General features: G+C 42.2%; 4 protein-coding genes across 7 annotated transcripts in view; 2 read left to right on the forward strand and 2 right to left on the reverse strand.

The window, feature by feature from the left end:
• Positions 1–4,259: 4,259 nt before the first annotated feature.
• On the reverse strand, positions 4,260–17,886 carry ADAT2 (adenosine deaminase tRNA specific 2). The gene is made up of 6 exons (XM_090040748.1): positions 17,728–17,886; positions 16,805–16,909; positions 8,566–8,716; positions 7,497–7,603; positions 6,098–6,170; positions 4,260–5,975 (listed from the first exon to the last, which is right to left on the reverse strand). The coding sequence occupies exons 1-6, from the start codon at positions 17,770–17,772 to the stop codon at positions 5,935–5,937; spliced, it is 522 nt and encodes a 173-aa protein (XP_089896874.1). The 5' UTR covers positions 17,773–17,886; the 3' UTR covers positions 4,260–5,934.
• An 8-nt stretch (positions 17,887–17,894) lies between these two features.
• Positions 17,895–49,479, forward strand: PEX3 (peroxisomal biogenesis factor 3). Its single transcript, XM_090040733.1, has 12 exons — positions 17,895–18,046; positions 29,737–29,868; positions 31,333–31,414; positions 36,854–36,897; positions 38,303–38,427; positions 41,173–41,239; positions 41,336–41,390; positions 42,144–42,303; positions 44,561–44,631; positions 46,127–46,249; positions 48,149–48,245; positions 48,671–49,479. The coding sequence occupies exons 1-12, from the start codon at positions 17,974–17,976 to the stop codon at positions 48,752–48,754; spliced, it is 1,113 nt and encodes a 370-aa protein (XP_089896859.1). The 5' UTR covers positions 17,895–17,973; the 3' UTR covers positions 48,755–49,479.
• On the reverse strand, positions 48,668–71,940 carry FUCA2 (alpha-L-fucosidase 2). The gene is made up of 7 exons (XM_090040721.1): positions 71,685–71,940; positions 67,181–67,368; positions 65,069–65,408; positions 64,167–64,377; positions 60,206–60,396; positions 58,161–58,269; positions 48,668–52,607 (listed from the first exon to the last, which is right to left on the reverse strand). The coding sequence occupies exons 1-7, from the start codon at positions 71,855–71,857 to the stop codon at positions 52,470–52,472; spliced, it is 1,350 nt and encodes a 449-aa protein (XP_089896847.1). The 5' UTR covers positions 71,858–71,940; the 3' UTR covers positions 48,668–52,469.
• Positions 71,941–79,683: 7,743 nt separating this feature from the next.
• PHACTR2 (phosphatase and actin regulator 2) overlaps positions 79,684–144,179 on the forward strand; it is a 243,410-nt gene continuing 178,914 nt past the window's right edge. For all 4 annotated transcript variants that reach the window (XM_090040762.1, XM_090040788.1, XM_090040778.1 and 1 more), the window contains exon 1: positions 79,684–79,855. In XM_090040762.1, coding sequence (XP_089896888.1) covers positions 79,699–79,855 — 157 coding nt within the window. In that variant the 5' untranslated portion in view covers positions 79,684–79,698. The remainder of the gene's footprint in view (positions 79,856–144,179) is intronic.

Raw genomic sequence — 144,179 nt, forward strand, 5'->3', positions numbered from 1 at the left:
TCCAAGATCCCTTTATGCCACTGTGCGTTCAAGAAGGGAGTTCCCCAGCCTATAGGTATGCTGCTGGTTCTTACTGCACAAGTGCAGTACCCCACACTTGTCAGTATTGAATCCCATCCTATTTTCATTTGACCCCCCAGTACCTGTCCAGGTCCAGCTGTATCCTGTCCCTTTTAGCATATCCACCTCACGATAGATCTTGGTGTCATCAGCGAATTTGAACAGGGTCTTTTCACCCCCTCATCCAAGTCACTAATAAAGAGATTAAACAGTACGGACCGAGGACTGAGCCCTGGGGGACCACACTGCCCACATCCCTCCAAGTTGAATATGACCCATCCACCACCACTCTCTGGGTGTGGTCCCTCAGCCAATTTGCGACCCATCTGACTGTGTAGGTATCAGTGCCACAGTCGCCTAACTTTTTAATGAGAATGGGGTGAGAGACAGTGTCAAAGGCCTTCCTGAAGTCCAGAAAGACTACATCCAACATGACACCTGCGTCCATTGATTTTGTGACCTGATCGTAGAAGGCAATCAGGTTAGTCTGATAGGACCTGCCCCTAATGGACCCATGCTTGTTGCCCCTGAGCTTCGTTCCCCCTGCCAGTCCTTTCCAGATGTACTCCCGCATAATCTTCTCTAAGAGCTTTCTCAGGATTGAAGCAAGACTAGCAGGCCTATAATTGCCCGGGTCCTCCCTCCTCCCTTTTTTGAAAATGGGGACATTGGCCCTCTTCCAGCTGTCTGGCACCTGCCCAGAACAACACAAGTGCTTATAAAGCCATACCAGGGGCCCCTTGATAACCCCTGCTGATACCCCCAGCACCCTGGGGTGGAAAGCATCTGGACCTGCTGATCTGAACACATCCAGCCCCTCCAGAAGTTCCCTAACTCAGTCCTCCCTGACCCTAGGCCTGTCCGAGTCTCTCCTGAGTCCATCCTGAATCTCAGTGGGGGAGTCCTGGTCCCTGCACAAAAACATAGAGCCAAAGAAATTGTTAAAAAGGTCTGCCTTTTCCTCTGGTGCAACCACCAGATTGCCTAGCGTATCCCACAGGGGCCCCACGTTACCCAGTGCTTCCTTCATACTCCCTATGTATCTAAAAAAGGACTTTTTGTTGTCCTTGATCCTTGATGCTAGCCCTAGGTCCGTATCTGTCTTAGCTTTCCTAACAGCCCCTCTACAAGCCCAAGTGATGGAAGTATACTCTTCTTTGGTGATATCCCCTCCCTTCCACTGGGTATACGCCTCGTTTTTGGCTTTCAGCCATTCCTGAATGCCTCTGGTGAGCCAGGGGGGCTTTTGAGGACTGTTGCCCCCTTTGATTCTCATCAGGACTGTCACTCCTTGGGCACAGAGGATCATCTCCTTAAAGAACGACCACTCATCTTGGACACCCAGTTCCCCAACTCTCCAGGACCCCAGTGCCTCTCCTACCAATCTCCTCAGCTTGTTGAAGCTGGCCCTCTTGAAGTCAAGGGCTACTGCCTTACTGCAGGCCCCTGACTCCCCTGACTGATTCATACAGTGGTGAATTCCAGCAGGCAATGATCACTGTCACCCTGGAGTCCCCTCACAAGGCCTGTGGCCAGAACCAGGTCCAGGAGGGCATTCTTCCTGGTGGGACTGTGCACCTCCTGGGTTAAGTGGAGGTCCTGTATCCATCGAGACCTTTAAACATGGTGCAGGCAGCAGGGGGCAAGTGGGGCACGGCCCCTTGGCTGCAAGGCCCCCCACAGCCGCAGGTGCCACAGGATACGATGGGCCAGCCCTGCAAAGACACATACTGGACAAACAGGAAGTTTGTTCTTCACCTATCTTAACCACTAATGTGCAGTTTTAAGAAGAGGTTAGGCATACACTTGTATAGGATGGTTTAGATATCAATGCCTTGAGCAGGGAGTTGGACTAGATTATCCCCTGCTGTCCTGTACAGTGCAGTTGGCTTAATTTTTGAAACATTAAGTTTAATATCTCTTATTAAAATAACTATCTATGCATCTGAAGATATTCTCATTTTCCATATAAATAGTCTGTTCTTTTTGTCCTACTAGCTTAAGTCCTGAAGCTTTTGTCTTCAATGTAGGTTTTCTTGCAGTAAGTTGCATGGGTTAATTAAGCTTTATGACAAACTTGTCCCTTTGAAATTTGATGGCTTTCAATTGCAGTTTTTTGTATAAATAATGGTAATAGTATTAATTATCTTTTCTGTAATATCATTAGTTTGTTCACTATTATAGTCTCTCTGTCATATGTAAAGTGTCCCAGTCTTTTCAACCTCCTCATTCTGCTACCCACCTATTTCTGATGCGTCTTTGAGAGGCTACCATACCATACAATATTATTCATAATATTTGCATGCTTTTCAATAATATCTAACATTGAGCTGAACTTTTCAATGAGCCTCTTATGAAGGCTTTCCAAAAGTTTTAGAAATGTCCTGTTAACTGTTGTCAATTGTTCTTGCCCACTGTATGGTAAAGCTCTCGAAAAATTCTAGGAAATTGGAGGAACAATTTTCAATCAGAAAAGAAACATTACTTAGTCTTCAGTTTTTATTTTACACTGAAGGTTTCTTCAAATACCCAATTTATGTATTTTTAAAACTGTGTAAGTGTTCAAAAATCTGGTAAAAATGTATATTATAGAACATAGGCCTGCACTCTCCCAACAGAACAAGTTTGGAGCCTGATGATCATATGACTAACTTTCATGGTTTTTCTTAAATATGAAGATGGATAAACTCCTTGTTCTATTTGAGCACACTAAAGCTTAAAAATGTCAAACATGGTCACCTGAAATTCAGAGACAGACTTAGGTGTTAATTTTTCAAAGATGCTGACCATCTGTAGCCCTAATTGAAGTTAATAGGATGTCAGGTGCTAAAGGCAGAAGATGTTGGATTGTTGTATTGTATCATATTTTAGGGGCCAGGTAGCTGTTACAAATAGATTATCAGTCGATCCATCAACGTATTCTTTACAAGCTAGAATGGGGAAAATGCTCCTCAATTTTTTAACTGTCTAGGGATATGGACAGATGAACAGATCAAATGGTTTAAAATTATAAATACTCCACAGCTGATGTGCTGTAACAGCTCCATCTGTCAGCTCTATTCTGCTCTAGGTAGAAGCTAAACAGTTGTAGTTTTAAGCCTATTCTACTTGGGTACAAAGACATGGCAGTTTAGCTAAACTGGTAGAAGAGTAGCCAGACAAAATATTTATGTAAGTTCAGCTGATGTGCAGTCTCAAGCAGCAAGTTCCCTCCTTAAAAGCAGTTTAGAGTAACATCTGTCAACAGCATATAAACAAGGAATAAGATTGCAAAGTAGCTTTTGCTGCTTCAGGAATTCATGCCATTGCAGGTAATTCACCAAGGATTCCTTGATATTTAAGAGCCAGTTCTGAGACTTATTGACCAACATAAGGCTAAAAGACCAGCCAATGGAGCAAGTCTAAACTTGATACAACACAAAAAAAGAAGAAACATTGACACCAGAACCTCAAGCAAATAACCCTTCATGCAAGTAGCCCTACTGAACTCAGGTACGTTATCACTGAAAAGGTTTTTAACACTGTAATTGTGGCCTTTCCCTTTGACTAACAGAAAGCAACAATCAGTCCTGAAACTTAGAAATGTCACCACCTGATGCAAATTAGTTATAACCTAGAGAATCCTGTTTAGTAGGTAAAGGACATGTCAGAAAAATCCCACTGGCTTTGGCAAGGCTCTCTCAGCTCCTCTGCTATCTGGAATACATAACCCCACCGTGTATTGGGCTTCTCATGAGGACTGATATCACATGCTTAGAGAAAGAACACTCTCTCTTAAGTAGGGGTTCAATGAAAGAATCCCACTTGTCATGTTCTTGTTCCAGTTCAAGATTTCAAGAAAACACCTTCCCTGTGTCACTAACCTTTTAGCTGCAGGGGATCATGTGGTCTTGTTCCACAATGTCTTCTGCTCTTAATTATGATGAACAACTATTCAAGCAAACTGTCCTATTCATTTCAGCAATTGCTTCTCCCATGAGTAAGCATTTCTCAAGAGAAACACAATCAGATTTTGCTCTTCAAATATATTTATTTGTTCTCCAATTATCTAGTTATGTACTCTAATGCCTCCCACATCGTCACAGCATGTGAGCAGGTCACAAATATTAACTGAGTTATCTTTAAGACACTATAGTAATGAATGAAAGTATGGTCAGCCATTTTACAGATCTGGAATGGAGAGATGACATGGTCAGCTGAAAAAAAAAAAAAAGGCTTAATTTAAAACCACGGACTGAACCCATTTCTCTTGAGGTCCCAGTGACTTAATTACAAATTCCTCTGCTTCCTCACATCAACACTGTCAAAGGTATTTAAATAGTTGTGTTTGCATAGCAACTATTTAGCAGGTTATTTCATATTTCCCTTGTAGCCTTTACTCACTAAAGGATGAAATTCAATGGCAATAAATCAAGAATATAAACAAAAAGGAACAGTATTTTGGTATTCCTGGTTCAGAACTGTAAAATACATTACACTGAAAAAAAAATTCTCCTTCCCCCATTCAGTAAACTATAAACTAATAAGATTATATTAAGAAGGTAAATTCCAAGCTGATGGGGAAAACGATAGCAAATATAACCATGTATTTGATCTTTTATAACAAAAAAAAAATCACTTCAACATATTTTGTTCAAATAGATACAGTATTTAATTGTATATAACTTTTGCACCCAAGGAATTTTAATTGCTCTTTTGTAATTAAAAAAAAATCTTAAGGTTTTTTTTTTTCCAAATTTCTGCAATTTTTCTCCAACCAATTAAATTGCAAGCTGGTTTTTTTACTTGATAAATATCCACTTAGGAACAATGCAATCAAGGATTCAATTTAGGTTTGCATTTTAATTCATTAGTGGAACAGTAAGGCCCTCTTCTGGATTACAAATTACAGCAATGCCAAGCAAAAGTAAATGCAAGTGACATTTTGCTAACCAATGTCCAAAAAGTTAGAATATCATGTATTTTGTTCTCTTTTTGTTACTCCTATTTTCCTTTTCTGGTTTTCATATCTCCAATTAAACATGCAGATGTCAGGATTTGGCAACTGAAAGTAAGTCCAATTTACTTATGGATTCTTAACCATCATTTTTTCCGTATGTTAATAATCAAGGAGTGAATATCAGAAAGGGACAGATTTTCATGCCAGCCTTCAATTCTTCACATATAAATCACTAGTATGAAACACTTGTATTAACTTATGCAAATCAGCATGTATATATACACATGAATTAAGTATTAAGACATATACAGTTTTTCATATACATCTTCCTGCCTAAACATGACTTTTCAGAGCTGTTTGATCTATAGGAGACAAAAAGAATACAATAATGAAGAACTCTTACACTGGTCTGGTATCAGTTTTCAAGGTTTGTTTGTCTGCCCTTTGGTACCCTCTTATAGTTCTTAATTAAGGTATATGGTGTTCAGTAAACGTCCAGTTGAATGTTTATAGGACTGTTTCCTTCTAAATGGCTTAAGTGAACTATTCTCTAAAAATACTTGCTATCTGTAACCATAGACAGGACCCTAATAGAATATTCCATCCACATGCTGTGCAGACAGGCCATTACTGTAGTAGATCTATATAAGATCCATGTGGTGCAAACCATTCAGTCTGAACTATAACTTAAAACCTTCTCCCTGCCTGATAAAGGCAAATATTTTTCACAAAGACTAAGGTTGGTGATTTAGAAATCATATCACCTACTAGACACATAAAACGGAAGACACTGACAATATTCAAGTAGTAAAACGGGAGCAGATTTGAAGTTCATTAATGTTGCCATTCCCAAATGCTGCACTGAAGATGGTGAACAAATCTTTCCCCACAGGCCATTATTTTCTGTGCTTCAGTCTTCTGTTAGCAGAGGGCTTTTACTTACTGCATTCCTTTTTCCGTACTTTTGACTTTGGTGCTTCCAGAAAGAAAAAGGACAGGAAGAAAGAGGATATGAAATATTAATGCTGACAATGTCAGTGGCCACAATCTTTTGAGAGATTATTAGGGTTAAAATGAGTGCATAAAAAGGAAACGTACCATTTGGATTTTCTTGTCTGTAAAAGGTTTTTAACATTTCCACTGCTTCTTCAGCTCGATAGCCAGCAATGCACTGTTAAAATTAGAATACTAGAGTCATAAAAACAAGATGTCATGGACCTCACCATAATATTCAATGCGTAAATTAATTGCAAAGACCTGTATTGTCTCCTTTATTTACCTGAAGTATATCTCTAATTATCTGTGATCAGAACCCCTCATTACAAGGTGAAGATTTATCTGGTTTGATTTAAATTGGCATAAGGCTTAGTATGGTAATTCAGATTTGTTCACAATCTACAGAAATTATGTGGAAAACTCTTCTGCAAACTCCATCCCCTTTACTGCACACTAATTAGCGTGCTTCCAACTTACTCCAGGTAAATCATACTAACACCTGGGAATGCAAGAGAGACTCACAGCTATTTGTCTAGTTGGCTCCTACCAAGAAGCTCTTCCCTATAATCCTGTTTTTTATTCCTAACAACAAAATTTCAGGCCTCAGTTGCCCTTCAAAAACAATATTCTTGCCCACAAAATGTGTACTGTAACTTCCCCTCCCCTGTGTGAATGAGAACAACCGGAAAAACAACAAAGTAGGATGTTTTCAATGACAGCACTAATTTCAGATCATCCACCCACATAAGAGGGTGCTGACTTGTATGTATTCATCCTACTGCAATTGAATGGGAGAAAAGAAGAAAACACTTGCAATAGAAATAGCCTTTTCCTTTATACACCTGAACATATAAGATAATTAAATACCCCTTGCCAGCTGAATGTCAGGAAAGCAATGCATCAAGAGAAGGCTGTGCAAAGCCCTCTCCGAGTCCTATTTCACAATAAGCTTTTTTTCTATCTCCCAGTTATGAGAGACAGGTAGTCAACTGGTAAGCAAAGGGCTTATGCTGGGTTGAACAGAACATGGCCTTGCTGATGAGAATTTTTTTACAGCCATACACCTTAAAAATCCTATTGCCGAAAGCAAACATCACCATTTTTAAACCATGGTTGGCAACCTTGGTGTGGCAGAGAGCCAGAAGGACCAAGTTTAGGCCCAAGGCGGATCAGTTGTAGGGTCTGGCCACTGCTGCCATTGCCACTTCTTCCTGCTGCCCAGCCATAGCATGGGTGCATCTCCTACCTGCCCAGTCATGGCACTGTGCAGGCAAATCCCCACATTGCCAAAACTTCAGCTGCCCAGCTGCAGCATGGCACAGCCAAAGTCCACTGGCACTAAATGCAACTTATGTCCCCCAGCTGCTTGGAAATCTGCTGAAGCGCCCACCCCCTCTCTCCACAAAAGGCCACAGGTTTGATCTAATGGCTCTGCGGGCCCTAGGTTGCTAATCTTGTTTGAAATATTAAATACGTGAAAGGAAATCTTTGGATAGCCTACCTGGAATGGTTCCCCAGTGCCTATTAAATCATCAGAGGAGATGTTCAAGACCGAGCCACAGCCTCCAAATCTCTCATTTTGACAACCGTATACAACCAGTGGAATTTATGCGACTGAGTTAAGGTATTAAGCAAACAGAAAACATGTCTCGCAGAATGTCCTTACAGCACAAAGCATTCCATTTGGCTTCCTGAGGCTTGCCCTTTGAAGGAAGCAGCCTGTACTCCATTCCTTGATGCTGGGCTGGTTGTATTCTCAGCACCTCCTTTTCGGTAACATAACTGAAGAGCCATATCCAGCTTTCTGCAGAGCACAACACGGGCCAGCCTGATTAGAGCATCAGAAGGGACAGAGGAAGGAAATCCCAAAAAAGATGTGCATGAAGCCACATATTACTGGTTTGCTATATTTTCCATATCTCCCTTTTTTAAAATAGTGACACTATTGGCACTCCTTAGGTCAGGACACACTTTGGCCAAAGGAAATGCTTCAAAGATGCCCTCAAGAAGAATATTAAGTGTGGCACTGACATTACAAATTGGGAAAAAGTAGCACAGGATGGGGCTACATGGCAATGTCTTGTGAGAGACAGTTCATCTTACTTTGAGGAAAACTGTCCCACCCTGGAGGAAGAAAAACAACAGAGACAGAAGGAAAGGAAACAAGACCGGGAAATCAGTGGTTCGACCCTCCCTTTTACCACTATCTGTGGCATCTGCCAGAGACTGTGGCTCTAGGATTGGCTTTAGCCATTAATGGACTTATCTACTACTCTTTACTTGACCCATGGGAATGATCAGCCTCAACAATGAGGGACTGCCAATGATGACATAGCTGGATGCTGTGGACTGAGATTTATTTTTCCAACCCTGTCAAAGAACATCTTGGTCATATGGTCTTCAGTACAAAAGCATACTGCAGGTATGTTCTCTGAGCAGGCAAACTGGTCCCCTGCGCAGCTTTATTTGACAGCATCATCCTCTAATGTGTTGGCTCATAGCCAAATGATTTGCTTGAAAACAACATGCCACCATATGTTTTACCAACATGAATATGTCCCAAAGGATACTCATCATGCGTAGGGCAGTTGCACACATTATGCAAGGCTCTACAGTTACATACAACACTGTGTGTGCAAACACTTCATCGGGATCCTTATCGTGTTGATGACACCAATCTAGAACCTGATCAATTGCCACCATCTCTGCATGTCGAGTTGCCTGGGAGCATACACAGAGACAAAAGAAACATTTTTAAAAATGCCATAAATTGATCTGCAGTTGTTAAACTTCCTTACAACCAAGAGAACTGAGAATACCACACCACAAAAACCAATTCTCTTTTGTGCGAACATGAGTGCCTACACCTACTCTATGAAGGGTCCAATTCTTTTCACTTCCATCAGAGAAGCAATTTAATACTCCTTGGAAAGGGATCACTGCTTTGCCTGGTCAAGCTGGAAAACAGAGTTCATTATAAGAGTGCATTTGCAGTTTGGCATACCCTGAGCTGAAGAAGCAACATTCAGCCTCAAACTATAGTCACATGCAACTCACAATGCAGGCATGGGTTTGATCAGACTGCTTATTCTGTCTGCCCCTGGATAGAACAAGCAAAGTTCTAAAATCGGGAGTACACCTCTCTCTCAGATGGATGGCAGGTGTGGGTAGAGTAGTGATTCTCAATCAGGTGCCCTGGCACACCTTTTTAAGGGTGCCATGCGGATATGCAGCCATGCAGACACACACACGATTCACAAGCTAAACCCAGAGATTTCAAAGAGGAATATAGACCGGCCAAACCGTTCTGGCTTTCTGTGGGCCTGACAAGCTCTTTGCAATATACAAATTGCTCTGCTGTTTTTCCATAGTCAAGAAATAAGTGAAAATTAAGAGCTGGCATATTTGCGGGGGGGGGTTGCATCTTGAATCTGACCGGGGGTGCCTAGAGTTGAAAAAAGTTGAGAACTGTTGTAAAAGGTAATGCTAATTGCACAGATCAGTGTGACTATGATTCCTCTTCGCAGCCAATAAAGGCTGAAGAATGGTTGGTGGAGTTAAGAAACAAATGCTAAGCCATCACAAGGATAGGAACAGCACAAAGAACCCAAGTGGAATAGAAAAAGCACCAGAGTTGCAGAGAAAAACAGCACTGCCATAAAGTAATGTCCTAACAATTCATCATAATGTCTACTACAGTTACTGAGATGTCACAATAAAAACAATCACAAAAAAATTGGGTCCATATTTGGATTATGTTTTGCAGCTCTATGATACCAGTGAATTACAAAATGGCAAACACAGTCAACATTTTTCTCTTTTTCTAAATCCCTGTCTAGAGATATGATGTGTTTGTGGCATAGACCTGAGACCTGGCACATCAGAGTGCAGATCCTAGCTGTGCCCATAGACCTCCTGTATGACCCATTTAAATCTCTCTGGGACTCTTTTCAATCTCTACCAAATAATGCACTCTACTAATCCTTCCCAGCAGACTAAAGCTCAAGGGACCATTAGGCATACAAGTATAGACAATTTTATCTTCCTCTTCACCAAGCATGGTCTGGACACACCTGACAACTGAACACTAATTAAAGGAACACCATCAGCTTAAACTGTGCCACAGTAATTAGGGATTTTGAAATAAGCCTACTTGTGGAACGTTTATGCAGCATTAATGTGTGCATGTGAAAAAAACAACTTTCACGTTGGGTCATAAAGGTCCACGTATACTCTTCTATTAGCACAATAAATGAAAATCACTATTTACCACCTGCATACTATTATTTGTTTAATACATATGTTTAAAAATACATGGACAGCAATAATGGGAAAGAATTCTCTTTGTAAGAGATCCAAAAAAACGTGGTGGAAAGAAATACATTATTTGAAGGTGATGTCATTAGCCTATAACTCAGGACTACTAATACAGCGCCCAATATTGCGCCAAGTGTTTTACAAATAAGAGATACCATCCCTCCCCTACAAAGGCTATATTCTAAATCTTAGACAAGAATTAACAAGTGAGAGCAACAGAGCTGAGATAAAATAAAACTGTATTACGGTAATTTGAGAATAGGAACAATACTTCATTTTAATGATTACATACTGAACTTGCAAGATGCCCCAGGCAAAAGATGTATGCTGTAATGGCCGAACCAGGAGACAAGAGAGAGGATGAGCCTGCATGTGGTAACAGAGCACCTTTCTGGGAGAAAACATTTCAATGGAGCAGTATGACTGCCACACAGTTGAGGATGGCAATGCCAGAAAAAAAAGTCTAGTTGGAAACGGCCATATGTAATATCAGAGGGGGAACAGTAGAGTTGGTTTGAGGAAGGGCTGTGAATGATCAAGCAAGCTAAAGAGCTGCCAAAGGAAAGACAATGCTGGCAAAGTCATGAGAACCTACTGCCAGGTTTTTTAAAATGAGAATCTTGCAAAGATCTTTGTAGCAATATTGCCCAAGGCATACAAGTAATGACAAGCCTAACAGTCTTGAAGGGTTGAAGCTAGAGACATGCTCCTACTAAGCAACCAAAAAGATGTAGTAAGACATAACTCCCCCACTTCCCAATCTTTGCCAGGAGAAAACAGCCAAATATAAAACAATTTAGAGATAAACCTAGTAGAAGGAGACTATGTGTATATTGCTATTAGGCTGTGGAACAGAGGGGAAGTATACATGACAATGTTCCCAGCCTTTGGCCTTTAAATCCTGTCCCCACTGCCCAACTAAGTAGTGGGACAGTGATTGCAAAGCCCCAGAAGTTGGGAATCGGGCCCAGAGAAGCTATCAGAGAAATTCTTACCAGTAAAAGTGAACACCTGTAGCCAGACTCTTCTCTGTGGCAGGAGAGGACACAGTAGGAACAATGGGCTCAAACTGTAGCAGAGGAAATTTAAGTTGAAGATTAAGAACTGCCTCACTGTGAATGTGAATAAGCACTGGAAAAGGGAGGTCATGGAATCTCCATTCCTGGTAATTTTCATAAGCTGGTTGAACAGACACAGACACTTGGCTGGAACGATTTAATCAGCAATAACCCTGTCTAGAGCAGGGGGCTGAATTAGATTACCACAGGATGTTCTTTCCAGCCCTGCTTTCCTATGATTCTATACCTCATTGGATGAATAACCACTTCAGAAAGGATATTAGGAGCAAGTCCGCAATGAACAGATAAAAGGATTCATCAAACAGTTTTATGTTGGAGGCCAGAAAGTATAGGGGAAAAGCTGGAACTGCCAAAGGTTATTCAAACTTTTTAAAACTAGATTTTACAAAAGACATTAAAAGTTTCTTTAGACTTGTAAGTAAAAACAAAACAAGGAAAAATAAAGTGGGGCTGTTGTGCAGTGATCACAGGGCATAGATTAGGTAAAATTAAGGTATAGGTCCAAAACTATATGCTTTGTTTTAGTTTTCAGTATTAAGGAAGGAGGCAAAGGCAGGAAAGAGCTAATAGGAAAGGGGTATGGACATGGAAATCACAGCATCTAAAGTAGAAGTAAAACTCAAAAGAGCAGATACCATTCCACCAATTAGACATCTAAGTAGATGCAAGTGCCCAAATGCAATCCTAGTTCACTCTGCTCTAGTACCTGAAATGTTAATACCTATTTTTGGAATATACCGTCACTTTGGCCTCAAGATAAAATTACAAAAAAGCAACAACCAAGAGGTAAACGAGTATGCACCCACCTTCTGCGTTAGCTGTTTTTCAAGAGCTTGTGCAGGGTGGAATAGGCACCTAATCTCACTTATGCACCTGATAGATAGGTGCATACAATCTGTTCACCCATCTTCAAGAAACATGAATTCAAACAAGAATGGATGCAGAGAAGGACAAATAGGATGATTTGGAGAAAAGAGTGTTTTGGTTAACCTAAAAATATATATACCAAAGGCTGAGAGGCAATGCAGTTCTTTTCTATAAATACATTAGACACTAAATATCAGGGAAGGAAAAGAACTGTTTAAACTAAGTGCCAACACTGGCACGAGAACAAAGGGCCATGAATAAGTTCAGGTAGGAAATCAGAAGGTTGGTGAGTGTCAGAGGAGTATGTTTCTTGAAAAGCCTCCCAATATGAGACAAGGGGACAAGAAACTTAAATGATTATATAATGGAAACTGACACATTTATGAAAGCAATTACATGCTATATTCGCTGCAATAGCCTTAATGACCCAGGAGGCTCCTTCCAGTCCAATGTTTTCCAATGCCAGAAAACGTCATGAAAATAAAAAGACCAAGGGAGAAACTGAAGGCATTTTGGTCTTTTCCTGCTTACCATATTTCCTGGTATGTGTTCATCTTCACTCTCACACTGTCAGACTGCTTGGTGTAATTAAAGAACAAAAGCCAAATATTCAAAAGCACAGTAAACCCAAAGTTCTCAATGACCTAAATGAGAGTGATGGGTACCCAGCACTTCCGAAAATCAATCCATGAAGATCTGAAGCTTGAGAGCTTAAACAAAAATGGCCTGAGTCAGAAAGATCCAAATCACTCACTGCTCCTGCTGGAGACAGTGGGAATGGTGATTCCTCAACACTTCTGAAAAATCAGGCCACTTGGAACAAGGAGCTTATCTTTACAGGCTTATGACTGAAAATTTGGCTTGAAGCCTTCTTGATACTTTCTGCAGTACTAAAGATGTTCAGTCTAATTTTTGTGATGATCACTTGCTGTGGTTACATTCTGTCTTCCAGTACCCAAACCATTTCAACTGGTGTCAGTATTCTTTGTTTACCTTTTAAATTAAAAAAATAGTAGTTCTTTATTTTGCTAAATACCTGGTGTGGTTTACTTAATACGATTGAATTTCAGTGACGTTTACAGGTCTGAAACTGAAACCTCTAATGTGTTCTAAACTTAATTTTCATGAATTAGAGACGGAAATCAAAACTGATACACAGTTTACGAATATCATCCAACAGATATAAAAGACATATTTACCATCGTTTCTGGAATTAAAAACCAGCATGATCAATTTTGAAAGTAAAATTAAGGTTTAATTCTGCAATCAGATCTATCCTCACAGTCCCACCGTCTTCAGTGGGCCCCCTTTGGGTATAGAAGGTACCCATACAAATAAGGCTGCTGGACTGGGATCTACATTTTGAAAGCAGAAGGTTTAAAAGAAGTCTTGACTGCTGGCATAATTCTGGTAAACAGTACAACAGACCTCTTCTCATCTCTACACCCATGATGTGCATACAAAACCCAGTAATCTTAGTTACCTGTTTCCCAGAGATGTTTTCCCAAAAGACAGCAGGGGTCAGGCTTTGTAAAACAAGACCTGCTTTACTTTTGGAAAAACCCATGATGTATTATCAACTATCTTATAAAATATTATTGTAAATAATTCAACTACACTTATCAAAACATGTCTTGCAAAGCAATAGCTTTGTGGTGTTATTTAATTGGTAAACTACTTCTATGTTTTGCCATCTATTTTCCAGTCATTAGTGTGAGCAAGGGTTTCCCGTATAATATAATGATGTGTAAGTATCCACATGTAAGTTTTAGTATCCTATCATTACAATCCATCCTCTTTACCACAGCATATTGTAGTCTAAAGAAAATTGGGTATTACTTTAATTGCATACCAGAATTTAGTAAAACAAGCTGTACTTACTATACGTATTTGTATATAGCTACACTGTATCTGTATGGATCTGCTTTCTTTTTTATTTTTAATGCCTATTGTTATCAATATTTTTACCTAGTAGAATTAACATAACTAACCAAGTACAATTCATTAAGATGTTTTCAGCAAAAACACTTTTGTTGGAAAATGCTAATTTGTTGAAACCAGTGCTTTATGGGAAAGTTCTCCCAGGTCCAAGAGGAGAATGCTAGAAAGGGGAAGGAAAGAGGCCCACAACAAACTAACAGACTATTAGCAATTCTGGGTGAATGGGTCTTGCTCTCTCTCACACCTGCAAATTGTGAACAAGTCCTACTTTACTTTTGGAAAAACCCATGGTATATTTGTTTGTACTAGAGGGCACAGGAAAAAGAAATCTCAAAAATGCTTTTGGGACATTTCCCCCCACGTCTATTAATACTGCATTTACTCATATACCACATGCAAAAATTAGCCATCCAGAATTGGGGTGCATGTTTTTAGTGAGAGAGCTGGTTTCTATGCTGGAATGGAGGTATGGGGACACTGTAATGGCTACCCCTGGGCCCATACAGCAAGGACGGAGTACAGCTCTCAGTAGGCATGTCTACACGAGACTTTTTTAGCCTAATAACACCATGAAGTAGTGCTAATAGCCTACTGGACAGTGTTTAAGCTAACACGCAGTAAGCATCATATAATAACCATGTGCCAGCATTACTGCACAGCCGCTGTAGTTACTGCACATTTAGTTAGTACTTTATTAAGCAAGTACTAAACTAAATGTTCAGTATCTAAGGCACATTAATGAACGTGTTGACATGCCCAGTGTCACTCAGCCTCTCTTTCCACCTCCAAAACTCAAGCTGTCACAAGCACTGCTAAACTGGCTTGAATTTTGGACCTGGAAGGAGAGGGCAAGCGATGCGTGCACCAGGGAACATTCAGCCAGGGTGAGCCTATGTTGTGGCAGGGAAGACTCTGGAGAATACCTTTTTTTCTTCATTCTGCCTTCTCAAACCAGGGTGTCTTTTCTAGGGTGGATAAGGGTGAGGGGGTTGGTATGCAAGAAAATACAGGCAAGTAGAAATTATTATATCAATTATTCATATAAAATTACCATCACTAACTAAATTAACAACAGCAGAAAGCAGAGTGGCATCTTGGACACTAACTCATTTGGACAGCAGCACCTTTCATAGGTGACAGCCTACTTTGCCATAATATCTGAAGAAGTAGATTGCTGCCTCTCTGACAGCACTCAAGATACAACCCTGCCCTGCCCTTCTGCTTTATTTCAGACAAACATAGCTAACTACTTTTCCATATGAACACCTGAGATCGAGATGTTAAAATCACCTTTTGTCTTAGGCCGGATCCAGGTTGCAGGGCTTCTTGCCCTGGAGATCCAAGAGAACATGGGGTGGCTTTGGAGCAAGTGGCAGCAGTGGTGCCGCTGGCACCTCCAGCTCCCACTTAGTGCACACAGCAGCAGCTCTTGCTGCATGTCTATTATGGAGCTCAAGATTCTGGTGCTAGCATACGTTTCATGCTGCAGCTCTGGCTCCAGCAGACGGCACGTTGTGGCAGCAACAGAACCAGCAGCCAAGGAGCTGAGGCCATGGGTGTGGCAGCAGACAAAGCAGCCAGAGGGCAACCAGGGCTGCGTCAGCTCTTTCTCCCCCACCTGCCACCAACTGTCATGTGCCCCAAGGCCCAAGCATCCCTAATTCTGCAGCAGATCATGCCTCCCTGTCCAAACCCCACAACTTACTGTTAGAAATGGAATATTGTTAGAAATGGAGTATTGTTAGAAATGCACAGCTTGCATCTTGCACCTGATAAGAAAGAAACACTGCCAAGGACTTTTTTTTTCCTTGGCCAGCCTTGCCACAGTTTTTCTTAAATCGCAGACTCTCCCCCAGCCTTTCTCATGCAGATTACAGAAGCTGGAATTCAACTGACTGTGTCCTTGAAAGGGGGGGGGTTTAAACTCTTGGTGACCTATAATATTCTCTGAGCATGCTTGATTAGCTGATGCATATTTACTTCTCCGCCCTGCATACTTAAGTAGTTAATTATAATGTACATGCGATGGATGTAGTGATGTAACCACATATATGTTTGTATGAAATGGAAATGAGCTGTAAGAGTTCCTGTTTCTGCACATGTGCCCAGGAGGAAAAAGATAAATACAGCCTGCAAAAATTCCTTGGTGGATTCAGAGTAATCTGAGTTTTTGACTCTGCTCTGACCCTATTTGCAAATACACCTTTTGTGCCATCTAATGAGTGTGTGTCTGTGATTTTAGTGGCCTCCAAGAAACGGACCGCAATTTTTTGCAACATTACAGTGGCCCACTAGTAGCCCAGCAAGCTGGATAGAGCAGCTCCATGAGCTGGATGCAGCCCACAGGCCATACACTTGACCCCCCACCTTAGATGACAGCAAATACGCTTAAAACAACCATGCTCCAAGACACAAACATAGAAAAGATTAGAGTGGGGGGAACACAAAATAGTGGGACACACACAGACGTCTGAGATGTACATGATGTGCTGTTCTAAATCCTCATAACACTAAAGTCAATGGGAAAACTTCCATTGTACACAGTACGTGTGGTCTGTTAGGGGAACAAGCAGTCTTCAGTGGCAGGCCCTTGTTTGTAACTTACATTCTTTGTCTCATTCACCTCATTCCTCCCCGTTGCCAGGATCTCATTGTTATAGACCATAAGGCAGCCGACAGGAACTTCCCCATTTTCTAAGGCTTCTTTAGCCTGTGGAAACACACAGGAGAAAACAGAGCGAGCGTTAAGAATAACCAGAGGTATAATACTGGCACAACAGCCCTGTCCCCTGCCTGCAAACTAGCGGCCTTATCAGCAGTTCCTTCAGTTTAAATCATTCGGATTACAGGGAATCACTGGCACATTTGTGCTAGGGCAGTGGTGCTTAACCCCCAGCCTGCAGGTCAGATCCAGCCCCTGGTGCTGTGTCCACTGGCCCATGGGGTTCCTCACCATCCTGTGAGCATTCCCAGAGGCCTGCATGGTAGATAGGACACATGGGGGCCAAGCAGGGGTGGTGGGAGACCCCCAGAGCTTGACCCTGGCCAGTGGGGGCGGCACGGATCCCTGTCGTGCCTCCACGCAGCTGGGATCAGGCCCCAGGGGCCCCACAATTAGGGTCGCCATCACAGCAGACAGTCTGGTTGTCCACTGTTGATACGAAACCTGATGCCTTTATGTCCTTTATTTTTCTCTCGAAGAAAAGGAATTGCTATTTTTCTCTTCAAGGAACTGCTTGAAGAGAAAAACAGAGGGCATAAAGGAGTCAGGTTGCGTATCAATAGAAAACAGAAAACTGGAATGTCCTCTATGATGGCCACCCCAACCAGTGCCCCCGTGGGCCAGGATTAGGCCCAAGGGACCCACACTGCCCCTGCATGACCAGGATCGGACTCCAGCCAGGTAGAGGACCCTACTCCCCGCAAAAGTTAACGCAGGAAAGCTCTGCCTGTGTGTCCCCCCGCAGAACCTGGCCCAGGCCCCACCCTCCAGGCGGGCTGGGGAGGGGCCCCCCCAGCGGCTCGCACCATGCGTAGCGCTCGGTCCATCCAGGCCGCCGTCGCCGCCTCCATGTCCGGCCTGCCGGAACCCGGCGAGCGGGGCGAGCGTTTCCGGGGGGACCCAGAAGTGCGCGGGCAAGGAGGAAGACCGGCCCCCCACCCTCCTACCGTAAGGACCCAGAACTTCCGGCCACGCCCCAACGCTCTACGTCACGGCGTCCGGGCGGGGAGAGGGGCGGTGGCGGCGGCGGCGGCGCCGCGCTGTGGGGCAGGATGCTCCGTTCGCTGTGGACCTTTTTGAAACGCCACAAGAAGAAATGTCTCTTCCTAGGCACCGTCCTGGGCGGTGAGTGCTCCCTCTCCCTTTAGGGACGAGCCCCCCTTTCCCAAGGGGTTTCAGTGGCCGCGTCACTGGGCTGGGGGGGAACGTTCTATCGCGCTGCGGCCCGGGCAGACGTGCGGCCGGGTTTGGATTAGAGCGGTTCATCCCGCGGCAAAGCCCAGCCTTGCCTGTGGGGCTGCTTGAGGTCCCCGGAAGCCCACATTACCTCCCCCATGAAAAGCACAGGCTGAAGGCAGGGGGCACTTGTTCAGGCTACCTCAGTCTGAGGGTGCAGGGAAGCAGGGCTGGAAGGGACCTCACAAGGTGATCTAGGCAGGATGGTCCCCAAGGAAATCATCCCAGCCAAGCATCTGTCCGACCCACTCTTGAAAATTTCAAGCAGTGGAGATCCCACAGCTTCTCTCTGGGCAGCCTAGCCCAGTGCATGGTGAATTCAGATGCATTAAATTTATTTGTCTGTGGCCCCACCAGGGCCAGGACTTCCTGGTCATCCTCCTCCTGGCTTGGCCAAGTTGGGCTGACAAGGAAGGAGGCTGTGGCCAGGAGGGTCCCTGGGGACTGCGTGGCGCTTTCCTTGCCCTACTTCATTCCCGTCTCCAAATAGAGTATCGCTGTGCAGTGTCTGCTGGCTCCTTGGGTTCATTTGAGGGTTGGTAGGTGCTCGCTGGTGTGCTCTGCTCCGTGTCCCCACTTGGCACTCGTGTTTTGAAACTTTCACCTCCACTCCTCTCCCTCTTTTCATTATTATATGTCCAAAGAAATTTGTAATATACCACTAGTGGCTCCCAGTACTAAAGGGGGCTATAGTTTCTGTAGCGGGCCTGGCCCATGACTTCCCTTGATGGGTTAACAGTGCTGCTCTACTGCGTGGCCACCTTCATAGTCAGCAAGTTCCTCCTGATCGCCAACCTGAATTTCCTCTGCTGCAGCTTGAGGCCATTCCTTCTACTCCCAGCCAAGTGGCCACAGGGAAAAGCCCGTCTTTGTCCTGTCAAGAATTAATCTTCAGGTATTTGGAGACTATTATCCCCTCTTGGCATTCTCTCTTCAGGACTAAATAACTTGCCTTCTACAGCCTTTCCCCAGAGTCTTGCTCAGTCTTTCTAATCTGCCCCCATCTTTCTTGAAATGTGTGGCCCAAAACTGCACAGTCCAGGTGTGGTCTCACCAGTACCAAATAAAGGGGAAAGAAGTTAAAGGGAAGAATCATTTCCCTTGGTTTGCAAGTGTCATTCTATTTGATACAACCCAGTATGCTGTTGGTTTTTTTCACAATAAGAGCATGCTGTTGCCTCATATTCAGCTTAAGGTTTGAAGAAACCCCCAGGTCCTTCTCTAGTACTGCAGACTAGCTATCTTCATGTGGGCCCACAGGCTTGTCTGTCTGTAAAGGCAGAGGTTCACCATGAGAGAAGCCAATGCAAGTCTGAATTGTACCACTCATCTCTTGACCCATGGAGAGCTCCTTGTTTGAATGCTCCGTTACCATCATGGGAGAAAGTTGGCAGGTCACTCCTTGGGCGTGTGCAGGACCAATAAGGCCCCTGCATTTAAGCGCTGAAAGCCACAAAGTGCTTTGATATGCAAAGTGGAGTGATATGCAAAGCTGTGTTCTGGCTGTAAAGATCTACTGGGATCTGATCAAGGTTGGGGAAACTGCCCTAGGAGTAATGGCAGTGGGTAATCCAGTGGAGGGCTTTGCCTGAGGTCAAAGGCTGGCAACAGCTGGTGGGTTTCAACAGGTTTTGTGCACAGTCAGCAAATGATCAGACCTGCTTGATGATTTCATAGATTTCATAGACATCAGGGCTGGAAGGGACCTCGGGAGATCATCGAGTCCAGCCCCCTGCCCAAAGGGCAAGAAGTCAGCTGGGGTCATAGGATCCCAGCAAGATAAGCATCCAATTTACTCTTGAAGGTGTTCAATGTAGGTGCTTGAACCACCTCCGCTGGCAGACTGTTCCAGACCTTGGGGGCTCGGACAGTAAAGAAATTCTTCCTTATGTCCAGCCTGAAACAGTCTTGTAGGAGTTTGTGACCATTCGACCTTGTCATCCCTTGGGGCGCTCTGGTGAACAAATGTTCCCCCCAGATCCTGGTGGTCACCCCTGATAAACTTATAGGTGGCCATCAGATCACCCCTGAGCCTACACTTTTCCAGGCTAAAGAGTCCCATGTCTCTCAGCCTGTCATCGTAAGATCTGTTTTCCTGACCTCTGATCATGTACGTGGCTCTCCTCTGGACTCTCTCAAGTTTCTCCACATCCTTTTTGAATTGTGGAGCCCAAAACTGGACGTAGTACTCCAGCTGCGGCCTCACCAAGGCCAAGTACAAGGGGAGAACGACGTCCCGGGATTTGCTCGAGAAGCATCTATGGGTGCAAGCCAGCGTTTTGGTTGCTTTATTGGCCGCAGCATCGCATTGCAGGCTCATGTTCATCTTGTGGTCAATGATGACCCCCAAGTCTCTTTCTTCTGTAGTGCTATCCAATGTAGCACTGCCGAGCCTATAAGGATGCTGCAGGTTTTTCCTCCCAAGGTGGAGAACCTTGCATTTTTCGGCGTTAAACACCATCAGGTTCTCGTCTGCCCATTTGCTGAGCTTGTGCAGGTCAGCCTGGATCACCCGCCTATCTTCTGGCCAGTCCACTCCTGACTCCAATGTCCACATCATTAATGAAGATGTTGAACAGTATGGGTCCAAGGACAGAGCCTTGAGGGACCCCACTGGTCACAGGGCACCATGATGAGTGACTGCCATCAATTACAACCCTCTGGGTCCGACCACGGAGCCAATTTCCCAGCCAGCGGATCGTGGTGGACCCGAGGCCACAACCGGCCAGTTTGGCCAAGAGGTGATCATTGGATACCAGATCAAAAGCTTTTTTGAAGTGATGATATATGACATCAATCTCTTCTCCCTCGTCCAGGTGATAGGTCACCTGGTCATAGAAGGAAATGAGATTGGTCAAACAAGACCTACCCGCAACAAACCCATGCTGGCTATCCCTTAGGATGTTAGCCTGGGCCAGTCCATCAAGGATGGCCTCCTTAATAAACTTTTCTAAGATCTTCCCCAGGGTAGAAAGTCAGGCTAATGGGCCTGTAGTTAGCCGGATCCACTCTCCTCCCTTTCTTGAAGATCGGCACCACATTGGCCTTCTTCCAGTCTTCGGGCACTACACCAGAGCGCCAGGAGTTTTCAAATATCCGTGCCAGGGGCTGGGCTATGATGCTCGCCAGCTCCTTGAGTACTCAGGGATGTGGGCCTTAGACCCACAGAGAAACAGTTAGCCACCTCACACACATCTGTTAACAGCAGGGGCTACTGTATGTGTGTCAACTGATTTTGTGGGACAAATCAAAGACAAAAGAGGGGGGATGGGCGTAAAGGTTAAAAATGAGTGTTCAAACAGGTCCAGGGAGCCAGTGTCATGCAGGGGTTGGTGCTTGGTCCAGTACTTTTCAACATCTTTATTAACGATTTGGATGTGGGGGTGAAGAGCTCACTGGCCAAGTTCGTGGACAACACCAAGTTGTGGGGGAGCATGGTTATGCTTGAAGATAGGCTACAGATACAGGTGGACCTAGACAGGTTTGCAGGTTGGGCGGATCAGAACCTGATGAAGTTCAACGTTGAGAAATGTAGAGTGCTTCACCTCGCTCGGGATGAGCAACCCCCAACACACCTACAGGCTTGGTGGCACCAAACTGACTAGCACCAGGAATGAAAGGGACCTGAGTGTAATAATAGATCACAATATGAACATGAGCCATCAGTGCGGCGCTGCAGCCAGTAGGGCAAATAATACTCTGGCATGCATCAATCGATGCATCTCCAGCAAAACCAAGGAGGTGATTCTTCCGCTCTACTCGGCACTGGTGAGACTGCAGCTGGAGTACTGCATCCAGTTCTGGGTACTGCACTTGAATGAGGATGTGAACAAGCTTGAGAGAGTCCAAAGAATAGCTACTCATGATCAGAGCCTTAAAAGACAAGCCATATGAGGGAAGGCTGAGGGATTTCATCCTGAGGAAAGGAGGGCTGAGAGGGGACCTGGTAGCAGCTTACCACTACACTAGGGAAGTACATCAAGTGCTCAGTAAGCAACTGTTCATTAGGGAACCCGAGGGGAAAACCAGGAGTAATGGCCTCAAACACCTGGAAGATTGATTCAGGCTCAACATTAGGAAAAACTTCTTCACAGTCAGAGTGTCCAGACTGTGGAATAAGCTCCCTCCAGAGGTGATGCAATCGGCTACCCTGGAAAGCTTCAAGTGGAGACTAGATAGTCACCTTGCTGGGGTCACCTGACCCCCATTTATGTTTCCTGCTTGGTGCAGGGGGCTGGACCTGATGATCTTTCAAGGTCCCTTCCAGCCTTACAATCTATGAATCTATGAACACTGCCCAGGGAACCTCTGCCTGGAGACATAAATGGACAAAGGACGGGAAAGCGGCCTCACAATCCCTGGGATTCTTTCCAGCCAGAAAGAATTTTGATATACCATTCAGAACAGTGGGTTAAAGCCAGCGAATAGAGCTATATGCAGCCCCCCCCCGTCCCCCCCGGGTGATGGAAGCTGCTAAGGGCATAGCACTGATTGCTTGTGACAAAAACAAAAAAAAAATGCAAAACAGGGACAGGTGTGAAGGCTTGGCTCAAAACAAGCGTTGCAAGGGGAGACACAGAACAGAGCACACTGGACAGTGCCCACTGGCCCTTGAATGAGTGCAAGGAGCCAGTGGACGCTGCCCAGTGTAATTGCTTGGAGCCATGAAACAACAAGGGACAGGAAAGCAGCCCCACAGCCCCCAGAGGTCCTCCTTCCTGGTCAGATACATTGCTAGCTTGGCTAGGGCCAGGAGAAAGTTGGCTAGGACACAGATGGGGAGTTCATAAATAAGGAGGCGTGGGGAACAGTGCAGCCAGAACCCCAGCAGAAGGTTCTGGAGGAGGCGGGGAAGGGGCTGCAGTGCACTCCAGATAAATGTGCGCCAGGGTCTCCCTCTGCTCACAGAAGGGGCAGATGTTGGGAGATTAAATAGTCAAATATAGGTGTGCTGCAGGCACATAGACTGTTTTATTTGAGAGATTGCAGTGTGATTAAATATTGTTCCTACTTTGTAAATACTGTAGCACAGACTGTCCCTGATAACTTTTCTCCTCTTCCCAGGTGAGGTACAGTCCAGTGTGGGCTGCTAGAAGTTCCTCCCTTTCCCCAAAGCATAAAGAAGCCCTGGGAGCCAGGAACTGGGTGGAAGGTCTCTTGCACCCAGGGTCTTGTTCCTTTCTTAGTGCCTGGGGAAACTGATCAACAAATAAGGGCTTTTCTTGTGCAAGAGAATTCTGCATGCCTAGGTGAGCTCACTGGTAATATGCCTTTCCAACTCTTTGAGCAGCTGCGAAGTCCTTTTTTTCCCTCCTCTTGATAAATGCTACTGATTCTCTTTCCTGCTCAAGGGGTTTTGAGAGACTTGGGGTTTACCCAACCAATCATTTTTCCTCTGGCACTGACTGCCAAAAAAGTGTGACTGCCTGATTGGGTCATCTTCTCTTTCTTTCCTAATCAGGTTCCAGTGTGTTCGTTCTTTTTAGAGGCCAGACATCACGGAGCCCAGATTCTTTGGCCATTCTTTTGTGGTCTCTGTCTGACTCCAATGTGCTGGGGGTAAAATGGAAAGCCTCCACCTGCTATCTTATTTGTAATCTTTTTGTTCTTAATTTGCTGTCTTGTGCCATCCATACCAATAGGGTATTGATGAAGTAAAGTACAAATAAAGTATTCTTGATGTGCTAAAATAAAAACACTTAAAATATGGTTGTTTAAAAAGAAGGAAATTGCACTTCAGCTCATTGTCATATTCACCTGTTTCTGCCCTTACCTGCAACAGGTTCCAAATGCCAGTTGCCTGATACTGCTGTTTCTGGGAAATCAACTATGATTTATGCACAGCTGACAGCTTAACATTGAAAAACAAGGCAATTCTGGTCTGCCGCTTTTCAGTGGCTCTTTTTCCACAGCTGGTAACAGCCTACTGTATTTTCTTACATACATATGCACCTTTTTGTTCTCCCCAAAAACAGCTGCTGGAAATGGGGGTGGGTATTATAAGCAAGGAAATGTGGTAACAGTAGTTAACTTCTGCTTAAACTTTTATTCTGCAAGTGTGAAGGTAAGTCTGCAGGGGGTCCCTGGGGAGCAGAGCGGTGAGCAGGCTCAGCTCCCTAGCTGCTGCTGTTCAGTTATTTACTCTAAGGAAAAAACAAGATGTGCATTTTAGTCCAGGGAATGTTGTACATCAGAAAACATGGTACTTGGTTTCTACTTGGCTTTCAACATATTTTTGTCCAAATATACAGATGAAGCTTTTGCTCATTTTTAGATTTTTGTTACTGGAAAAATGCTCAGTGCAAACTTAAAAGGCACTAAACTTTTTGGTTTCCATGAAGCAGTGGTGCTCAGCCTTTCAGCCAGCCCCAAGAACTGGTGCAGGGTTGGTCCATGAACTGAATCTGGCTCATGGGACCATCACAGTGCATGGCTCAGTCCACTGTGCCAAATCAGGCCCTCTGCCAGGTCATGCGTGCAGTTCTGGCCCCATGTGTAGGATCATGGCATCTCTCCCACAGGCCTCGGAAATTTGGTAGCAAGGGAATGGTAGCAGTTTTAATTGCCACCTCTTGCCTGCCACCAGATTTCTGGACCTGTAGTTAGCCCTGTGGGTAAGATGACGTGGCTCCACAGCCGGAGGTTTTACACTGGCACTATAAAGCAGTTCGTTTTCTTCAAAAGCTCACAAATAATATCAATGACCTGCATAGTTCTCTGTACTGTCAAAAGAAAGAAGAAAATATGTAAGTATCCTTGTGAAAATACCAAATAGGAGATGTTATCATGTCAGACAAGTTCTTGTGCTGAAAGGCTATGTTTATGAACAAGCTGCAAAAATGCCCTTATGTGAATGCAACTTTATTTAGCTGCCTTAACTGCAGTTTTATTTTGCTGCTTTGTTTGAAGGTAGGATCAGATTCTAATATTGTAAAGAGACTAAAGGAAAAATATAATGAATACATTCAAATGCCCATTACTAAAATTAAGATACTAGAAATCGTAACTTTTAAAAACATGAAGGATGTTTCTGCTGATTTACAGGAAGTGGTGTATGGTTATGGATGAAAGACCTTTCCAACTAAGAAAATTATCTTATGCCTGTGATGTATGGTTGTTGACTAAGTTTTTATGTAGATTTCATCAACTATCATAGTATGTCCTGTACATTGGGAGAGGCAGGTGAATCAGTAATAAGATGTATTATTGCAACTAAATTTGAAGATCATTAGCTGCTGCAGAGGTAAAGTAATGTAACAGCTAGATTGCAGTTGGAGGAACCATAAGTTGAATGTATCATTAAGTAATTGCCAGGTATCGCCGTGTTTCATTCACAAATGGACTCTATGTCCTGAAGCATTAGCTTCATTTCTGACGCATTGAATTGCACTTTCTGTAACTTGGGAAATTGCATGGTACAGTTGCATTGATGTGCAGATTGGTTAAATGCATAATTTGCTTAACTGCACAACAAAACTGATTCCATATTTTTGCCAATTGCTTTAATTATAACAACCATTGGTTATCTGTGAATTGATGAAGTGCACATACAGTTTAAATGCATAAGAATTCTTTATCAATGTTTAACAGCATAATTGGAGAAAATGACAAAGGAGTGGTGAATTTTCAAGGGGTGTAGGTTGTAGCCATGTTGGTCTAAGGACATAGGCAGACAAGGTTCTTTGTGTGAATCTGATATCTTTTATTAGACCAGCTTAAATAGTTGGAAAACAATTATTAAGCAAGCTTTCGGGTTCAAAAACCCTTCATCAGGCTAAGGAGGTTTCAGCAGTTGGTGTGTGCTCTTCCTGGATGGAATGAAAAGTAAAGAAGCCAGAGGCTGGTCTGGTATGCATACAAGACAGGTAGACATTGGATTTATGACCCGCATAACTTACCTGACATCTGACTTCCTAGGTATCTCTCCAATATTCATCCCCCTTCTCTCTCTCTCTCTCCCCTCCCCCTGGCCTGTCTCTCACCCATTGACTCCTCAGTCTACATTTTCACTGACAACCTGTCTTGTATGCATACCAGACCAGCCTCTGGCTTCTTTACTTTTCATTCCATCCAGGAAGAGCACACACCAACTGCTGAAACCTCCTTAGCCTGATGAAGGGTTTTTGAACCCAAAAGCTTGCTTAATAATTGTTTTCCAGCTATTTAAGTTGGTCTAATAAAAGATACCAGATTCACGCAAAGAACCTTGTCTGTGAATTTTCAAGGCTTATAAGGCAACTCTCACCTGACTAGACCCTGTCAATTCAGAGGTTGCTATTAAGGGTAGAAAAACCCTTACTTAAGTGTGAAAAAACTTACTATAAGCTGTTCCTGTAGTTAATAAATATTGTTTACACAGAGGTGAGAGAAATGCACTCAAAGTACACTGTATGCAGCAAAAAATTTAAAATGAGAGTTTGAGTAAGTGATAAAACAGCTCAAATGGGAAAGTGTTTCATTCCTTTTTGGATCTGAACTAAGTTGAAAAGGCCTAAGTAGGATAGCTGGATCAAAATCACTCTGCAGTGATCAGTTATTTGGAAGCAGAAGACCAGTTTTGTATGAGAAGGTGATTCACTAAAGCCTGTTTCCTGGATGAAACATGCAGTTTATTTTATTAGAAAATCCATTATAAAAATGTAAATGAGGGGAAGGGGGAGCCAGCTGCCCACTGTGGGCTCAGGGCCAGGGGCAGCGCTGGCCTCTTCCTGTTGTGGGGGCTGAGCTGAGGCTGTGCTTGTGGTAGATGTTGGTGGCACTGGAAGGGGAGGGCTATGGCGAATTTTGGGGTGGCTATAGCCACCCCTCCCAGCATCACCACTGCCCGCTCTTCCCCTGCCTACTCAGAGCCCACCCCCACCACTGGAAAGAGGCCGGTGCAGCCCCTGGCTTCGAGGCGACCATTGGCAGCCCTCCCTTGCCCTGCACACAAATACAGGGGGCACATGCCCCCCATGCCTCCCCGGGGGATGCGTGCAGCGACAGGGAGCCACCCCACTCCCCACCCCCCAGATGAGCTGCCTGTGGCTCTGTCCAACTCCCAGGGTCACTTTCACCACCCTGGCCGGGCAGCACCTGCCCCACTCCCTCCTTCACTGGGGGGGGGGGAGGGGGGCGCCTTGGTCTGCACCCCTTCCTCCCGCACACTCCTTCCTAACCTCCCTGCCATCTGATAACCCCAGGTAACCTGTCTGCATTTTACCAGCTACATTTTGTCACCAGTTTAACATTTCTCCTTTCCCCCACCCCTGCCCTCCCCCACCTACCTGTCACACCTCTTGTCTCCCTTGGCCTCTGATCCTTACTGCCACGCATTTGCATCTTCACTGACCTACATTTTGCATATTGGCTTCCATTCCACCCAGGAGAGCAAACAAATCACCAGCAGACTCTCCCTATGCCTGAAGAAGGGTGTTTGTGCCTGAAAGCTTGCAAAAAACAATTTTTCCAACTTTTTAGTTGGTCTAATAAATGATGTCACATTTACCCAAAGAACCTTGTCTGCTAGGAATAGGGTACATAAGGGGTGGATATATTGGTGGCTTTTTTATTCTCAGCCCATTGGGCTGTTTAGGACCAGATCTTGCAGAACAGGTTTAGAACTATTTTTAAGTGGTGCAAGTTTGTACCTGTCCCCATGCTGAGCCATTATGCCAGAACAAATTGCCATAGTTTCAGATACCTTTTTAATATTCTAGTGCCCTTTTAAGTAGTTTTGTTCCCTCATTGCACTCCTGTTCTTTAAGTTATTCTGTCCTCTTAGTGTATTTTATTGTGTCTTCTTACTTTTAAGCTGCCCTGAGCCTTTGGGAAGGACATAATTCAAATGAATGAATAGGTAAATAGTTTAGAGTGGCCATAGATTTTAGAACATGCTTTTTATATTCCAGTTGAAACACAGATGCTTTCTGACTTGGGGTAGTTTTGGGTAAGGATATTAAAAGGTTTTAAGAATGCAAGCATTTAATAAATTAATGTTATTATATATTTTGTAATGTAAAGTATTGAACCATCATTAATCTTAGCTCTATTGCAAATCCAGCCAGATTAACTGTCAAATAATGACCTGAAGAAGACAGCTTGTCTAACTCCATCCCACCTATGCAGTTGGACCAATAAAAGATTATCTTCCTAAGAAATCTTTGTTTATCACAAGTAATAACTCATTCACTCTTTCAAATATTTGAGTGAAGAAAAGTGTGTAGCTTTGTATTTACAACTTTTTAAGTGACCCAGAATGTAAACAAAAATTTTAATTTGAATTTCAGACTTGTTCTGTGTATTCTAACTGACCAAGGAAAGCAGGGACTAACACGCACGTGGTTAACTCCAAAATGTCACTGAATATTTTAGGTATTGATGCACAAAAATGCATGTGCGCAAATCAGAATGCTGGAAAAGTGATTCAGTGGAAGGTCGGGCTTTCCAGGTTGCCTGCTACTGCAGGCAAAGGAATATATTGCTGCTGTCTGTGCATATCAGAGACAGCAGTCTAATTTTTTGCATAGTGGATAGTGTCTGTAGTATGGCTGTAATGGAAATAAGAGATCTTTATGAGAGGGACTTTGTGGTAGGGAAGCATAGACTATTGATAGGGGAATGAAGTATATAGAGGAAATAGGGGCTAGAATGGACGCAATGCAGGTAAAGGCGCAAAGGGATCTAATGCATGATCTACGCAGTCAGGTCTCCTGCCATGCCACATGTGCACATGCCCCATGCCTAGGAATTCGGAGACTGCAGCTGCTGCAGGGGTGCTCCCAGCTGATGATTCCTAGCTGTGGAGGGCCCCACACGCCCCCGCATCTGGGAGACCAGGTGCTGCAGTTTCCCAGCTGTGTGAGGCCCTGTCATCTGGGAGCTTCCAGGCTCCGGGGTACACATGGGCCACCCCCTAGCTGGGAGCTCCAATCAGCCACAGAGCCCCTGGCCAAACATTCAGTTAATGATGTGTTAGAAAGTAGCCACATATTTTGTGGAATATCTTTGTAGCTTATTCTTCTTTTCATCACACCATTAATTGAACATGTGGCCAAGTGACCACATAAGGTATGATTTAACTAGTTAATTGTGCCTTAAGTGTAATATGTAGATCCTCAGGCTAAAGGATTTACAAGATGATGACTTCAATCCTACATGCTTTCTGAGGCTAATAATTTTTTCTGCTACCAGTTAATAAAAAGATCTAAACAAAAATCTTGTAAAAAATTAGGGTGCCCAATCTGTATATATTTTCTTCTCTCTCTCTCTCTCTCTCCAGGTTTTATACAGGATCTGTTCTTTCCTCATTTTTTGTTTTTTACTTTTGTCTTGTTTGTACTGCAGTTGCACAGAAAGGTGCTGTTAAAATGAGGAAAATCCTCTTGGAAAGGAACTTACACAGATCTTCTGCATTACTTCTGGCATTTTATTTTCAATATGAATTTACAATTTTTAACAATACTCTGGGAAAATCCACTACAAGTGCTTCAGACCCAAATTACTGGAGAAGCAGGTTTCAGCTGGTCAAGCGACACATTTATAATAAAACAGAGGGAGCATTTTGTAAACCGTCTTGTAATTTAAATGTTTTTTTATAGGAGTATACCTACTGGGAAAGTATGGGCAGAAGAAAATTAGAGAAATCCAAGAAAGAGAGGCAGCTGAATATATTGCCCAAGCACGAAGGCAATATCATTTTGAAAGTAATCAGAGGACTTGCAATATGACAGGTAAGACTTTTCTGGATGGGTAGAATTATTTGGGCCTGTATACAAAATATTCATGCTGGCAAGACAGCAGTCAGAACTTAAAAGCTTTGATACTGAATAGTCAATGTTTTATCAACGTGTAGTTGAAAATAGTACTATTGACTCGAAAGTAAATGTAGAAACGCAGAAATGTAGGTTTGGAAACGCAAGATCTAGTCTGTTGTCCTACTCTGAGGCAGGATGCATATGCAGAAGATACAACATAAGGATTATAGCTTATATATTTAAGATTCACTGTTTTTAAAACTTCTAGTGTTCAAAAATAAAGTGGTCCTCAAACTTGGAATGGTTAAATTTATAGCAAACTATCAATATTAATAATTTAAGTGTAGTATTTTTAAGCTGCACAGAAATAAGTGGACAGGCAATCCTTTTTTTTTTTTACATAAAACAAACTTTGTAATTCACCAATTCCATGTCTTTGAAGGCAGACAAATTAAAACATTAGAAACATTGGGTTGGTAGTGACACTGAAAATTATTTGTCCTTGTAATACATGCTGGAAAGAGGAAGTAGTAACGTATTTTAACATTCTACATTATTTTTTCATTACAAACGTTCAGGTGGTTTAAGATTATTTATATAACACAGATTGGGTACCACTTCTTTCCTTCTTTCTGAGTTGGTGACTGATTCCAAGGCTACTTGAAAACAAGTCTACATTTCTTTTTTAAAACAGAAAGACTTTTTTCCATTTCATAATGCTGGAGTTTTTATACTGAGGGGATTTGGGTTTGCCATTCCTGTCCCTCTGTCACAGATCAGTATGTTCTCCCTGACAGGTTTTTTCTTTGTGATTGGCATTTGTTGCAATGTACCATGCATTGTATGTTTTTGTTTTTTTTCCTGCTACCTAACAGAATAGGGGCTTGTATCTGAGATAGTCCAAGATAAATGGAGATTTGCCCCCAGTTTTCTCTTTTGCCTTTCAGCTTTAAAAGTTATCTCCCTCAAAGATGCAGTCTTCTTCCTTTTTTTTGAAATAAACTTACTGTTTTCTTCTTCAGAGAAATGCAGTTCTATAGATTTTTGCCAGTCTCACGTGTGCACATATGCACACATAATTTTAATAGATTTCTATATGTCAACTTGATATAACATAGTTTTATATTAAAAAAAAAAAAAAAAGTAGTGACACTAGCAGTTAGCCTGTCTTCCTGAGCATTTGACTTATGCCGTAAGACGCATATGTTGTGTAAGGTTGGCTTATGGTAGTGCACTGTTCACTTGTAAAGCAGTTAAAAGGAAGAATGATTTGTTGAAAACCTCCAAATTATTTATAGTCATGCTACAGTTCACCTTCGAACGTTTCTGTGTAACTTGACCTCCTTTCCAGTTGCACCACCACCCCCCCAAAGTACTCATGCTTTTGGGGCTTGTATTTTCTTGAAGCATACCTTTTTTTTTCTTTTTTTTAAATGATAGTGCTATCAATGCTTCCAACATTGAGGGATGGCTTGATGCATCAGTTGAACTCTGAGAGTCTCACATCTCTGCTGAAAAACAGGTAATTTTTTTTTAAGATTTCTTTAAAACTGCTGAATGACTTGTTTTTAGTCGCAAGATAATGTTCTCTTGCTTTCTGTTTTTTACAATGTACTTGCCATTTAAGAAGCATGTGGATTGTGTGTCTGTACCTTTGAGTATTTTGAGTTCCCTATATCTGAATAAAACAAGGTAAGTTTATTCACATAATGTAGTAGTGTAATTTCAAAGTCTGGTACTTTTGAAATTAGTAGAAGAAACAAGCATTCCCTGTGGCACTTAACAATTGAAGAGCCCAAGGTTGGAAGCACTCTTCCTGTAGAATTCCTGTAGATGAAGTGTTAGGAGGATCTGGTCCAATGGTAAACCAGGACAGTGTCTTGAATGATGGCATTGAGATGGTAAAAATATTTCTGTAGGCTAAACAAGTGGAGAGAGATCTGGAAGAAGGGAGCTATGATTAATGATTTTAAACTAGAATAGATGAGGTACATTCTACTAAGTGATGCAAAAAGTTTCAGATGTGTTTATTTACCTATGGTAGCAGCTATTGTGTGATTTCCTGTTGCAAGGCACTTGAAAGATTACCAGCAATCAAATGTCAATGATCTTTTCAGTTTTTATTTGATTTGTATTGAAACAGTGATCTAGAGGTGAAAACTTAGATGCTGTATATGCAGCTTTTTGTTCTGTCAATAAATGATTTCATTTACATTATTGCTATAGTAATTCATATATAATGGTATTCTGACTTGGAAGAACTAAGGTCAAATACTGTAGTTACCGAAGTTCACAATACTTTAAAAAAAATCATTTTAAAAAAAACAACTAGAAAGATTGTTTTAGTAGTTCAGCCTTAATGAACTGCTTAACCAGTCATTGTCACTTAATAAAAAAGAATAAGTTTCAGCAAGCAACTTAATGTGATATTTAAAATGGTTATCAAGCCCTGAGTAATACACTTATATTGGATTCTCTAAAAGTTTCTTAATTATAATTCAAATATTAATTGCCAAAATGGTGGAGGGGGAATATCAAACTTGTTTGTCGGGGCTGATAAGAATATTAATTTTTATATCAAATGTGATCTGATTTCTCTAAGAGATGACTAGTTTGAACAGCTTATAAGTATAATGACAGAGCTCTGAGAAGAACAGAGTTGACTTTATTAATGAAGGACATGCGACATTTTTTTAAAAATTCCAGTATGCGTGCACTTTCTTTTGGTCTAAGCCCTTCAATTAGCAGTGCAGTGATAGAGATTTTGGGGGCTGGTACCGATAGCCGATTTTTAAGAAGACATATTGGCCGATTCAGATCTGATTTCTGATACAGCAGCGTCAAGCTGGTAAGCCTGTTGTGGTGGGAGGGAAGGGGCATTGGGTGGGCAGATCAATGCCTCCTGTGGTGAGGGAGGGAATGGGACGGATGCTGCCCAGCCAGGTGGGGCAGGGCACAGGACAGAGCTGCAGCTCATCTGGCAGTGGGGGGTGGCTCCCACTGCTGCATGCACCCTGGGAGGGCACAGGTGGGGTGGGTGGGCTGCAGCTGCTGGCTGGAGCTGGGCTCTGCCGGGCTCTTCTCTGTGGGGACTGTGCTCGGGCCGGGCAGTGGTGGCACTGAGAAGGGGCTACGGGGGAGGCTGCAGCCACCCCAAATTTCACTGTAGCCGCCCCTCTTGGCACTGCCACTGTCCACCCAGTACAGCCCTGGCTCAACCCCTGCCTCCACCCACGTACCAGGAAGAGCTCGGGCTGTGCTAGGTGGGTGGTGGTAGCGCTGGGATGGGAGTTGGGGAGGGCTACGGTGAAATTTGGGGTAGCTGCAGCCCCCCATGCCCATAGCTCCCTTCCAGTGCCAGCACTGCCCGCCCTGAATACAGTTCCCACTGAGAAGAGGTTGGCAGAGCCCAAACTCCAGTTGGCAGCTGCAGCCTGCCCTGCCCTGCCCCACATGGAACCGGGGGGCACATGCCTGCACCCCCTGAATGAGCCACAGCTCTGTCCTGTTCTCTGCCCCAGCTGGGCAGCACTTACCCTAGCCCCAGCCCCACTACCTCCCTCACCACGGGGCATTGATCTGCCGCCCCACACTCCTTCTCTCCCCCTCCCCTTCCACCACAATAGACTTACCAGCTGAATGCAGGTCTCCAGAATGCCAGGCCGTGCTCCTCACTGCCTGTGTGCTGCACTGTGGTTGCACGCATGCACGGGCATTTATTGGCCAAATTATTAGCCGCGTACAGCCAATTTTGTTTATATCGGTGTCAGTCCGACATCATACGGATCTATCTGTGCACATCTACCTTCAATAACAATTATGTTTGAGTAAGCAGGCTAATGTAGTGGCACTGGATGTGAGCCCACTGTATGGTGGTTTTGTCTTACTTTCTGAATACATAGGTTTCTTCTAAAATTCTAGTTCCTTGCAGTAGAAGATGGGCAGCCAATCTGGAGATACTAGGACAATCTGGAATCCTGCATTGTAGCTTGCAAGCGTGAATCATCTTTTTTGGAATGAGTACAGTAACTTGGGATACCTTCTGGTCATCTGCCTCCAGTTTTCTCACATCTGAGATAAGGCAGCTTAATTTCTTGGATGAAGCACTTAAATTCCATTGACTTTTTTGAAGCAAGGGTTGTGGAAACAAAAATGAAATGAAGTAACTGGGTTGCATGTAAAGTGAGCATCTTTCAAACAGCTACTGTTTTCAAGCAATGCAGGTGTGCTTCCTTGCCATTTTAATTCGTAGATGTAGATCAAACTTTGTGACATCCACTCCTTCCTTCAAGAGTTAAACAACTCTCAGTGACTAACAGTCAGAGGAGCAGCCCTGATCCTGTCAACAGCCCTGTCCCAATCCATGTAAGAAAAATGGAAACCTAAGTTTCTTCATGTCCTTGGGGGGATGTCTGCTTTCTTGCTGATATTTTGGTTTGGTTAGATGTTGCCATTCCTTAGTAAGTTTAAGCAAGTATAGAAAGCTGGTGGCCTTGTTTAGGATTTTTATTGGACTAGGAGGAACAACAGATGTGTCCAGGAGTGCTCTCTTTCACCTCTCTCCCCCTTTCCACTCCAGAATATCCTCAGTGTTTGGACAGGGACTATCAGCAGCATCCTCCGTGCAGCAGCAAAGAACCCTTTCCTTGGTCCCTTCCCTCAGCAGTGTGTAGCAAAATCTCTTTTCCAGTGCTTTCTGCTGCTGACTGGGGCTTCCCAAAGCAATAAGAGTAAATTAAAGAAGATGTCATTCTGGTTAGTAATGCTGTTGTCTGGAGGGTTTTGAATAACAGCAGAGAAAACCTTATGACTTTTCACTCTGCTGTACTTAGAGTTGTGTTTCTACAGGCTGCCACGCTCCAGAAACCATTTGGTTACAAGTTCTTCAGAACTTGAAGACATTAGTTTCTCTTCCCCTCCCTAGTTGGAGTGGAAAATTCCTACTCACCAGGCACAAAAGAGTGAATTTTTGAGCCCTGCAATGTTGTATAGTCTGCTGTCCATGTGTTTGTGTGTCACTTCTTTTATTAGTTTTAAGCCTAGCTTCTGAAGTTGTTGAGATGGTTGTAAACAAACAAATGTGAATTGTTTTTTAGATGTTCTGTGGAACTCCTTGTATTTTTTCCAAGTGTCTTTTCCTTAAGGTTTTTACCGCTCTTGTCTTCTAGAGTTCTAAAACTGATATCCTATTGCATGTTGTTTAGTTTGTATTATTTATACTAGAGACTTAAGCAACCAGTTACTACCACCTTTGAGGAAGACTTATTTAAACTGATACCGGAAGTTAGTTTGCACTTTCCAGATCCTCCAACACTTTGATCTGTGCCTATAAAGAGTATTAACTTTTGATCAGCTATTAATAATTAATATAATATTTTACTAGGTTCCTTGAAAGTTGCCTTAAAGAAACGTTCACTGTGTCCAGAGTAATAAGTAATAGTTGCATATAACTTCACCCCAATAGGTCTTCCAAATTATTTTAGAGCATCGTTTCACCTGCTACTAAAATGCTGTTTTCTCAGGGGGGATGCAACAGCTATTATTACCAGCAGCACTTTTTTGTGTTGTTAATAATAGATGTTCTGAAAAGGAATTAAAGTTGGAAATAAGAATTACTGCAATTGCAGCTTGTGGACATACACCAGTTAGCTTCAAACCAACTATTTCACAGTATAGCTGAATGAGTATGTAAATTAGTGGGGGCTGGTGAAAACCACTGGAGAAGTTGTGTTAATATGTTAATACTCCAACTGTTAATGTTAATACTCCAACCGAGGTTCATTTTGCTGTCGCTCTGCTGCCAGCGCTACTACTACTACCTGAGCTGGCTGCCTTAAAGCTAGTACAATTACATATACTTTAGTCACAGCCTTGACTGCATTGTCGATGTAACCTTGGAATTTCCCAGGATACCAGGAAAAACATGCATCTTGCCAAAAAAAAGATGTGTAACCCTGCAGATGGTCAGAGTCTTAATTCATGTTTTCAGGATTACCAGATTTGCTCCCTAGAGCCAAACTGGCGATAGTTGAACTTAAAAGGTTACATCATAGAATCATAGGGCTGGAAGGGACCCTGAAGGATCAAGCCCCCTGCATGAGCAGGAAAGACATCTGGAGTCAGCCAGTCCCAGTCAGGTGACTGTCCAGTCTTCTCTTGCAGACCTCAAGGGTAGATGATTGCACCACCTCTGGGGGGGAGCTTGTTCCATAGTGTGGACCACCCTAGTTGTAAAGAAGTATTTCCTAATGTTTAGCCTGAAACTATCTTCTGGGAGTTTGTGGCCCTTGTTACTCATTTTCCCCCAGGGCACCCTGGTGAATGGTTGTTCACCAAGCCCCTGGTGTATGCCTCTGATATAGTGGTAAGCTGCAATCAGGTTCCCGCTCAGCTTTCTTTTCTTTATGCTAAAGAGTCCAAGATCCCTCAGCCTGTCCTCATATAGCTTGCCATGCAAGTCCCTGGTCATGTGGGTGGCCCTTCTCTGGACCCTCTCGAGCCTCAGTCATGAGGACTGAAACCATAATGCACCACATACTGGTGAACTGTGATGTGCTCGCACAGTTCCAGTGGAATCAATTGGGCCTCATGTGAGCATAAGTGTCTGAAATGTGAAACAGGATCAGGACTCTGGACAAGACTACCACGGAGAGTTGTTTTTATTTTGTTTTGTTTTCATTATTTGTAAATACTGACTCCTTAGTTTAGGAGCACTGACTAGATAATGTAGCTACAGAATCCAACTGGTCAAAAATTGTTCTTGTGTCAAGGTTTGAAAATTCCTTTCCAAGAACATACAGAGCTTTTTTTAGCAAATGAGCATAGACACAGACCTCACTTGAATGCTTATGGTAGATGTACAAACGTGTCTTGCAGCACTTATTTCCATTTTTAGTATTTTGTAACTTCCGAGTTAATTTTTAAACCAAATATTTTAATATTTGCATTCTTTTCCTCACAGGCCAGCAAACAAGTTAGAAATATGGGAGGATTTGAAGATAATAAGTAAGTCAAAATCAAAGATATCACCTACCTGATATAAATATATGGCTAGAAGGGGCTTCCTGGGCCATCAGGCCAAGACCCCTGTCCTTGAAGACAATCATTTGCCCAAGGCATCCCCAAAATCTCCAATTCATTCATACTAAGCTTAAACACGCCTCCTTTGCTTTCTCTTCCTTCTGAAATATATTTATTGTTGCTATTGCTTTGGGAGTGGAGCTAATGTGATGACTGCTGCTGCATGATGTTGCAAGGTAGAAGATCCTACCAAATGGGGCTACTGATGAGAATTTTGTATGCCTTTTGAAAAGTGTAATAAGATCACAGGCTAAGCTGTAGGACCTCACTGACTCTTAAAAAGTGTAAGGTTGTAGATACCTCTTCTCAGGTTTTACCAAATGAAGTAAGACTAATGTCTAGCAACATTTTTCTGAACCTTTAGTAAAAACCAAGATTTGGGTGAATCAGCTGAAAAGAGAAAATACATTATAGCCTCTAAACCATTGGCTACTCCTATATTTTATTTGCATCATCATAATAAATAGCTATACCAAAGGAATCCCTGGATCATTATTTTATATGGTGGCCAGGGAAAGGAAAAGATGCAGTGAACCACAGCCAAGTAGTTGTGTAATGAAATGCCTTTGGGCTAAATATCCCACACACCCCTGCTACAATATCTTGTCCTGCTTAACTCTTTTCTTCCTCTTCCATTTCTGTTTTATTCCTCTCTTCTGCAACTCCCTTATGAATGTTCTTTAATTCCCTGGTTGTCTTCTATGCCTATACTGTATTTTGACTTTCATGCAAAAACACTCTTGGTTGCCTCACACCCTTCCCTCCAGTCATTCTCTTTTGCTAGTGGCTGGCATCTCCAATTCCAGTACTGGCTTCTGTTTTCTTTCTTTAGGTGGCAGCAGCTTCCATAAGTAGTTAGCAAGCTTCTTGTTTCCATGCTGCTTTCATGTATTTTTTTTTTTTACCTTAATTGTATAATAAGGTATGTTGTCATGTAACATGTGAAGGCATCTGTTTCCATGGTTTAATGAAAAATGGAGTTCCCTTTTCAAACCCAAATGGATGGGTTTTGGAATTGCCTCTAAGTACACTGCACAACATTTTTTGCAAAATTATTTCAGCATAGCATAGTTTGGTATGTTTCTTCACAGTACACAAGTACAGAGTTGTTGCCAATTTTACCTTTCATTACTGTACATATCTTAGCTATGTTGACCATCTTCATTGTGAAATATATTTGCTATGGGGCCATAATTAGTTTTTTTGAGAATATTAGTGTCATGAGAAAAATAATATATAAATAAAGAAATGGAGCATATATTTACCTTTGGCAAAAGCTTTCTCCTTCTTAGTTGTATAACTTTAAAATGATTTCTTTTTCCTGTTCAAGGTTTCACAAGAAGCATTGTAGCTATATATAGTACCTGTATGCTTGTAGTTCTTCTGCGAATCCAATTAAATATTATTGGTGGTTACATATACCTGGATAATGCAGCAGTCTGCAAAAATGGCACAGTAAGTACCTAATTATTTGAAGGGGATATCGTTAAGGATGAAAAAAAATTATTTAGTGAGAGATGAAAGAGTGTAACTAGGAATATTAGGATGAAATCATAGGAAAATTTAGGCTGAAATCAGAATTGGAGTGGATATTGAGGGATGTGGGAACCTCCCTGGTGATAGTGAAGGGTATTGTGTGTGGAATAGTTTCTCTATTATACATGAAGTGGTAGTCATCCTGTCACTTAGAACACTTAAAAGCAGGTCTAAACAAAATAACAGTAACCCCATGAAATATCTTCCCAGTCTGTATGACTCATAGGGTTATATAAAAACAAATTTCTTCAACCTCACTAATTTTCTATGGCATAATAATAATGTGAATGAATTGGGATGTGGATGCTAGTGTAGATGCATGAATGGTTCCCCTAATAAATACAGATGCTCCCCAGTTGATATTTACCAGAATTAAACAAAATTTATTTCATTGTTACACTCCTGACTAGCTACTTTGCAGGTGGCAAGCAGAGTGTGGCCCCAGTATGAAAAATAAAAACAAGGTAATAGAGAAGGTTTTCATATTTGTGGTGTGGCTGTCAATATGGATAGATGGATCCAGCAACCAGTGAACGAACACACAAGGGTCAAGACAGATCATTGTGAACCCCTGGATGGCTGCTCATATATATAATATGCAACATGGACTTGGAATGCCGTTCTGTTTGTATTGTTAACAGCTCCCTTCACCTTCCTGCAAAAGTCATGAAAGGGTACGCTTACTTTCTAGTGGCAAGCCTGAGGGCTTGGAATGTCCACCGTCCAGAAGTGGTGCAAATCAGGGTACAATTATGACATTTGAGGTGATTGTTGGGCCAGGTATATTCAAAAGGAGAAATATGCTTAACTGAGGAATGGATTGTTAGGATCTGCTATTAGATGCAGTGTTGGAGCAGAATTTGGCCCCACTTCATTACTTGAATTTCTTTCCCACCATAGAGAGCTTTCAGGCTTCTGTTAGGTTTAAGTCTGTGTTCTCACTCTGTTTTTCAGTGGCTTTCTATAGGAGTTCTTTGTATGAGTGAAGTGTGAGTGAAGGCTAAGCCTTTCTGTACCACTTGAAATAGAGAAGAGGTCCCAGCAATACAATGGAGGAAAAAAAGGCAGGGATCTTGCTTGCAGGAAGCTTTCTTAGAGGAGAACTGAAAGAATAATTGTTAAGAGGAGGAAGAACCTGGGGAGGAAGAACCAGCACCATAGCTAAAGCTGGGCAACTCCTGTCTCATCAGTGCAGAGGCAGAAAAGGATGTTGGAGTCGTCATTGATGCCAAGATGAACATCAGCCGGCAGTGTGGGGATGCAGTCAGGAAGCCCAACCGTATCTTGTCATGCATCCACAGATGCATCTCAAGCAGGTCCAAGGAGGTGATCCTCCCCCTCTATGTGGCACTGGTCAGGCCGGAGCTGGAGTACTGCATCCAGTTCTGGGCGCTGCACTTCAAGAGGGATGTGGACAACATGGAGAGGGTCCAGAGGAGGGCCACTCACATGATCCACTCACATGATCAGGGAGCACCAGGGCAGGCTGTACGAGGACAGGCTACGGGACCTGAACCTGTTCAGCCTCCATAAGAGAAGGCTGAGGAGGATCTAATGGCCTGTTACAAACTAGTCAGAGGGGACCAGCAGGCATTGGGGGAGCCCCTGTTTCCCTGAGCACTACCAGGAGTGACTAGAAATAACAGTCACAAGCTGAAAGGGTAAATTCAGATTAGACATCAGGAGGCGCTACTTCACTGTCAGGGCGGCTAGGATCTGGAACCAGCTTCCAAGCGAAGTGGTGCTGGCTCCTACCCTGGAGGTCTTTAAGGCAAGGCTAGACAGTCACCTTGCTGGGGCCGTTTGACCCCAGTACTCTTTCCTGCCATGGCAGGGGGTCAGACTTGATGATCTGCTCAGGTCTCTTCAGACCCTACTGTGAAACTATGAAGGGTGCAAGAGTTTAGATCAGTGATGCCCTTGTTAGACAGAAGGCAACCCTTGGAAAATGCCAGCATTTACTCTTCAGTTATTCTTTACCACAGTAAAAAGAATAGAACACTTTGTATTGAAAAGAACTCAAAGACCACAACAGGTCAGAATTTTTTTTCAGCACTGTGGCTTCTTATTTGAAATCTCAGTGTTTATTTTGTGAATCATATTTCTCCTACCTCCAGTGATTCAGCATGTAAGTTCCAGTTTGAGTTTAGGGGTTTTTTGGGAGGTCGTCTTGGGTGTCCAAAGATATTTAGTGGGTCCCCTCCTGTTCCTCAGTCTATTTGGGTTTAAAGTGAAGAAGCTGCTAAGTCAGAGTATAATTGTGCCTGTTGGCAGCTTTCATCTTCTGCTTAGGGTTGGCTATAGCAGTTATATACACAGTTAAAATGGAAGGAAAGAATGAACAGAATGGACCCCTTGCTAAAAAGAAGGGGAGAGATGAGAGGAGCCCCTCTTCCCCAGTTTTAATTTGAGAGACTGTCCTTATCCTACCTTGTTTCATGTTAATGAATTTACTGAAGTCTGGAAGAAAGGTGGAGAGTCACCAAATGAAGTTTCTCCACTAAGGCAGAAGAATGGGGAAGCCCATCTGCATGATGTTCTAAGAAAAGAAAGTTCTCCATTCTGGTTGACTGTGGCCTGTGTAAGAACAAAGGCGAAATCGTATATTGATCTGTACCAGAGAGTTGCACACCATAAAATTGTTTGGGTTTCTTTTCCTTCCAGATGCCTCTAGCCCCCCCTGAAGTCCAGCAGCAATATCTATCAAGTATTCAGCATCTTTTAGGAGATGGTATGACCTCAGTAACCTTACCCTTTTATGTAATAGCATTTTATGCAAGATGGAACAAGTCAGTTGGACAATTTTGGTATTTATCTCTACTCTTAGGTCTGACGGAGTTAATAACGGTAGTGAAACAAGCTGTGCAAAAAGTTTTTGGAAGGTAAAAGGGTTTGTATGTGTGTCTCTTTCCCTGTGGTCAATTTTTCTTTTGTTGGTTGCATCTAAATCTTGGATTTTCTTACCATGTTTACTCAAATCCAAGATGAGTTGGGTTTTTTCCCCCCCTTCCCCTACGCCCCACCTTTCCTCCACTTCCCTGGAGCTGCCACTGCTGCTTGACTGAGCTAGAGCCATACTTTCCACTTCAGGATGGAGTGGGGCTGGAACACGCTGCAGTGAAGCAACGGTAATTGGTAGCGGGGAACAGAGGCTTCACGGACAAGGTTTAGTGCAGGGAAGAGGGGGGCAGACAGCAGGGTCACGGTATGCAGGAGGCAAGGGCTAGGGGTTGAGCTTGTTGACCCCCTCCACTGCCTGTCCCTACTACTGCAGAAGTGGGGGAGGACAAATTTAAAATGACCCTCCACTAATTAGATTCCATATGTGGAAAATGTATGCATTTGTTATAATATTTATGTATAGAATCTAATGATTGGTGATGGAGGTTGTCTTAAATACAGGGTCATCTTGGATTTGGGTGAATATGGTAAATATAAAAAGAATCTAATGACTTGGGGAATAATATCTGGAAGTGTCTTGTCCTAGTTTTGTTGAGTTTGTTCCAAAGGTTTCTGTGCTGATCAGTAACTGAGAAGGGTTTTGTTCCTGTACAAGTGAAAACATATCAGAAGTAGACAAATGAAGTGCATGTTAATGATTATTCAGTTAACATTTTAGTTCTTTTTCTCCACAGCATTTCTCTTAAACATACACTGTCTCTTTTGGAATTGGAGCAGAAACTTAAAGAAATCAGAAAGCTGGTAGAGCAGCATAAAGATTCAGATAAAATTGGATCTTATTATCCACTGTGTTGTTATATGATGCCAGATGAAGAAAACCCATTGGCTAGCCAGGTATTTGTTTAATATTGTATGCACATCTCTCTGTCCTGTTTCGTTCATAACAATCCTCTACTTATATAGCATGATAATTATATCCTAGGTGAACATCAAGGCCAGTTCTATCACAGTATATTAAGTGTCCTGGTTTATTTTAGGCGGGCAAATTGCAAACAAATGGTGGATGCCGCAGACTTAAGGAAGAGATTTGCTGTCTCTTATAAGACCAACTTTGTTTCTCCATGCTAGCATTGTGTTTGTCTCCAATCTACTGCAGATTCATAAGGGATTTAGTTCTTAACTTTTGAGTGGCACACACACTTCCCCTAGCTTGACTGCTCTTCTGCTTTATCTCATATTAAAAGAGATAAATAAAAACATATATTGATTGTTTCAGCTTTAGAGGGCAAACAGTGTGGAATATCTTACTAAATGATTCTGGTATTTCCCTTTAACCTTTTAAAAATAAATAGCAGAGATGAAAATTAATAAGTATGTTAGTGTACGTACATACTTTAGAAAGACCAGGGGTGAAGTTGCACATTAAAGTTAGCAAGTGCTAATTCTAATGAATGTGAGTCCCTATTAACTAGTGCTGTTGGTCAGTCGCACGTTCCATAGTGCTTAGGGTCGGAAGGGACCTAAACGGATCATCAGGTCTGACCTCCTGCCCCAGCCAGGAACAAGTGCGGGGTCATAACACCCCAGCCAAATATCTGTCCAGCCTCCTCTTGGAGACCCCCGAGGTAGGAGAGAGTACCACCTCATGTGGAGCCCATTCTAGAGCCTGGCAGCCCTAACTGTAAAGTAATGTCTTCTGATGTCCAGTCTGAATCTTCTCTCTAACAATTTGTGGCTATTATTCCTAGTAACCCCTGGGGGTTCCCCCGGGGGAACAGACCCTCGCCCAATTCCCACTGGTCCCCCCTAGTGAGTTTGTAAATGGCCACCAGATTCCTCTCAGCCTTCTCTTGCGGAGGCTGAATAGATTCAGGCCCTTCGGCCTCTTTTCATAGGGTCTGCCCCTTGACCATGTGAGTGGCCCTCCCCTGGACCCTCTCAATGCTAGCCACATCCCTCTTGAAATGCGGTGCCCAGAACTGGACGCAGTACTCCAGCTGCAGCCTGACCAGCGCTTTATAGAGGGGAAGGATCACCTCCCAAAAACAACTTCTTGCATGCTCCTGTGCAGGTTAGGTGTAAGGACCTCACCCAGTCTTGAACTTACAACCTTTTGTCAAAGTAGCCAGCAGGGAGAAACCTCTAAGCCACAGAACCAGGTTAATTGCCTAATATTCCAGGTTAATATCCTAATGTGCACTGCACAAACCTGCCACTAGAGGGCTGATGAGCAGAGGCTTGGCTAGGGGCTGCCCTCTGTTCTATGCCTGCCCTACTTGCTGCTCTCTAGCCACAATATGGGCTGGGAGGAGTGAGGGGAAAGGCCTCTCCTCGCTGCTTGGATCACTCCATTTCCCTCAAATCACCCTGCTGCCATTAGGCTGATTGGGGTGGCATGGCAGTGATCTTAGGGCAGAGGGGGCAATTGGGCTGGCAGGGCAGTGATACGAGGGTGGTGGGGGCTATTTGGAAGTTGGTGGCAATCTAGGGAGTAGAAGCAGTAGCCTAACAAGTCCCTGCTCTCCCCTTTCCTCCTCCCCCACCCATTGGTTCTCCTGTCCCCACCTACCTGTTGCCCAGCGGTTCCCAGCTGTCAGCCCAGGGCATAGAGTCCGGGATGATGGTCCACCTGGGAGCAGTCCCTCCTTGGATGCTGGAGGTGGTTTTATTTCAGCTGAACACCCAGAAGTTAACTCAAGCCAGGTACCCCAGCTCAAAGATAATCCTGGCTTCAAATGGCATAATTTTAAAACAGCTAAAGGACACTTAGCACCAATTAATAAGCTTTAATGTGTAATCATTCAAGTTCTAAGTGCTCTTAACATGCTCTATTTGTAATGTATAATCTCACCCCAGTTATTGTAATTTAAAACTTGGTTTACAGCTGAATATTTATTTTAATTGATTTAGTTTATCGTGTTTGTTTCCTGACTTCTCTTACCTTTCCTCGCTGTCCATACATCTTATTTCTTTTGATCTTGCTCTTAATTTCATAAATGTCTGAAGTGAGCTCATGTACATTGTCAGCTTTATTAGAGCTTGTTCTGGAGGGATATTCTGAGATCAGTGTTGCTGGACCTGACCGTTTTAGTCAAAATAAAAAGAGCTAATGGAATTCCTATTAAACTGGGTATTTTGTTTGCTTTTCTAGGCTTGTGGACTCACAGAAAAAGATGTTGCTACTATTAAACTACTTAATGAAACAAGAGATATGTTGGAAAGGTATAGAGAAACATACCAATAATCTGCATTGCATTGAAGGCATCAGAAGTGCAATTTGCATATATGTACGAATGGTGGTTGGTTTTCCTGTCTCAAAATATAACCTTTAACTATCATGATGTGGGAGCATCAGTGAATTTGTGGTTTTAGGCTTGGGTTTTCAGACATTCTGGGAAACCATCTGGGAGCTCAGAATCAGTGGAATTTGAGTGCCTAATTTAGCCTTTTGCTAATTAGGTGATTAGCTTTTAAAATAAAAAAATCATCTGATTAATCACAGGCATTTAGTAGTGGCTGAATAAAGTTTTTAGAAAATACACTTGTAAGAAATAATCATACTGACAAAAAAGATGTAAACAATTTTCTGCAGTTCTACAACAGCTTGAGATAATTTCTCTTCTGCATTACACAAGTGTAAATCCAGAGTAATTGCTCACATACTGAAGTAAATAGAACATACATTTTGGATTCACTTTTAGATACCGTTTTGAAATAGATCACAGTTGGTAAGGTTTTTTTAAATTACTCTTCAAAGAAAATTGTGGAGAGTTTTACAAAGAAGTTCTGTAGCCTCACTTTTTTTATAATGATGATGTAGATAATATTGAAAGTGAATGCATTGAGGTAATGGCATGCAATCCTTTTTATGTGTCTCCTAGAATTCTAGAGAGGTTTTTTTATTGTGTCAATACCATGCCGCATGTAGCACTTGTAAGGAGGATTCCAGTGCTAATGCACTAGCAATGAATGTTTTAGATTGGCTCTGGTTTTCAGTAAGCTTCTAGGTGGAATTCTGGGTGCCAGTTATAATCTTTACAGCCCTAAATGGGTTGGGATGGTTTCCCTGAGAAATCACGCGCTTTCTGCAGTATGATGCCACAGCTGAGATTAGTAGAGGTGCTCAAGGTGCAGTCATCTGAGCTATTAGCAGGACATTCTCTGCAAAAGTGTCTAACTGCTGAAACTTGCTCTTCCCATCTAGATCTGCCAGAACATCAGTTTGTTAAACTGTTTGAGGTCGATTAAAAAATGCATTTTATCCTCTTGGTTGATTTTTGATAGACTTGAGGTTGGCATGTTAATGAGCAATCTTTTGTCGCTGTTGTCCATTTGAATGTATGGCATAGGCACTGGGTTAGGTGGTTCTACAATCATAGAACAGGGCTGAAACAGATCTCAGGAGGTCATCCAATCCAACACCTGCTTAAGACAGGATCATCCCTACCTAAATCATTCTAGAGAAGTGTCTGACCTGCTCTTAAAACTTCCAAGAAGGGAAGTGTCTGGGCAATCTACTCCAGTGCTTACCCACCCTTATAATTAAAAAGTTCTTCCTAATATACCGCCTAAATTTCCCTGGTTGCAATGTAAGATTTTTATTTCTTGCTCTATCACCTGCAGCCAGAGAACAGTTAACACTGTGCACTTCAAAACATATTTTACCAGTTTGGACAAACGAATTATAGGAGTAAAAATAGCATTCATTTTCCCACAGCCCAGATTTTGGTACAGTTTTGAGAACATGTTTAAACAGAGGCTTCAGTCGACTGTTGGATAATATGGCAGAATTCTTTCGACCCACTGAACAGGACCTATGTCAGAACAGCTCTGTAAACAGGTAATTATTGTCTTCATAGTAGTTGTGCATGGTCATGTGATAATGCTTTTGACATCATAGTAAATGGATTCAGATTCCAGTCTATCTTGAAGGAAGTAATGGAAGTGATGAGAATAGCTATATTTTAGCACTTCCAAAGCATATACCATTCTTGCTCACTTTTATGTGATGGAAAACTATGAGTGCTATTTTATATTGAATAAAATTGAGATGTGAGCTCTGATATTTGCCCAGTGCCCCAGATCGTCAGTAGCAGAGTTAAGAATGGAAACTGCCCTCCCCATCTTTCACTTTGCAAGTCAGCATGCTCCTATGAATTATATTTTGTCTGAATTTACTCCATTGCTGTTAATTATTGAAAAATGGAATGTGGCACATTGGAGGAAATAATGCTCTTTTTCACACATCATCTTTGGTAGTGTTAAGATAGAAGTTCTTTCATTTTCTGTTTTTCCTCCCTGTCAAATCTGCTGGTAAAAGTTTTAAAAAATTTCACAAAAAAGAAAATCAAGGGTAGTCTTAAGCTCCATAATGCACAAAGTGCAGACACCTGTAATTTTTGAATTTCTTCATTTGCATGCTTGTTTTAGTCAATCTCCTAGGAAAAAAATGTCTTAAATCTTTTGTGTTACCAGTAATGTCTAAAAAACGTTGTTTTGAGTTATTGAAGATGTTTTTATCTTTTTTTTAAATCCTTGCTATGCTCCTAAAAATACCATTTTATTTAAACGTATGCATTAAACACAACATTTTCTGGTAAGTTTTGATTTCCCTTGTGTCTTGGTTTGGCTCTGCCCTGGAAATTCAGTAGCACTAGGGCTGCCAACTGGAATATTTAGCACTTTATATCAGTTACAATGTTTGATTGAATTGTAGCTGTACTGCAGGAGACGTAGGTGGGATCTTTCACAGTACTGCCAAATAAGTGCAGTTGGGGTGAGGGGTACTGGGCTACAGCTGACAGGTGGAGCCACCCCAGCTCTCAGCCAGCACACAACACCCTGCAGAGCTGTGCTGTGCAGCTGCCACACAGGTGTCAAGTGTGGGGGGAGATTCTGGCTGCCCTGTGCTGCACAGGGGAGCTCTGCCACGAACCCTCAGCGGCCCTGATTGCTGCTGCCAGATCCAGTGAGTACAGGGCGTTAAAAAAAAAAAAATGCCGAGAGGCTGGGCAGGGCAGCCATAGGGGCTTCTCCCATGACTCCTCTGGTTGTGCCTGTCTCTGACCTGGCAGGGAGAGCCGCAGGGGCTCTGCCCTGCTGCCACTTGCCCAGCTGGCACGGGGGAGGGGGGCGTAATGCAGGTGCGGCTTGCTCTAGGTGGCAGCATGGCAGAGCCCCCACACAGTGATTCTGCACGCACATCAGTGCTGGGACCCGGGGCTCTGCTCTGCTGCTGCTTGCCAGCCAGCATAAGGGGCATGGGATGTGGGTGCAGCAGTGATGGGAGTGGGGACTAAGTCCTGCTGTTGCTTGCCCCCTTGTGCTTGGAACAAGCCATGCCTACATCCCACCCCCCTCCCTTTGCCCCAGCTGGGCAAGGAGCAGCAGGGCAGAGCCCGGGCTGCTGTGCCTGCCTCCTGTGCCTCCCCACCCCAGCTGGGCAGCTTGTCCCAGCCCCTGTCTTTCCCCTCCCCTCCCCTCATCCCAACAGACTTGCCCACTGGAGGCAGCTGTGTCAGCTGCCTGTTTAGTCTATGGCTGTATCTCTGGTGTGGCTGAAGCATTTCCAAATCTATTCAGATGCTTCGAATAAATTTGGAGCTTTTAATTGGTCTCCAGATTCAGAGATTCGGTTCCCAAATTTGGGCCAAATCTCCTCTGCATCAAATCAACTACTGAAGCTTTCCACAGTCCTAATAGCTAGGCCTACTTCTCATTAGCTTTTTGTTTCCTCTAGCCTTTCGAGTGTCAGTTTGCCATTAGCCAAGATAATTCCAATAATAAATGGACAGATCCATTCAGTTTGCAGTGAAACTCCTAGTCACTTTGTTCAGGTAAGAACTGGTTAATGTCTTTAAACAGCTGATGTCTGTTGAAGTAGTCTTTGTTTTTACACCAGTATTATATTGTCCTCTTTTTCACACGTTGTTTAACTTCAATAACTTTTTAAAAGGGCAAGAACAACCAACAGCATTAAAAACAAATCAACTTAAAGCAAATTCCTTTCTAAAAGAAAACTCCTTTGTCCTAAAATTCCCTTCTCCCTTCTAAACAGCTGTGATCACTATGTGGGAATGCAGTGAGTTTCTTAATCCAGTTCTATCTGTAGATGTGATTCTAATTAACTTTCAACTATATGATTTTTAGACCAACCACTGACAATGAATGTGTTCTTTACTCAGTCTTTCACACTTAACAAAATTGGATATTTCAGTGGTAAGGGAGGCTGGTACTTAAAGTTTATTTTTACTTCTTCCAGGACCTGCTCATGATGGAACAAGTGAAAGACTTTGCTGCCAATGTTTATGAAGCTTTCAGTACCCCTCAGCAACTAGAGAAATGACCTGTTCATCATTGGGACAGATCATGTATTTATAGTACATCCCTTGTGGCTATTGGTGAGAACTTGTAACCATTCAGGGTAATTTCATAATGGTGTAAGAATGCTAGGCCTACAGAAAGAATATACTCATTGAAATAATCAGGAATGCACTTGCTTTTGTTTATATAATAGAAACCTGATTACAACACCTGATCTAGAAAGCATTTTCATTGAAAGACTCACTGAATATGAAGACTTTTGTAACAAGACTTTAAATCTATTGAATAACTCATTTACAGTTAATTTTACTATATGTGAAAGGCAGTTGATGTTTATACCAGGATACTGACACTTGGTGAGACAGACCTGCTTTGTCTGTGGTAAATTTAGAAAGGTATTCTAGGCATTAACCTCTAGAACAACAGACAGTAAACCAGGTGAAATTGGGCTCTTCTCCTTTCCTTGAGGAAAGAGGGATTTTAATTTCAATGATACAGATGCCATTCTTGGCTATTTAATATTCCAGAGGCAAAATAAGTTTTTGCCAATTAATATTTATATTTGACCAAAGTTCTGGATGGTTGCTGTCTTGCTTAAGACTTGAAAGTATGTTGATTGTAGAGGTTATCATTTATGGTGTTCACTAATGGCCACTACTGTACACATTTGTTTGTAAATATTTTATCTTAATTTGTATTAATTTTAAGCCCAAGTGTCTGTATTGTAATAAAATATTTTAATGTAAAGGTTGTGTGTGCAGTAATTTTACCGACAAAAGAATGTCTATACCACGTTCAAACTTTACATACCTGAAAGGAAAATAAATTGAATCTTCAGTACAAGTGTCTTGCTTTTATTTACACTGTATGTTTCTGTAGGAAAGTAAAGACTAAAAAAAAAAAATTCCTTGATATACAAGTTAAGACAACTTGATTTTTTTAATGCTGTTTTTATTACACAGCACTCTCTTCTTTTCCCTTGCTGCTTAAATATCCAACCTTATGGTTACCAAACTGTAGAGAATGCTGTTAGTGAAAGTATTTAGAATTACACTAGGGCAGTAATAATCTACTGTCATGAGTGCCTGAAGAGCAGGGAGTGAATTGGAAAAGGCAGAAAAAAAGGTTTCTTATTGAGTCCTCAAGAAGAAAGCCCAGCATATAGAAGCTTGCCTATAAGTCTATTCCAGTTATACAGTTGACCCAATAATATATATCACCCACAGAAATCCTTAGCAAAATAACTGAGGTGGAGATGAATCTAAGATGCATTTCCCAATGTACTTCCCCAGATCAAAACTGGAAGTTCACGTGACCCGTAGCAACCTAATAGAACCTCTACAACTGGGGTGGCCAACCTGCAGTTCCAGAGCTACATGCAGCTCTTCTGAAGTTAACATACATCTATTTGAATCTTTGCACAAGCACATAGTAACCAGCTTCCAAATAATTACTGGTCACCGTGTGCTTGTGTAAAGATTCAAGGAAATGCATATTAATTTCTGAAGAGCTGCAGGGTGGCCACCCCTGCTCTAGAAGGTTGACCAAGTATACCTGTTTATTCAGTAGTCTAGAATCAAAGCTTCAAAACCTGCCAGTCATTTAAGTTTTCTCTTATTCCTGACATATTCCTTAAATCCTACGCATACTGAAGTCTGGAAAAACTCCAATTGATTTCAATATGCCAGGATACCATCCCTTGAAGTTTGTAACCTGGAACATGAGCAAAAACAGAGAACGTAAGGTACACACAGAAGTTGGCCCAAAGAGTATCTTGACAGTATATCATTCTACTGGACCCCATAAAAACCCCTGCACAAAAATACAGCTTTCAGGTAATATAGATCCTTGCAGAATTTGGTCCTATGCATTCAAAACAGACAATTTCTAGTTCTCTATACATTATTCTCAAGGCCAGTTTAAGTATTTATTTGGATGCGTAGGATTCAAGTAAAGCACATCTCTCACTTTAGATTCTTCTGGTAATCCTTTACAGTTAATGTAAACAAGAATCAGCAGTAGCTCTATAAAATCAAGTTATGCATACAGTACAAGTAAATAAAATTTCCCACCTGTATAATCCCAAATACGAGTACAAGAATTGGAAATAAGATTCAGTTATAAAATCTAGTCTCTTAAATGTTACACCTTATACACTTCTGATATAGAAAATGATTGCTTAGAAAAGATTTTATTGAAAACACTCTGACCTTACAGGAATTTGAATGCCAACCGATACATGAGTCTTCTAGTCTAGTACCACCAGTCATGACTAAGGCCCCAGTCCTTGAGATCTGAGCATATACTGGTAATGTTCTTGAAATCAATACAAGTACTTGCAGCACCTGAAGTTGGAGAGGAGCACAAGGCTTTGCAGAACTAGGGTCTTAAGAAAGAAAATGCTATGAAACTTAGCGATGAAAATAGAAGCATGGTTCATGTGCTGACTTCCCCATAGCTCCAAAAGTAAAGATAAACATGTGGTACTGAAGTCTTCTGTAACTTTAATCAGAAGTTGTGAAGTGGGTTCTGAGTCTTTTAAAGACTGTAAGTATAGCCTATATAACTGTTCTGCAACTGAGCCTGACCAGACATGTATATTATATACCTGAGCAAGAAGAGCACAGGCAAAGGACAAAGACTGTCCAAAGCCTTGCATCAACTGGTAAGTTAGCTCTAATGGAAACAGTATTGCTATATTGGGGTGGGCAGAACTGTGTCAGCAAGGTCAGTTAGTGTAGGTGGAGCACTATGCTAATGCAAGCATACCGCTTTCAGTACTAGAGCTAGTTTGGTTATCCAAGCAGTTGTGCCAATAGACATGATGTCACATCTACTTTCTAACTGCTGTGGATGCACCAGGTAAGATTTTTCTGCCAGTGATCAGGTCTTTATATCTCTTTTATTATGGGTATGGAGGAGAGAAAAATGGGTCACAGGCAGAAAGTTTCATACACTGGGAAGGAAAGAAGTGACAAACCCACCAACTTAAATTTAGATCTGTCGATGTTCTAAGAGTCTAAAGTAATTGTTGGGATACACAAGGATGCCAATGAAAAAGGGTTAAAATATTAACTGCTATATTTGCGTACCCTTTGCAGGAACAGTTAAAAGGATGTTTTTGACAAAATCATTTATTTTCCTGCTTTAAAAAAATCTTAAATAATCTTCATAGAACCAAAAGTGCACAAAATTAAAAGCAAAAGAGATTGGTAGAGGTTGAGTTCTTATGAACACACTGCTCTGATCAATGTATGAATGCAAAATTTAGCTCAGCCTTTATCATTCACTTGTTTAAAAAATGAGCTCCAAGTCATGAGAAGGGGTTAGTATTCCATTTGTTCACATAGAATTTTGGCAAGAACTGCAAAAAAATAGTTTTACTGGCCAGTGTGGAGAGATTGAGGTAGATGCTGTGATTAGTGCACATGTTTTTTTCACCCTCAGTGTTGAACTGAAGCCCACTGTAAGTCACAAATCCAATAGCAGGTTTCAAATAAAGCCCACTGTAAAATCACCTCATCTTTTAACACCAGGGAAGAGCCAAGTTCTCATCCTACTAACTTGAAACCACAACTGCATTAAACTTGCACCCATCAATCCCAATTTCAGCTCTGTTTACAAAATTCAATACCTAGACTCTTAACTAAAAATATGAAGTACTCCTAACAATACTTGACTTAAGGATTTGTGGGGGGCGGGGAAAGTCTACAACTTTCAATCTCTGTATATCTTGTTCAGTTAACATTAGTCAGTTGCAGAGTCCACCCCCACTGGCATGGTAATTGACTAAGGGTTAACTGAGGTACAGCCACTATCATTCCCTCTTCTAGTGAAATCCACTGCAGTGGTTCCTTATATCCAATCAACTTCACCTGAAATGAAAAAACAAAGTAAAGCATCAGTTAAACAGCAGTCTGTTCAATGTGATTCATGTCCTAATTACTACCTGCAACCCACACATTTATCATACATTCCTCAATACGCAAGATGGCAAAATAAATTATCATGTGCCCACATTAGTCTAGACTATAGTTACAATATCCTTTATGCAAGTGGCAGAATAGACTTGTACCTTACAAAGTAATGACGTCAGAGATGTATAGCATAGGCTTTTGTGACCCCAAGCTCATTTCATCAGAAGCTGTGAAAGGACATGTCTGGCTTCACGCAAACGGTCACAGAAATTTAAAAAGTATTTTGCTACAGGCCCCTGACAGCCAGGAAGGGACCACATTTTCACAATACAAATTATTTTTATAACAACGTGAATTTACTGCTGCTTATAGAGTACTACCAAAAAGGACAGTATACTAATAGGTAAAATCCCACGTATAGATGATCGGGCATGACCATGTATGTGAAAATAAAAGATGCTCTAAATGCAGTAATGCATTTGAAAACTTAGAAATTTGGCACTGCTTTTCACCCAGAGCGGAACATCAAATATCGGCCACGGAGCCCTATTATCTGACCTGCGATGCTGCCTTTGGGTCTCAGACTAGGCCCCAAGCTCTGTGCATTGGATCTGGTTCCCAGGGCTCAGGGGCAGTGGAAGGGATGGGCTCTGCCATGCTCTAGGGTCCAATCTCAGCACGCAGGTGACCAGGAAGCAGGGAGCACCAGGCTCCCAGTACTCAATCCCAGGGCTCTGAAGTTGAAAGGGGCAGGGCCAAGCCCCTGAGGCCCAAACCCAAGATGGGCTCCTAGCACTTGGGGTGGTGCCATGCTCTTGGGGTCCAATCCTGGTGTGTGGGGGCAGAGGGGGGTGGTGCTGGGCCCCAAAGCCTAATCCTGGCTTGCAGGGTTCAATCCAGCCCGCAGATCAGCCACCCCATTCATCTTGGCTTGTGGGGCCAAAAGGTTGAGCACCACTGGTTTCAACTAACTTGGTGCAACTTACAGTTTTATATTACACAGCATAAAAGGCTCAAGAGCACATAGCTTTTTAAAAGTTGTTTAGGCATTTAAAGATGCAGGTAGGTGCTTTGGGGGGGGGGGGAAAAAAAAAAATCGCACTAGGATAAATCATCAGGATCCAAAAAGGAATTTAGGCATCACAGTGCCCAATTTTTAGGTGCCTGCCTCTGCCTCCTCCCTCCCCCCATGGAATCCACAGTTGTCTAGACCCTCAATACAATACATGAGGAGAATCAGACATCTCAAAACGGGATCCACAAAAACCAGCACTAAGTAAGAGTAGCCTAAGATAGCCAAACAGGAAATGCCTAGGACAGTGATGTAGCTTAAACTGTATGCAACTCCCTTTATTCACATTCACAGCCTAGAACCCTCCTAAATCGCTTCTTTCAAAAGCAGAGCAAGGAGTTTCATATCTTTCTAACAGACAGTGTTGGGGAGTAGGCATTAGGTTCACCCAGTAAGTCAGTACGTAGGATTATGTAAGAGACCTGGGTGCAATCCCTGTCTGAGCGGATGCAGTCTCACACACCAAGGCCACGTCCAGATGAAAGTGGCCATTCAGTATGCAGTGCTGCAGACCTGTCTGTGGTGCCACACACTGCACGCTCAGGCATTCCCCACACTACTACCTTGCAGCACAAGGAGGTAGGGTTGACCCTGGAATATCCCAGGGTCAAAAAAACCTGTGTGGAAAAAAAAGTGGGCTGGCACACGTGGCGGCAGCATGCACCACCCAAAACCAGAGCCTGACCAGCTGGAGCTATGCTCCAACTGCTAGCCAGACTCCCACCTGCAGGAGCACCATGGCTGCAGCTTCCCCGGCCCCCAGAAGCCCAGGGAAGGCTGCTGCACCTCTCCTACCCCACCCGGGGTAACCTGCCACTTGCTGCTGCTACTTGTCCCTGGGGAACCAAATATCTGTGTTTGTCTGCATGTGGCTCGAGTGTCCAAACTACATAACTATGATACCTCTCCATCCCTCCTATTGATAAAAAAATTCACTGGCCCAGACAAAGTGAAAACTTGACTACTGTAGTGGTCAGAGCACACAGCTGGGAGATGAGACCTGTGGATTTGAATCTCTTTAGACAAAAGCGGTTTGAACCCAAATCTCTTATGTCTTGTATGACTGCTTTAATCAACTAACCAACTGGATAAGTGGGAGTGCAATGAGACTTCTTGCTACTGCCATAAAAGGCTGCTGCTACAAATATGCAATGCAAAAGTAAAGAAGTGCCATCTGTCTTAAAGCCTCTTCTTTGCATTTGCTGAGAAGCATCAGCCAAATCTGCAGCAACTTATGTGACTGTGTAGTTCAGTTGTCAACTGTACTTTGTGCTGAATTAGCATTCTGTGGGTGTCAAAACAAGAAACGCCACTTATATGGCTAGAGGGTGTTAAAGAGGACTGAAAGTAGGAAGATGGTTTATCAAAAATTGGCTGTGGCACGGAGAGAGCCTTACTTGGCTGAAGACAGACGAGAAGTGGGGCCCAAGAGAGTGTAATATAAAAAGAGACTTTGGAAGAAAGAAACTCCATCTGTCTTAAGTTATACTCCAACACTGAGGTATATTCCAATTTCTCTTAGAAGGGTACACAGCCCATAGGAAGGGAACTTGACTGAAATTTACCAGAACATATCTAAAAGACAGGATCAAAAACTAAGACAATATAAAACAAGTGTAATTTTGTAGTGGGTACACCTACACGTGAAATTAGCATGTAACAATAAACTCCGGCACAGTTCACGCGGCACAGTTCACGCCACAATTTATTACTCCCGGGCACAGCATTCACATGTGCCCAGGACCACAGCATGTTGAGTCAGGGCAGAGCAGCCTTGGCTGGCAGGGAGCCCAGGGGAGTCAACCTGGCAGCCTGGGGCTGCTCCATCCCACCCAGCTTGATGTACTGTGGAAGGGCTGGCTGGGGCATGTGGGTGCTACAGTGGAGGGCTAAGCAGCAGGCAGCCCCTGCACATTAGCATCCTCATACCCCAGCAAGCCCGTCACTATCTACACATGCATTCTGGCACAAGTAACTATTCCGCTGTAAGATGGTACTTGTCCTGGAGTTAATTAATTTACTGTGCCCTAATACAGGCATACATGTAGACAGTGACTCTTCACTGAGGAGCTAATTAGTCAGCTCCACAGCAAAGCTCATGTGCAGATGCACCCCGTAAGTCATTGGGTATATTTCCAGTTCTATGCATGTCAGGTAGTCCCTTCCATTAGGACCTTTCCCAGCTGTGTGACAGCCAGAGGCAGACCAGATCTGCTGTCAGCCTAGGCTGAGCAACACCCTGCCTCCTACCGGGAAGAATTCCCTAACGCCTTCTGCCTCCCAACACTACACTTGCTTGACTCCACAACTCCCACTGGAACATCAATTGTTACTGGGTTCCCAGAAGAGCTTTAGCTTTGTTTTCTCCTTTGGTTTTAAAGATTTCGCCCTCAACACTAGCAGGGAACACCTATTCCCACAACATGTGGAACACAAAGAACAGGATTCCTGGACGCCAGAACTTCAAGGGAAAAGTAGGTTCTCCACTCGTAATTAGGTGATAAAGCATCCTGAACTTCTGCAAGCTATTTTACCTGCCACAAAAGAGCCAGCTCCTGCCACCTTGATACTAATGAGTCTCTTGTCTTTCCATACAGCCAGCTGTAGATGCAGCACCAGCAGTAGGAAGAACAACATGAAGTGATTCAGCTATCATTCCTTAGGAGACAGACCTCTTTCAGTCTCCAAGAGTCCCTCAACGGGACACAAATAATTCTGTTTCACCCTCACGTGTTTACGTGAGGCATGTATGTAGCAGAGAAAGCTGCACTCTGGCTGCATAGGTGGCCAAGTGAAAAAGAATGACCCTGACAGTAGCATAATGCCAGACAAATCCCAAAACCTTAGTTGCAAAAAAAGCAAGAGAGCAGAGGAGAAAGCTAGTAACTCTCCCATCTGTTAGCCCGATAGCCTAGTGGTAAAGGCAGTTGCCCAGGGAATGGGATGCACAAGTTATAAACACCACCTCACCAAAAGAGGGTTCACACCTACATTTCCTTCCAGAAAGATGCTGCAACCTCAAGGGCATGGGCTGGTCACTATCCAATGCACCCGACAGGCAGCCAGGAGAACAAACCAGGGAAGAGGTGGCCCAATGAGATGGAACAGTGCCCTGGATGGGAGGGGACCTTACTTTCTTGCTGGTTCTCTGTCTCCCAAGACAGCCAAAAATATTCCAGTGCTGGTTATTCATTGTACCCAGTGCATGTTAAATGCAAGGTGCAATTGCTCCAAGAGGAGGACTGGAGAGAATTCTCTGGGCATGCTAGACCATTCAGTTTCTCAGGTACAACTCCTCTCAGTGGACAAATAAATCATGTATTATCAGAACATCTTTAAGGCTCAGAGTCTTCAGTTCACAGTGAAGAGAGAACCCGCAACTACAGAAAACCCATTATTATCCTCACACAAGCAGGTGCATCATTTGGTGGAGGACATTACAAAAAAGGAGCGTTCCAGGCAACCTTCTGTAGGACTGTTTGGCACGGACAGGACTAGAGTGGAAATTAATTGGCAGGACACAACTCTGTCTTCTTGCAACATATTTTATTCTATATTTGTATTACCAAATGTGCCAGATGTCATAGGATCATTGCAAAGTAGGGCTGAAAAGGACCTCATAAGGTCATCTAGTCCAGCTCTGCACAAGATAGGATCACTCCTGATTAAACCATCACAGCCAAGTGTTCATGCAACCTGCTCTTCAAAATTTCCAGGGATGATGATTCCAAAATTTCTTTAGCCTGTTCCAATACCCAACTACTCTCATAGCTAGAAACTTCCTCCTAACCTCCAACCTAAATGACCTGATATCATTGTTCCTAGTACTGTCCTGTAAGGCCATAGAGAATAGTCCATCTCTCTATTCTCTCTAATTGCCCTTCAGGTATTTGAAGACCATTACCGGACCCTCCCTCAGTTTTCTCTTTCCCAGATTAAATAACCCAAGTTCTTTCAGCATACGTCATGCTTCCCAGACTGCTAATCATTTTTGTTTCTGATCAACTCTTTCCACTCTAAGTCTATGAAATCTATTAAATCTGTCCCTGCCCTTCTTGAAATATAGGATGCAAACACTGAACATAGTATTTCCAAGTGAAGCCTCACCAGTGCCAAATAGAGCAGAAGAATAATTTCCCTTGATTAATACAACTTAGTATGCTGTTGGCTTTTTGGCAACAGAAGCACACTGATGGCTTGTATTCAGCTTATGGTCAACTGCTGAATGTGTCAGTGCTCTTGTACTTCTTAAAACAAAAACTGTGTGCAATTAAAAATATGTATTTTTTTAAAAACATATATTCAATGCTGACAGTGCATTATTCAGGTATGATCTAATCTATCTTGTGATTATATTCCTTTCTCTATTCAATGACATAGTGTAGTACATGCCTCACTAAAGTAGCAAAAAGAGAGCAAAAGGAAAAATAGTTGCTTACCTCTGTTCTTCCAAGAGTGGTTTTTGGCTCACCAAGTATCAGAGTCCCTGAGACAGGCCAGTTAAGGAAAATAGCATACACAACGTCTTCTTTGGGTTTAAATGTATACCTAGTTGGAAATGGGGAGTCATAAAATTTTCATCCAGTTTTTCTTATAATTACTCTTAAGCAACTAATCAATGCACAGTTTTCAGGACTGGACAAGAGAATTTGAAAAGTTAGCAGCAATTAGTTTGCTTATCCAAATTCAATAAGAACTGTTCATGAAAGTGTATAACAATGTACATATTGTTCTTAATTACCTGTATAGAACAATGCCTCCTTCTTCACGTTACATAGTTTTTATGTTGGATTTTAGCAGACCAACCCCACTACATGCAAAACCTCTCTCTCATGACATGCTACTATTTCTTATTAGTCTGGTTCAGCTTTTTCTTGTTTTTGAAACTGTATTGCCTAAGGACTTCAAGACTATACATCAAATCTTCCTAAGGGTAGATAAACAGAAAGGCCCAGGAAGGAAAAAGGGGTTAGGGCCAAAACTCACGATCAGTGTGGATGAATGCAGATTACAGCAACAAGCAATCAGAAGCCACTATGGAGCAGAGCAGGATCCAGAGATTAAAAAGGGGCTGGGCTTGTGAATGAAACAACTATTTCATAAAGTAATTTATCTATCATATTCAAGGTAAAGTGTGCTATGGCCTGCTATTAACCTTTCTGGGACATTTCATTAGTTTCTGTTTAGCTTGTTCTTTCAAAAGGTGGTTCATGTCATGACATCCTATTATTTCTTATCAGCTATTTTCTATTGATCAATATGTTACAGCAACTGCAATTTTATGCTTTAGCTCTTCAGTTACTCTGACTGAGAAGCACAAAAAGCTCAAGGATACACATTCAGCTCAAGGATATACATTAGCTTCTATTTCACATGAGATACTCTCTTTTTCTCCCAGAATTTTTTCCCTGAGCAGTACCATGTACCACCTCCTTCACCCCACACACACCCACAATAGGACCAGGTGCTATTCCACTTGTTAAGTATTTAAATGATGAAATACGAGCTTACTCCATCCTGCTCAAGTCCCTCAAAAATCATTAACGCGATGTCTGTGGATCCCCCCTCCTCCTCACCACTTCTTGAAAATCATTCTTAAGACTATGATAAAGGCATGTTACAGACATACTAATAGGAGAAAGATTTTTAGGGAGCTGAGCACGGTGGGATAAAATTGCCTTTAGATATCTGACAGCTGGAACAAACTATGGTCTTGGGGCACTATACAGAGTCACCAAAAGGGTTCTTTTCTGGGACAGGAAAACTGCAGGCAAAATAAGCTGGTTTCTCACAGGGTCCTAGCATATATTCCATTTATTGTGCAATTTGCGTGTTAACTGCACCATAAATAGTGCAACATATTCAGCTGATTCATGGCACCACGAAGTGGCAAACCAGCCACAAAGATATTCCTTAAAAAATGTAAAGCATCTTTGTGGCTGATCTGCCTGGCACCATGAATTTGTGTGCAAAATCCTCCTGTGCCTTTTGGGCTGCACATGCAGGTTTTAGAACCCCTGGTGCACAGGGACTCCAGGATCAGGGAAAGGTTCCCAAAACCAAGACCTTTAAAAAAAATGCATGTATGGTTTTTAGATTTCCCAGCACACCAGGAACCCATGATTGGAGAGAGATTTTTCAGTCTTCCAGGACCTTTAAAACTGGCATGTGAAGCCCAGCTGGATTGCATACATGGGTTTTAGACCACTCAGTGCATCAGGAGTCCTGTTGCACAGGGAGCTTGTAAAACTGTATGCATTTGTTAGGCTGACAATTACGTGATCAGGTTCTGACTTCCCAACTCAATAACCAGACCTCCTGCCATGTGCACGTCACGGTGTGCAGCTGTGAGGACTGGGGATCAGATCCCATTGTGCCGTTTAATGAATGTCTGCCAGTGCCTATGTGTAATGCTTTCCACCAGAAGCTGAACAATTTCTCATAAGATTTTGTCACATTCTGCATTCTGTTTCACTAGACTTACCAGACTCCTGGTGTGGAGGTGTCATTTTGAGCCCTCCATGGTTTAGTTCCATAAATGGCTTCTCCATTGATCTTCAGCCAGGCACCCATCTGCCTCAGGCGCTCTTCAAATATTGCAACAATGCAACCATCATGAGTTGGCCCAATATTCATCAGAAGATTTCCTCCACATGATACCGTTTCTACAAGTTGCTGAAACATTTCAGAAAAATCAGAGTGTGAGATTATGACCAATGCCGGCATGCCTATTTTTCAGGGGTTCTCACTGAATGTAGCTTCAGAGATATGGTACTGATAACACTGCTACATGCCAGAACTTTAAAGGCTGTTCCAGCAGTTTATACAGAATTTAAGTTTCTGATAGGAACATTACATTTTTAGCCCTTATGACTAAAAAACTCACCCCAGCCATGATCTTGCATACTGACATCTGTCTGTGCCTTCACTGTTTTGGGCTGTTTGTATTATGAGGTATTTCTCATTTGATTCTGAAGCCCAGAGGCAAAAGTGTCAACATTCACTATTTCAGCATCAGTCATTGTAAACATTCAGCTACTCTAAAGTGGTGGGCACAGCTGCGGATTGTAACAGAAACTTGCACACAATCAACCACCCACTCCCCACTATCTGACTTCAGTGAGCAGGTAACTGTCACGCTCAAGAACTACTTGTGTTCTAGAATAAAACAAAGCATTTGGCTTCTTCAGCTAAATAAAGTTTTCATTTATTTTCAAAATTATATTGAATTTGACCAACAGTTTAAGGGAAGCTGCAGCACCTAAAGCACTAGGAAAAAGCTAACAGGAAAAGCCTTTTTTTCTGAGGTGGAACCTCATATCAGTTTCAAGGGGTCCCACTGAACTCAATGGGGCTCCATGCAGGAGCACAGCAGTCTACCAGCAAGGAGGCCAATCTGGGATTGTAATCCTGCCTAGTCCTACTGTTAAGATCACGACTGGCTGCAAGACAAATGTCCATGAGCAAACACAAACATTTACAAAATTTAAAAAAGGTGGGACATCAATAAGGGCATTTGAAGTATGACACTCCCCCCTTCCTTCCCTCTCTGCCCCATTCATTCAAACATTCACACACCTGGGCCTATGTAACTGGGAAGTTATTTCTGCAGTAGCCAAATATTCCTAAAATATATTAAAACCTTTTAAATCTCTCTTATACCAGGCACCTCTGAACACCTGGAGCACATAAAGCGATTCCCTGGTGTAGCATTAAGATCTCAATGACATCAGCAGAGTCAAATGTTATTCCACCCCTTAGATGCCTACAGTCCTACTTCACCCTGCTGGGGAGGAGGTAAAGGAAGAATAAAAAAGCATCTGCCCACCATCATTTTTGCATTACTGTTTTGTTCAGGAACTCAAGAAAGACTAATTCTTTCATTTCAAATCATATATAAAACATTAAACATACAAACTTTGAAATGTCAACAAACTAAACAACCTTTAAAATTGAAGACTTATATTTCAGATAAAAAACTAAGCTGTTATATTGTAAAGGTAGGAAAGATAACTTTAGGTTAAATGTATGAATTAGATTCTGTGTATGCATGTATGTGTGCGCAGAAATATTGTTGCAAGTGTTATTTAAAAAATTTGCTGAGATTACTTTTAGATATAAGTTACCAGTTCAACTGAAAAGCTTTTATCTCCAGACATACACCAGACATACAAGGTTCCTGAACACCTCTGAACCCTGGGGGACAATTAATATGGGCGCAAAGAAAAAAGTATGTCTGGGGTCTGATGAGTATCAGTAATCTGTTCTCAGAACTGTCCATTGTAAAATTTACAACTGGCACTCGCGTTAGCACCAAAGGGCAATATTGAGTTGTACTGCTGACTCGCCTTTCAGAGAGGGTACCCAAGTTCCCCTATAGGGACTGACATCTGGGACACTGCTAAAGTAAGATTGCTATGTCTACCAACCATAGCACATTCATGTGTCACTCCTCATCTTTTAGTGTTTATAAAGTAGAAACACTTGCTTTAATGAAACATACACAGTGGTTTAAATATATTTTTATGAAAACAGATATCTATATGCTTATGAAAACAGATCTCTAAACCAAACTCAACCCTGTGGCTTGGAGGCCTGATCCTTACCTGCCTTTTTGGCCACAGGGGGAAGGGAACAGACAGGTGAGCTACCAGCAGGCCAAGCGGTCCCTGAGCTGTGTGGGGACTCCCCAGGTGGCACCCAGCTCGGGCAGTCCAGGGGGGTACGGCAGCCGCAGAGGGAAGCACTGGCCCCCACAAAGGGAAGCACCAGGTCCCTGCACAGAGCTGGCAGGCGGGCCCCAGGGAGTGGGTGGAGGGAAGATATCAGGCTCACTACTTTTATTTTTTAAATTTCAGTGAAACCTCCCTGCACAGGATGCTGTTGGGTCCCACAGCCCCTGAGCTGCGCAGGGCCCACCAAGCCCTAACTAAGCAAGTCAGCTTCCAGCACCCTGTGCACTGTTACACTTTGTCAGACAGCAAACTAAAACACCTCGGAGGTGTTTTATCTCGCTATGTACCAAAGTCATTTAAAGCGATCACTGCTGAGCGTGCAAACAGCAATGCCATTAAAGTGATGCAAAAAGGCATTTAAGCTGTTTTAAAGGCCAATTTGGTGGCGTGTACAAAAGCCAAAGAGTAGCAGATGGAATATTCTAGAACAGAGGTTCCCAAACTTCTACTTATTGTGTACCCCACTTCCAGATTTACCAGCTGCCTGGGTACCCCTACCAGTACGCATTTTATATTTTAGCTCCTAAAATGCCAATTATTATTATAATGACAATTTAATCTGCCACTACACAATTTCTCCCACATAATCCCCAAAGGTGGCTTGCATACCCCAGGGGTATGCATGCTACAGTTGGGAACCTCTGCTTTAGAAAATACAGAACAGCTGCAGAAACAAGGATATCTTTTTGGCACTTAAATACTTAAAATGCTTAGTATGCAATTTACATTAAGTACTCAGGACAACACCAGATAAACATGCCATATCTATTATAATCTCTACTACCTTACAAATTTACCTCCATGAGTAAAGAGTACAGATAGAGCCTTAAGGATGAAAAGAGGAGGTAAAGCTTGCCTTTTGCATTTATAATAAAAATGACAGAGGAATTTATGGGCCTAATTTTCATCCCTGTTACACATGTGTAAATGTAGAATAATTCAAAGTGATTCAACTGAGTTATGCTACTGTAAAACTGGTGTAAGAAAGAGAAAAATCAAATCAAAGGATATGCACGTTTAAAACAGAACCAGTACTGAACTGAACTGGATAATGCATTAAGAGAAAAATGGCCATAATGACCGTGTCCACACGAGCATGAATGTTTGATTCAGGAGCCAGGTAGCTGCAGTGCACCATGCACCACCGCTACTTGTCCCCAGGGAACACCTGTGCCATGTTCGCTTTGGCATGTGGCAAGTTACCCTGGGTGGGGTAGGGGCGGCTGGAGCCAGCACTGGGCTGGCCTCAGCAGCAGGCTGGCCCCAGCAGCCTTACCTGGAGTCCTGAGGCTGCAGCAGCAGCAGCAATTCTGCAGCACAGAGCCTAGCCAGTAGCTGCAGCACAGCTCCAGCTAGCCCAGCTCTGTTTCTGAGCGATGCATGCTGCCCACACATGCGCTGCTCTGCCTTTTTTTCCCCCACAAGTCTTTTTGAACCCAGGAGTAAAACAAAAAAATAAAAACCCCAGGGAAAAAAAAAAAAGTGGAGCAGTGCGCACACAGGCAGTGCTCCACTGCAGCCCAGAGAACATCTGAATGTGCACTATGTGGCACTGTAGACATGTTTGTAATACCACATACCACACAGCCATGCCCATCTGGATGCGGTCAATGAGGTTACGCAGCAATTCAAGTTTTACCATGACACTGAACTAAAATACATCAGAAATGAGTAGCAAATAGTGTGTACAATCTCTTTGGCTTATTGTACCTTCACCAATTCTTCAATTGTTAAGTAATCACTTAGCTGCGCATTCCTCCTGTAACCCCATGACCACTTGTCTATGGTCATACAGTTCTCCCATTTGTGAGGCAGAAGGTGTCCTGGGTTGTAGCGGTCACTACAAGTGTAGTATCCACCATGCTTACAAATGCTGCCTGCTCCCCAGCGATCATTTGTTACCACTGTATCCCGAACTGGGCTGAAATTAGAGAAGTTCTGAATAAGCATTTACAATTTTTAATAAAAAATAAAAACACTTCTTTAATCTTTTTCCCCCCAGAAACTCAGAGGTAGAACACTTCTAAATTTCTTCAGTACATAATGGAAATGAGCAAGAGACCTGAACCAACAGCAATCTTGATATCAGTGCTAAAGACCAAACCTGCCCTTCATACCAAAGACAAGTCTCCTGTTGATGCTCTTGGGAGATTTGCCTGAACATTGTGTTTTATGGGCAGGGTCAGAGGCCCAATCTGTGAAGAGCAGTTCCTGACTATATTCCTAAGACTTCCACCTACCCTCTTTGCCAGTATTGTATATTATTTTAATTTCCAGGACAATGGCTGAAAGAGAGAGCAAGCAAGAGAGAGAATGACTATACCATCTTAATGGAATAGCTTGTAAGCCTATACCTTTTTTATTGGGGGGGGGGGGATTGGTGCAGAGGGGAAGGTGCATCATTTTCATAACTTTTCATCCAGGTCTAATAATTTGATTCCTAGAATGCTTCTCTGACCCTTGTAATTGCTGGGAAAATAAGTGGAAGCCAGTAGAGTTATATTCTATCAACTGAAATAATATACACTGAAAGAGAGACAGAAGCTAAAAATTGGTCAGCGTCCCAATTGTAGGGGTTAAATATATGGTTAAAAGGGGGGTTCATTATATACCTGTCATTGTACAACCAAGCTAGGAAACCAGTGCTGTTCCAGTAAGTATCTGGTGCATTACCATCCCCATCTGACCAAAGGATCTCTGGCTGGTATTTGGTCACAATCTCATAGAGCTCAGGCAATGACTTAGAAGTTGGAAATGTTCTCGTCTTGAACACATTGGAGGCATCATCCAGGAAAAGGGGATTGAACCATTCAAACAGGGAGTGATACAGCCCAAAGCGCAAGTCTGTCCTGTTTCTAATAGATGCTGCTAGCTCAGCCACGATGTCCCGTTTAGGTCCAACATCTACAGCATTCCAGTTCCAAGAATATTTGGATCCCCACAAAGTAAAACCTAAACACAAAAAAGGAAAGATTAACAGAAACAATTACAAAGTATTGCAAGCAGAACAGACCATAGTTAATGTAGCTAACTTTGAATTTCAAAATGTTTTACAAATATTAGCTAAGAAATCTTACACCTTTATGAATTAGATAAATATTATTATCCCCAGTTTACTGAGGCAACAAGGTTAAAGTTCACCCCCCAAGGCCAAAGAACCTGCGTAACAGCTTGCTTCCATCCAAGTCAATGGGAGTTCTGACATAAACTTTCATGAGAATTTTGCCTTGTGTCAGAGTGTGAATAGAGCTCATGACTCCTGTGCCTATACTCCTAGAATAGTATCTACATTGAGGCACAACAGCCCAGTGCTTTGTCATATCATTACAATATTTTCCTTCTACTTGGAACAAGCACAAATCTACCAAGTTGTTTAGAATCCCAATTCTTGTTCATCTAATGCCCTGTAAGTAATGTTACCTCCGTCTGTGAAAATGTTTGCCATGATGCTGTAAAACAATTAGGTTTGTGAAATGTTCAGATATCCTGAGATAAGAGGCCTTTGAGCATAAAGATTTGTTCATGTCTGCCATTCAACCAGCTGCACGAACAAGCAGCACCTTAATACAATTCACCAAAAGGTCACAGTAAGAGAAAATATGGTCTTGTCATTTTCTGCAGAGTTCCTGCATAACCTTGGGGAACTCTTGTAAATCTGTCTCAGTTCCCCAACTATAAAACTATCATGAGTAATTCTGCTTCATCTACTTTCTCCACTTAGATGGTAGACAGAGATTAAGATACTAACATTGATAGTTGTACACATTTTAAAATTTGTAATCAACTCCCAACAACATACAGTACTGCATGTATTACAGGACACTGCCCACTGTCATTCCCCTGCTTTACCTATGGCAGGTTAAGGTTTTATGCCTTGTGGTTGTGTCAGGGTTGACTGTTTAGTTTTACTAATAGATTACACAATGGATTTGCATACGATGGTTTGGATAGGGATGATCCTGTTTCTGGTGTGGGGTTGGCCTAGATGATCTCCAAAGGTCCCTTTCCAGCCCTACTTTTCTATGATTCTATACACAGATAAAAATGTACAGGGCTAATAAATCCTTTACACACAGCAATATTACCTATAAAACATTCCACAATTTACTCCTGTAACCCAAACAAAAACAAATTATTGTGCCAAATGATGCAAAACTCAGAAATAACTAGCAGCTGCAGGAAGCTTTGTAGTACCCTCAGCTTCAGCCACCACAACAATTCAGTTTCTTGTAGCACGAGGAAGAATGTGACAGCCAACTTCTCCTTTTAGCTGGTCTTTGGCTTTTACACAGACGTGCTTGTTTGCATTCTAACTGAAACGCATTAGAGCAGACTCTAATTAACTGAGGGGGGTTGGACTTGATGATCTGCTCAGGTCCCTTCTGACCCTACTATGAACTATTTCCATTCTAATTAAAACTGCTTCACCCACTACCATTTTGAAATGCTGGGGCCCTTAATACACGTGACAGTGATCTGTTTTAATCAGAGCAGCTGTCCAGGAACTGCTCTAATTAAAACAGCACCTCCACTTCCGAGCACATGTATAGGCAGCCTCTATGACCATGCCTATTTATGAGAGATCTGGGTCTTCAGGGATCCTTGCCGGGCTGTCTAACATTTAGCCAGCTAGATAGGAGAGTTCCCCCAGTTTTCTGTTCAGCTAAAATAAATGAACTATTCACTGCAACTATTACCAGGTCTTATATATGTATCCCATTTACCTTCATGATGTTTTGAAGTCAAGACAACGTATTTTGCACCAGAAGCTTTCAGAATATCTGCCCAGCGGTTGGGATCAAAGAACTCTGCTGTAAACAATGGGCCAAAATCTTCATACCTGAACCCAGGAGGGTAATGATCTTCCATAAATTTTACATAGGGCTTTCTCCTTTCTTTCTGCCAATACCACCTACAAAATACACAATAAAATCAGCCAACAATATTTTTCAGCACTAGAGAATTCAATAATCAAATTCTGTCTTAATATTCTAACCAGCAGTACCCACTGAGATAAAGCTGTGGTAGAAGGACACTGGAAACGAAATAAAACTCCTTCAGACTGTAACAGTTTTGCCAAGTAGAGACACCCAGCTCTACTTTTCTCTTTATAGAGATTTCCCAGTATTCCATTCTGAGCTGTGTTGATAGAACTGGGGAACATGCAGAGAATATTATATAGGACCCAAGCCCTGAAAACTCACTACTGATCATATAAAGGTGGTAGAAGGTATAAGCCACATAGGCCACTACCTGGAGTGCCAAAGCTTTAGGACCATCCTTTTTCTGAGCCCATGTGGTTTAGCGCTCTTTTCCTATACTACCTGTTCAAGAAGAGCTGAATGCCCAGAACACCTTTTTGCCTCTGCCTCTTTAAGAGCCCCCCAGTTTGTGGCAGCTGCTATGGATGACATCCATTTTATCACACCACCTGCAACTCCACAGCACAACTGCTCTACCACCTATCCATTTTCCAGCCTGATTATGCCCCCAGCTCTACCAACTCCATAAACAGATCTATTGCTTACCATCACAGAAAAAATAGCACGGATCTGCTCACAGAAGTAAATGCTACAGCCAACAGTAAGTACTTGAATGGTTAAGAATATGGAGGGGGCTTAGGCTTCTGCAAATTAAGATTAAGCTGGCAGGCTTAGACTTGTGCGGATTCAGACACAAAATGAGGAAGAGGAGGAAAAGGATTTTTCAATTTAAAGAAAATGTTTAAGTTCCCAGGCCAGTTTCAGAATCTGGAGTGATACTAGTGAGGTCGCTCCACAAAGATACAACTGAGAACAGAATTTGTGCTTATACACGTGTAGAAATTTAACTCTGTGTGAGTTAAAGTCAAGAAGAAAAGAACTGTGCCCCTCCCTACCCCCACGCTCCCCAAAAATCATCTTCTGAAAAGGAAGCGGGGGAAATATTTGCAATCATGAAGTATTTCAAATTCAAAAGTAGATACCTTCCTCTTTCTTCTTCCCCTTTGTCATGCACATTTCCAGAACAACATTAGAAGTGCTGAGTACCACAGAGAAAAGAAAGGTAGAGATGGACCTGAGGAAGTTAGAACTCTTAGAACTGATACAGCTCAGAAACAAGAGCTGGTATGAGTCAACAGAAGGTCAAGAACCAAGAGCCACACCAACATCTGTCACAAATGCTACGTGAAGTGAACGTTTACACCTATATAAAAACCGGACAGGCAGATAGTAAGCAACAGTTCAAATACAAGATAAGGGGCAATGCCATGCACTGTGTTAAAATGAGTTTATCTTAACGTTGTAGTATTTTCTATGCCCATGCATGAGAGAAACCAAGCCCTGCACAAGAACGTCTTTTATCAGGGGAGAGGTTTCTAATAAGGACCACAATTAATGGGCTGTACTGTGTACTAACTTTATGCAACTGCAGTCCACTTAAAACCAATAGCTCATCCCTTCACTGGCTTATATTTGAGAAAAGCTAGCACAAAATGCCTACGAACACTTTGGAAGTCTTTATTTCCTAATAGTGGAATACTTTTGTTGGTTGTTAAACATGCATGGTTAATACACTTAGGGAAGATTTTAACAATGATGATTCTACCTCTTTTGGAAGGATCTGTATTGTGATCAAAACTCTTCTACCTTTGGCATATATATAATTGCAGAGACCCTTTTTGTTCAGTGTCAGACACAAGAACATTTCAGGAATTAAATGCAGTCTTAACATACCCAAAACTAGCGACAGCATCTCAGCCAAGATTATTTTATACTCTACTAAGCAAAGAATGGTCTATTTGCTTGTACCCTGCAAAGACAGTCAAGGCATCACCTCATTTGTCCAAAATGAACATTGTGAGTAAAGTGGAGCCCACATCAAAGGACTCTTAAAAGCTTTCCCTGCACGTCTAATACATGTGGGTCAAATTCTGCCTTGAGAAAGATCAAGTTCTGAATATATGTTCTTCTGACTTTAACTGAAACTAGATTATAACCCCGCGAGAGAGGTGTCATTGCCTCTGTTGTACAAATGCCAGAGCAGTTCCGTGATTTGCTCAGGGTCACAAAGAAATCTGTGGCTGGTGTGGAACGGAAATAGCAAACACCAAACAACAGGCTTAATCCTATGAGCAGTCACACGTCTGTAACTTAATTCACACGTATGTCTTTGCAGACTCAGAAGCAGAGTTTTCTTGCTGTGGAAAGTGCAATTTTTAAAACCATACCTGCCGCCAAACAAAAGCCTCTATTTTTATGAATTGGCTAAACATGGGCTCAAGCCAAAGTCTTGGGTTATGTAAAGCAAGCATATGCATGCATAGTCTTGGAGCTGCTAATTTGTTGTGTAGGGTCAGTCCATTAGACATACGGGAGCATCTTGAATATTTGTCTCCACCTTTTTCAAAGGGCTTGAAAGACAGGCCATATGAGAAGTTGAAAGAAATAGGAATGTGGAAAAGGCACTTAAGTGGAGACAGGCATCCCTTCAAGTTCGAGGGAGCTGTGGTAGGAAGCTTATATTTCCCCTCATTTATATCACCAGAACATTTACAGGGTTGGATCTAGGGGGGTGACCCCCTTTTGAGTCCTACTCCACCCAAAATTTAAGCAATTGCCTGCCAGCAGCATTTCTAGTCGGGCAGCGCTGAGGGAGTCACTTGACTTTATGGCTCATCCCTATCCATCTGATTCCTCCTAAACTCTTAATTCCACAGATGTTAACAACCCTCTCTCTTTTTTTTAATGGTCTCAACATGCCATCAATCAAGCCAGCCTCCACTTTGCCCTGCTGCTGTTCCTACTTTACAGCCCAGCAGATTGTTTTTTACTCATTCCAGTATAGCTTCATTTGCTTTTACTTCACCCTCAAATCAAATAGTCCAACCCTTCGCACCCAGTGTAGGAGGCAAGCTTTGAGCTTATCTGGAGAAAAACCGGTGTTGTGTTATATGGGTTGAGGCACCTCACCGCAGGCACGCCCCTTTCCCAAGTTCTAGATTCCACCCCGTCTAGATTGGGTTTCAAACCCTCTCCAAAGCAGAGAGCCTCCAGATTGCCCCGGGGGAGTCGGATTTGGCTTCCCAGAGACAGGCTGCAGCTGGGGAAGTTTAGGCTGGAGATGAGGAGGAACTGTCTGATTATGAGGGTGGGCAGGCATCAGAATGGGGAGAAGAATGCGGAATCCGTGTCCTTGGAAACATTCAAAAACAGGTCAAACAGATGTGCAGTCAGGGATGACCCTGCTTTGAGCAGGGGTCAGTGGTTTTCAACCTTTTTTGTACTGGAGAGCCACTGTACCAGGACCCATTTGTAAACACCAAAGAACAGTCCCGACCCAGTGCCCCTCGCTCCTAACCCACTACCCTCAGGCCCCCAGTGTGTGGGGCATGGGGGGCCCCCCAAGTAGCCCCTTGCAGGCTGAAACTCTACCAGCCTGCAGGGGAAAGTCACAGTTTCCCACATTTTCCTCCTTTAAAGAAGAATCCAGTGTGTTGATCCATTTTGGCAGGGTTTTTGGTTGCAGCCCTGTTCATCTAAGGACATGGAAAATGGATCGAGGCAGGCAAGGTTCTGCCCAAGTTTCCTGTGGTATATTCTTGCGACCCCATGGGTTGAGAAACGCTAGGGTGGCCATCACAGAGGACATTCTGGTTTTCTGCTGGTCTGTCCTCTATTAATACGAAACCCGATGCCTTTATTTCTCATTTCAGAGAACATAAAGGCGTCCGGTTTTGTATCACTAGAGGACAACTGGGCTGTCCTCTATGACGGCCACCCTATGCACCACCCTTTCGTATATTCCTGTGACTCCACAGGTTGAGAAACACGAGGGGACCCGATGAGGTCCCCTTAGGTGGTGAGGGTGGCCATCATAGAGGACATTCTGGTTTTCTGCTACTCTGTCCTCTATTGAAACAAGCCCCGATGCCTTTATTTCTTAAAGAGAAAAACAGAGGGCATCAAGGCATCGAGTTTCGTATCAACAGAGGACAACCAGACTGTCCTCTACGATGGCCACCCTTTCGTAGATTCTCGCAAGCCCACAGGTTGAAAAAGGCAAGGGGGACCCAACGAGGTGCCCTGAGGTGGATGGTGGAGCTGCAAAAGAAGGAAAGGTTGTTTCCTGCCGGGTGCCACAGCCTGGGGCCAAGGGGAAGGGGGACAGTGAGGGTGGAAGAGGAAGAGGAAGGGGAAGGGGAAGGGGGCAAGGGGGGGGGACAACCCCGCGGCATGGAGGCCTCACCAGAACCACTCGCTGCCGAAGCTGGGCACCGAGAAGACGCCCCAGTGGATGAAGACGCCGAACTTGAGCTCGTCAAACCAGGCGGGCACCGCGCGGGCGTCCAGGGACTCCCAGGTGGGGTCGTAGCGCGCCTGGGCCGGCAGCAGGGCGCCGAGCAGCAGCAGCAGCTGCATGGGGTCAGCCGGCGGGCGACTGGGCCGGCTGGCGGCTGGAGCGCGGGGCGGCCTCACATGACGGCGATCAGCTGACCGGGCGGAGGCCAGGGGAGCTGGAGGGAGGGAGGGAGCGGCTCCGTGCTTCTGCCAGCTCCCCCTGCCGCGGGTCCGGGCAGTGCCGGGGGTTGGGGCCGGGAGCGGGATTTGCTTCTTTGGGTTTTTTTGCATACTTTTATTTTTTTTTTAAACAAATATGTTTTTTAGGAAACTTGTGCGTGTCGCAAGTGAGCGATCTAGTTGGTCTACTCAATTCAGTGAGATCAATCTAATCTAATCTAATCAGCTATCACCTCTGCTGCCCGTTGGTTGTGGGGCTCCAGGTGACGCGGTTGTCCTTCCCGCCTCCGGCGGGGGGCTTGCTCTGCTGTTGGCTGCAGGCTGGCGAGGCTCATCTCCAGGCCTCAGAGGTTTCAGGCCTGGGCTCACAGCACAGGATGGGTTTCCACAACCCTGTGGTTAGAGTGGCCCCCATAATTTTGAAGGGTTTCTTAGTGCTGTTTGTTTAAAGCAAGGTTCCAGTGGCTGAGGAGAACAGCAAGGATTGTCTCAGGGTGGTGGTTTTCGACCTGTGGTCCATCGGCAGGCTACACCAGTGATGTATAGGGGGTACGTATGCACCCCCTGCAAAAAGCTCCTCCAACGGTGCCAGTGGACAGTCACCACTCGCCACCCCTGCCCTTACTGACACCATCTGTGGGCAGTCCCCAATCGCCACTGCTGGCAGCATCTGCTGGTGGTCACCAACCACCGGTCGACGCTCGCCACCCTCCTCCCCTCCTGCCAACACCACCGTGGCCACCTGCAGAAGTTCACCACTCACCACTGCCATGCTCCAGCCTCCGGGGGCACGCAGCGTTCACGGGGTCCACGAAAGATTGGATTGATTTCATAGGCATTAGGGGCTGGAAGGGACCTGACAAGACCATCAAGTCCAGCCTGCCATAGGCAGGAAGTCAGCTGGGATCAATAAGATCCCAGCAAGATAAACATCCAAACACCTTTTGAATGAGTCCAGAGTAGGTGCTTGCATCACCTCTGGAGGGGGTCTGTGCCAGACCCTGGACACCCGACTGTGAAGAAGGTTTTCCTTATGTTCAGTCTACATTGGCCTTCTAGGAGTTTGTGGCTGTTGGACTTTGTTATTCCTTGGAGAGCTCTGGGGAACAACTGTTCCCCCAGATCCTGATGCACACCCCTTATGTACTAACAGGCTGCTACCAAGTCCCCCCCTGAGCCTTCTCTTTGCCAGCATCTCCTCGTAAGGTTTGCTCTCTTGGCCTTTGATTGTATGGGTGGCTCTCCTCTGGACTCTCTCGCTCAAAGATGACTGTAAGCAATCAAAAGTATGCAAATACCCACATTTACAATTCAAAGGGGTCAGGACCTCCATTTGAAACTTCCAAAGTTTCCTCCATTCAAAAATTTTTAGGGGTCTGCTAATGGAAAAAAAAAGGTTGAAAACCACTGTCTTCAGGTGATATCTTTTATTGGAGACCAGTGCATAGCTGGGAGCTTAGGAAGAAGATGCTACGTAGTCTGGCTTCTTTTGTTTTTTTCTTCTCCTGCTTTAGATTAAGGATTTTTCCATTGTAAGTGGCAGGTTTTGATTTCTTCCGTGTTAGAATAGTGTTAGAGGAGAGAAGAAAATTGGTCTTGGAGACAAGGCAGTGATGACCAAGGAGCTGGAAGAGTGATAGTGGCATTGTCAAATGAAAGGACTTTGCAGTCTGTAACAGTCAGCCTGAGGCTTTTAAAAGCTGAGGGGTGGTGTTGCTGGGTTTTTTTAAACTTCAGACCCATCCTGGAGAAAGCAGTGTGCTGGGTTGCTCCCCTCCAAGCCAGGTACACAGCTGCCAGAATTGTCAGAATCCAGCTGCCACGTGAAGCTCTGGTGCCTGCCCACTGCTCTGCCCAGTTGTAACGAAATGCGGTACTGGCCTACCTACCTGCACTTGTCCTCCTCCAAAATGTCTAAGTGGCAGCCGTTGAGGAGAAAGAACCCACATCAACCTCAAAAATGAACAAGGTATCAGAAATAGGAAAGGTTTAAATGAGTACAAGCAGTGCCTCTTGCTTATTGAAGGTCAGCATAGGACAGATATTTGTATTCTGCAAAGAGCACTCAGCTGAGCCTTTTCTTGTAAACATGGAATGCCATAAAAAGACTGCAGCACTGACTCTGGGAAGGTACTTATCTGTGATACAGGAAATTTGCTTTGTGATGTACAAATAGGGCACTCTCCAGGGGGGAGACTCAGGAAGCTCTCTGTAATGGACTGGTGCCAAGAGAGCACTCTCCTCATTATGGGCCACAAGTGGCAGGGAACACACCAGCACCTCCAGCAGATGCTACTCATCCTTCTCCTACCTAAGAAAAACACGATAGAATAATTGGTGGTTCCAGGATGGCAACAGAAATAGGCTTCTAACTTGATGGACTGAAAAATCTGTTGGGCATATGGATTTTGTTTATCTCAAGGCCCATTAAGATCATGTGGAAAATCAACAATTCTGGAAACACTGGAGCAGTAATCTGTGTTACTGCTCCTGGGAATGTGAGCCTTGATAGGTAGCATCTCTTGACACTTCTAGCATTGCTGTGATGCACATCGGTCTTTTCCATTTAATGCAGCAGCAAGAAATTGTCAGAAAGTTTATCTGTCATCTCAAAATCATTGCCTCTTCAAACCTTAGACTAGACTCAGTGGGTGAGACTTTATGCAAGGTGAAAGGTTGTTGGCATATGCAACCAATTGACAAGAGAAGTAGAGTAAAAGCAAAGTTCCTTCGCTGGCTGCAGGTGAATCTACCAGGTGAAGAATGAGTGGGCTTGTTCCTAATTATAAAATAAGGAGTATGTCAAGTGGTATATCCCCATAAACATGGAGAGGGAGATTTCTACCCTATTTCAATACACTCTGCTTTGTAACTGGAAGTAATCTGTGCTCCACCTCCAGTACTGTGGCAAGTCGGGCGACTGCCCCAGGTGCCGAAGTGAAGGGGCATCAACAGGCGCTGCCCAGCTGGGGTGGGGTGTGGGATAGAGCTGCGAGCAACTCATTTTGGTGGGGCACAGGGATGAGGGGCAGGTCCTGCTGCTGCTGCACACCCAGGCAAGCATGGAGAGGCGTGTCCTCTGGTTCTGTGCACAGAGTGAGGACAGGCTGCTGCAGTGGGCTTGCCCCAGGTGCCAAACTTTCTTGCTATGGTGCTGTCCACCTCTCCCTGTCTGCCATCCCCTGGGTAGATAGCAATCATGCAATTATCACTAGAGTTGGTCAAAACATTTTTGTTGCAAAGAAATTACAACCAAATATGTTGTTTTGTAAAGGCCAACATTTCCGGCTTGTCTCCTTGAGCATTATAAGTATGTTTAGTATATTTCAACAGGCCCAAAATGAAATCATTTCTTATTGCACTCAGCCTTATTTAGCATTGCCTTGTGCTTGGACTATTAGCAGTGAGGGGGCAGTGTGACCCCATGAGGAATGTATCATGCACTGTTTCCCATGACACTGTCTCAAGAGATGGTAGTGGAATCTACAGCTTCCTTTTTAAATGCCGACAGGCAGTTTCCAGGGCAGACATCGCAGATCCCTGGCCCTATGAGTTTGCCTCTGTCCAAACCATGCTGGTTCAGTAATGGTGTTTCCTCTTCCTCTCCAGCTCATCCTCCTCTGCCACACCACAATGAAGAGTGACTGAAACATAAATAGAACTTTTACTTTTTCCCCCATTACCTCAGGGGCATAAGGAAATGCCTGGACCACAGTATGATGTTACCCAATATTACTCCTCACTTGGCCCCTTCACATTGTCTCCTGAATCTTAATTCTCCCACACTCATGCCTTCCTGTGCTACCATTGACAGGACTTTGCAAGGGCCCTCCTTTTGCAGAAAACATTGCGCAATCAAGCCGTTCTGCCCAGTTTCCCAAATGCAGTGTTGGGCATAAGCAATAGCTGAATAAGGGCCAAAAAATAAACCGTTTGCCCTCACCGACACTCTTCCTGTTGCTTTTTCTGGCTCCTCCCTAAGCTGTTAGTTCCACAAGTTGACTCTTTCTGCTTTGGTCACATACATTCTCTGCTCTCTCCATCAATGTCTGAATATTTGTGCTATTGATCTGATCATTTCTTCTTCACTGCCTACCGGCAGAATTCTTTGCAAGTAGCTAGGTCTTTGTGATCCTGGAGCTTGGGACAATGGGCTGCTGGTTTTGTGCCTTCCAGCCCCACCTTCTGTTAGTCATCTACCCCTGACACAGACTGAGAGGATGTAGTTCCTTCCGGTTAATATCTCTGGGTCTCTTTGCAGCAAATCATGTAAAACAGGGTTGTCCAGCTCATAGTGGCTGGGGCCATATGCCCCATGGGCCACATCAGCAGAGGTAGCCCACCACAGGGGCCATGGGTCCCCCAGGCTAAATGCCACATGTGGGCAGGAGATCTTTCTCCCACCCCATTGCATTGCAAGTGTAGGCAAGTACCTCTCCCCTGCTGCACTATGCACAAGCCCCCACATGGTACAGTACCCCACCTCACCTGTAGCTCTGGAGTTCCCCTGTGGCACTGTGCCACACAGGTACTCTGAGCTGCTGGCTTATCGAGCACTGCATACTGCATCACATTGTCCTGACCCCTGCAGCTGGGTCAGGGTGGGAAAGCCAGGAGGGGGAGAAGGAGCCTGAAGACCCTGGCTACTACTGCAGCTGGAGCAAGGGGCAGCAGTAGCTAGTTGGGAGCCAAGGGGCCATATATTAACCCTTTGCAGGCCACATGTGGCCTGGGAGCCCTGAAGTAGATAATGGCTTCCAAGATGAGTCAGTACTCCGGACTGAAGACAAGAAAAGGTCGTCTTTGGCTCCTTGACCCTGTTGGAGATTGCTAAGTGTCATGTCCCTTAGGAAAAAAAAAATTCTTTCTCTTTTTCCCCACTTGCCACTATTTATATAGTACCTAGGTATTGTGCCCAGGGATGCTGCCTCCCATCTCCAGAAATGCAAAAAGGTGATATACCCCCTCCCTCAAACAACCTTCCCACCACTCTCCTCAACATGGTTCTAGCTCCTTCAGGCCAATGCTTGTTTCGGCTCTTTTGCTGTCTGAACTGATTACTCTGTCTCAGTTGGTTTTCATGGTTATTGGACAAATTATGTATAATGAATTGATTTAATTCCAATTCTTACTGGGCAGTTTTTCACCTCCAAGAATTATCATCACAACTGGGATCCTGTCAGTTAAAGTTATTCATCCCCATTCATGTAGCTCATCTAGTGTGAACTCACTGAAAGTGCTTTTTGACTCCAGAACTGACAGTCAAAAACACTGCATTTACTCCAAATAGTGTAATGGTTATTACAAATATTTTTACTTATATGCTTTGATGAACATATTGAGTATTGTCTGGATGAAACACTGTTGTTTCCGTGACATCATTCATTCTGACTAGCTTTCCACATGATTCTGATTTATAAGAGTATTTTAACTTAAAAATAGCATGTGAATTTTCACTTTTCGTTCTGCCTTTTCATTCTCAACATTGACCAACTTTCTGTAGGATGTTTTCTTTTACTTTCATTTGTTTCGATATATTTTTGCTTTCTCCATGTATTTTCAGACTCCTGTGTCTTGTTACTTTTCCCTTACACTTTCATTTTCTTTGTTTTTAGTTTTTCGTATTCTGCAACCATGAGTATTCTTTTGATCTGTCTTTCACCAAAAAGATCTCAGATAACTAAATGTTGCCTATATGTAGGATTTTTACATGTATTTTGTAAAAATAGTACTATCCTGTACAACACACCTAAATTACCACTGCTCTGTGGCTTAAGCCCTTTGAATGAACAAGAGCCCCACCCAGTCCTCAGAAAATAAATGAAAATTCAGTAGGCTTTGGATCAGGTACTGTGTATTTCATTTAATTAATTTGATTGTATCCATTGAGGTTATCACAAATAAAGCAAGTTAATAGATCATAAACAGTATGCAAAGGTGTATTGTAATACACTGGACCTCAACTAACTAGATCTAGGAAATGTTACAGCTGCCCCAGTATAATTTCTTAAACCCAGCGTGAGATCAGTAAATCCCCAGCCTGCTGCCACATCTGCAATGATAAGACATTTAATTAGGAAATAATACAATTGGTAAATATTTTTCAGTATGTTCATGGAGAGACTTCTTGATCAAGACTGGTTGATCTGGGTTTTGTGTAAAACTAGAGCAGTGTTGCTGACCACACAGGAAGCTATGTGAAGACATGCGAGAACAGGTCATAAATAGCCTGGGACAGTTGAGGCAAGGTTATACTAACTAAAACTTCAGTTAAAGATCTCTGACTGTGGATTGCCTTGCCAAAAGACAACTGGAGGAGCCCTAGCTTTTCAACCCTGAGGGATGATTTGTCAAGAGGGGGAAGTGGAAGAGGAAGAATGGAGGAAAAAAAGGAGACAGTTCCTAAGGAGTAGCTGCTAAAAGACAGGGGGCATACACACTAAACTCTTTTTTTTTCATATAAATTGAATATCACTCTTTATCTTGTACTTAATACCTGAATATATGACATTGGGTTCATTAGAGCTATCTCAAGGTAAAATCTTAGCCCCATGAAAGTCAATAAGAGCTTTACCACTGCCTTTGTCAGGGCCAAGACCTTATCCAATTCAGAGACAATAAATACATCTTAATGATTTTAATCTCTTCAGCTGGCATAAAAAGAGCAACTCTTCAAACTGTTTTAGCAGCAATAGCTGCAAAAATATTCTGAAGTGTGTCATAGCGCTGGTTAAATAAAACTCTCATTAGTAGAACATCCACAATCCATGTAATATATTTAGACAACTTTTATACTTCCATAGCTAATCTTTCCCATTGAAACCCTGTGATATATAGGATTTAACTGTCCATCCGAAGTAGTGAAACTATCACATTTTGTATGTATGCTGTTTATGAGTGGTGAATTACAAAAGTATCTTGAAAGCTTCTGATATCAAGGAGAAAAGGATGTAGACAAATGCCAGGGTATGACATTGACACCTTCCTTATGTTACACGACATATTGTGACACCTAGGAAAATAACCTTTTAATATGAAATCTGCTTGTGTTAGAAGATTTGACTCATCTTAGTACCTATGAGTCCCCAAGAGCTGCTCTGTTGTGTGGGCAGGGAGAGAAGGTATCCCTGCATGCACAAGAAATGTGATCCTGCCCCTGCCTTCACTCTGCTCTCACTGACCATGCCTTTGTTGTTCCCGGGGAGCAGAAAGTAAAAGTGGAGTCAAGCCCTCCTTCTTCTGCAGTCCTGGCAAAAGGAAAAGCCTGGGGCAGGTTTGCACCTCAATGATGTCCTCTCCCGGCACAGACGGGCTGTCACTCCCCGGCAGCACGAGGGGTCACTCGTGGAAAGTGGGCACCAAATGCTGCCCTTCTGCTTTTCCTGATCTCCATCCCCCCTGGGGGGAAACCCAGCTGCTGGAGCAAGGAAAGGGAAGTCCTAAAACCACCATTGAGTGGGTAAGCTGGGCTATGGGAAAGGTCCTCACCTGGCGTGCTCCCGTGTGTGTGGGGGGGGGGGTTGTGTTTTTGTGTGTCCATCTCCACCCCCGGGCACATCCCGCTGCATGAAGCCCAGGGATGGGCAGAAAGCATCCCCGGGGGCAGCAGGAGAGGAGCTTGCAGGCAGTGGGCGGCTCCTTCCTGTGCAAACTTTTCTCGACCCGCCCTGCCCGGCTCAGCCTCGGGGCTGCTGCTCGGGGCTCTCGCCTCGCCTCACAGCCCGCGGGCCCTGCTCGGGGGCATGGAGGGCGGGAAGGGCAGCTCCCCGGGGGCCGCTCCGCCGCCCCCCTGCCTGGCACAGGGCGATGCTGGCCCCCGGGGCCGCTCCCAAAGCGACATCTCCGCCTTCTTTTCCTCCCGGAGAAGCCACCTGCTTAGGGTTAACATGACGGGCTCAGGTAAGCCATGGCCTGAGGGGCTTCTGCATGCACGTCTCCCTCCACTCACGGGTCTTGACCGACTCACGGGTTTGAAATGGATTTGGCTGACATGGCTTGAAACACGAAAAATTTTCCATTAAAACACAAAACAAGATTTCCCTCCTGAATGGAGAGGACCTGAGTGGAAAGGGCTGGGGGGCTTTTCCATGCACATCTCCCCCCAAGTGAAGGGGGTTGGGGGCTTCTCCATGCACATCTTCCTCCCGCCCAAGTGGAGAAGACCGGAGTGGAGAAGCCTGTGGGGCTGGAGTGGAAAGGACCTACAGAGACATCACTCGCTTTCCGGGGCTCTGGGCGCTCCGCATTGCCCGGGGGGCAGCCCTTGAGGCAAGTACCCCCAGAAGGGAAGGCAGCCCTAGCAGTTGATCCAGCTGGGGATTTGTACCCGGCTTTTAAGACTCTTTGAAGTCAGCGTTGTGCACGAGCCTTTCCTGTGCAAAAGATGCAGCAGCAGGGTGTTCTGGTTCAGAGACTTTTTAGATTTGTATCCAGACTCACCAGCCAGCTCGCTCCACAGCTCGCCTTTCTGGTTTGCAAGTTTGTTCCAAGCCTGTTTTTAAGCTCCCAGGCACATCTAAGTAAGGGGATGCCGTGCAGCAACGTGCTTGACCTGCTTGGAGACCTAAATGTGTCTGCAGTTTGTGAGGGTTACGCTGTTCTCGCAACAGCAGCCTGATCCTGGAGCTGTGTGCCACTGAACCCCTTGGCCTTCAGGATGGGCAGGCAATCAGCATCAGCCCTGGTTCTGATAAAACATTCATGTCAGTTCATGCAGGTGTCTGCTTAAGGGATGTAGTCTGGGACCCCTTAATCATTCAGTTGATTTATTGCTGGAGTCGTGTTTTGTTTCCTGTCAAAGGTGCAGCTCTCTTGTTTAGGTGGAGTTAGATTTTCAAACTGGTATCACAGTGTCTCACTTGGGTATTTCCACATAGCTATGAAAAAAACATGGGGGCTCCGAAGGGTCACCAGATGCAGTCAGGTGAGACTGACTGCATAGCTCACATGAAGCCCAGTTCACCCCCCTGTAAAACTTTTGTTGACCTCTGGCAGCTTTATCTGAATAAAGGCCCCAGTTTATAGCTTATACTAAGAATTTTATTTTAATGTGTTACTGCATTATGCTCTTCATTGAAACATTTAAAAATACTATTTGAGTATATGTGTTACTTTCAAATCTTTCACATATCACTTATCATACCAATCACCAGGGTCAGGAAATAATTTTTTCCCCGGGTCAGATTGGCAAGATCCAGAGAAGTTTTTCCCTTCCTCTGTAGTGAGATACATGCTTCTTTTCCTAGGATCTACTATTTGTTACTTCCCTGCAAGTGCAGGGCCATCATCTCCCCTGTTTTTACCTTTAGCATGTTATAAGGTGTTGCTGGTGTTTCAAGGCACAAAGATATTGTGCCTTGAAGTTGGATGCAAGGATCTGAAGTGGCAATTTGGGGATTCTTTGCATAATGATTTCCTGCAAACTCAGGGTACTGGACTACTGGATAGTGCAGGAAGCCCCTTCCAGTCCTATGCTCCTAATGTTTCATTGCACAGGCAGATTTCAGATGAGAGAGAAATTGTGGCAGAAAATTCTCTTTTCTATTTCGATTTCAAAATTTTACTGTTGCACTCAGGACTCATAGTAGAGATGATATCATTTATTAGACCAACAAGATTTTTGCAAAAAAATTTCTTTAATTAGACCAACAGTACTATTGCACTGACTTTCTAGAAGTTGCATGTGTCTGTATCTATAAGTTTGGCTCTTACAGACAAACAGGCTTCTAAGGTTGAATTTCAAGTAGAAAAAGAAGGCAGATGAAGATCCCATCCCTGTAGATATCTGAAGTGGCCAAAGTGAAAAAGGGTTGTTCTTTGGAGGGTTTTTTATGTCCCTTCTGGAGGTTCAGGTTTTTTTTTTAAAAGAGCAGATCAGTAGCATGCTGCAATACAGGTCTCCATATCTTTAATCACACTCTGAAAAGATCCTAAGTTGATATAAGTTCCTTTGACTTAAATGGAGCTCTTTCAGTTCCCCTTGAGCAGGGGCTGAACTAGGTGATCTCCTGAGGTCCCTTCTAGCCTCACTTTCCTACAATTCTATGACTCTATACACCAGCTGAGGATCTGGCTGTAACTGCTTTGGATTTTGTAATGCTATTTCTTCACCGTCTTGTGATAAGGTTGACAAGGTGCCACATCGCTATGAAGGAACATGCTTCAGGGAGGTACAGTGCAAAGGGACTACTAGTCTTGCTGCAGCATCTCTTAGGAGAAGGGAGCATGCTGTCCTCCCTGCCCTATGCCAGCAATGTTGGCTGTTCTGAAGGGTGCTGCCAATTTCCGCATCTCCGATTCCCTCTTACCTTTTCTTTATTAAAATTGTACTTATAAATTATGTCAGAGCAAATTTAGGACTGTTGAAGGGTGCTGCCAGTGGTTCCACTGGACAACAAGGGATACATTGTTAGCATGAGGCAAGAAAGGGGACCTAGAAGTACAGCAGCTCCATAAGCTACTTGTCACAGCCACGTGTTCCCTCTTGACCACTGATGTGGTTAGATCTCTCTCCATATAGTCTTTAGCTTGTCTGCTTAGACCATAAACAAAGAACTGTTAATTGTAGCAAAGATTTTTGTGATGCTAATGCAATTGAAAGAAAGTATTACCAAGTTAGTTCTCTCTCGCTGTCCTTGTCTATTGCTGTTGTTGTTTTAATTTTTTTTTGAGGATGTGTTTCCTGTTGGCAATTGACAAAAGTTGTTTCTTCTAATGATTTTTTTACCTCTCGGTTTTCACTTCTCTCTTTTCTCCATATCTGCTTTTTGTGTTTTATGCACAAAGAGATAGTGTGCACCACAAGGGAGATTACTACTCTACTCTGGAACACAACTGTTGAGTCCCTTTTTAAAAAGGAAAATGTGCATAAAAAATTCAAAGCTGTTAAATTTTTAATCTGATGGTTGGAGAGGTCTTTTAATACAGTGATTCCGTGAAAAATATCCTCCTTTTTCTTCTCCTAATAACCTGGTGAACAAACAACAGAAATGTGAGGCCCTGAAAGCTACAACATGACAATGGCTATTAGTTTTGTCTCTACCTTTTCCTGTAGTGTTTTCAGTTTATTAACTTAAAGTAGGTCATTCACTTACCTAAGTGACAACACATGTGTTGCAGATCTTCCTATTTAGAAGAGAACGGCAATTTTTTACATATCTGTACTTTTTGGATAACTTCATCCCTCCCAAAATTCTATCGAGTTATAATGTATTAGAAAGTGAAAAGGGGCCTGTGTTTTTTTTGTCTCCGTGAGCCAGATTTTGATCTCAGCTGTGGTGATAGAAAAGAAAACATTGTTTGGTCCATTTACCTTGATTTAGAGAACAACTGATATCCCATAAGTCTGCTGAATTTGTTCTTCTCTATGTATCAACTGTTGAAGGACAAAGTTAATGGAGACTGTCTTGTTAGGAAAATTATAGAAGGCTTTATAAAAGCAGTTTTGGCACTGGATCATCAAAGCTATCTGTTATTCCAGACCAGTATCTCTGTACCTGGGCAGATTAATGAATCCAGTTTTTATTCCCCATCATTGGCAGTAACGGTTTTCTTTATAGCAGCTCATCTTAACTGCCACCCTATTTGTTAGAGTAGCACATTTATAAATATATACTTTTTGAAAGGGACCAATCCTTCTGGGATAAACAATGGTCAATTACTTACTTCCTTTCTTCTGTCCACATTGTATCATCTTTCTTCATGCTGAATATTGCCTTCATTCTCAAGTACTTCAGTTCACTTCCGTGGAGCTATTTGATGAACTGGATACTACTCAAAGTGACTGATGATGGCATAATCTGGTTGTTTATAATTTGAGGTGTAGCCTCAGAAAAGATTAGAGCCTTCCAAATTAGAGGCCCTTTCCAAGGTATAGCCAAGCATCATTTAAACCTCATTTTTCAGGGCCTGCTTAGGGACCTAGCTAGCTAGTCTTTGTAAGTGGTAGTATGAGGCTTGAGGTCCTCTCATTTTCTGTGTCCTTGTGACAAGGTATTTAGCAAAATTCACAGATTCATTTGGAATCTAACAGGGCCCTGCCATGAGCACTTCTGCTATTGTCTGTGGTTTGAGGTGAAGGACTATTCTAGCTCAGTTCAGAGCAACTACAGTGTTGCTCCTTGGGTACTACTTGAATCAAGTGTGCACATCTCTCATGTGCTGCTATGAGGGTATAATCCTGCTCTTGTAGTGGTGGAAAAGAATGGAGAACCTCTTATGCAGTTGGCTTTACAACGTGCATATCCCATCATGAGGTGCAAGGGCCAGAGAAGAGGTAGGTAGTGGTTGGCAGAGCAGTGGCAAGGCACAGTCAAGTTCTGATATACCCTGTCAGTCCTTACCAAGCAGACTGGTCCATAGGAAATCCAGGATAATTTAGAGCAGTGTTCAGGATGTGCTGCGTAACATCTAGGGCCCATTCCACCCTCAACCAGCTCCAGGATTTGGTTAATGTAAATGTGAACTGGAATCACTATTCCCTTGTGTTTTGGTGATACTGCTAAGAAATCACAAAGTGCATCCTTATGGCTGTGTCTTTCTCTCTGGAGGTGGATGTGGATGCAGTCTTCTTGGCAGATGCAGCTGAAATGAGGTATTTTTGATAGCTTAGGTATGTGAGTGTGCCAAACTCCTTACTGTCTCTACACATGTGGAAGTTATGTTATGAGTGTATTAGGAAGCAATGTTGTGTAGGGGGACTCGTATGCTGTAGATGCAGGAGCTGGAAAGTTCAGGGGGAAAAATGTCTCCTGGGGAAGTGTGACGTAATTGCTAGTACAAATGCTATATATAATTGCATACAAATTAGAAAAGATATAAATGAAATGCACACTTTTTCAAGCAAGCTTCTGTAGGCTTTGTTTATAGCATAGATCAAAGGACAAAAATTACAAGAAGTCTGAGTCAAGTAATTTTGGGTGGAAAATTAACTATAGAAACAAGGAAAAATAGTTGTTTGGTTGTGGATTCAGAAACTACTCTCAGTAACTATGAACAATCCATGTGGTTTCTAAGAAATCATACATCTTTTTCCTAAAGCCTTCTTGATTTTTTTTTTTTTTTAATTACCTTTACAACCTAAACAAGAAAAGTCTACTGGTATTTAATTTCTTGTGTAAATGTTTATAAAATGCAAATGTGACCTTCTTTGTAATAATTAGAAAACAGTTAAATCATTGTCATGTAATGTTAAATTTGATTGTTTTCATCCTTACACATCCTTCATGGTGTCAAAGTTATGCAAAGAAAAAAAATCATCTGTCAAAATATTTTTTTTCATAATGCTTGTCTTGCAATGGATTAAATGAATCATTATCTTTCATAATGCTAGCTAAAGTATGTACAAGGAACATGGGGGCAGCAGAACATACCTAGTAACTTCTTATATGAACTTAGACAATACGGCCTAAAAGGTTAGACTGACAGTTTTATACTGTATTTACTAGAATTTTCTGCCCACTGTACCCAGCAGAAAAATATTTGTAGTACATCCCTGATAACAATATGAAGTGATTAAATGAGGTACATTAGGAGACCTATGATTTAAAAGCTGAAATATGTATATTATGTTTACATATGACATTATTTTTCCTACATTGCTTTAAAATAAATTCTAGATTTGGACCTATGATAGAAACATTACATAAATGTCATAATGATTTCAATAGCTAGCTGAGTAGAAAGCAGGCTAAAAACATTTGCAGTATATGTTTAATATGTCTTTTGTGGACATTCATCAGCTACCATAATCTGGATAGCATTTTGCTGCTGTGTATATTTTAGTTTATCTGGCCATTGGCATTTATAACTTCCTGCTAGAGTGTGGCTTTTACTGAATAACTTATTAATATAAGATAGTGTCTGAAATGTGAAGCAGGCTATTTAAAGGGTCGAGTAAAGGGGGTTTTACTCCTTTACCTTTGCTGAATGTAACAACTCATTATTCTTCCTAAAGTTTTTTTTTTTTTAATTCTTTAAACATTTAAGTTAAATCCACTGTTGAACTGTTAAATCAGTTGTTTATTCTTTTCCCTTGTCATTTCACAAAAAGCCATCCTTTTGAGGGAAGCAGAATGAGCTGCATACTGCTAGAAGTATATAGGTCATAAATGTATATTCAAATCAAAACCAGGTATAATATGTAAGATTCAGGGAGAGATTTGTAACCTATCTATAATGTCGCGTTTTAGTGGAAGTTGTTTCTGTTTTTTTTATAATGTATATAATAAATAATAACATCCATAATACATAATAAATAACAACATCCAACTTCCATTTTTTTTTAAATGACCATTTCCTGTTTCCTGTTTTTCAGACAGTGGTTCAGCCCATATAAACCATGGGTCTCCCCATGAAGTGGTAAATCATTATCCAGGTGTCTAGATTTCTCTTCTAACCAGCAAAGACTTTTGAACTATTACTTCAATCAATTGACAACAGTTTTCTATTTTGGGGTTCTTGGGGGCAGTTCCCCCTCCCAGTGTAAAAAGTTTTCTATGCAACTAATTCTGTAGCTATTTATTTTAATCAATACCAGCACTGCTCTTGCTTTGTGCAATAATAAGACATCTCATTTTAAAGTATATTTTGATATGTGGGGATGGGGCTTAAGTTTGACTGATGGTATAACCCTTATACTCCTTATGCAATAACATAGCCTTCAATAACAGTCCTTTTATTTGCCCAGAATCGTTTTTTGGTACTTATAATATAGATGCTTAAGTTATCATTTTCAAGAGAAAATCTATTAAACCAGTCATCTCCTCTAGAACAGTTAATGATAAACCCTGAGTTCAATGTCCTGGGTTCAATTGCCTTTTATTTATATTTGAAATGTCATGTCTGGAAAATACTGAGAACAAGGGATGCTTTCCCTTTTATGTGGAAGGCACTGTGCTCTTCCTGCCACATTTAAGGGGTTGGACAGCGTATTCTGTAATTAACTGAAGGAAACTTACAAACAGTGAGAGATTGATAATGCTCTCAGTTTTATCTCACAAGTCTCTCAATTTCAGTAGGCTTGCTCTTGTTTACACTAGTATGATTCAGAATTAAGCTTTAATATATAAAGTCAAGAAGATAAACTCTATGAAAGCCTTTAAAATATTAGGATGTTTGGGATTCGTCAGTTTATATAAGGTGGAAGCATTGAAATTCTGCTAAACCTTGAAGGAATCAAATCCTTGGTAGAATGGCTTTAGAAACGTTAGCATTGACTTCATTTAGCCAGAAACTTTATCAGATCAAAGCCAACAATCCTTGAAAGCTTGTTCATCCTCCGGTGGAGAACTTCCTAGTATAGCTATGTTAAAACTGCAACATAGCCTGCCATGTGCGTTGGTAATGACATGCTATTCTATCTTCTGTCATCCTTGTGCGTTTCTTATTCTGTATTTTTTCCAGGATATCTTCATACAGTTCATTCTGTTCTTCATGTTATTTCTAAATCTATTTTCCTACAGCTGGAGAAGTCAAACAAATGGTGTGTGGGGTGAGAGGGAAGAAGAAGAGTAAGGGGTGGTGTCTTTTTGTCAGACATAAAAGACACATCTACACAAGATGCTGACTGCACAGTAGCCGATACTACTGCACAGTAGCATTGCATAGCAACAACTATGACACAATGTTACTGCGCAGTAGCGTCATGATAAAGACATTTGTTAGTACTACTATGCAGTAACTCGGGTTACTGGACAGTCATTTAGTAGTTGTATAAGCAACTACTAAATGACTTCACAGTAATGACTGAGCAGTCAGTGTCTTGTGTAGGGTAAAATACTTCTTGTAATCCATTTCTTTGTCAGATGATTTTGTTACTCTCACTGTAAAGAGGAGTATTTGTTAAATACTCAAAAAATAATATTATTTGTTACAATGGGCATTTTACTGATGGCCCTGCAGATTTAATTTTGGAAGTATCTGCATGATCTACTGGGGAGGTGTTTCAAAAAAAGCAGAAGTGGAATCTGAGAGAGTACTATCCCCTTTTCACCAAACTTGACTTTTCATAAAAAAGGGGAAAAACATTATCCAACTCAAAACCCTTTGAGACTGAATTAATTCTACAGTTCAGTGATGTTTGTTTCTTTTGTGAGATAGTAAATGAGGTGGTACATCAATTTTGGGCGAAGCCCCAAGTTTCATCTGTTAAAACTGTTTTGAATATTGAGAATGATACTCCCCATTCCTCTTTTCCCATACCTCTACCTCCGTCTTGATCCCTCTCCAAACAGGCCCTTGATGTTCTCATTTTCCACAGCCTTCAACAAATCTCATTTTCTTTTTTTTTGTAAATCACTCTTGTACGAGACTTTCCAGCTGAGCTTTTGGTGACCCTTCATCTGGGTCTAGCTCTGCATCTGCTACATCATTATCCTGACTCTCCAAATCTTATCCTTCCTAAGACTTCACAGGTCAAAGCCATACCCTGAACTACTTTAGGAGCATTTTGGCCTACAGAGCTCCAAACAATATGTTTTGAATGGGACTATGGCCCAGCAGATGCAAAATAAATTTGCTAGATACTACAAAGTGACAATTAGAAGTTGTAAATAAATAGGATTAGAAAGAAGTTGCATGAAAGGGGGAGAGATTCATTAGCATTTTTGTGGTCATAGGAAAGAAGCAAAAAAACTATTAAGGAGTCATGAAAGGAGGGGAATTCATTGTTAAATGTTGTGGATGGTGGAAAGGTATTTCTGAACCTTAAAAACAATGTTTGTAAAGCTCGGGGGAGTAGGCTGAAGTAATAAAATGTCAAGCGAGTCCACTTAGCGTTGTGGCCTTTCTTTGTTTTTTTTCTCTTTCTAGTGGATAAGCATTGCCTCCAAACATCTGTGACTAATGTACACCTTGTAGAAGTAAATTATAGACACTGAATTGAAGCAGTAGATATATTTTTTTTGTCGTCTGTGGACACAGTAAAGAATAGGTTGTAGTACATTTGCAGTTGACTGCATCCTAATTGTAGTGTTTTTTGTTTTTAAACACATGCATCTATATTTAAACTTTGCAAGTGAGGATAATTAGCAGTGATGTTTGTTTGTTTGTTTGTTTATTTATTTATTTTACTATTGCCCAGTTTCATTGCTTACAATTCATTTTGAAGTGTCTTCAGCACTGATGGTCTAGTGCAGGGACATCCATCTTACAGCCTACAGGCTGCATGTGACCTACAAGGTGGGGCGGGGGGAGTTGAGCATCTGGGTTCCCATCTGGTCACTGCTCCTCTGTCTCCAGCTGCAGCAGCAGCTGGTGTCTCCAGGCTCTCCTTTCTTCCATCTAGCTTCTGCTTCCTCACCAAACCCCAGGGGGTTGGCACAGTGTGGTGTACCACATGGTACCAGGGGAACCTACAGCCTGGGTCACTCAGTGAGGTGTCAGAGGGAGCCCGTGGCCAGGAATCTGGAATTGAGGCCAGGGTGCCTGTGTAATGTGGTGCAGCTGGAGGGCTGTGGCCTGTGCTGCTGCGGCCCACACTGCATGTGGCCTCATGCCACTTAAAGTTGGACAGCCCTCATCTAATGAAACTTGTCATCTCAAAAATTGGAATTGCTACCGCTATTTAGTATGAAAATACTGCTTTAAGCAGTGACAGTTTCTTAAATTTTGCAATTTCCTGCTTCTAACTGAAAGTAGGAAATGAATAGTGGCAGGCTTAGAAAGGCTGGATTTAATAGATGGTCTTACCCATATAAGGTTCTTACCCCTTTGAGTTAGCCAGTTTTTGGTGTCTTGGGGGTTATTCCCACTAGGAGGAGCAATTGATGATAGAGGCAGGTATTTTTAATGCAGTTCTGTTTGCAAAAATATATACTCACAGCCTTGTTTCCTTGAACAAGAGGGAGGAGCTGAACAACAAGAGGCAGTGGCCTGCTCATAGTTTTAAGCCTCTTTCTAGCCAGTACTTTACCAAGGACTCTCATAGAATCATTCCACAAGTGCTTATTTGGCAACGTCTCTGGGCTTGTCTATATAGACTCCCTGTCAATGTAGGACCACCATTGAGGAAATTAGCTTCACCCAATTGCTCCTGTTCGCATGCACCCGAGCACAGCAATTAGCATATAAACTTGGGAGCAGCATCTGAGAGAAGTGGCTAGTTGAAATCATTTGAATAAACTCTGAGATCTTGTGAGGAGTTATACATGCTAACACGTGGACAATGTAAAATGGTACCAAACTTAACAGCACAGAAATTAAATAGAGTAACACTCAGAAGAGGTTTTTTGTACAATCCCAACAATTACAAGTTATTGCATCGCTCAAGAGTAGAGATACAGTACTGTATTAAATAAAACTTAGAAAGAGAACAGTTTGTTACACAATGTCAACAGTTACAATTCAGTTTATATCAGTAAAACAGAGTTACTGTTTGGATAACTGAGGATGTACTGGAATTGCTACCCCGTTGTCTCATTTTTCCATTTATAAAATGGGAATTACTATGAGACAGTTACTGAAGAGCTGCCTAATTAACTCCATAGTAAAGTCACAGTGTCTACACGTGTGACTCTATTAGGCTGCAATAAACTAAATAACTCTGCCATAAGTTAATACTAGTAAACGCAGCCAGTATCCTACAGCAGCATGTTTTACTGTGCATCTATGCACATGAAGACACTGATGGGGCTGCCTGGAACACAAGGGTGCTTCAGTGCCTGGGCTGCCTAGTGGCTAGTCCCACGTTGGAGCACCCTTGTGTTCTCACCAGCTCCTTTGCAGCACGCTGAGCCCGGTTGAAACAGCCCCAGGCTGGCAGGCTGACCCCCTGGACCCTCTGATAGCCAGGGCTGTTCCTCCCTAGCTCAACATACTGCAATCCCAGGTACTGCACCTGGGAGCAGTAAACTCTGGTGCACCGGAGTTTATTGCTTCACTTTAATTCCACATAGAGACATGCCCACTATGTGTTTGTTCAGTGCGTGCCACAATGGAGACTCGATTTCTTTGGGGATCTTTTTATAGCAATAAAAATAGTATATTTACTTGAATCTAAGTTGGCTCTGAATTTGAGATGACCCCCCCCTGCCTATAATTAGATTTTATATGAGGAAAAAGTATCCTTTTTTAAACTAATTTTCCAGGTATAGACTCTAATGATCAGAAAGTTGTCTAACATTTTCTCCCCTCCCATTACTATAGCAGGGAAAATGCTGGCTGGGGGGAGTCAAGTAACCATCTTGTGCTCTGTCCCCCTTCCCCACCCCCCCCTTCTTCCCCCTGCAGACTTCCTACCCCTCCCCCGCCACCAGCGCCTCCCCATCCCCAGCTCACCATAACCTCATAAAACTTGGGGCATCTTCATTTGCAATATTTGTGGTTATTCACTGAAATTGATTTATCCAGTGAATCCCTGAGGTAATAAAAAGAATATAAATAAACTGTAGATGCAATAGAAGATCAATAGGACCCGTTGTCCTTGCCGACGTTTCCGGTCAACCACCAGTTGTACCTAGAGATCCCATTTCATATTCTAACACTTGATAACTTTGTCACTTTTCCAGTCAGTGGAGAGGGAGGATCAGAGTGTCTATGAATAGCTAAGAAGAAGGAAACAGACACTAGGGCTAGGCACAGATATTCAAAAAGCCTGAGGCATAATTGATCAAATTATGTGGTTTTCTAAGTGCATAGTTTAAACTGGTAGCAAACAGAACAAACATTTGCTCTTTGGTGGGTAGGAAGAAGGGGGCAAATCTTAAACTGGGTTCTGCCACTTTTAAACCAGTATATATGTACAGGACTTCTGTTATGGGTATAGATGGGTTTCCAATCACTTATACTTATAAAAATATAAACTCTGTACCTGGCCTAGAGGTACCATCATGTTCTGAAGGAGCCTGTTGCTTCATTAGGAAGAGAAGCAATTAGCAGAAGGCAGGGTAGATTTGCACCTTATAGGCTAAATAAACTAGAGGGAGATATTGCACAAGTCAGACAGGGCAGCATTTGGGGAGCAAGGGACACACAGAATGGTGCTTCCCCAACCTCTGAGGAGTCATTGCCATGGGAGATGCAGCCCTGCACCCAGTAACATACTTGGGGGGGATCAGAAGGAAGTGAATGGGGCACAAGGGATGGCCCTTGGGGAGCATGGCCCTGGAGCTGCTGCTACTCAAGCCAACACTACTATAGCAGCAGTGTCAGCAGCAGCAGCATTCACTCTGCAGAGAGGAGCAGCAAGTAAGACTTCACTACCCCCCGCCCCCACACCCACAGCACGGGGCACTGAATGAAGGATGTACACATACCAGCGTGTAAAATGGAGATAGTGGTTTGAAAACAAAGGTAGAAAGAGAGAGGGAAATGGGAAGGGGGCAGTGCTGGGAGGGATAACAAGCAAAGACTCCATAGGGACAATGGAGTTACAAAAGCTAATCCAGATAATGGGATAAGAATCTGTAGCCCCTGGTTAAACCTTATTTAACAAAATCCAGTCTGTGGATGACTTCTTGTTCCTCAGTTTCCTGTTCCAATCAGTTTTTGAAGGTTTGCTGCCTAAGAACTGTCACCCTGAGATAAGCTATGAAGTGCCCAGGGAGGTTGAAGTGTTCTGCCACAACCCTGCATGTCTTTCCTGAGTTAATGTCAGATCAGTGTTCATTCATTCTGGGTTAGGACTGGCCAGTAATGACAAATGGGCACTAGGGGTCCTGCTCAAAATGCTATGGATACTCCATCTCCAGAAGAGACATTTCCTAAAAAACTAACGACACTTGTATAGCTTATGTCAGTAAAGTTTTATTGAACTGAATTGAACTGAAAATATGCCAAGAAGAATGAAGAGGAAGGATATCTAGCAGAGGAGGAGCTGCATTTCTCTTTAACATAGGGCTTAGGGTAAGAAAACAGAGGGAACTGATTATGACTGAAAGTGGAACAGCTACAGGAGACATAAAAGTGAGAAGTGTCTTTCATAATGCTTAGGGTCAGAAGGGACCTAAACAGATCATCAGGTCCGACCCCCATCTTATAATGATCATTATGCTAAAGCAAGTTGTTTTAGCTATTTTTAAGCCCTTTTGTATTTTAAAAGTACAGGGTGTTAAAATAGTGTCCAAAGAGATATCAATACAAGCAGAAAGTACGAAACTGAATTCTGTTCTCCATGGAAACCCTGCTTTTCATAATGATATTATTCCTGATACATTGTCTTATAATAGGGAGAAGATCCATTGTTTTGTAAAGCAAGCAGGGGTTGACCCACAATATTCTTTTTACAAAAATATAGTTTATATTTAATTAAGTATTTTAATGCCTAGGAAAAAACATCCAGAATCTGCTTGCTGCTGTAAACATCACTTTCAAACAGAGGATTAGATGACAGGGTTTGGTGACATTTGAAAGGAAAAACCTGAATATGCACATAGAAGATTACTGATACTAATCTCTTTAAGTTTACTGTAGTTGCTGGCAGTACAGTTATCAAAATATATGTACATTGCAATGAGTCCAGTCCCTAAGATCAAGGCAGGTTCAGCCCTGTTGAAGTACGACAGTTGCAGGAATGGTTTTTCATATTTTCAGGCAACCTTAGATTATGATTAAAATGATTACAGTGAGAAAGCAGAATTACTTCCATGAAGAAAAAATCAGAAGCCATATTACTATGACAGTTGGTGGACTCCAGATGTTTACACTGCTCATTCTGAAACTGATTACTAAGGTGAGTATATTTGGAATATTATAGCTTTTACACTAATGGAATATCAAATATCTTTTGATACTGATCTACAGAACACAGTTTCCATAAGCATTTGTGGTGAGTCCAGGAATTTGTGTAATTGATACAAGTACAGAGCATCATAATAATTGGATATAGAACTGGAAGGTGGATTACAGTGGAGGTAGATACATCAAATGTAAATCTCTGTGCACAGGTTTATACTGAAGATTGATAATGTGTAATTTTGCAAGGTTCAAAAAATTCTATAAAGTGTACACCCTAACTACAGACATGGTTAGACTGGTTGGTATTATTTGTATGTGTGCTTAAGAAATCGTACAAACAACGATCTTCAGTTGGATCCAATTTTATGAAATACCATTTTTTCTCTAAAATGTGTCTGGTGCACTGAAATCAAACATGGCCTCTACACATTTCTCTATTACACTGTGGGGCACATCTACATGTGCATTTAAGTGCAACTAAAATTAATGCGCATTTAGCATTTTTGGCAGGTGTCTACACGAGCAGGGACTTGGCACTAAAGTTAGTGCACTTGTCACTAAAGTTAATGCCAAGTCCCTGCAGCCCTGCCATGTGCCCCTAGTGACTGGGCAGACCTTGCACTAAAGATAGTGCCAGGATGCATCTACCTGCATTAAAGCACTTTAACTAATCGCGCCAAAATTTGGTACCTGCAAATGCGGGGTTTGGCTTTAGCATTTGCAGGTATCCAATTTAGGTGTGATTAGCCTAATTTCACCATTTTTAATACACATTAAGGGTGTGCACATGTGGACATGTATGCATTAAATTAGGATAATGCACATTAACACATCTTGTGTAGAGACACTCTGGATCACTATAGGGTAGGGATGAACCAGGTGTAAGCTTTTAGACCCTGCAGAGGAGGATATTGAAGACTAATCGTGTGGCTCCTCTCTCAGTGGAAACTATCCCTCCTGCTAGGGGCTCACAGAAGTAGCCAGAGGCTGGTGGGTACTGCATGAGAGCATAAGGGAGAGCAGACCTGACCTTGTGGCTTCCTCCTCCTCCTCCTGAAGAATTTACCAAGTGCAAACATGTAAACACCTCTGACCTAATTTTAAAGAGTTTCTGTGTTACAATGTTATTTAATAATAATATGTTTGACAGAGACATTCTAAAGGTTTAGCAAAAGCACCTACTGTAAGGAAGAAAACAATAATTATATCCAGGCACATTTAGCATTAAAAAGAGTTGTTTAACAAGCATACAGTTTAGTGGATGATCATTCGGTCCTACCACCTACAGTTCTTATGATCTATGTGTATGCTTTTTTATTTAACTACCAGGCATTCACTTCCCTTTATATATAATGCTGTTCCAATAAGGCCTGTTGCAGAGTTGCCAACTCTTATGATTTCTTTATGATACTCCCAATATCAGGTGTGGTTTTTGTTTTTTTTAAACCCCAGTGTGTGAGATCATCAGATCATGTGAGACTCTCAGCTTTAGTTAAGCAAATGAAAAAAAAATGTTGCTAGCTTTCATGTTTTCAGAGGGAAAACTGCTGCTTCTAAGGACTCAAACTAGAAGGTAAAAGAAAAGATCTCTACATTTTTAGGGTTTTTTTTTTTCCACTTTCCTCTGATTTTTACACCAGCCTCAGTTTAGGGTGGGTCTGACGTGGTGTTTGAATGTTTAGGCTTGGAAATATTTCTGTTGGGCTTGGCTCATTGTTATACATCACTGCACGTTTCATCCCAGGCAAGAATCATCAAAGCAATCTTACAGTCCTTAGTAAGACAAAATTATATATGGGAAGGCAGCTGGAATCTCAGTGCTTCCCTTAGCAACACTTTGTCAGTGCAAAGTGCAAAGCTGAGGAGCACTGATTTGGCAATTGTAGTATAGCTTGTTCTGTGACTGCCGAGGCTTAATAACAATTATCATAAATAATTGTTTACTGAATACTACTTTGCAGTGACTTTGCAAAGAAAAGAACAGAAACTGACAGACGAACAAATGTAAAATGTCCATTGTTGTGTTTCATTTATGCCACTGTTGTTCATTGAAGAAAAGGACAAGTCAGTAGATATAAATGTACTTGTTGGTACAGAGATTCCAGTTCCTCTGGCCAATTGTTGGAGCAGCTCCTAACGGTAAGAAAAGTACATACCAGTTCCTTTCTTACTAAACTTAGGACACAAACTGAGTATGGCTTCTATAAGTGATTTGGGTTTTTGGTTGTAGCTGTGTTGGTCTAAAGACATAGCCAGTCAAGGTTCTTTGAGTAGGTGTGATATCTTCTATTAGAAAACTGAGTAGTTGGAAAAAAGTTCTTGGTGAGCTTTCAGGTGCAATCACCCTTCTTCAGGCATAGGGAGTCCCCCATAAGTGATTTGGGAAACTGGTGCTGCCAATTCTGAGATAGGCAGGTAGGCAACTTGGCTCCTTTCCCTTTACCTAAAGTGATGAATGTTTGCTTCCCTCCATCCTTCTTTCCCTCCATCCTTTCTTTCCCTTGCTGTCTTTTATAGCATTACATAGCATAGATGAAAAGGGAGAGATCTGAGTCTGACTAGAACAGAGAAAGCGAATTTGGGGAGAACAGAGTATATGGGGAATGAAATAAAGAAGGGTTTACTTTACTGTTTCCACATTCTTTATTTTCCTTTCCATACACTTCCATCTAATTCAGCCCATTACTTAACCCACCATGTACATGTGTGTGCGCGCACACACACAAACACACACTGACCAATTCTGTCCTGAAAAACCCTTGTTTTTACATTTCCACTCCCTAGCCCCTTCTGCAAACTTGCTCACTTGTTTCTGTCGCACAGACCTGTCCAATTGATTCTGCTCCTGGAGCTCCCTAGAAACCTCATTTTAACTTCTTCCTCTTCTGATTCTTTCCTCTGCTTTGGGTTCTGCTCCTCATTGTGCCTTTCCTCCCACAAAACAAGTGTGCTCCAAACAATCTGTGAGAAATGTTTATTCCTCAAACCCATTTTGAGGAGCAGCTGCATCTCTGTTCCCTATCAGGTGCTGAATGTTACTGGAGTGTGCCAGCCAGGTGTTTGCAGAGGGACACAGGCAGATGTTAGTGCCAAGGAACTGCATTGTCAGCAGCTCTGGCTGGACACCCTCCTCACACAGTCAAAAAAGGGAATTACCCTAGACTGGAGTTTCCCTGCAGACTATAGAAAGGTCTGAAAACAAGTAATCTGTGGCGGAAACCTGCATAAAAAAAGCAGACCTGCGGTTTTACTTGTTTAGGTTCTACGTGCTGAAACAACTGAAATCTGGTGAGTGATCTTTGTTCTCAAGGGGAAGTTGCACTTAGCTTGCCTGAGGAATTACTGTGGAATCTGTTTGCTGCTTTCATGACCTTTCTAATTTTGTGAGGTCCAAGGCCTCTTGCAGTCTTTCTGTTGGATGGAAATGATTGGGAAACAAGTGTTGAATGTCAGGTTTTTAGCTTTATTTTCATAAATACAAAAATAAAGTGAGAAACTACAAACTAGGATTAAATCTCTATTAATATCCAATTGTGCTTGGACAAGTGGAGTTCAGTGTAACTACTCTTGGGGGTCCAGATTATCCACCCAAGAAATGTCTTGCAGAATCTGTTACCCTGGCTAGTAGCGTTGACTAGGCAGCACATTTTATATTGTGGGTTCTTATTTGTTTCTATAATAAGCTCTAGGAGCCATTTCCTGGTCAGGCTGTTAGTTTAGTTGTACTGCATTTATAATTTTTTTTTTTCAGATGCATCTTAATATAGACCCATAGAAAATTAGGGTTGGAAGGAACCTCAGGAAGTCATCTAGTTCAACCCCCTGCTCAAAGCAGAACCATCCCCAGCTAGATCATTCCAGCCAGGGCTTTGTCTAGTTGAGTCTTAACCTCCAAAGATGGAGACTCCACAGGCTGGGTAGTCTGTTCCAGTGCCTTACTACCCTCCTCTTGAGAAAGTTCATCCTAATATCTAACCTAAACTTTTCTTGCTGCAACTTGAGACTTTTGCTCCTTGTTCTGTCATCTGCCACAACTGAAAACAATCTATCTCCATCCTCTTTGGAGCTACCCTTCAGCGAGTCGAAGGCTGTTGTTAAATCCCCCCTCAGTCTTCTCTTCTCCAGACTAAATAGGCCCAGTTCCCTCAACCTCTCCTTATTCTTGTGCCCTAGCCCCCAAACCATTTTTTTTGCCCTCCTTTGGATTCTCTCCAATTTGTCTACATCCTCTCCAGAGTGGAGGGCACAAAACTGGACACAGTACTCCAAATGTGGCCTTACTAGTGCAAACCAAGGGGAAGAATCACTACCCTTGATCTGCAGGCAATTCTCCTACTAATGCAGCTGGAATTCTAATAGAATAAATAGCTAGATCTGATGTGGCCCAGTAAGCTGTTAGACTTCTTCACAACAAGGGCACATAAATGTATCCCATTTTAATTTTAAAACTGTGTTTGAGATTATAATACGAAAAAATCTTACATGGCAAAGGAAACATTTTTATGCCTTACTAACGCTGCTGCTGTGCAAAGTCAGTACACTAGATGGGGTGCTTGGTATGCTGATATGCAAGTTTGTCCCATACCTGGGTTTCAGATTTCCAACTTGATCGTTGACTGCTCACATAAAAGAGAGGTCAAAAATGATTATTTCTCTTTTATGAAGTTATATCAAAGCACCAGAACCTTTTCATAGCAGAATTAATGAATTACTTTAAGTTTTTAGCATTTAGGTTTCCTTTATAGCTGCTGATTAATGGTACAGCACTGTTTTGAAATTCCTGAGGGTAATTTGTTTTGCAATCCATAAAATGTATTTTTAAACCATTTAAAAAGTGCTTATCACTCACTGTTACTGCACTGAGCTGAGGTATGTAATGAGCCTTGCATTATTAGTTGTGCTGCTGAAATCTGAGCCCTTCCTGGTATTGATTCTGCTGTGCTTGGCTAAGGCCTGATCTTTTTATATTGATCTTTCAAAGACCCTGAATGAGGAGCAGGAGAGAAGCATTTTTTGTTGCTACTCTTGTTATACTTAATTGCATTGTACTGTTTTGGAACATGTAGAGGCCTGTGCAGGCAGTCCTCGGACTTATGACACAATTGGTTCCTGAAAGTCGAAACGTAACTCTGAACCGATTTTTCCCATAGGAAATAATGTTATAAATGGGGGCTTGGTTCCTGAACCAAGGCCTGGTACCCTATTTTCACCAAAAATATGCCAGAATTTTGTACTCAATCAATTATAGATGAGTAATATAGCTACATTAATGTATTTCTATTGTAAATAGCAATCATATTGATTTGGAAGGACTTCTTTGAGGTGACTTTGCTGGACTTTTTGAAGGGCTCTTGGTTGGACTTTTTGAAGGGTTCTTGGCTGGAGTCTTCTCAGGCCATAGGTTTTTCTGGAGTCTTGTCTGCTTTCTTGAAGAAAGTGTCCAAGGAAGTTTGGACAAATGTTCTCCAGGGAGATGGGTAACGCAGCAAACTTGTTCCCTGGCGTGGCGTCAGGTCAGATCAAGCATTGTAAAGTTGGAAGTCGAACATCAGAAAGTTGAAACAGGGTGTCAATTTACAAATGTAGGTGTGAAACGTTGTAACTTGAAACATTGTAAGTCAAGGACTGCCTGTATTCTTTACTGAGAGGGTGTTGCATGCCTATGGTAATACTGGACTTGAGTTAATTACAAAGTCTGCTGTCATTAGACTGGATTTTCAACATCTGTATGAAGTGTTTCGTCTCTGAGCTAAAGCAACAAATTATTAACTCATCCTTTACAACATGTTCAGGCTTCCTTGCATCTAAAATTTTTATCCCTATGAGAGAGCACACAGTAGTGAGGAGGGAGGTCTGAGACTTCCCTTTCTGTGTTGTACACTAGAGCAGTCTTGCTACAGAGCTATTTTTAATGCCATTCAGCAAGAACTGTTATAGTTAAAATAAGGCATGGGTACCTAGGGCACTACTTCAGTAGCATATTTGAGTATGCATTCTTCACCTTGCTATCTTTCTGGCTTCTTGGAAACTTCAAAATGAAGTCTGCAGAACCAAAAGCAGTTTTATAATCCCTTTGTCATTCCAAAATATTATAGAAATGTTCATGTTGAAATGATTTAAGCTGAAAAGTCCTTGGAATAAAGCACAGTTTATAATATTAGAGAAATCTCTATTTTTTTGGTTTTGATTTTATAGTGCTAGCACAATAAATAAATTTTCTCCCTAAATGTAGGGCCAGATCCAAAAGGTTAGTGAAGCCAGTAGAAATCCTAACTATGCATTCAGCAGACTTTCGAACAGGCCTGCAGTGCTCCATGGTAGAGCTCTAAGACTGAAGTTCTTTAATTGCAGAAGAAGTACATTTATGAACAGTCGCAGTGTAAGCTTCCACACACGACCATATCAACACACAATGACTCTGATTCAAGCTGAGCACTTCTTGACTAGAGTGCCAGTCTGTGAATGTCTTCATTCCTTGACCTCTGTCTGGCAAGGAATCAATAAATACCAAGTACAATAGTGGAATTATTCAGATATGGAAGATTCTGCACTGAGCAGGGGGTTAGATTGCCCAGCTTCTTAGCAGCCAGAAGCCACACTAAAAGGGGCAATGACCCTAATGACCTCCCCAGCTGCCACGGCAAGCAGCCCCTTATTGCCCTCCACCTCGCTTCTTTGGGTTTAGGCTCCCCTGCTGCACCACACTGCAGGCTCCCCTGGCATTGCAAGCTGTACTGCACCATGCCCTGCCCTAACCCCTGGAGAGAAAAGGGATGGGGAGCCTAGAGACCCCTCTGTGGCAGCAGTCAGAGCAAAGAGAGGGCGGTTGCCAGAGGGAGCTGGGGGGCCACAGATTAGCCCCTTGTGGGCCATATGCAGCATGTGGGCCTCCAGTTAGTCCTTGACTGGATGATTCCTGATGTCTGTTCCATCCATACTTATCTCTGATTCTGTAAACTGTACCTTTGTGATACACATAGTAGTCTTTTGTAGAACTAGACAACATCCCTTAAATAAATGTATAGGTTACAGATCAGTTCTCATGGATAGACACCAGTCTCATAAGTAAGGATCCTGGTTTTCCCTAATAGAAAATTGCAAATTCTCTGATAACCCCCCAAAATCTGTGATTAAAATGAAAGGACCCCTCATAGTCCCCCTGGCGCTGCTGGTACCCCTCACTCCTCACAGTCTCCTGGCCCTGGTGGCATCTTTCACTCCTCCCCACAATCCTGCTGATGCTCCTTGCCCCCCACCCACAGGTCCTGCTCCCCCAGCCCTGCTGGAGAGGACTCCCAGCTGCCGGGGTTATGGGGCCAGGGACCCAGGTCCACAGCCCCTTGCCCCTGGCAGAAGGCAGTGGCTGCTGCAGCAGAGCAGAGCAGAGCCCAGCTCCCTTCCCTGCCCCGCCGCTGTCTGCTGCCTGCCTGCTGCAGGCTTGGGCAGGGGGAGGTTGCTCCCCACCATGGTGTGCACTCCTGGGGGGCAGGAGGGATCCATGCCCCCCACATCTGTGCACAGGGAGGAGACTGTGTGCTGCCTGCTGTGGGCTCCACCTCCTCTGGCATTTCTGTAGCCTGGCATGTGTGACCCAGTGCTGCAAAGGACACCAGAGCCACACAGGAAGCTGCTTGCTGCTGTGAGCTCTGCACTGCCCTAGCGAGGTGTCCCTGCCTGCGTGGCTACAGTAGAGGTGGTAGCATGGGGTTCAGCACAGGGGACACGGGCAACTCAGAGCTCGCAGTGGCAGGCAGCTTCCTGCACGGCTCTGCTGTTCCCTGCAGCATGGGGTTGAACACACTGGCCTGTGGAGGCCCCAGGGGTGGGCAACAGGGTGGGGAGCACAAGCCTGAAGCTGGCAGCATGCAGCCCCCACCCCAGGCACAGATCAGGGGGATGCAGGTCCCCTCTGCCCCATGGGAGTGTGTGCAGAGACGAGGAGCCATCCTCCCCCCTCGCCCCCCGCACCCCAGACAAGCTGCCCATGGCCCCATCCTGCTCCCTGCTGGAGCCCTGCAGCCACAGATTGTGGCCCCAAGCCTCAGGCACTGCCCAGCTGGGCAGCAACCCCACCCCCAGCCCCAGTCCTGCTCAACTCCCTCCCTCCCTATGGAGGCCTCACTCCTCCCTCCCACCCCCAACTTACCTGTGGGAACTGCTCTCCAGGCTGCCTGGCAGCCATGCGTATATACATGCACATGGCGCCCCGTGCCTGACTGCCTTCCTCCTGCTCCCTCCTACGCCCCTGCAGGCTGAAACTTAGCTTGCAGGGAGCTTGTTGTAGAACTGTAATATCCATGGGTTTCTCCAGTAAAATAAGAAATTCATGATTGCCTCCGGTAAAAGGTAAAATCCACGGTTTACTCTGGTTTTTCCATGGGAAATGGAAAACTCAGATCCCTGCTCTTAAGTAATCAGTCTGTACTATGCCATAGCTTTTTAGGGAAGGAGAAAAATCAAAATCTTTCTTTCATGATTGATTATTGCTATGTTTTTGTCTTACAGTAGCATCTAGGAGCCCCAGTCATGGACCAAGACCCCATTGTGCAGGGTCTATACAGACAGAGAACCTGTGCCTGTGCCAAAGAGCTTATGATTTCATGCATTTGACCATAAGGCATTAACATGGATTTCTGTGGAGAGCAGAAAGTTGGGACAAGGGAAGTAGTAAAGTGATATGTAGAACCACATGGACTTCACATTTTCAATACCTAGGTATGAATGCATACATAGAAATGGAAAACAAAATCAGACAATACTTGCTTATGTGTTGAGGCGAGTTGTACATAAAACAATAATTAAATTTCCCCCAGAAGTTTTGAGGTTTTGGCATTTGGTTTTGTTTGCCATCAGAATGAAATCAAGATTGTTCAGAAAAAGAAAGAGACAGAGAAGAGAGAGAACACTAGCCAAGCAACATATCCAGTAGGCAGGTGGTTTGGACACTTATTTAAATGTGGCAGACCCAGTTTTAAGGCCCTGCTATAACTGAATTGGAGCAGGAAGCTGAACCTAGATTTTCCAAAGACCAACTGAGTAACTTGACTACCAGGATCTTTCTTTGTGTCTGGTTTTGACCATAAACTCCTCCTGGGACTTCAGAAAGTTTAATCAAAACTATTATATTTTATGAACATTTCAATATCAGCAAATCCCCATTTTCAAATAAAAACATATTGTGAAAACATATTTTGTTTCAATGCTAGTTCAGTGCTGGCTCTCTTTTCATAGCCAGTAGTAGGATGGGACATTGAGCTGTCATCCAAAGAAACATCAGACATATTTTTACACTTTATGCCGGTATGAAGTGTGGAAAATTAGTAGCATCAAAATGTTCTTGTACTTTTTATTGTTATTTGTTATGAGAATGGGAGTTGTTTAGTGCTTTTTGGCTTTTGTTAGGGCATCGTTCCTTTTTTTTATTTTACAGAAATAAGTTTTCATTTTCACTGGGCCACATAAGGATATATTTCAGTTTAGAAGATAATGTTCATAATGAATGCATATGTCTGAGAAGAGATTATTTTATTGTTAATTGTAATTCAAAATGTATACAATAAAAAAGAAATGGAAGCTACTTTGTTACTGAATATCTTCATACTATATTTTGTTTTCCCCCCAAATGAATCATTAAAAAAGAACCCTATTATTAAGCATTGCTTTTAGTTATTTCTTCAATTTCATCTGGAGAAAATGAATAAGGAGAATGCTTTGAGATGTTACCAACAGTAATCACAGATATTGGTGGAGAAGTAATTGGCCAGATGGTGGAAACCTTTGCTATGCATCAGTTAAAAGGAAAATCAGACCGCAAATAAATTATATAATTTCCCCTCCTGGATTAGTCTTCATTTGTATAACTATTTCCTTAGTTAATGGGATAAATGAAACATGAAAAAAAAAAGAACTGGTCACAGCAGCTATGGCCAGCTATGTTTTATGTAGGCAAAAAGTAACATAAGAATAGCGTTGTAACATAATCTAGTTGCCAAAGGCCCTAGAAGAACTATTCCATGAGGTTGGAGGTGGGGGAGTCCCACCCCACCTCCTTCATATGAATGGTCAATTGTGCTGAGTGGTGACAGCCTGAGAATCACAGCAGTGATTCTCTGCTGCCCAAGAATACTGCATAGGGAAATTAAGCAGCTTTGGCCCTACGATCAAGGCTGGTTGCACTAAGGCTCAAGAGCAGTGCTGTCAATGTATAAGTGGCTGAGGGGTATACACTCCATAATCCACACCAGCCATGGTCCCCTGGGAACCCTGACACCCCAGCTGCTGCAGCCTGAGCAACAGAGGCAGGAGCAGCCAGGTGGGGGTCTTCCAGCTGGACAGCCCCTCTCAAAAGGATTTAGCTCGTAGTTTATTCTCTGTGTAGTGTGAGGAAGAAGGGCTGGTACAATTCCTGCTTGACCCAGCAGATTTATGGCTGAAATTTGTTTTTACATTACGGATAACTTCAAATGTTTCTAAAGGTTATAATGTAATCCAGAGATTAGATCCAATTAGATTTAGACACATTGACACAGTGGTACCCAAAGTCATTTTTGGTTAATTCCTGAGACCTCTCCCAAGATGATTTAAAAGTAAAAGCACATAAAAGTGTTGGTGAGTTGTAGGATAAGAATAAACAAGCCTAAATGCTAGGTCCAAACGCTTCAAGAATGATTGGCGTCATTTATTTATGTATTTTATATTTCTTCTTGAACTTCATGTTTATTTGCAGGCTCCTATGTGGATAAGGACTGTGGTTCTTACTTGGTTCGTGTACAGTGCCTACCATAATGGATCCCCTGATCTATGGTTGGACCCTTAGACAATTCTTAACTATAAATAATAAGTAACAATTGCCTGTCACTACCACTAGAGAGTAGGGAACTTCTAAAGGCAGTTGAGCTGAGTGAAAGACAAATTTGACCCAATCTAAGGACAAATTTGTCCCAACATTTCATGTGTTACGCTTTTATAGATCTGCATCAAGAGAGCAGTTAAATTGAACTAATTGAAATGTAAATTAAAAGGTTGGGAAAGGATTTCTAATTAAGCCATGAATACATTCACTCTGTTAGACAGTTGAAGAAACTTACATAAGCAGATCTCCTCCTACATTGCTTCTTGTTTCCAGATAATGTAAAAATGTCAGTCATTTTAGCTTAAAGTAATATTTTTAGAAGGCAAAAAGTAATCCTTCCCTTCAATAAGATGTATTACCATAATATTAATGGCTGAATTTTGTTATTTCAAGTGTTTTCTTCAATACCAGGAACAGCAACTAAGGTTCCTTCTATATCAATTAATTCCTGCAATATTAATAAAGGGGAGCAGAAGTGGCCTGGATTGTTGTTGTAAGTGCCACATATCGAGGGGATTCTTTTTGCATATGTCTCCTACTCCACATATGGAAAGTGGGGTGCTTGTTGTTTCCATCCATAACATCCCAATCCTTCATCTGGACCCCATGAAGTGATTGCTGCATTTTTGGAATCAGCAGGGGGGGAGTGGAGGCTGGGTGGTAAATTAAAAGGCTTGAAAAGGATTTGTAACTAAGCTGAGGGAAGTCTGTGATAGTACAGTTCTGATGTAGCTCAATGACATACAGTTGAGGCTATGAGATGAGCTGGACCCCAATGGTTCTACTAGGTTTTGGTTTCCAATAGATATTTTTCCAATTTTGACCTCTAGACAGAGCCCTGTGAGGGAGGTCAACATGAAATTCTTAATGAAGATTTCTCTTCCTAGTACCCTATAGTGTGAGCTTTTCATGGTAAAGGATGATCTTGGCAATTGACTGTGATGAAAGAATTGTATGCTTAGACTTCATATGGATATATGGAGTTATTAGCCAAATTATGATCTATTAAATTATTTAGTTTCAGATTAACTGGAATTATTGTGTTCCTGACTGGTTTTCATATAGGGATCTACAGAAACATATGAAGTTCAAGGAGAAATCTATTAAAAAATTAAAATGTCAGTCACTGTCAAAGGGCTTGGACCTAGCATTTATGATATCAAAATGAAGGAAGGGCTATCTTACAAAATTTCTGCAAGTATATGTAGAAATGAAAGGGTTCAAATTTTTAAGAAAAGTCCTGGAGTATTAGGTTTCTTAACTTGTAGTTTGTAACTATTATCCTTCTGCTTCCTGAGGAGTTTTATGATTTAGACCATCATTTCCATAGTGCTAAATGAGCAAGGGAATTCTAGTATAGAAAAGGTTAAGAGCCCCATAAAAACCAAAAAGTGAAACTTACAATAAAAAGAAAGTGAAGCTCGTTTCATTGTCCGCTCTGACTGATAGGCAAAAAAATACAAAATGGCATACATGGGGAAAATGTAAAGTAGCTATTTCAAATTCATTATGGTTTAATAATTCAAGTATTATTAATAATGCAAGTAAAGAGAACATTCTTAATATATTTTTGTCAAGGTCTTTCTAATATTCTCACACTTTTTGGAGCAAAGTAGATTAAGCTTCTCACCGCCATTTGATGTGAAAGGCAACGGAGTTATAAAAATGCCTAACAGTTTTTCATGCCAGCCTTAATGAGCCTTTTGACATTGCGCTTAAGAGGGCATCCCTCCCTGCATGTCTAAATATGCTCTCCAAGCAAATTTAAGCAGCATGTTCCTGCTGAAATTTGTTATATTTAGAAATGAATGCAGAAGGGTGTACCATGTCCCCTCCTCCACCTTTGTTGATGCCTTAATATAAAAACCTGTATTCAGAAGTTAATTACAGCATCTTAGAATTGCATTCCAAATAGGGATCCCTATTGTAAAGGGAAAAGGAAAAGAACAATGCTGTACAAATGTCACTTCAGAGTTCTTTTTAGGTCTGATTATCACCCCAGGAGTACAATGATGACTTGTTTTCCACAACAGGAATAGGCTGCCTTACATGACGTGCTTGGAATTTATGCACAGGTGAAAGGAGTGTGACAATAAACAGGGTGCCATTATGTAATAGCCTAGGAAGGAAAGAAATGCCACCAACTCTTTTATAATATATATTATTACCAGTTTTTGACCTTTCTTGAGGTCCTGGAGGTTGATTCGCTTAGGAAGAGCAATTGATGATCAAGTCAGGTACTACTTTAATGCAATCATGCATATTCACAAAAAGGTACACAAAGTTCTGTTTCCTAGAACACAGTAGGATTCAAACAGCAGGAGGAAGTTTCTTTGCTTACAGTTCCAAGCCTCTTTCTGCCCAGAAGCTCTCCTTATGTTTTCCTTTAAACTGCATTTCCAGTGTCCTTTCTGACAGTCTCTTTGACTTCCTTCCTGCCTTCTCTGTTAGTTTCTCTGGTCTTTCTGGTCTTTTCCCCATCGTGCGCTCACAGAAAAACCCAGTGCAATCCACATGGCTCAATTTTTGGTGTATATGCATTTGTTTTGGGTCAAAAAATGGGTCTGTGTTTTGGGTGGAGGTTTCCATTGATTCAGGTATCAAGTTCCATGAAGGAAAGTAATTGTTCCTTTAAATATATTATGATTCCAGGGTGGCTGTTCTACCCACCAGCTTTAACAAAGTTTCACCGCACAATGTGTTTGATTATGCAGTTACATCAGCCCCACAAGCTTATGATAATATGTTACCTCGTTGCTGCTGCTTGTTGAGTTAATCATGATTTTATATACTCTTTTTGCAGTAGAAGTTCTCATGTTGCACCACTTCACTAGCAACATGGAACCCTTAGACGGGGCCACGCGATTATTTTGAGCAGAGGGCCATTTGCTGAGTTTTGTCAAGCCATTGAGGGCCGCATGACAGGCAGCCAGGGGTAGATAAATATTAACTTTCTCAATTTTTTAGCGGTCCTGCAGGCCGGATAGAACGACCTGGCGGGCCACATCCGGCCCGTGGGCCGCATTTTGCCCACCACTGCTGGAGTGATGTTTCATTGCTGATTTAGTGAAGACTGCCAGATGCTGAATGATCATTACTTCCTTCAGTACCTGGATTTTTTGGTCCTTCCCATATAGTGACCAGAGCTGACCGTTCTTAGTTTGTGCAGTTCAGGAAAACTGAAACCTACAGGGATATGACTATAGATCAGGCTGTAAAATGATTGGCTCCTTGGCTAGCACTGCAGGAGCAGGCTCTCCCTGGTGCATTTTCTTCATACCTGGTCTGTCACCAGCCCACCCTACCAATTTGTTGGACGAGCTTTAGTCATGTCAATTTGGCTATAAGTCTGTCCTATGCATTTGGGGGGAAATCATAGTAAAGATTTCAAGCTGCAAAACTTACGATAAAAATAACTAACTGCTGCAGACTATCCCCCTTTAACTGTAGGTATATATCTTTGTAAACATTCAAACACATGCTTGCTGAACTTAATTAGCCTTAGATGCATTTGAGCATTAATTTGGCCAATAGCTGTAGAAATATTTATACCTGGGAAGAAATCCATCCAGGTGCACAGGACTCTCTGCTTCTCTTGTTGCCACAGCATAACATTGAAGCCAGGAGCTTTAGAAGCAGAAAGGGATTACTTGTAGATACCTACATGACTAAGCATTTAAATAGCAAATATTTAAAAAGCAACTTCCCTGCCTTGGCAAAGTGTTTGGAAAGATGCAGATTCCTTGTGCTGTGGTAGATAAGCCAGTCTGTCTCTTTATTGGAGGTCAAGGGGTGCCATTCCCAAGCATAGGTTATCTCAGAATTGCCTATTGCAGGGTTTCTTTCACCTTCCTATGATAGTGTAAGAGTAATGTTGTAGTAGCCACGAGGCTCCAGAGATTATGCAAGCAGTGAGGATTTTTTAGTATGATATCTTTTGTTGGACCAACTATGTAGTTGGGATAAAGTTGCACAAGCTTTCGAATGCAAGGCATTCTTTGTCAGGTTTCTGATTACAGGAAGGAAGGCACAGCATAATGGAAAAACACCTTTCTATGAGGCATTTGGACATGAAGCTGGTCTGAATGGAATACTAAAGTAGCAAGATAAATTGAACAAGAGTAACCTAGAACCAGTAGGCCATTTCTTTGATGTTGCTTTAGGAAGCTCTAGGGCTAGGGACAGAAATTACATGTAAACCAATGTAAGTGATTGGAAACCAGTTCAAATCTACAACACAACAGAAGTTCAGGGCATATAAACTGCTTTCAAAATGGCTGAAACTGGTTTACGATAAACCTGAATGAATGTAGTATCAGACTTAATTGGTTTAGGTTAAATCAAGTTATTACATTTCTGTCCCAGATTCAAGTTAATTCTCAGTCCCCCAGCATCTCAGGATGCTTTATATTTTTAGTCTTCCCTAGGCAAGATCAAATACAGGTCAGGATAAAATACATTAACTTATTTGCTGTTTTTTCACTTTTCTGTTTTACAAAATAAGTTAGTAGGTACTGATCTAAAAAAAGTAATCATATTTGCCTGGCAACATGTATACCTTATAACCTCATGCTTCCTGTTGCTCCTGGCTTCACAACCCTGCAGATGTTTAGAAATATTTTTTCCCTCTTGATATTTATTCTGTTTTTTGGATGGAGTTGGAATTGAGAACAATAATAACCATGATCCTCCTTCTTCCATTTTCATTATGACAAGGAGGGACTGAGAATGTCACCATTCACCTCAATGAGGCTCTTTTTTTCTACTTTAAATCTGTCGGGCTTAAGCTTCCAGCCGTTTTTTCTTGTTAGGACTTGATCGGGTGGATTAAAGAGCCTTTCCTACTTTTTTCTCCCCTTTGAACTTTAAATGTATGTTTACTTTATACATTTTTAAAAATGTGTTTTAAAAGTGTCATTTGTACTAATATCCTTATTTGTCAGACGGCTAGTCAAGTATAGGAGATGATGTGCTGTTTTACCAGTCAGAACTTCCATCTTCTTTCCATCAAGTCTTTTGTCTCACCCTGCTGTTTACCTCAAATAAATGTCCATGTGCTCTGTGCCTTTCCCGTGCCTAATATACTTTCTATTGCATATTTTACATCTGAGTGTAAATCCTGATCCCACTGAAGTCAGTGGAGAGTTGTCTTTGATTCATTAGCCAACATTTTACCCCAGGTCCTTAGGACAAGACCACATTATCTCTCCTTTGGTTTTTTTTGTTTTTAATGTTTCCCTTCTGCTAATATGTAATTTCATGGCTAGTTTACTGTATATTTTCTATTAACATCTCTTATGTGTCATGCCTATTACTAAAATACATTTCTGATGTTTAACCACAACTGAGGTAATAAAACATGAGAAATGAGCCCATAGTCCACATACAAGGGAAAATGGAGAGCAAAAGGGCAGGAATATGGTCCTAATATTAGAAACACTATGAAATCCTCTTGTGTGTAAATATATTAAATACATTCCAACAACTAAAAGGTAATGCCTGACAGAAGGATCTAATAATTCAGTTCAGCAAAGATGTAGGGGGCAGTTAAAGGGCATGCTTCCTTCATGGATTCATAGTGTTCAAGATCAGAGGGACCATTAAATCACCTAGTGTGACCCTGCTTATAAGTCACAGGCCATTACATTTTCCTCAGGTACTTTTTTGAGCCCAATAAATTGAAACCATAAAGACATCCAGACTTACGGAGAATCTACCACTTTCCTTACTAGTTTGTTCAGTGGTTAATCCCCTTTAATATTAAATACTTGCACCGCTTTTTCTATTTGAATTTGTCTGGCTTAAGCATCCATCTGTTGTTCATTGTTAGGCCTTTATCGGGTGGATTAAGAAGCCTTTGAGTACTCTTATTTTCTCCCCTTTGAATTTTAAATGTATGTTTACTTTACACATTTCTCTTTAAAACACTTTGTAAAGGTGTCATTTGTACTAACTATCCTTATTTGTAAGGCTGCTAGTCAAGTATAGGAGACAAGGTGCCTTTTTACCAGTCAGAGCTCAAAAAGCCAGGTACAAATCTAGCTCCAAGTTTTGCTTTTGCCTGTTACATAAATATAAATTGTTGAAAAATGTCTTCAATATTCAGAGATTTTTCATAAATTTTGAGATTAGAAGGGACTGTTGTGGCCATCTGGTTCATCTCTGTTTTCATTAGGATTGTAGTATGTTTTAAGGCATTTGTTTGTCACATGTAATTTATTTTTAATATGGGATGGAGGAAATATTTTATTTTTGAGTACAAGGTAAGTGTCTAATATTATCTAAATTTATTCATTAATATGAATGTTATATTGTATTTGTAAAAGGAGTAAACACCATAGCGAATGAATGTAATGGCTAGATGTATACAATAGAGCTGCTGAGGGGCTTCTGGCTGTTTTATTGACCACTTAAATTCCTCTCCTCTTAATATAAAAAGACTTATCTCTTAATGCTTGTCCAAGTCATAGTCTTATTCTTTCAGTGGCTATTTACTTTTCCAATTCAATTCTTTCTTTTAACAAAAGCAACTCCATAAGAATCTAAAATGGAGAACAATTTTTACATCTTTAAACATCATATCCTAGAATTTACATTAAAATTTTGAGAAGAGATGCTTTCTCAAGCTTCAGAGCTTTCTCAAGCTCTATGTAGACAACTCCCACCAAAATCATTGCCAGTTCAGCATAGGAAGATTTTCAAGTCAAACCATTTAGTGACAAAAATTAACAATGTTAATTAAGAGAAACACAACAAACAGGGAGGGGAGCCTTAACCTGTGGTCTGGATCAGGGGTGTCAAATATATGGCCTGCAGGGGGCATGGTTTGCTGCAGAATTGGTGCTCCTTGACCCCGCCTAGCTATCAGCAGGCACATTTACACCAGCATATTAATGCACAGCAATAAACTCCAGCACATATCAAGCTGGAGTTTATTGCTCCTGAGTGCTGTGTTTACATGTGGGCCTGGGACTGCAGCACACTGAGCCAAGTCCCAGAGCAACCCCGACTGGCAGGGGGCACTGGGGGTCAGCCTGCCAGTCGGTGTCTGCTCCAACCTGGCTCAACATGCTGCGGGGCTGGCATGGGGCACAAGGGTATTTCAGTGTGGGGGCTAGTCAGCAGGCAGCCCCCACACTGAAGCATCCTCATGCCTCAGCCAGCCGGGTCAATGTCTACACATGTGTTGCTGCAAACAAAAAAACTCCACAGCATGATAGTACTTGACTTATAAGTAGTACCCTGCTGTATAGTTTATTAGTTTACTGCAGCCTAATAGGGCCACACATGTAGATGCTGAGACATTTACTGAGGAGCTAATTAGACAACTGCAGCAAACATCTTGTATAGGTGCACCCAGTGGTGAGCCTGGTATGACACCCCTGCCCCTGGGTCCCTTCTGTGGACACTTCTGCCACCAGACCCTCATCCCCAGGGCACTTGCCACTGCAAGACCCTTCATGGAGGCTGCTGCCATGCCCTGAGCACCAAATGTGTTTGATGTCCCTGCTCTGGTATGTTCCATTGGTGTTTTAAACTTGAGGGGAGGTAGAGCTAAGCCCTAGTGCAGACAAGGCTTCCAGTATTTTTACCACAGTGGGTGCTCTGCATGTGAAACTAAGGGAAAACAATTACCTTGGAAGCAGTTCAAGCCAGAGTAAACTATTCCCAGGCACAGCATCTACATGTGTACCCAGGACAGTACTAATTTGAGCCAAGGAGAAGCAGACCTGTGTTGGCATGGGATACAAGAGGCAACAGGTCAGCCCTGGGCTCTGGGTGGTGAAAGTGGTGACGTGTAGGGGATGCACAGGAATGCATGTGCATCCCCTGAGAGCACCGGTGCTCCCCCTGACTGGCTGCGCTTGCCACTTAGGTGATGGACAGGGGGGCAAGCAGGAGCACCAGTGTCCCCCCTGCCCAATTAGCCACAGCGATTGGCCACCTTGCAGTCGGCCACGGTGGGGACACCCTGCCCCAGCCAGAGAGATTGGCCATAGGGTATGCCCCCTGTCAACGAGATTGGTTATGGGGGGACACCCTCCCTCCCCCTGGTTGCTGACACTAGTCACCTATAGTGGTGGCATTGGGTGGCTGGGGCATGAGGGTGCTGACCCTGTGGAGCCATGTGGCTAGGTGGCAGGCAGGAGTCTGACCCCCACCCAGTCACCATCTACACATGTTTCACCATAGTAAATGACTCTGCTGTTGGATAGTACTGTCCCCACCAGTACTATCTTACAGCAGAGTTAATTAGTTTACTGTGCCCTAATACTGGTGTCTGTATAGATGGTGATGCTTTACTGCAGAGTTAATTAGTCTACTCTGTAGTAAAGCACACGTGCAGATACACCCAAAGTCAGTTAAGCTTAATCACTCTTAGTGGATTTAAATGTGCTGTGGAGGAAACTACCTTGCCAGTAACTCCCAAAGGCTCTGACCAGGTTGAGATGACACAGAAGTAACAATGCTACTAGTGAAGCTGAACTCCTTTATCAGTGGTTGGAACTATTTTGTTTAAATTCCCCAGTTTAGACAGAGCCTGAATTGTTCATATGTAATATTTTCTAGTGAGTTCCGTACTTTCACATAGTTAAATATATACACGCAAAGCTACCTGGCACAGCAGCAGAACATTATTTAAAAAAAATAAAGCAGGAAAAAGAGCTTTTCAAGAGCACAGGACCTAATGTTTCACAGTTCTTCCTATGAATTTGTTGATACATTGTTCCTTCGTGGGAGAGTGAGCTTGTCTGTCTGTTATAAATAATTTTCCTTTTCCTCCTTCCTTCTAACAAATGTATATCTATAATGAAAAGTGAACACTTGTTCTAGTTCTTTCTAGATGTGAGCAGTTCTTAAAGGTTATGATTCAGAATTAAGATAGTTTACTTACATAATAACACCATGTTTAAGGGGGTTACTCTTGCCTACATTTTTGCTTTCATCTCCTGCCAAACCCCTTTTTCCACACTATGCTCAAGCTTTTTTTTGACCTCTTCCCATGCCTCTGTTTTATCCCCAGCGTCTCTGCCGTCTTTCATACCACCCTTTCCACTTCCTCTTCCCCCAGTTTTAACATTGCCAATCCCCTTTCTGCTCCTTCTGAACATCCATCTGTTCTGCAAAACTTTCCACCTACGAAGCCCGCGCACTGCTGCACGGGTTCCATTCTCCTCTCATGTTTTCTTTGGGTATAAATCTGTTGACTTCAGTGGTGTTACTTTTGATTCTAACCAGTTTGAAAGGAGAATTTGGCTCTGTTTTTATGCCTTTAGATGGCAGGAATTCTGTTCTCTGTTTAGCACTCTAAAGCTTACTATGCACTTACAGCATTAGATAAATGACACTGTCAAGCTGAATTGGTTCTGAGCAAGAGGCAACGTGCTATTGTGCTGCTGCTGGAGCCTGCACACCTGCACTAGGTGGGGGGTAGCAAGTACTCTATAGTGCTTGCTTCCTTTTCTGTGATGCAGTTAGCTGTTGCAAAGATTTAAAGCAAAATAGTGCGCTAGAGCTTTGCTGAGCGTTTGGGTCCAGTCCAATGTAGCTGTAAGCATGAGCTTAGCTTCACTATTCATGTGCTTACAGATCAATACTTGTTTGAGGTGCCTCCCAGTGTGCCTGTGTACGAATGGCTTTCAGACATGGAAGTCTTCATGAATGCGGAGATAAAAAAGACAGATTGCTAGTACTGACTCTGTACTTCTATGTTACCATTCAAGGATCACAGTGTGATTTGTAAATATTAATTAAGCATCAAAATACCATTGTGAGGCAAGGGCCAGATCCTATTGTGAGGTAAGGGCCAGATCCAGTTTCCTGATGAAACATTAATGTGTCTACTCAGCCTTAGGATTCAGTCACGAAAAGGAAAGAGGAGGAGAGATAGGCCTGTTCATCTTTTGTGCTGGTGGGTTATTTTTTTTCTTTTCAGGGACTCGAGAGGGTAAAATTTTAGGTGCTTCAGTCCACCTAGATATCTCGTCGCTAGGATTGTATCTGGCTCTAAACAGCTATCTTTATAGGGAGATGAACTGAGGCACAGCTTGGGTACATGATTTACCCAAGGGTGACACACAAAGTGTGTCAGAGCCCTAATCTCTTGGCTCCCAGTCCTGTTCACTAGAGCATCCTTTCTCTATTTGTCCATGCCAGACAGCGGGAGAGAAAATTCATGAGAAATGGTGGAGTATCGCAATTCCTGACTGATCACTAAGGCCAGATACAGACATTACACTTGTACCAGTAAGTGATTGGAAACCAGTCTGTACCTGTAACAGAACAGAAGTTTGGCAGACAAACCTTGTTTATATATGTAACAGAACACAAGTTCAGCACACACAGACTGGTTTAAAAATGGCAGAACCCAGTTTATGATCTGCCCCTACAACCAAAGGGTAAATGTGCGTTCTGTTCACTACTGATCTAAACTATGCCACTTACAGAAACCATGCAACTTAGATCAATTCTGCCTTGGGCTTTTTGAATGTCTGTACCTAGCCCTAAGTGGTAGCATTTATTACTCCTATCTTAGGTACTTATATGGTTCCTGTCATTGTAGTATCTTAATGTTTGCAATTGTTACTGTATTTATCCTCACAACACCCCTGTGCAGTGGCAAACGGTGATTATACCCATTTTACAGATGGAAAATGGAGCTAAAAGAGGTTAAGTTGTTCAAAGGGAATTTGGATCTAAATCACTTAAGTTTTAGATATTGTCCTAATCACTAGACCATCTTGCATGTCAGTGGCCACATCTACATGAGATGCTGACTATGCAGTCATTACTGTGCAGTCATTTAGTACTTGTTTTTACTAAGGGAGAGCAAGTTTGTACAAGTACTAAATGACTGTGCAGTAACCTGAGTTACTGCTCAGTAGCACCAATGAACATCTTTTTCATAAAGATGATGCATAGTAGTCTAATAGGACTACACAGTAGTCTTGCATTATGGTTGTTGCCATGCAATGCTACTGTGCAGTAATATCGGGCTACTGTGCAGTCAGCGTCTCATATAGACACAGCCAGTGAATATGGTAAGACTGCTCACAGTATTAATCTGCAGATCTTTTCCAAAACCCATTGACATCAATAAAAGCTATCCTATAGATTCAAATTGACGCAGGGTCAGACCCTTAATGACTAATATGCCTGACTCTCATATGTTTTCCTCAGCCATATAAAAGCAGCAGAGTCTGTTAATTTGACTTGAGATGTTAAGAGTACTCCGAAAAAAGCCTAGAACTCCATTCAGTCACTTCTTGGCCTTATGTCATACTGAAGACACAAGTACAGTCCTACCATCATATAACATCATGGACAGCAAGGATTTACATTCAGTGTTTGTCATTAGTGAATAGTACTATTTGATTGAATGACAAAAATGGTTTTGTTCTCTCCTGAAATTCAAATGATTATTGTTATGTTAAAGCAAAACAGAATAAAATGGTAAACAAAGTACCAAAGCCAGAATTTTAAATGTTAGTATTCAGAAAAAAATGGGGAAAAATCATAATTTACCCTTTATTTTTCAAGCAGCTCTTGAGACGTAAGGTAGGGCACATCAGAATCAGTAATTAACGCATGGTAGTTTTATAAACCAAACTGAAAATGAGACGTCTCTCTGATCCTTTAATGGCTACATCTGATCATATCTTCTCATTAAGAAGAAACCTGCAATATTGTTTGCAGCTGTTGATCAATTTGCACCTTTTCTCTTTCTGCAATTTCCCCTCTTCCTTCTTATGAGTGAACAGAAAATACCTCCATATGAAGAAATATGGGTCAATTCATATTAGCATCCAGGTGGGGGTGCCATGGGCACAGTTGCACCATCCCTTGATTGCTGATCTACAAGTTTAAAACCAACTGCCCAGCAGCAGCAGTAGTATTTCTGTTCAGGAAGCAGTTTTTTCTGTTAGCTGTTCCTGGTAATGTAGCTCCTATTTAACAGTGCTGCAGACTTATTAACTCTAACTAAAAACATGAACTCAGATGAGCATTAACTCAGCTGTGAAAATAACTTTCAGTGAAGCATTCGATGCACTATCCAGATGCTCAAGAAGGCCAGATTTTGTTTTCTGAATCTGAAAAACAGATGTATATTTAACTTTAATTACTACAGGACTTGATAATTTTTGTCTAGCTTTTTATATATAATAGTAATTTAATGTACATTCCAATAGTTGTATTTGTTTTTGCTTTTATCTTAAATGGAATAATATAGACCTAGAAACCATCTAATTTCTTTTTAACTGGAGAAAAACGTCTTGTGTTATGATGGAACACACCATTTGAACCCCCCTTTTCAAAATCCTAGAGCCACCTATGCTAGAATCCACACAGAAACTGTTTTAAAGGGGTTAATGAGTTACTAATATTTTGATAAAGGGATAACTGTCACACTACCTTGCTAGAGCCTTTCCACCTGGTTATTCCACCTGTGGCTGGGGTTGGGTCTTACCACACTGGGCCTATGAGTCATAAGCTTCTCTTGGTCTGTACAGGTGCAGCTCTTGTCTCTTCCCTTGATCTCTGACACACACTTCCTAAGCATAAGCTCATTACCTGATACTCCTTCATAGAAATGGGGCATGGTAGCCTATCTGCCTTAGGAACCCAGGACTAGTAGTGACTCTATTGTAGCTAGAGTATATAATGTGTAGGAAGTCCAAGCTTGTGGGAACTCTGGCTTACAGCTCACTTCTGCAGGGATGTGTGATAATGGAAAGGAAGAAGGACTCACAGGTACACATCTGGGGCAGATCCTGCATGTGGAGTCTCTAAATCAAGAAGTCCCTGTCTCCTGTGCAGTTAGGGTTTTTTTCTTCCCCAGAGTTATATAGGAGCCTTCTTCTGTGGAAATACCTGCCTCTCTTCTGCTTCCCTTTCTGTGCATCTTGTGTCTCTGAGTACTTCAACGTTTCTCCAACTCTTTTGAGCTCTGGGGTTTTGAAGACCCAGTGTTAACATATGAATTCTTTGCTCTTCTCTGACTTTCTATTCTCCAAACCTCAGGTGCCTGAAGAGAAGTTGGAGAACACTATTTCTGTGACGTAAACATCTCATTGTCTCAAAGTGCGCCCATTCAGATGGAAGCCCTGTCATGTTTTGAGTTACCTTTTTTTTAGGCCCTGGTCTGAGAGAGAGAGAACACAGCCCTGGCATTGAATTACTGGCTCCATACATAAGCTAAGACATTTAATGGTGCAACACCTTCATCAAATCAACCCAAATGAATGAATACAATTGTATATTACCAAGATGACCCAAATTCATTGATAAAGTATTACTTAATAAAGAGTGCAACTGATGAACAGGTCATTTATTAGCTCTGGCATTTGTAACACTTTGTAGTGATATACACATAATAATTATCTACAACAGGGGTGTCAAACTCATTTGGTCCTATAGACTGTGGGGCTTCCTACAGGCCAGATAGTCCGTGAGCAGCAGCGGTGCTATGAATCCTTGCAGCTGCCAGAGGCACAGTTTCAGCATAGCTCTGGAACCCAGGGAGTTAATGACACTGCTGATTGCTCCCCCTTTTCCTTGACTGCCAATTTTAGTCACCAGGAACAACTGAAAACCCTGATTTCAATGGTGAGTAAGGTGGTGGGGAAAGGGGCAGACTTAACCCCCTTCTAGTACCGCAGTAAAACAGCAGGTCCAGCAGTTGTTGCGATAAACACCACTACCACAGAAGCCCCGGCAGATGAGGCAATGACCCTGTGGGCCAAATGACCCATCTCCATGGGCCAGATGCAGGCTGTATGTTTGATACCCCTGATACTATCACAGCATACTTCTGACATTTACTACTCATTTATAAGGTCTTTACAAGCCACATAGAAATAGAATTTTAATATGAAGTATGACTGATTTGTAATTTCTTTGCCTCTTGTTTTCTGCAGTATTGAATATATCCACTGTGCCTTACATAGTCTCCATTCTTGCTGAGGGTGTTAGTTATCAGCAGTTGATTCTCTTTCCTTCCTAATCAATGTAAATAGACCAGGACTCAAAGCATCTATTAAAAAAAAAACAGAAAAGAGAGAAAGTAAGGGTGGAAATAATTGGAAAGACGTATTTTGCTGTTCCTGTAATACAGTAGTTGGGGGGGAGGGGTAAGATAATGCTGTATAAAAATAAGACACAAAAATTATCTTTTTTGCTTTGTAATCCCACAGATAATTAGCATAGCACCTGCAGTTATTTAAATGACGTGGGTTATAGCCAAAAAACACTTTGTGGCAGTTGCATAGTTTCATTGCTAAGTGGCATTATCCATCATCAGCAAACTTTATAAAAGCAGGTCAGTATGATGATCTCTTGTTTACGAATGTAGAAACTATGGTAGAGAGAGTGCCTCACCCAAAGTCATATAGTAGGTCCATGACAATGAGTTGCCACTTGGGAGTGTACAGCAGCTGTTATGATCTGTTACATCTGCATATACTAATATAAATTATCTAAATTACCCTATGTTTGACTGTGGATGAAACAGAATTAGAGTTGGAGAGGTTTAGCTACACTTGTATCATTAGAGTCATGCAGATATAATAGTTGCATCGTAACAGTTGATACTGGTATCCTTCACTATTACTACAGTTGTGATTTATGACTGTACCCAGAGTTAGACATAGAACTCATCTAATTTTTGTGTTGAATCCACTTAGCCTGTGACTGGCAGAAAAAAGATATTTTTGGTCGAACATAATAATGCATCTCATTGCTCAAAAGAAAACTTCTGGAGACAAACAAAAAGAAAATGCTTAAAAATCCCATTCAGTGGAAGGCATATGAGTTTGCCATGAGAAGTCCCTCAGCATTAACAACTCAGATAGTACTCTAGAAAACAAAGCACAATGTTTGTAGCTGGCATTAAGCTTGTCATTCATTTTTGCTGGTTCTGATCCTGGTGCCATCAAATGAAAATGTCTATCCTTAACAGCAGTAGGAATGAAATCAGATCTTTATTTACTTTTAGCTAGAAAACAATATAATAATTAATGTCTCAACTGCATGAATTGCTTGTCTGCAAATGCATGTCAATAAAGCTACAGAGCATTTCTGGTAAACAGTTTGGAACGTTAGATCTGGAATTTACATAGCATAGCCAGAGGTAATGAATGTCAGTCCAGCCTCTCTGTAATATAACATTTGGTCAAAGAAAGACGCTAAGAAAAAAACTGCTGTTTTCATCAAAACTTTTGTCATTTATGCCATTGGTAAAATAGTCATTCCACTTTATCACTTTTTTTCTTTAGAGCTTCCTACCTTTTTATACAGGTCCTCGTTAAAACAGCACTTCCACTTTTCAGTAATGTATATTCGGTATTATATAGGGTTGGAGTTCTTTTGTTTTCTCCCTGATGAGGTGAAAACCCTGGAGGATTCAAGTATCCACTTGATAGGCTCACACAGTCTTAATCAGCCTATAATGGAGCTAATGGCTGTTTGTCATCCTTGGAGATATAAATTTCCTAGTGATGTCTACTGCAGTCAGTGCGTGAAGTATACTCCGACTGCCAGCAAGGTCTAATAATCAGAAGAAGGGCAGTGAGCTTCATTAGAGAGAAGGAGAGCAGCACCGGCTGCTTTTCTGTAGAACTCTGCTCTTGAATACTGAAGGGAAAAATGGATAATGCTGGTAAGTGAAAGAAAACAGATTTTCATCCTTAGTTAAGCTATAGGGTTCATTTGCATCTTCTCTAACTTGCTGCTGGAGGCTGGTTTCTTTGGCTTTTCTTAGTCCTGCTCTTAAAAATGCCCTTTATTAAATGGAATTAAAATGTGGCACGTTTCTTTAACCCTTTAAGAGTCAGATTTTCTTTTGAAGTTTGAGTTTCTCAGAAATGTGACTAAAATTGTAATGCAGAATTAATCTTTAAATGACTTCAGTATTATATCTGAATATCTTTAGGAAGTGTGGGTTGTGATCCCTTTATACCTCACTGGAGGAGAGAAAATTTTAATACAATTAACTAGAAAACATCTTTAACAGATTTCAAACAGATGTTTATATGTAATTAATAGAGCAAACAAAAAGTGTATGTATACGCATCATATCCATTTACCTTTTTACATGTCATATCCATTTGTTATTTTTAAGATGTTTTTACTTTCTATAACACTTTGCTCTCTCAACAGTTAAGTTTTTATAAATAGACTATAAAACACTTAATATATCTGCACTTTTTCTTTCTTTTGAGGTCTCAACTTTACAGCATTTTGCCTATATTGCTTCTAAGGGGTTCAAAGCAGGTATACACAATAATAGCTTTATGAGTTTTATTCATTTGTTCAAATAATCTATTTGCACTTCATTTTTAGATTGTTATACTACTGATCAGTATAAAAGAGGGCTCCTAGTGATACATATTTTGCATATTGCTTTGACTGTAGTGCAAGTTGAATGTGTCTGTTGCTCATAGATTTATTACTGCCAGCATAAAAATAGGTGCATAGTTTGCAGTGCATTCAGTGCCTATTGCACCTGTTTAATTCATTTTGTTTGCTTTGTGTGAACTTTAAAGAGGTAAATGTCTGTTTACTGATTATAAACATGGCTATATAATCAGTTTGAAAGAAGAGGTTGCAAGGATAATGCTGTACTTTCTTCTTTTGCATTCTTCATAAGTATGTTTTTTAAGCTGTACTGGCCATTTTCATCCTGGATATACTTTCATCCTGTAGATGAAAGAAGTATAAACAGGTTAGAAGACTTTGCTGCTTTGATTTCCGTTAAGTCCTCGTTTTGAGACCAATAAATAAAAGAGTATTTCCTATATCAACTATCCATGAATTCATAAACAGAAATGATGTAAATATAACATGAGGTTTTATAAAATAAACCACATGGGAAGATTGAGGACAACAGTCTTTGCACTCAGAGTTTTGGGTGTCTGTTAAGTAGATCTCAGTAGATCTGGAGGAGAAGACAATGACATATGCTTAATATTCCATGACTAGGCAGATTTTCCAAAGTGAGAGGGATCCTTCAGTACAGTTATAGAAACCTGTAGGTGAGAGATACCGTAATAGACAGAGCTGCTAATTCCTCCTGGTTTTAAACTCTCCAGCATCAACAATTAATACTATTGAAGTCAGGACAGAGCTATCACTTTAATCCAGCTATAAGAGCCTTTTCAGAATGAGTCATATTTATTTTAAAGGCCATTTTGGGGGAGGGAGGGAAGCTAATATCTGATCTAAAAACCATAGAAACAGGGTTGTCCCCCCCCGCCAATATCTTTTTTTTGCCTCGGGAAGGTTCCAAGTTCTGATTCCCCGGTCTTTATTATCATCAGCATTTTGGAATTTAAAAAATGTTGGACCTTGCTGTGTGCAAAACTATACCCAGCTACTATTTATATGCCCTGGAACATCTTTAAGTTCAACAATCGGGGCAAAAAGTGTACAGAAATTGTTTCTAGTACTTTCTGTATTTCAGAACAGTAAATCTGAAGATGAAACACATGATTGAATCTTTGACTGAAGGAGTAAAAAGGAGTTTTAAAAAATAAATCAAATAAAATATCACCACAACCCTTACTGTAATAGCTAAGGCCTTAATTTTGTTCCCGCTGCAGTCAACAGCAAAACTCTCATTGGCTTCAGTTGTGCAGGACTGAGCTCTAAATGAGCATCATTTCTGCTTGTCAGGTGGATATATCCATTTCTTTCCTTGGTGAGCTTTTTCCATAAATATGACTGCTTTTAAATGTAAATATGCAGGACTGTGGCTTTCAAAGGAGCCTAGATATAAGGAGGGCATGAAGCCCAGATCCACAAAGATATTTATTGAAATATATAGAAATCTGCTGCCCAGAATGTCTAAATAACTCTTTGAATCTGGTCCCCAATGCCCATTGACTTTTGGTGGCATTTGTGTGCCCATTTTAAAATCAGTTCAAGAATATATCCAGAAATTTGCTCTGGCTTCAGAGCATATATCAATCTACTGCTACAACAGGAAGGTCTGAAATATCTGCAACAATAAAATCAAATACCCAGTTAACTTGTACTTTGGTAGTTTCTCTATTTAAAGACAAATACAATAACAATATGTACAGACTGGCTACCTGCCTGAATTCTTCCTAAATAGATGCTATTTCTGGCATCATAGAATTATACAACCCTCAGTCCAGCTGCTGATTTTAACTGTTGAATGCTAGAAATAACAATTTGGTTATCAATTTTAGTGAATCAGGCCTTAGTTATTAAATTCATCCTTCTGCCAAATAGACTTTCAGAGTCAGACCACAGATAATTGTTAGGCCGAGCTCCAACTACTGCTCTGCATAACAGAAATATATCTCTGTAATTTATCAGTCACACTCTGTGCTGTCACCAAACGAATTTTCCGGGCAAAGCTGGTTTTTAATAAGGCCAGTGTTGCCAGTGGATTAGCTGCCTGCACCTTTTCCTGTTTCAGTCATTCTATGTTGTATATTTAAGAAAGGATGCTCTTGTGAAAAATGTCCGTCTTTCACTTAAACATTAAAGAGCTTATGTTCTTGCCCTGTATTAGTGAGACAGCTCTGCATTATTGTTGCCTTGTGTATTGTTTTTAAAAGCCTTTCCTGGAACAACAATAAAATATTAATTAAATAGTGTATGGAGTGTCAGGGCAGTTCTAGCAATATTTGGTACCTGTTTTGGCAATTGTTATTTCTGTAGATGTAGCTACAGGCATTCGGTTATGTTGTCGTTTGAGCTATGGCTACCAGCATATGTTTGAAAATCTCCTATGATAATTGTTACCTGCTAACCCCACCACCTACCACCCAACACACACAGCCTGTCCTAGGCTGTGTAAACAGTGCAGTCATATTTTTATTGCTCACTCTGTCTGGGGACATGAATAGTGGCAATAAGCAATGCTTAAAATGGAAGTGATAGGAATAATTCACAGGAGACAGGTAAATAAGAAAAGTAGCAGGATCCTTGTGGTAACAGGAGGGGAGGGAATGAGGAACAGACATTTGCCCAAGTGATTCTTGGGCTACAAACAGATCTCACATTTGTCATGGGAGAAACTATTTTCTCCCAGGACAAAGTGCATCTGTTCAGACGTCCACGTCCATTATACCAGGACAAACTCTAAAAAGGTTTGTGGGATAAGGAATGACAACAGTTTGTCACAGGACATTACAAAGTCCATCAGAGTAGTTGTTCTGTGATTGTATTATTGAATTAAGTGCAAAACAGTTGCAGTTCATTCAGCTGCTCACTAAACCCTAATTGGAAGGGCTATGCCAATTCTGCAGTTTTTCTGTTCCAGGACAAATACGATACCTATTCCTGGCCTTGGACTTCCTCTAAAAATATGTAAGACAAGCATTGTCCTCTCCCAACACAGAATGTAATAAGCTACATTGTCTCTGGATCAGAACTTTGCATTAAAGAGACAAGTAGCACTCAGGAAAACAATACTCATACTTGTATCTCACAGCTGACTGCCACACTTGCCAGATGTAAGGAGAGATTTTGGGGCATTCATGTTGGGATTAGCGAGTGTGTAGTGAGGTGCTGTATCAATTGTATGTACAGTACTGTAATTAGGCAAACCAAAATGTCAGTCTCTGCATGGATTATATCATTTTACTCTTCAGATTACAGTCAGTCCTTGGATTTACGACACAATTGGTTCCTGAAAACTGCATCTTAAGTCAAACCATTGTAATCAGACCCAATTTTCTCATAAGAAACAATGCTATAAATGGGGGGGTGGTTCCTGAACCAAGCCCCGATACCCTTTTTTCACCAAAAATACCCCAGAATTTTGTACTCGATCCATTATAAATGAGTAATACAGCTACATTAATGTATTTATATCATATTGATTTGGAAGGACTTCCTTAAGGTGACTTTGCTGGACTTTTTGAAAGGCTCTTGGTTGGACTTTTTGAAGGGTTCTTAGCTGAAGTCTTGGCTGCAGGGTTTTCTGGAGTCTTGTCTGCTTTCTTAAAGTGTCCAAGGAAGTTTCGACAGATGTTCTCCAGGGAGATACGCGATGCAGCAAACGTGTGGCGTGGCGTGGCACGGCACGACATGGCATTGCATTGGATCAAGCACTGTAAAGTCGAAACTGATGTCACAAAGTTGAAATGGGTATCAATTTATAAACGTTGTAAATGTGAAACATCAGAACTCAAAATGTTGTAAGTCAAGGACTACCTGTATATGATTTATTCACATTTGGAATAATAGTATTAGTAGCAATGAGCTAATTGTGGTTAACTGTTGCCCTAAATACTAGGGGTGCTGAAGACTGCGCCTTCCAATCAGTTATCTCTCATAAAGGAAACCAATGATCTGCATACCAAATGACCTGCCGTGTTGTATTTGAAGAATATGTAACTGAACATGAGATATAATAATTCACAAGTGGTAAACACTGTAAAATCATGGCAGAATAGCGATCTTTAAAAGACATCTATGTAAAGCCTGCAGTAACGCAGGCTAACTGTGACTTCTATACTTTAGGCCAAAAAGACAGTCAGAAAGTCTGAGGCTGATTCAATCTTCACAGGTTAGTCTAAGCTGCATAGATTGAACCGATTTAAAAAAAAAAAAAAAAAGAACATACACTTTCTTTTGATTCTGGAAATGCAGCCACATGCCTGTAGTGGCCCAGGCCAGAAGCTGATTGGGGGGGGAGGGGGGGCTATAACACACCTCCCTGTTCTGCTCGACCAGATAACTTGGGCCAAGGCTAGCTTGCCCACCCTGCATGGGGTAGTTGTGTGGAAGAGGTGCAATGCATCCTGGGATGCTGGGGGACTGTGCGTTAACTTGAATCTGATGGGGATCTGGGACAGAAGTTCAATAAACCAATTTGACCTAAATCAGTTAAACATGATACTACATCCATCCAGGTTTTATCTTAAACCAGTTTTGGCCATTTTGAAGCAATTTCTGTACACTGAACTTCTGTTGTGTTACAGATTTGAATAGTTTCCAGTCACTTATACTAGTTTATCTATAATTTCTATCCCTAGCCCTAGTGTTAGAGGAAAAGTAAAGACACACGGATAAATTTGCCAAATGTAATTTGCTTTGCTTTATTTTCATAAAGGCTGATATGAATTACATGACTTCTTCTGCAAATGAGATATGTAAGACCAAACACAGCTCAGAATTTGACCCTTAAGCAGATCATTTGTAATTCACTGCCTGAATCTGAAATACTTCAATTTACATCTCTATATGAAATATGTGGTATTAAGTAAAAGCATAAACATAATTTAAGATTTAAGGATGATGCATTCAGGTGGTGAGACCCATAAGCCAGCAGTTAAGATTTTGATTGTCTTCCCAACTTTGTCACTGGCTCACTGTATGTGCCTGGACAAGTACATTTATCAATCCTTTTATGGCTCAGTTTATAATATTAGAATTCTAATTCCGTATCTTATGAGGTGGTATAAAATTCACATAGCCTGCTTGCAGATGTTAAAAAAAAAAAAAAAAAGAAGCAGCAGTGCTTTACTTTGAACTCTATGTGCTCCTGTGCCGAGCCCAGCACAAGCCCAGAAGAGGCAGCACATTAGTTGGACTGGCTCACCCAACATCTGTATAGATTGAGCGGTTTAGTGGGGCTTTTGTGGTGTTTTTATCTAATAGCTGATTGAGTCAGCTTTAGCTAAAAATGCCATAAAGCCCCACCGAAGCACCCAGTCTATACAGACACTGTGGAGCTGGGTCAAAGTAACATGCTGCTGCTTCTAGTAAAGTGTTGGAGGGAGGTGGCATTCATTTTAATGTCTCCAAGCATCTTTAATGTTTAAAGTACTCTGGTAAGGTCAAGAGTCTGTACTTTAAATTGGGACCATGATGCAACCAACTCCATTCTCTCAGTGGCAACTTTTTAAAGCCAAGTTCCTGCCATCTAGTGAAAATCTGACGGCTGTCATCCAGCAACTAAATCAGTCCTACATTCCTCTCTCAGCTCCATTTCTATCAGATTGCTTAGAGCATCTCGGTCAGGTGGCTTGTGTGTCTGTTCCAGTTTCTTTTAATACTAGAAAACTGTTCTCTGAATGGCTATCACTCCTACTTTTTTCTCTGAGTTTACCTTATGTATTTAATGTCACTACTGCTGATGCTACACTAACTTTATTGCGTATATCCAGTTATCTACAGATCACAAAAAAGATTACAACTAGACAGTAAAATACAAAGCAATGATCCAACCCTTTTAAATTCTGCAGTGTATTTTTATTTGTACCAAAGCACATTGTTCACAAGTTGTTTGCACTTGTGACCCCCAGTGAAGGCAGCTGCTATGATGTATTTTGAGTCACTGTTGCGGAAAAATTAAATCTCTCACTGCTCTATTTTATTCAAGTAATGATGGCTGGCATATCTTTACCTAGAATCTGGAATAGAATGTGCATGAAGCCAGCCTGTTGGAAGAACTACTGCAGGGATTAATTTCTTATAGAATAACCCATAACTTACAATATCCTGCTTTAAAAAAAAATCTTAATTTATGTTACCAGAAATAACCTGTAAAGATGCACAACTTCATAGGTCTTAATAGATGGTGTGTAAAGTCATGACACTTTTTAAAAATTAAACAAGAGCCATTCTTAATAGTTGAAATGGTTTCCATGCAGATACATTGACTATTGTTACTTTGTCTCTATCCTTGATCAAAGAACAGTACAGATTTCAATCTGGATACAGGAAATGTTTTGCAATGCTCTGAACATAAGGAAAATATGATGTTAATTTACTTTTATTCTCTAATCTAGTCTAATTTAATCAAATACCACCTACTAATTTGCCTTATACTATAAGGACAAAAGCTCAGAGTTTAATAAAGAGCTAGAGGACTTGGATAAAGGAACTGAGGACCTGGATAAAACCCTATTAAGGGGAGGTGGGAGGGGAAGCCTTAGTAATGTTCTCAGAGAGAAGTTATGACAATCAGTTAGTTACTTTTAAATTTTTATATACTGTGGTAGTGCATCTTTGGGTGCCTGCCACTTTAAGAGCATGAAGAGGCAACTGGCAGGTGCAACCACAGTTCTGATGGGTGACCATTTCAAGATTCAGGCCAGCAGAGCTGGAGGCAGCAGTCTGCCTCCTGGCACTGAGGTAATAGCAGCTTCCGGTGGAGCTGCTGCTCCAGTAACCATAGGAGGTAAGGGCAAGAGCTTATGGGGATGGTTTGTAGGCTCTTGGTCCTGGGCATGACCTAAAACTGGACCCTGCCAGGGATGAGTGGCCTGGTGGGGTTCCTGGTGGTGTGGGAGCCTCCAGGAAATGCCAGCCCAGTTACTACCCCAGTGAAAAGTGGATCAAGGCACCTTAATAACCCCTAACCCGCACAACTCAGTGAGTACGAGCGTCAGGCATGGCTGCAGCCACCTGAGCTCATGTGGGGTGTGAGACCTTGGAGAGTGGGAATGGTGGGCCAGGCATGCCGATGAGTGGCACTTGAGCCTTCAGGGGTGTTTGACCTCAGGTCCCAGTGTAAGGAGTAGATTATGTGCCACAGAGGTGTAGAGGGGCACCTATCAGCCTCCACAAGAGTGGTGAAGTCCTGAGAGCAAGGGGGCGAGTGAGGTGAGGACTGGGCTTGCAACATCTAGGTAAGCCTTTGGGTGCCTGAGGCCATAGTTGGGCCTGCGGTCAAATAGAGCAGCTCAGCCAGGAAGCTAGGGTTGAGTTCTGACCCTGGTAAGTCCTCCACTGAGGGGAGGCTGAGTGTGGGTCAGAAATTATAGCAATTACCTGCTGCTCCAGGGTGGGAGTGAAAGTCCCTGTGAGACCCAGGAGCACCAGTCATGGTGTGAGGGAACATGATTTATGTGCATGTCATCTGCAAGGCTTGGGATGCGGTATAGGGGTGGTTGGAACTGCATACAAAGGCCCAGGAGAACAGGGCATTCAAAGGGCAGCCTCATGCCTAATTAAGACCCTAATCATTTAACAACAAGGCATGGCAGGAAAGAAAGGTGGGCAGCATGCCCAGAGGCAAGTGGGAGACTAGCACTGTGTCTGGTTGGGAGTTCCCATTGTGTTATATATACTAACATGAGAAGGAGGGAAAATGAGCAGGAAGAATTGCAAGTCCTAGTACACGAGCGACCAACTGCAGCATGCATGCTACAAGCGGCAGGGGCAGCCTCTGTGTGTGCCATGCCACAGATAGGGGAGTGGACAGGCAGCACAGTGACAGATATAGTAGAAAGCAGAGCAGCAGATCAGGAAGGAAAGGGGATTGGAATGGTAACCAGAGCCTACTTTTTATAACACCTGCCAAAAAAGTTGCCCCCTATTGCCCTAGTACAATAGCAGACTTATAATGTGATTTGGATCATTGTCCCCAATTCAGTTTGGCCATATCTGAAGATTCAGTGCTGATTCAGCCATAGACAAAGCTTTAAATGTTTTTTCTACATACCTTGAGGTACCAGGCATTGGTTGTGAATACTATGATGCTGGGGCAGATGGAGCATCCCACAGGAGTGCAGAGGGACCCTCCCTCATGCTCGGTGGTGAACTTAGAAGTGGACTTGGTTTTGCCGGGGAGCGTGCTGAAGCCCTCCCTGCCCCCCCCACCCCGTGCTCCTTTTGGCTCAGCAATCAGATATCCCCACAGACCTAGAAGATACCAGTTACTGAGCTTGGGGGGGGGGGGGGGCCTGTGTGCTCCCCAGTGGCCCTGGAAGTGCTTTTGGTCCATTTATGGGTCTGCTGCCAAGCATGCTGGGGAGCCCCCTGCGCTTCTGTGGGGTGCTCCATCCGCCCCAGCATCACAGCATTCACGAGCCATCTGGTACCTATAGGTATGTAGAAAAACCTTCTAAAGCTGTGTCTATGTCTGAATCACCAAATCTTTCTGAATCTCTCTGTCTGAATCAATTTGGAGGGTTCTGATTCGATTCGGAGAGATTAAAGGGTCTCCTGGTTCAGTTCAGATTTGGTCACCGAATCAGGCCAAATCTCTGCCAAATCGAATCGGGGACTGAAGCTTTACACAGCCCTACCATTCATATGTTCTGCAGTACAGTACGAAGAGGGAGTTAGGTCTGTTGAAAGTCTCTGCATAAAGGTCAGAGGGGATAACAGCAGAGATGATGTCACAGTGGGCATCTGCTCTAGGCCACCAAACCAGGAGGAAGAAGTGGATGAAGCCTCTATTAAACAAATAACTGAATTTTCCAAATCACAGGACCTGGTTTCATGGAAGATTTTAATTACTGGGACTCCTGCTGGTAGAAAAACACAGCAATGTTCAGGGATTTCAGCAAATTCAGGGAGTGTGTTGGGGATAGCATTTTGCTACAGGTGGTGAACAGGCCAACAAGGCAGTGGAGAAAAAGCTCTTTTAACATACTTCTCAAAAGCAGGGACGAATTGGTTGAGAATGAAGGTGAAAAGTAATTTGGGTGACAGTGATCATTATATAGTTTTTCCAAACACAAAGCAGGGAGTAATTTTTAATTATAACAATGATGTAGACTTTATATTTTGTGAAGAATAGGAACGCCATCTTCTGATGGAACAAAAGATCTGGATAATGAGAGAAACCATATTTAAAACATAAAACTGGAAAGTTTTCTTTCTTTTTAGTTGTATACCAGATGTTTCCCACAAACTTTGGTGGATGGGTTTTAATGTGGATAGAAACCTTCCCAAGGATCTTTTGGGGGTAGCGATAGCAGGAATGAGATTCCTCTCACAGTGAAGATAACAAAAACACAAGCTCCTTGCAGGATTTTCCTCACTAGATCCTTATTCACATCCCAAGTTTGTCAATAGTTTTGTTTAGAAACTAAGTCTGAATGTCAGGAAGTGAAAATGTGATTGTCTTAAATCTGTGTGAGGTAAACATTGTTGAAAGGCTGGATTATAGTCTTTTAGAGCTCAGTTTAGCAATTTTGGGTTTGAGCATAAGTGCTTTGCTGAATTGAAGCCAGTAAAAATGTTTGCTAATATGCAAAGGCAAGGCATATATGAATGCTCCTAAGTGTGTGATGGGAACTTTTTTTGCATGCTTAATAGAAATCATAAAAAAATAGGGCTGGAAAAGACCACATGAGGTCAATTAGTCCAACCCCCTGCTCAAGTCTGGATCATCCTTGCTTAAACCATCCCAGCTGAGTGTCTGTCTAACCTGCTTTTGAAAATTTCCAAGGATGGAGATTCCACAACTTCTCTAGGTAGCATGTTGCAATGCTTGACTACTCTCATAGTCAGAAAGTTTCCTCTAATCTCTAACCTGATTTTCCCCTGCTGAAGCTTGTGACCCTTGCTCCTAGTCCTGTCCTCCTCAGCCACAGAGAAAAGCCCATCTCCTTCCTCTCTGTAATCTCCTATCAGGTATTTGAAGACTGTTATCAAATCTCTCTTCAGTCTTCTCATCTCCAGACTGAATAATCCTAGTTCTTTCCTCATAAGTCTTGTCTTCCAAGCCCCTAATCATTTTTTTTTGCTCTGTCCTGGACTCTTTCCAAACTGTCCACATCCTTCTTGAAGTGCAAGGCCCAAAACTAGCCACAGTACTCCAGATGAAGGCTCACCAGTGCTGATTTGCAAGTGACACTTGTTATACAACCGAGTATGCTGTTGGCTTTTCTTGCAGAAAAACAATACTCTTGACTCATTTTCAGTTTATGATCTACTCTAACATCCTTTTTTGCAGTACTTCAGACTAACTAGTCATTCCCAGTCTGTATCTGTGTGTACAATTCTTCTGTCCCAAGTGCAAGACTTTGCAATTGTCCTTGTTGAATCTCATATGGTTACAGACTGTTTTTATAGTCCATGCAGGTCATTCTGGATGCAAGCCATACCCTCTAGAGTGGCTGCAACTCCACCCAACTTGTTCTTCACAAATTTGCTGTTTGTTGTTCACAAATCCCATTGTCCAAATCATGAAATAAGATATTAATACTGGACTCAGCACAGACTGCTGGGGTGACCCACTTGATATTTCCTCCCAACTAGACATTGAGCCATTGAGGACTACTCATTGAGTAAGATGATCCAACTAGTTATGTATCCACCTTACAGTACTTTCATCTAATCTATATTTCTTTAGCTTGTTAATGAGAGTGTCATGAGAGAACATGTCAAAAGCCTGGCTAAAATCAAGGTATATCACATTCATTGCTCTCCCCCATCAACAGAGCCTGTCACCTTATCATAAAAATAAGTCAGGTTATTCAGACATGTTTCATTTTAATATCTAAATTATATTTTCATTTGTCAGTCATGGCTACTTATATGCAGCTGGGCTTGTGTAAGCCTCCTTTTCCTTCTGCTTTTTTTTCTTTGTTTCTGTTATTTAATATTATTAAAATAAGTGACATGACACACTAGCTTGTTTAATTTCAAGTGAAATTTGGCAGCCATTTGGGTTTGGTATGGTTCAATTACTTTTGGCTTTTTAAAAAGAAATGTAGATGACAGAGATATTAAACTTTGATAAATTGTGACAGCTCACATATCCATTTTTCAATGGATTTTTTCCATGCATTTTTAAAATCCATAACAGTCATCCTTAATACTACCATATTTTTATTTGTTCATTATTTTAATGGAGTCATTTTGCTTTGTCAAGAAATACATGATCAGTAAGCTTTCATGCAGGAAGTTTAAATAAAAAAACACCCAAACTGTTTAACGATAATTCTGCATCTAAACTAAACTAATTAAAGCCTCAAAAATTGTAACTGGGGACAATGTGCTGCCCTTATACTGAGACATTATGAAATAGTCAAAAACCAGGTGTCATGTATATACCCATCGGGCTTTGTGTTGCTGTTCCTGAGTAGCTTGGGATCAGTTGTTCTTATCCTGTCTCTGATTTCCCTTAAGCACTCTTGCTGCTCATACATCACCTCCCCAGGGAGACCCTCAGTACTTGCCCACCATGTCTTGTTCTATTCAGGAGTGGGAGGCTCCTTCAAAGGTGGGACTCACTGGGAGGTGTCATCAGAGGATGTTTGTGGGGCTCCACCTCCCCTACACCGCTTCCATATGCCAACCAGCTGGATTCGGCTGGATGCTAGCCTCGACATTTCGGGTGCCAAGCCTAGCTGCGTGACCCCAATCTGGGCCTCAAATGAGAAGGCCTGACTGCAGTGTCAGATTTACAAGCCGCCTACAGGTTAAGGGTCCTTTGTTTGTTTGCAGACCTGTTAACACAGGCCTTGGTTATGCCTATCAGTCTCGTTCCTTACCTGGAACTGTGTACTTATTGGCCACTGGGCAGGCTCCTAGGCTTTCTGAGCCCTTGCCTGGAGTCTCCAAGCACTCCTAGTTCCTTGGCCCCAGGAGTGAAGCGTGTGGTCATCCTCTGGCCCTTAGGGGCAACCAAAATGAAGAAGAAAAGATTAACTTAAAGCATCAGGGAGGTACGGTTTTGACTCCGTACTTGTGCATCTCACATGTGCTGTGGCAGTCAGTCTCTCAGCATCCTTCCTGGTCCAGGTGTCGATCGCCTCTCTGGTTGTGGAGCAGATCGCTCTTTACGACCCTGTCCTGGGTCCCACCATGGAGGTAGCTCCAGTTGTGCTGGAGGGAGCACACAGCTGCCTCCCAGCTGTTGCTTACCAGTGTTCTCCCTGCTGCCAGCTTTTATCTGAGCTGGCTGGCATTTTCCAGTGACATCATTGCCTCATGCTGGCTCCAGACATATAAACAGGCAGCTGGTGAACCGTGAGGGTGGCTTGCTCGCCTGGGATCGATTCCTGTCTGGTGTGCCTGACACGGGGAAGTATTTCCCCCTTATGGGTTTCCTTGAGTCTTTCTCTTAGACCATGGGGGTTATCTGCCAAAATTCCATCCCTGGGGAAGGGGTTTCCACCCTTTTTCTCTCAGTGCCCTGGGACAATATAGTAAAAAGAGAGTGCCAAAAAAGACTTGCAAATTCCCTAGGTTATGCCACTTGGCATTATCATTGTAACACAGTACAGAGGTGTGGTAATGGATAAATGGGTGTGTCTACATGTGTATTTAAGTACACCTAAATTTTAATGTATGTTAGCTTAATGCTCATTAAGCGGGTTTAGGCAGGCATCTACATGTGCTGGAGTTAAAGCACATTAATGTTTTAAAATTAACCTAAATTTAAACATTAACTAAAATTAGACCCAAGTCAGTAAACACACACAGCGTTAATGCATTTTAATGTCTATACATTAGTTAATGAGCTTTAACTATTCATGCCTAAATTTGATGCCTCAAATTTAGGTGTGAATAGCCTAAATTCACCATTTTAAATACGCATTAAGGGCATGCAGGTGTAGATGCATGCCCTCAATGCACATTAACTTAGGCTGATGTGCATTAAAGCATTACGTGTAGATGCATCCAATGTGTACTTTCCTAGTAAGTCTCAGGCAATTTTGTACAGTGCCTAAATAAAAACTGAAGTTGGTTTTCTGGTGTGGCTAGATCGCTTCCATCATCTACTTCAGCAGTAGTGTAGCATATGATATGTGAGCAAAGATCAATTTTGTGATTAAAGTATCACAGTGGTAATCAGGGGAGGTGGATTCTATCACTAGCTCAGCCACAGGATTCTCATGTGATTTTACATGAGTCACATAAGTAAGGTATATCTACATGAGACAATGCAGAGAATGCCAAGTTAGCTTGAGTACTGGAAGCAATGTAGCCTCATTAACGTGGTGCTCCTATGGACTAATTCTCCCAAATGAGAAGCAGGGTAGATTAGCATGACAAGAATATTATAGTAATGGCACTTGGCAGCACCAGTCCCTCAGTTCGAGAATAATCTCTACTATGGTTCATCAATGGGTCTTGAGATGACTTAACATTCCAATCCTTGAGCTACAGATCTGCCCATAGAAGTTGCAGGTTTTTCCACAGGGGACAGTAGGCAGTAGGCTGGGATTCCTCTCCTTTTCCTTCCTCTGTGCTCTCTTCTCTGCTTCAAGGGCAAGACACTTTACCTCAAAATGGGCTCTCTTTTGGTTGACGTTGGGCGACATTGGAATCAGTTGGCAGCCATCTTCTTCCAGCTCTTGAGATCAGCATCTGTTTCCATGGGGTATGTCTTCACTGTGTCCTTGTAGCATTTCCTGTGGCCACCATCAGATCTCAGGCCACAACTAAGCAGGGAGTAGAGCTCTTGTTTTGGGAGTCAAGAGTCAGGCATCCTCTGGTATTCAGAATGGCTAATTCAGAGCTACATGAGCTGATTCAGATCCACAGATCTCCTGTAAATTGCACAGCTCTTCATTTGTGAAATGTAAAAATACCCTAAACATGGTTCTGATGGTTTAGCCAAGCTTCTAAGCTCACTACCCCTGAACCGAATGAGAGCTGAGGAAAATGACTGCTTCAATGAGACATTTGGTACCAGGTTTAGTCCTTCTCTGTACAAAAAATGCATTCCTTTCCCTATAACATAAATAATTCTTCCTTACCTAATAAGGGCCTTGAAATCCATCAACAGAAAGCTCTGTCATAGTGTGAAGTATAGTATTTTCATACATAATACAGTATAGTATTTTCACTGTCACATTAGCCAGTACTGAATGTGATCTTCTAATGCCAAAGCATCCTTTTTACTTCAGTGTACCTCTTGGTTCTGTATGTGTTCAATGCTCACTCTAATCTGCATGCTATATGTATTGTAATGCTTGCACAGATTTGTTTCAGACCTGTGCTTCAGACATGATTTTGTGCAATTTATTGTTTTTTAGAGTTCAGGGTTCTAAGAGAGTATTGTCTAAAATACTGTAGTCGGGGAGATTCATCTGTAAAATAGAGTGGGTACATACACCATGGGGTTTATTTAGTAATAGTCGGGGGGGGGGGTAGGCAACATTCTAAAGAATCTTTTTCTAAAAATGCTTCTGTAAAGAACATCTACTATAAAACTCCCCTCACATTCTGTGACCTGTATTTTTCCTTCTTTGGCACCACAGGTGGAAAAAAAAATAATTGTATACCTCTTGAGTGAGGGGGTAGTTTACAGGGCTGCTGTTTAAAATCAGTTTTTTAGGAGCAAAGTTTTTTCCCATTGCATTAATAATATCTAGTGCGTATACAGTTAAGCTTTATTTGCTTTGGAATGCTGTTTCCTGTTGTGACTGAAAAATGTTGTGATGTTAACTTTGTGTTCATGTGAAATGTGAACATGGGGTGCAAACCTGGTAAAATAAAATGCTTGTCTGAACCGGTGATTTCACTATGCTACCTTTTACTGCTTGCTTTTGTTTCTGTATCTGCATTTTTTTCTTTTTTCTGTTTTAAAGAAAAGGTGGGAAGTGGGGAAAGAACAGTAGGTAGATTTAGCGTACCTCACCTAAGACTGCAGAAGGCCTTTAAGCAGTAAAGCCAGTGCAGTGGGGCTGTAGGGGTGTCTGTTCATGTGCTCCAAAGTATTCTAATTAGAATGCTATAGCATTGCTGCAGTATCATGTGTATAAGCCCCCAAGGGTTTAAAAACGGTTGCACAGGAGCTTTGACTAAAGCTTGTCAAATGTGTTTTAGTTAAAGCGTTCTGTGGCCATTTTTAAATGTGCAGTGGCTTAATACACATGATGCTGTGGCATTTTAAATAGAGTGGTTCTCCAGGAACTGCTTTAATTAAAACATCCCCCATTCTTGCCCTCCGAGCATGTGTATAGGTACCCTAGAAGACACTGCTAATTGCCCTGAGTATGTATTGCCTATGCAGCCCTGCTTTTCTGAGTGTTACACAAAGGAGAATTAAGGCAGATTGGGGGTGGGGAGTGAGGTGAAGCAGTTTTGATAACCACCCATATATAATCAATTTATAAACTACTTATTTAATTTAATGTAAATCACACAGTTTTTTTCACTGTAGTTCATGGCCTTTTCCCCCTCCCTGTTCCTTTTCATGAAATTATACTTTTCCCTATGTTTACCTTTTAAATATTTATATTGATATATAGTATTGAAGTACCAATTTACTGGGTAGACAGTTCAAGTAGCAGAATCAGGCTGTTGATGACGTCAAAGGCTGTAAGGTCAGCTGAGTTGTCCATAGAGAGATTATTCACTGACAGCACCCAACATTCCACTTGTGAAAGGGTGAAGAGGTTCAAACAAAAACTAAAAATAATATGAAAATAATTGTACAATCACAAAATACTCCAATTAAAAAAAACCCCGGTTTAGCCCAATCTTGCCTATACAGCTGGTCAGTTAGGTTCTAACTAAGTACAGTGTTTTTCTTTTCCATCTGACACTCATTTGCTTATTTTTCCTATGCAGAAAAAGTGAAGAGTTTTCTTGTTGCTCAGTCTAGCACGTTTAATAGTTATTTACCACTTCATGGATTTACCATCTAATCCCTGTAAGACTTCCCTGTTGCAGAGGATTGAGGGTTGTAGGTATTCTAGCCAAGAGGTAGCTATACTTCATTGCTGTATAGAGATGTTATATCAGAGCTAGCCAGAAAAACAAGGTATCTTATTTATAAAACATTTTAGGGTTTTAGAATTTGATTTTCATTCAATGGAGAATGAAACCAAGCCCTTTCAAAAAATGGGGGCAAAGGAACCAAAGCCAAATTTGGTATAACTGAGTTCAATGGTTCTCAATCTTTTTAGGCTTGAGACATGCCCCCCCCCCACCATAACTAATGAATGACACCTCAGAACTAATGCTAATTAAGTAACACCACAGAACAAATTTATTCATTCCTCCTTGCAAAGAGGTGGGGGGATGGGGGCAGGGGAGTAGCAAGGCAAGGACAGGAAAAAGCCTGTCTTTATCTCTTCACACTTATTTCCGGTGCTTACTCCTCAAATGTTGTGGCACCCTTCAAAGGATCTGGTGGCAAGGATGCTGTGGTACCTTAGTTGAGAATTGCTGACCTAACGGTGTGGATGTTTACTTGACATGAGGCTCTACTCACCAATGCATCCCTGGGGGTCACAAGAAATAATGGCTAGCAGGGAGTAGATTTAGACTGGACATTAGGAGGAACTTCTTCACAGTTAGAGTGGCCAAAATCTGGAATGGGCTCCCAAGGGAGGTGGTGCTCTCTCCTACCCTGGGGGTCCTCAAGAGGAGATTGGATGGGTATCTGGCTAGGGTCATTTGAACCCAGCACTCTTTCCCCCCTATGCAGGGGGTCAGACTCGATGATCTATTGAGGTCCCTTCTGACCCTAACATCTATGAATCTATATAGGAGACCAAGGTCAAGTCTGAGTCAACAGTGATTTACCATAGTCCACATGGGACTACCACAGTACAGCTGAGTGCCCTTACCACCAGAATTTTCTGGGGGTATTTGTGTTGCACTCTGGTTATGAGTAGAAATTGCATCCTGGACCTACGAAATCTTCCCAACTGCAGTTTATTTGAAACCAATATGTTTCCTTGGAAATTTTCAGTTTTAAGAAATATTCATATTCCAATGGAGTAAAAGCATTCAGTTAAACTAGTTCTAGCTAAATCTGGCCAAAAATGTAGAGAAAAGGCATGTGTTTAGTTCTTTGGGAAACTTTTAATAAAAATTTATGGATATAGGGTAGGAATTGACCTCACTTTATCATCAACTCCAGTTCCTTGTTACTGCAAGCACCTATATCATAGCAGACTCTTCATAAAAATGATCAGCACCACGTTAAAAGTAGTTTTGCTCCAATTGGGAGGCTGTTGCAAAAACTCACTGCTCTGATAGTTAGAAACCTTCTTTTAATTTGCAGCCTAAATCATGGCCCATTTATTCCTAATTATTCTTGTGCCAACCATGTTCTTTGCTTAAATATCTCTCTTCTCCCTTCCTGGTGTTTAAGACATTGAAGAGGAGAGGAGTATAGACATTAATCCTATCTTTCTTCAACCTTTGTTCTGCAAAACCTAATAAGCCAAACTCCTTTAGTTTTCTCTTGTTTGACCCATGTTCTGTTGTCTGGCTTGTTCTCATAATTGTTCTCTTTAGTTTTTTTCAGTTTGAAGTAATCTTTCTTGAACGTGGATAATCAAATTGTATGCATTCATTCAGGGGAGACCCTTGCCAGTGCCTTCTATGATGGCATTAACACTTCCTTGTCTTAACTGGACACACCTCACCCAGTGCAACCTGTATTTGTATGTTTTTAATGGCTGTATTGCATTCTCATGAGGTGGCTCATAGTCATTCTGGGATTGCTTGAGATCCTGTTCTTTTTCCTCATCTATCATTTATAACTGATGAACTGCCAGCATACATAAAATTCTTATTAGTCCCTAATGGCATGACCTTTCACCCCATGCTCTTAAAATTTACCCCATTCCTATAACTCTGCTCCTCAGGTCACAAATTTGTCCATGTATATTCCTGTCCTCCTCTGTGTGTTATTGGCAAATTTTGTGAGCTTATTCCTATGTTTGTCTCATGGGTGACTTCAACACAAGAGTTGGATGACATTTGGAACTCTAGAGTGGCACCATAGGGAAACAGAGGGGGTGGGGAAAGTCAACTCTAATGGTCTCCTCCTCAGGAAATTTGCAGAGCATGACTTGATCATCATGAATACCACCTTCAGACAGAGTGACAAATATAAGACCACTTGGAAACATCCATGCTCCAATTACTGGCACCTTCTTGACTATATTATTGTCAGAGCCCATGAGTGTACCTATGTCTGTATCACCTGACTCCTAAGAGGTGCAGATGACTTGTGGATGGACCACTGTTTATTCTGATCAATCATGGACATGCAGCTTGCACCACAACACCATAAACAACCAAAAGGAATGAGGAATATATTTAACATTGAGACATTCAAAGACCAAGCTAGATGCGAGGCTCTTCAACAATGCCTTGCTGACAAGCTCTCTGACCTACCTGTTGACATCAAGGACATGCAGGCACATTGGGAGGAGCTTAATAACACTATTCACAGGGCACATTCTGAATCATTTGGATACTCCATTTACCATCACCAAGATTGGTTTGATGAGAACAATGAGGAAATCCTAGCACTTTTCCATCAGAAGAGCCATGTTCTGCAGTTGGCAAAATGAACCCTCCAACCAGCAAAAATGATAGGCCTACCATGGGCTCAAAGCTGTAGTTCAGAGGAGGCTATGGGACATCAAGAACCATGGTGGCAAGTGAAGGCCATGGAGATGCAGAGTTTTGCTGACCAACATGACATGAGATACTTCTTTCAATCAATAAAAGCCATCCACAAGCCATGGTCCAATGCCCGTGCCATCTCAGGATGGCTCTATCCTTCCCATCGGACAATGTATCCATCAAACAACCCTGGAAGGAGCACTTCAAGACTCTATTCAATGAATCTGAGGTATCAACACCCAGTAATAAAACCTCTTGCTGATCAAGGAAGTCTGGTGTGCCATCACTCAGACCAAGAACAGTAAGTTGCCAGGTCCAGATGGCATCCCTGCAGAGATCTTCAAAGCTGATTTTTTGAAAATCACAGACACAAAAATGTCACCAATTTCTTATCAAAATGAGTTAATGAGTAAGTTACACCTGACTTAAAGAGTGCCAACATTGTGACCATCTTCAAGAAAGGGGACAAGTCCATGTGTGGAAACTACCAAGACATTCCCCTCCTCTCCATTGCTGGGAAGATTCTTACTCGCATTCTTCTGAATCGCCTCCTCCCCCTTGCCAAAGAAGTCCTTCCAGAATCCCAGTGTGGCTTTAGAGCATCTCAAGATACCACTGACATGATTTTTGTTGCATGACAGATCCAGGAAAAGTATAGCGCACCACCAGGAGCTGTTTATGATATTCATTGACTTAACCAAGGTCTTCAACAACCCTTGCTAATGTGGGGTAGGCAACTCCATCAATTGTGAGGCCTTATGGAAGGTGCTGGCTAGATTTGGTTGTCCACTGAAGTTCATCAGAGTTCTCAGGCTACTCCATGATGGGATAGCCACCACAGTCCTTTGCAATGGATCAGAGATGGACTGTACTGGTGTCAAGCGGGGTTGCGTCATTGCCCCAACCCTTTTTTCCATGTATCTTGTTGTGATTTTGATTCTCATCCATGACGGCCTTCCTCCCAGAATTGGGGTTGAGTATTGAAAGGACAGTCAGCTTTTCAACCTATGGTGCCTTCACAGCAAAACAAGTTACCAAGACTGATGTCACTGATCTTCAGTATGCTGATGACTGTTATCCTTACTGACACTGAGACCAATCTGCAGTCCACCCTTAACCTTTTCTTAGGTGCCTTTAGCAGCTTGGGCCTTTCCTGTTAACATTGGTAAGACCAAGGTAGTCCATCAGCCTGTCCCAGCACAAGCTGTCCCTCCCCTCCCCCCCCCCCAAAAAAAAAAAAAAAGAAAAGAAAAAGAAAAAATTACTACTGGTGGAGAACCCCTGGAAAATGTTGAGCATTTCCCATACCTTGGCAGTCACCTCTCCCAGTCAGTCAGTCTTGGTGTAGAAATCAAATATAGGATCCACTGTGCCAGCATATCCTTCAGAAAGCTGCTTTGCCATGTCTTTGCTGATCATGATCTGCAGATAGAAACTAGGAAACTAAGATCCTGGTATAAAATGCAGTGGTTATCCCCACACTCCTCTACAGGTGTGGTGTGTTGGTGACATATTGAAGCCATCTTAAGCATCTGGAATGGTTCAGTCAGCGTTGCCTCAGGAAGATCCTCCATATTAGATGGGATGATCACTGCACCAATGTCAGCATCCTCTCTGCAGCTAACATAACCAGCATTGAGGCAAAGATCATGAAACATCAACTCCACTGGGATGGCCAGTGTGTGCGGATGCCTGATACTCGTTTCCTGAAACAAGCCCTCTTTTCTCAACTTAGTCATGGTAAGAGGACCCATGGAGGACAGAAGAAGCACTATAAAGACACCCTGAAAGCATACCTGCACCATACGTCAAGCCACAGCCCACTTCAAAGAGAACCATCTTGCTCAGGGAGCTGAGAAACAGCAGAGAAGTAAGGAAAATGCACAACATCCTGGCCAACAGTTGTGCCTCTCGACCCTGCCCCTCTGCTCCCTCTTCCTGCTCCCCCTCCCCCCAAGCCACCACTTGTCATATCTGTGGGAAAACTTGCAGAGCACGGACTGGACTCCTCACCCATCTTTAAAACTCACCAGCAATCCCCCCAGCAGACATCATCCTCGTATTGAGGAATGGCCAATGATGACTTCTGCCTCAACATCACTATTTTAAGATTAGTTCCAAGACTGAACTTTGAAAATGTTGCTAGTAACTTTCCCAACTCTTCTAACATAGTTATTTTCCCCATTAAACCCTGCCTTACACACTTTACAGCTTTTTCACTAATTCCCATTTTCTCTATGACCTAATTTCCAACATGACAACATATCAAATGCTTTACTGAAGTCCAGATATAATCTTCTGTATTTCATTCAGTATCTTTCTTTAATACAATTTTCCAGACAAAGAAGTCTCATACAGTCTACCTTTGATAAACCCATCTGACATTTTATTCTACTTTCTCATTTGCCTCCCTGTCTCCAATTATTTTTTTCCTTCAAAGTTTGTTATAAAGATGCTAAGCTATAAGTTGACAGCACAAGAGTACAATATTTGTGTTAAATCTGAAGTTTTACCTGTGATGTGATTCTGCTTAAGAGGGTCTGGCTTATGCAAATATACAGTATGGGAGCATAGATAGATGAACAGCTATCCTATTGTAATTACACTATCCCAGAGTAGCCAGTACATTAGCACAGGAGTTAGCAAGGTTTTTTGGCAGAGTGGCAAAAACACCCACAACCTCAACTTGTAAGATGTTGGCTTGCCAGGAGCAGATGGTGGGGGAGCTGCAAGGGGCCCCATTGTTGTTGTGACAGTGGAGCCTTGACCCCTTCCCCACCATCCACCCCCAGGTGCACTTTGCAAAGCAAAATGTGACAAAATGCTAAGGGTTGCCTACCCCACATCAGCAGCTATTACTGTACCTGGCCACTAAGGAGGGAAGAAACAGATTATCCTGGGATAGATGTGACTAAATCAAACTTACAAAACAGTTTTACATACACCAGTAGAAGACCCCTGGTTCTTCCAGAGAATATCTAATTCTCCACTAGATTGGGTGAACTAACCCTGGTTTAGGGTTTTGCATGATCTGTTCTGTACTTTTACACCTATGTAATACTAATGGTTTCATCTTTTTATGCCCCGAAAGAGAGTCCAAAATCTATATGAGAACAAAAATACACCTTGAATTGCCTAGTTAAAAAAAATAAACTTAAAATAGGCTTTATCCATTGGTTTTATTGACAGCCTTGCCTAAGTAATGAATTCTGCTTTGAAAGAGCTATGCAGACAAAAATCAACGTGTTTTTGCTGGGTTAGGGGCAGCTGTCATGGGTGGGTATGCATATTAATGCAGAACAGACAGCTAAATAAATTATTTGTGAAAGACAGGGAGGAGCCAGGGACTTTTCTTCTATGGGTCACCCATTCTCTCCCTGTGGAAGAGCTTCAGAAACATAACAATGCCTGCTTCAGTCACTGAGTTGAAATATCTTCTATGCAATGTCTCAACAGCCTGGGAGAATTCTCCGCACACCAACCCAGCAATTTGGTTCCAGGTTTAGGTTCTGCACATAGCCTTGAGAAAATATGTCCAAAACAAAACAACCCTGACTCCTGATATGCTGCTCATGGATTTCATAGCCATTAGGGCTGGAAGGGACCTCAGAAGATCTTTGAGTCCAGCCCCATGCCCCAGGGGCAGGAAGTCAGCAGGGGTCATAGGATCGCAGCAAGATAAATATCCAAATATTTCTTGAAGGCGTTCAAAGTAGGTGCTTGAACCACCCCCGGCGGCAGTCTATTCCAGACCTTAGGGGCTTGGACAGTAAAGAAGTTCTTCCTTATGTCCAGCCTGAAATGGTCCTGGAGGAGTTTGTGACCATTTGACCTTGTCATCCCTTGGAGTGTTCTGGTAAACAGACGTTCCCCCAGATCCTAGTGAATACCCCTTATAAACTTATAGGCAGCCATCAGATCACCCCTGAACCTGCACTTTTCCAGGCTGAAGAGTCCCATGGCTCTCAGCCTCTTATCATAAGGTCTGTTTTCCTGACCTCTGATCATGCACGTGGCTCTTCTCTGGACTCTCTCAAGCTTCTCCACAACATTTTTCAGTTGTGGAGCCCAAAACTGGATGCAGTACTCCAGCTGTGGCCTCACCAGGGCTGAGTAAAACGAGAGAATGATATCCTGGGATTTGCTTGAGAAGCATCTATGGATGCAAACCAACGTTTTGCTCACTTTACTAGCTGCAGCATCACACTGATGGCTTGTGTTCATCTTGTGGTCAATCATGACCCCCAAGTCCCTTTCATCCATAGTGCTAGCCAGTGTACCACTGCCGAGCCTATAAGCATGCTGCTGGTTTTTCTTTCCAAGGTGGAGAACCTTGCATTTTTTGGTGTTAAACACCATCAGGTTCTCGTCTGCCCATTTGCTGAGCCTCTCAAGGTCAGCTGGGATCGCCCTCCTGGCCTCAGGTGTGAATGCTTTACCCCAAAGTTTGGTGTCATCGGCAAACTTGGCCAGTCCACTTCTGACTCCAATGTCCACATCATTAATGAAGTTGTTGAATAATATAGGCCCAAGAACAGAGCCTTGAGGAACCCCACTCCATTTGGCCCTTGCTAGAAAAAGAAAGCTGAAAATAAATAAGAATGAATTGGAAGACTTACCTCTACCCCAAAAAGAAAATTGGGACCT

Source organism: Crocodylus siamensis, chromosome 1 (genome assembly GCF_052110815.1).
Source record: "Crocodylus siamensis isolate JL-2025a chromosome 1, ASM5211081v1, whole genome shotgun sequence".
NCBI lineage: Eukaryota > Metazoa > Chordata > Crocodylia > Crocodylidae > Crocodylus > Crocodylus siamensis.

Excerpts from the sequence above, each read along its gene's own strand:
- ADAT2 (XM_090040748.1), bottom strand. The coding sequence starts at position 17,772 with ATGGAGGCGGCGACGGCGGCCTGGATGGACCGAGCGCTACGCATG. Across the intron at positions 7,604-8,565 it reads AACTGCCCTACGCATGATGA|AAATTCCACTGGTTGTATAC; the intron begins GTATCCTTTGGG and ends ACTCAGTCGCAT. Across the intron at positions 6,171-7,496 it reads GCACTGGGGAACCATTCCAG|TGCATTGCTGGCTATCGAGC; the intron begins GTAGGCTATCCA and ends TAATTTTAACAG.
- PEX3 (XM_090040733.1), top strand. The coding sequence starts at position 17,974 with ATGCTCCGTTCGCTGTGGACCTTTTTGAAACGCCACAAGAAGAAATGT. Across the intron at positions 41,240-41,335 it reads TCAGCATCTTTTAGGAGATG|GTCTGACGGAGTTAATAACG; the intron begins GTATGACCTCAG and ends CTCTACTCTTAG. Across the intron at positions 42,304-44,560 it reads AAAACCCATTGGCTAGCCAG|GCTTGTGGACTCACAGAAAA; the intron begins GTATTTGTTTAA and ends TTGCTTTTCTAG.
- FUCA2 (XM_090040721.1), bottom strand. The coding sequence starts at position 71,857 with ATGCAGCTGCTGCTGCTGCTCGGCGCCCTGCTGCCGGCCCAGGCGCGC. Across the intron at positions 64,378-65,068 it reads GCTTGGTTGTACAATGACAG|CCCAGTTCGGGATACAGTGG; the intron begins GTATATAATGAA and ends CTCTAATTTCAG. Across the intron at positions 58,270-60,205 it reads ACCTCCACACCAGGAGTCTG|GTATACATTTAAACCCAAAG; the intron begins GTAAGTCTAGTG and ends ATTTCCAACTAG.